Source organism: Camelus dromedarius, chromosome 8 (assembly GCF_036321535.1).
Source record: "Camelus dromedarius isolate mCamDro1 chromosome 8, mCamDro1.pat, whole genome shotgun sequence".
NCBI classification, from domain to species: Eukaryota; Metazoa; Chordata; class Mammalia; order Artiodactyla; family Camelidae; genus Camelus; species Camelus dromedarius.
Window position 1 is genome coordinate 49999284 of NC_087443.1, and position 120165 is coordinate 50119448.

The following is a 120165-nucleotide window of genomic DNA, read 5'->3' on the forward strand; positions in this document are numbered from 1 at the left end:
AATCAACAAACTTGAAGGTGTTCAAGAGATAAAGAGAACCATGGACAAAGAACTAAAGGAAACCAGGAGAACACTATCTTGCCAAATTGATAATATCAGTGAAGAGACAGAAATTTTTAAAAAGAAGCAAATAGAAATTCTGGAGTTAAAGGGTACAAAAACTAAAATAAAGTAATTCTCTAGAGGGGAATCAACAGAAGATTTGAGAAGGCAGAAGAAGGACAACTCACAGAATGGAAGAAAATATTTATACATTGAGTATTTGGTAAGGGTCTAGTATCCAGAATAGATAAAGAACCCTTATGACTCAGTAATAAAAGACCAAAAGTAAATTCTTAAAAGACCAAAGGACTTTAACAGACATTCCTTCAAAGATCTTCAAATGGCCAGTAAGCAGGAGCAGATGCTCAACATCGTTAGTCGCTAGGGAAATGCAAGTCCAAACCACAATGAGCTATCACTTCACACTGGCCAGAATGGCTAAAGGTAGTGTAAACCCTGATAGCTGGGGGTTTTCTCTTTTTGTGATATAAGTGCCTGTCAAGTTTTGATTACCGAGGTGTCCATTTCAAAGATGGCTAGCTTGAATAAGCACATTGCCAGTCATACAACTAGATAAAGAGCCAGGCTGCCTCCCTCCACTGAGGCTTCTTTGTTTTAGAGATCTTGGCTGATTTCAGTGACTGGCCACTTGGGTCACTGGTTCGCCCACCCAACCCCACTCTTTTGTTTTTAAATTCATCAATAAAGAGTGAACCAGCAAAACCCTAGGCCAGTAAGCACAGGAGTAATAAAAATACAAAGTACTTTCTCCGACCAAAGTGGAATTAAGTCAGATGCTCAACATCATTAGTCATTACGGAAATACAAATCAAAACCACACTGAGATATCACCCTTAACCACAATAAAAGCTGAACTGCAGGTCTGTGGACTCACTCTCTCTCTCTCTTTCCCTGTGAACTTGCTCTATGGCTCCAGCTGTGCTGTGCGATTTCTGGATCCTATGATAAACCTTAATTTTTTCAAAATTTCCTGATCACTATTGCTGAAGGGCATCTTGCAATCATAAGAAAAACTACAAGGGCCAGTCCAGTCTCAACCCTGCCTTTTGATAGGCTGAGACTGGCCCAAAAAATACCATAATTTTTCAAAATGGAAATAACAGGTATTGGGAGGATATGAAGAAATTGGAACTCTCACGCACTTCTGGTGGGAATATAAAGTGGTACATTCTTTTAGAAAACAACTTGGAAGTTCCTCAATAATTAAGCACAAAAGTTACCCCATGGCCCAACAATTCCACTCCTAGTTATATCCAAGAGAAAGGAAAACATATGTTCTCATAAAATACTGTATATGAATGTTTAAAGCAGCTTATTCATAATTGCCAAAAGGTAGAAACAGCCCAGGTGTCCATCAACTGATTCACTGATAGACAGAATGTGGTATATCTATACAATGAAATACTATTTGCCAAAAAAAATTAAAAGGTACTGATATATGGTATAACATGGCTGAACCTAGAACACATGTTCTAATTGAAAGAAGTCAGAAGGAAAAGGCCACATATGGAATGATTCTGTGTATATGAAATGGCAGAATAAGCAAATCCATAGAGAAATAAAGTAGATTAGTGTTTCCTAGGGGCTAACAGGAAGGGGAAATGAGGAGTGACTACTGATGGGTATGCATTTCTTTACAGGTGATGAAAATTCTCTGGATTTTCATAGTGGTGATGGTTGCACAACTTTGTGACTATACTAAAATCTACTGAGTTGTACACTTTAAAATAGCATAAATGGTAAACTTTATGTAAGTTTTTTTCTAATCAAAGAAAAATCCAAAGTATGTTCTCTGACCAAAATGGAATTAAATAAAAAATCAGTAACAAAGAGATACCTGGAAAACTGTCAAACATTGGGAAGTAAATAACACAATTTGACATAACCATGGGTCAAAAAGTAAATCAAAGTGAAATTAGAAATTTTTTCAATTGTATTAAAATGAAAACACAACAAGTTTGTGGGATACAGCCAAAGTAGTGTTTATAGGAAATTTACAGAACTAACATATCTATATTAGAAAAAAAAGATATCAAATCAATGACATCAGTTTCCTCCTTAAGAAACTAGAAAAAGAAGGGCAAAGTTAACCTACTGTAAGCAGAATAAAGTAAATAATTAGGGGAATAGAAATAGATGAAGTGGAAACCAGAAATATAACACAAAAACAAATGAAAGCAAAAGCAATTTCTTTGGGAAGATCAATAAAATGGATAAACCTCTAGTTAGACTGATGAGAAAAAAGACAGAAGACACAAATGATCAATATCAGGTAGGGAGAGGTGACACAAATACACATCATACAGATACTAAAAGGACAATAAATATTATTAAAAGTTTTATGTCAATAATTTGACACATTGGAAGATATAGAAAAGTTTCTTGAAAAGGACAAACTATGTAAGCTCACTCATGAAGAAACAGATTACCTAAATAGCCCTATATCTATTACAAACATTGAATTGGGGGGAGGGGAATTATCCCACAAGAATATTCCAGGTCCTCATGGCTTAATTTTGCCACTCTTTAAGGAAAATATAATACCAAGTGTACTTCAACTCTTCCATAACATAAAAAAAGGAAAGAATACTTGATAACTCATTCCATGGGGCCAGCATTATACTGATACATTATGAGGAAAAAGACATAAGAAAATTATAGAACAATATGCCTCACAATCACACATGAAAAATTCTTAACAAAATTTAACTACTCTAATATATCAACATAATAAAAGGATAATCCATAATAACCAAGTGGGATTTATACCAGGAAAGCAAGTTTGGTTTAACATCTGAAAATCAATCAACCTAATTCACCATATTAACAGGCTCAAAAGAAAAAACATACAATTATATCAAAAAAATCAGTAAAAGAATTTGATGAAAGTGCTCTCCAACTTCATTTCTTGTAAAAATTCTTAGAAAACTAGGAAGAAAGGTAATTCTTCAATCTGATAAAGGGCATGTACAAAAAACTTAGATAATATCATTCTTAATGATGAAAAATGGATGCCTTTCCTCTAAGATCAGAAATAAGTCAAAGCTGTCCTCTATCATTATTTCTATTCAATAACTTACTGGCGGTTCTAGCCTTCTGGCCAGTGCAATAAGGCATAAATAAGTCAGTGCAATAAGGACTAAAGGCATCCAGACTGGAGAGGAAAAAGTAAAATTTCCTTACTTGTATACATTCCTTCTTTGCATATTTCCACTCCATTTCGGATCCCAGCCTATCGGAGTTTGACTATTATCTTTATTTTGCAGGCTGGGATCTGGAAGGGAGTGGAAGCTCTCAAATGCAGCTTCCTGAGGACGCACAACCCCCATCCCACAGTAACTCCTGAGAAAAGGAGGGACGTCATCTTAGAAGACGGTCTCCACCTAAGGGTAAAACCTGCCTTAACAACTGGCTAATGAGTTTGAATTGGGGAAACCAGAGGTCAGGGAGAAATGGGTAACAGGAGAGGGATAGGACTTGCGTTGCCAGCAGCAAGGGAGAACTTAATGGGCAGGTGAAGTGGCAGAGGCTAAAACAGGGCATGACATATGACATATGACATACCAAATGGATACACGGGAAAGGACACGAGCCATGTAGTAAGGCCAGCCTGGGTCCCAGCACCATGCAGCTATTTAATAGGAGGCAATTTACTTTTCAGGCTTGTCTGTGAAATAGGAACGAGCACATGACGCACTTCATCTGGCTGGCTGGCTCGTGTCATTCGATATTACTTAAATATCACTTCCTCAAGGGGGACTTCCTTTAACCTCTTTCTACAGGAACCCTCCCCTCCACTTCCCAGGTCCTTTCTATTACATCAATTTGGTTTATTTTCTTCAAAGCGTTAACATAACCTGAAATTCATGTGTTCATTCATCTGTTTACTTTTTTGTTATCTGGGGTGGTGTGTTGAAGCCAGTTGATAAAGTCATTGCTTAAGCAAGCAGATTGTTAGCTCTGACAAAAAGGTTGTTTTAAGGATGCAAAGGAATCATATATGCGAAATGCCTGGGCCATATTAAGCAATTGTTATCTAAGAGCTATTATCATCACCATCATCATTATCATTGTTATCATCATCATTTATTATCACACCGTAGGTGTTCATCAAAGTGTGGATTGAATTGAAGTGCTGAGCATGGGGCCAAGGAGGCACATAGAACAGTCCTGGGTGGGAGGATGTGCTGAGCTGTGCTCCGGTGACGCAGTCAGAGAATCCCCGACTAAAGCAGGCCACTGATAAGGGTCAAACCAGGATTAAACCCTGGACAACCAGACCCCAGTTCCCAGCTGTCTGCAGAGCTGGCTGGCTGCTCAGCTACCAGGACTCACTTGTGGGACCCACCTCTGCAGTCCTTTACTGAGTCCCTCTTTATTGCCTTTCAGGAGGGGTCACCACCCCGTCTCATCAGAATAGAGTATGTCATACCTGAACTGCACACAGAACTTTTCTTTGCAAATTTCTTTCATTTATGATCCTGTTCTCCTTTTTCATCAACGAATATTAGCTGGGTTGGTTCTCCCATCCAGTCTTAAAACATCCCACTGAGCAAGCCTAGTAATAGATAATACTGGGAAAAATTGCCCATGGAAATGTCCCCTTGAATGACTTCATGGTCTAACCTGCTTTGATGACACTATAATCTCTGTTGGTAGGAATTCACCTTTTCCCTGCAGAAAGGGAGCAGGACCACAAAGAAAAGGCCAAATGCAAACTCTTCTAAGTAACCTTTGACTTTTTTTTATGAGAGCATGAGAATTTGATGTGACAAAGGGAAAAATGAGCTACTAAGGAATAGCAGAGCACAATGATGACAAGAGTGGGTTCTAGAACCACTCTATCTGGTATGTATCACAACCGTGCCATACTGGCTGAGTGACACAGGGCAAGTTTCTTAACCCCCCTGGGGTCGTTGTGAGGAATTAACTGAGTTACTAGACGTAAAATAAATCAAATAGTCTGGCATGTAGTAAACATTTGATAAACGTCAGCTGGAGAATAAAACAAAACAAAAGCAAAAGCAAAAGGCAACCAAAGAGACACAGCTGGAGACAGACAGACAGAGATAAGGAAAATATCAAGATGAATCAAGCAGGAAATTAACCCAGCAGAGGAGGTCGAGCTGAGTGCTGGCATCAGCTGTGCTAACAACAGCTCAGGCCTCTCATCCGTAAAGACTCAAGCGTGCCACCGTTGGACCCATCACCTGTATGCAGTCTGTCAGGAAATACAGCTATATCCTCTGTGCAAAGAGTGGGATATGGTAAGGTCTGGGATTCCAAATAGGCTTTGATCCAGAGTCTCTTTGATGAAACTTCGGATGTCTTGGCAAAATTTTTGAAATAAACTCAAGCTGCTGTAAAATAGCAGCACTTGCCCACCGTGGACAGTGGACGGTCAAGGTGAGGTGTCATGCTGCTTACTACCCAGTGTCAGCACTCGCTCTGTGCTTCACATTGGCCCCTAACAACCACACACAGTCAGTTTGCCCACCTGGGCTATGGGGCAACACAGCTTCCAGCCACCACTTGGGATGTGCCCTTTTATTGTCCCCTGAAGCCAACCACCCCTAACTCCTAGACTGGTTTGCATCAAAGGGATTTCCTTCTTCAACCTAAAGGCAGAAGGACACCACAGAACCCTCATGTTTTAACCAATGTTCTCTTTGACAAGAGCCAGAAAGGCATTTGCACAGCCAAGAAGAGTGTATCAGAAAGTCATGGAACACAAAGGCAGGAGAGCCCCGGAAACCAAAGCAACTGACTGCCCTTCTTACTTTCCTCCCACTCTCCACCCCTCTCCAGGGATGTGTTTGTCTCATCTCTCCTCCTTGAAAATCTGCTCATCCTCCCTTTGTTCTGCAGATGACCTTTCTTCCCACCTCCATTCACATGGCACAAGATGGTAGCCCCAAAATGGTCAACTTGACCCCCCTTCTTTAACATCCTAAATTCTTGGGAAATCTTTTTATTCCTATGTAGCTCAGATTCTAAACCAGGTCCAGTAAGTTGTGGTTACCATAGAGGGATAAGAGAGTATAATGTGGCTGCAGAGACCAAACCTGTGTATGTGTGTGTGTGTGTGTGTGTGTGTGTGTGTGTGTGTGTGTGTGTGTGGTGTGTGTTGGGAGTATTGAGGCTCTCAGAGAAAACAGTCTGGATTTTTCAGACCCTCAAACAGGTCTTTTTCCACCTGACGCTGTCTCTGATAGGTCAGGAATACAGATAAAGGATGGATCTTAGACTCTGTATGTTTGTGTGTGAGTGTGTGTGCGTGCACGCACGTGCACCTATGATATTATCATTAAGCCGCCTGCCAAGTGTTTTCATAATAAATTAGCTTCAAAGCTAAAATTTAAAACATGAGGTCCTGGATTAACTTACCCTCATCATCATCTAGTATAACTGATATACAATAAACTACACATATTTAAAGTACACAATTTGGTAAATTTCGACATATGTACACATCTATGAGACCAGAACTGCAATTAAAGGTATCAAACATATTCATCACTCCTAGAAGTTTCCTCGTGCCACTTGGTGATCCATCTTTGCAGCCACTCTCCCTCTTCCAGACAAATACTTATCTCCTTTCTGCCATAATGAATTCATTTGGATTTTCTGGAATTTTATGTACATGGAACCATAGAGTACACACTTCTTTGGCCTGGCTTCCTTTGCTCAGCATAGTTACTTTAAGACTCATCTTTGTTGCTGTACGCATCGATAGTTCATTTCTGCTTATCGCTGAGTTGTATTCCATTGTATGGATGCTTCCTTAAACATTTTCTAAAAAGAGATTTTCAGAGTTTACAAGGATAAAATAAAGTTCACACCAATTACCCATAAATGTATGCAAGATAGAGCTCAGCAAAATTTGAAATAAACACATCACTCAAGTTCCTAAAAATCAGCAGAGCTATTTATGTTGTGTTTATGCAAATGATTAATGAAGAATATAGATTGCAACAATTTCTAAGCAGTGTCTCATAACTGCATTTCTGCTCCTCAGCAAGAGACAGCCCCTCAGGGCTCTGAGGACCCAGAGGGTGGGAGAGAAGCAGCAGGGAAAAGCAGGAAGGGCACCAGTTGTGTGACCAGGGAAAGTCACTTCCCATCTCGGAGCCTCAGTTTCCTTATTCATAAAATAGGGAAACTGAATGTTGGTGTCTCAGCCTTAGCATTCGTAGAATCTCCCAGCTTGACAGTGTCAGCACGTGAGCTGTCTTCCCTTGGCAACACAGGATCTCAGGCAGATCAAACCCACTGCCAAGCATGGGCCACACTTCCTCATTGTCGTCTAACAGGGATAACTCACTAGTGGAGGGTGGCTTTTTTTCCGTTAGTCCAAACCCAAGAATCTTCTTTCAAAAGCCCTTTGCTGCCAAATTCTCCTTCTCTAGTAGGCTGCAGCTCCTGGCTTGGAGCCCTCCTTGGCACAGAATGAAGGAAGAGCCCTCTCCTGGCGCATCTCAGATGGACACTACTTCTGACTCTGACACAAATACTGCTGCTCCGGCTACTCCTGCCAACTGCGCTACCCCGGGGCTAGCTGCTCTACTTCTGACACATCCCACTCCTCCTGTATCTCCTGAGATTAAGCAGGGGAGCAAGAGCCAGGGCAGGCAGAGGAGAGGAGGCTGCTATGGACCCTGGGAGGCAGGGGCTGGATGGAGGGAGCCGTGAAGGGGGGTGGTCACGGCAGAGGTGGAGGGGACTGCAGTCATAGCACCTTCGTGCCTTTCTAGATGCCTGAGGTCCACATCGTCCCACTCGGCATACGGAGCAGTCACTCATCCACCTCACCGCCCACTCAGCAACGTGCTGCTCCATCTCACTGGATCTTCACAACACGCTGAAGAAGTAGGCAAAGCCAGATATTATTCCCCCACTTTCCATTCCTATCACAGAGAGAGAAACTGATGTTCAGAGTGATTCAATGATTTTTTTCCCCAAACATAAAGTCAGGCAGCTCAACCCCAGCCTCTTCAGGCTCCAAAGCCTGGAGCCTACCCTCCAGAGAAATTTACTGAGCATTTTTCAAGTGTAAGATCCTTGAAGGAATCAAAGATCTGTAAGACATGCCCTCTTCTTTCAGAGACCTTTCTTCCCAGTAGAGAAAGCGACTGCTTCACTAGCAGGCAGAGAGTGAAGTCACGGTAAGAGGCACCAAAGAAACCCCAGAGGCTTGAGAAGGGGAGAACAAGGAAAACCTCGCTTTCCTTTGGCCCAGCCGGTTCAGGGACAGATCAGTCACACTGCCAAGCAAGCCTTCCAATCAAGCTGTGGAAGAGAGACAACTTGAGTCTCTCTTCTTCTTTTGCGTAGTGATCAAAAGAGATAGAAAAAAGGAAATAAACGAAAGATTATTTAGAGGGAGGAAACGCTCTTGGGCCTTTGTCCAAAGAATTTCTGTTCACACTAACTTCCTTTTTTTTTTCTTAATGCATTCATGTAATATAAACCATTTAAGGCATCCCAGCTGAAAGGGAGAAAGAGAGAGAAAAACACTGAATGACCAACTTTGGGGTTGGTGTCCAAAAAAGGGTTAACTTTGATTATATCTGTAACGGGAGTAAGTTCATTGAATGGGGAAGGATTTTTTTACTTTGCCTTGTTCTGTAGTTTTGAAATTTTTCCATGAGCATGTGTTACTTTTCTGATAAAAGAGAAATCCATGTCTTCCTTCCACCTCTCTCTGCTTATTTTGCAGTAGGTTTATTATCTCTCACCTGCAATCATGATCCTTTTGTAACAACTTATAGCAAAAGAGCTACTATTTACAGAGGTTTTGCTACATGTGGGGCACAGTGCTAAATTCTCTGAATATCCTCCTTATTCCTCGCCACAAGTCTCAAAGTAGGTATTGCTACTCTCTTTTTACAGATGAGGAAACTGAGCCTTAGAGAGATTAAGTAATTTGCTCAAATTCAGAAAGAGTGGAGCCAGGGTTGGAACCCAGGCAGAACTTGCAACAGTCTCCTCACTGGAATTACTACTACCATTCGCTGTGGCCAGTTATCTTCTTACACCAGATCTGACCACATCACTCCTTTGCTTAAAATCAATGGAGCTCTCAGCCCACTCCCTCCACTGTCTCAAGAATACAACCTAAGCTTCTTAGTAAGTCATTGCCACATCCACTTTTCATTGATGTACTCATTATAAATCAACAAATAGTAGCAAGCCCTAACATTCATTTCAAAGCAATTTTTTACACAATCTCCCCAAGTCCTTGTGACATAGGCAGGTGAACAAACAGTTCAATGGCTCGTCAAGTGGCAAGACATACGCCTTGAAGCCCCTTCCCTGTTCACCTAGTGCTCGGAACTTCCCACCATGTTCCTGGTACATCCAGTTCCTGCATCCCCCTCTGGTTTGCAGTGCTCTTTCTTCTGCCAGGTATGCCCTTCTCCACGCCTAGTGAATGCATATAAATTCTTCATGATTTCTGTTGCTCAAAAGACTAGTCTTTCGATCACTGGTCATTATGAATCAATCTGAATTCCAGGAATTGGGGACTTGGGGTTCTGTAGGAGCCTTGTGTAGCCTTGGCCTTCTAGAAGTGAAGCTGGCCCATCATCTTGTCCCTTTACCAACTCCTGCCCTGCTTATAGTTAGAATATGCCTGCAGGGATCCTTAAATGTAAGTGTCCTTGGCCTAAGGCCAACCACAACATAGAGAAAGAATATCAACAGGAAGATACTATAGCCCAGGGCACCTTGTACCAAAGCAAGGCTCGCTGCTGCCTGGCACCATAGCCTTAATCTAACTGTGCCTCTGGATTCAGAGGTTCACATGTCCCTAACCAGCAGGACTTGGCATCCCTCCCTTTGCTGTGCAAACACAATCTTCTTTGTGTATCACGGTTAGTTTATTTAACATAATAATGACTAACAGCTCCTGAGCCCCTACCCTATGCCAGGCACTTTCCACACCTGTTCTTACTTAATCCTCTCAACCACCCCATGAGACAGGCATCACTTTTTGTCCTGTTTTACTGCTGAGGATAAGAATGATATCTTGCCCAAGATCACACAGCTTAACAGTGGTGAATCAGGGCTCGGGAATGGAGCTCTCTGATTTCAAAGCCCAAGCCCTCAACCCCCAGGTAGTAAGGTCTCTGGTGTCTTAGCACCACAAGTTGGTCATCAAATGATACTTAAGATTGTTTCTGACAAACACAGTTGCATGGAAACTTAAGCATATTTTAAGTCAGTTTATGTTCATTCATACATTTATTCAACCAAGAAACATTTACTAAAGTTCTGCTGTGTCTCATCTCAGCTACAACAAAGATTCAAGTATCGGGAAGATATCACATCTCAGGAGCTCGTAGTCTAGCAGAGGAGACAGACACACAAATAACCATAATACCATGAGACAGAAGCAAAACAATGGAAAAACACTGACAATTCCCCTCTTCCCTACAAAATTTCCCTATTTCTCAGCCTTAATTAGATTACCTATTCTTTGATAATTTTCAAATCTACATTTTTTTGCAGCAAAGAATTTTTATTATAATATATCCTTCACATAGAATTATCAGATTTGTTAAAGAACCAACAACGTACCAATTCTTTGCCCCAAATTTGATTATGATAGCTAATGCATTTCTTAATTTTTAAAAAATTTTTTGTTTACACAATACTAGTATTAATTTAAATCTCCCAAAGATTACTACCTTAAAAACTATTATGGAAAAAAATGTTTGCAAAAGACATATCTGATAAAGTATTGTTATCCAAAATATACAAAGAACTCTCAAAAAATCAGCAATAAGAAAGCCCACAACCCAATTAAGAAATAGGCAAAAGGTCTGAACAGACACCTCACCAAAGAAGGTATACAGATGGCCAGTAAGCATATGAAAAGGTGCTCAACGTCATGTGTCATTAGAGGATTGCAAATTAAAACAACGAGATACCACTACACAACTATTAGAATGGCCAAAATCTGGAACACTGACAACATCAAATGTTGACAAGCATTTGGAGCGACAGGAAATCTCACTCATTGCTGGTGGGAATGCAAAACAATACAAGACAGTTTGGCAGTTTCTTACAAAAGTAAACATAATCCTACCATATGATCTAACAATCATGCTCCTTGGTATTTACCCAAATGAGTGGAAAACATATGTCCACAGAAAAACCTACACATGGATGTTTATAGTATAACTGCCAAAACTGGGAAGCAACCAAGATGTCCTACAAGTAGGTGAGTCAATAAATAAACCGCGGTACATCCAGACAATGGAATCCAGAACTAAAAAGAAATGAGCTGTCACACTTAAATGCATACTACTGAGTGAAAGAAGCCAATCTGAAGAGACTATATATTGTATCATTCCAACTATATGACGCTCTGGAAAAAGCAAAACCATGGAGACGGTAAAAAAGATCAGTAGTTTTCAGGGGTCGAGGAGAGGGAGGGAAGGGATGAATAAGCCAAGCACAGAGGATTTTTAGGGCAATGAAACTACTCTGTATGATCCTATACTGACGGATACATGTTGTTATACATTTGTCAAAACCCATAGAATGTACAATGCCAAGAGTTGTAAAGCTGCGGACTTTGGGTGGTGTATAAATGTAGGTTATTGATTGTAACAATGTACCTCTCCAGTATAGGATTTTGACAGCGGTGAGGCTATGCATATGGAAAGTAGAGGGTATGTGGGAAATCTCTGGATCTTTCACTTAGTTTTCCTGTGAATCTAAAACTGCTCTTAAAAATAAATTCCTGTTTTTTTATGTTCATTCAAAGAAAAAAAAAGACCAGTCTTTCTCTGGGCTCCCTTAACAATCTTTTATCCCCTCGTCAGATCACTAACTACGTTAGACTAGCTGCATTTGTTTGCCTGATTCTCTTCCCCAGTAGACTACGACCTTCTCTAGAACACAGATTTTGGGTTGTGAGCATGGCCTTAGTTTAGAAGCTGGGATGGACTGGTGATGGAAAATGGAACGAATGAAAAAAAACATGACTAGTGGCAAAGTTGTTTCTACTGCTTCCAGGATTCATACAACACTGAGCCAATATTTATCAAGAATGAGGCATAATATTAGGGGAAGAGAGAAATAGCAAACAGGACTGAAATAGTAGTGTGTGTGAGTGTGTGCATGTGTGTGCATGTGTATTTAGAGAGAGAGAGGAGGATAATTTTACATATATATAGTGGGTGTGCATTTATAGCGTCTCTCTATATATACACACTATGTTACATTTGTACAGGTATATATAGTGTGTATATATATAATGTTGCATATATACATGTAGAGTGTGTGTAAAGTGTACATACACAGTGTTCATACTTATATTGTGTATGTTCATATACACATATATAGTGTGAAAATGCATGTCTGTGTACATATAACAGTGCGTGGACATATGTTCATATATAGTATATATAGTGTGGACATGTATGCATATGTAGTGTGTCTACACACATATACGTGGCCTGCTCATGTATACGTTGTGTGTGTGTGTACTAGAATGTAGTGCGAGTAGAGATTTAGAGGGTGCACTAGAAGATGGTAAGAAGGACAGTCATTATACACAGCATAGATATTTTGTAATAAAATGAGAAGCACTTTGAGGCTTGAGGCTGAGAAGAAAGAGGTGGAGCCAACAAAACAAGAAGAAACAGCTGGAGAATTAGGCGGGAAAACGGTTTAGAGAAACCTCACTAAAACCAAGCAAGGACCACGTTCTAAGAGGCTGGTTAGCAGAAACAAGCACCTAAAATAAAAAGCCAAGGAGATGGAAAACTAAGGAGGGAAAAAGTCACTGGATCTGATCATTAGGAAAACAGCAGTGACCAGGCAGTGAAAGTCTCAGGAAGAGATGGGGTTGGGATGACTCACAGGTAAGGAAGTAGAACCAGACAAACACAGACTTCTGTCTCTTTTCAATACTTTGGCCTTGAAAGGATGATGAAAGAAGCAGCTTCGATAAAAGCAGGATCAAAAACTCAGCTTTATTTGGTTCCCTGTAGACGAGAGAACTCAAACATGTCTGTGGACAGAAGGTTACGGTCCAGGCACAGTCTTGGTGCCCAAGTCATGAGGCATCATTCCCAGCAAACACAAATACAGCCAAGACCTCCAACCCATCTGGCACTCACACACCATAGCTCAAAATCTCTCACAACAACTCTGGGAGGTAGGTGTTACAATTATCTACATTTTACAGATGAGGAAGCCAAGGCGCACAGAGGTTAAGTAACTTGTCCAGAGTCACTCAGCCATTAAGCCTCAAGTCAAGGTTTCCCCCAGGCAATCCAACTGCAGCCTGTATGCTCTTAGCTGATATGCAATGGGGGATACAGAAAACAGAGCCCTTGACGTGCTTTATGATGTCCCAAGTCCTGCTGAGATTGGCCTAGCTTTCTCCTCTGACCAGCAGAGGGAGGCCATTTGTTGGTTGCAGGGTTTGCAGCTCCCTGGCAGTTGTGAAGATTATCATAAGCGTTGTCTGAAGGGAGGTATAGTGTACACTATGAGACCTAAGTTCAAGAACTGGCTCCGATTTGTAGTATTTTGTAACCTGAAGCAAGTCATTTAAATGGTGCAAGTACCAATTCTGCATCCATAACATGGAAAGATGATGAGAAAAACAAAATTTGTTTAAATAACAACTATTCTACATCCCTTAGACTGCTGTTGTAAGGAACAAGTGAAACAATTTGGGAAAGTACATGTAAATGTGCAGTATTTCTTTATTAGTAGTAGTAGTGTCAGCATTATTACTACCAGGCTCTCAAAACTGTCTGAAAAATTGTTCGTCTCCACTCTCCCATTTCCACCTCACAAGGTGTTAAAAACTGATAAGATGTATGTATATGTATGACTGAAACATTATGCTGTACACGAGAAATTGACACATTGTAACTGACTATATTTCAATTTAAAAAATATATAACTCATACACCCAATTCTGAGAAAGTGTTTCTGACCCTGAGTAATTTCCATGTGTACAATTTGTCCTAAATGGGAAATTCCCTTATTTGGTGAGGCAATTTAAAAAATTCTCTGGGAGAAAGCTATGATTAACTGTCATTTATCAGATTTGCACATACAAATATCCATTCATCCTTCTCATCTTTCCTCAAGTCACCGTGTTGATCATGATAGTAACATACTGCCTCCAGTACAGCATTTCCCCCTTATAACTCACCACCTGCTTTTGTAATTTTCACTCTTATTCATCAGTATAATCTTTAAGTCCCAGCAAGGTCCTGCTGTGGACAAAGGAGGAGGTGACTTCAGCAGGAGCGAAGAGGTCACACACACTGGGAGGGAATGTGAGAGAAGCAGCGGGGCAGCCAGGCACTGTGTTTTGCCAAAGATTTGGAGCATCTGAACATGCTTCTCAGGCAGTTCACTCGGCCATGAATACTGGGTTCTTTTTCACCTTTAAACAAGAGAGTTTGGTGCACATATATAATGAGCCTTGAATTCCATTCCATTTAGACTTTTCTGTCTAAATTGCCCTAATTTTTTAACTTTACCTCATTTATATAAAATATGTTTCAAAGATAAAATTAGAACAATTAGGCAGCAGCTGAACGGGCTACATGATGGGCGACAGGTGTGTGGTTAGTTACAGGCATATTTACTATTACAGCTAATCTGCAAGAACATCGGGAGACAGTCAGTCTCCTTTTACAGATGAGGAACTAGGGATACAGGGCCAAATTTTACTTTTTCTTTCTTAAAAAGCAGTATGTAGTTTGCATATATGTCTCCATTAAGAAAAGTGAACAAAAATCTCAGTGCGATGGTCATTTGTGCTAGATGGATTCTAGTAGAAAAGGGGGGGTGCTCACTCATAATCCCTTCCGTATTTATTAGCCCCTTTAATGCACACAGTTGATTTACCAGTTTTGCAAAGCAAGGCATATCACTAATTCTATTCATCCCTCAACACCGCCCTCCTCTCAAACAATGAAATGATGACCCATTGTTAATCTCTCTGTAGAACTTCACAGACGAAGTCTATTAGTTGCCTATTATGCAGAAATCAGCCAAAACACACTCAGGACAATAGTGTTTTTTCCTCTGTGAAATTTCAAGACCCAAACCAAAACAGATTCCTTCGCCTGCCTCCTTCAACCTCCCCCCCCCAACAAAACCCACCACCACGGGATTCCTCTCTTTCCACGCACAGTTGGGATGATGGGGGCTCAGAAGAACACCTGCCATCCCAGCTCCCTCTTAGCATTTCAGATTTTATCAGTCAAAATGACAGTGAAAATGCCAGAAGCTAGAACTTGTTTGGTTTACATTTTAAGCACAAATAACATTTCTTTCGATATAAATATGCAGTTCTATGAAAACATAGGGAAAAAGTACAATAATCTTGGTCACTGTCCAGCAGGAACATGTTTCATTGCTTACAGAGTCAGAGATCAGATTCTCCACAAAAAATAATGGTCTTTCAGCCTAGTTCTAGGATACTTTCAAACATAGTAAATTCCCTGTTCTACAAACAAATCTTTTTCGAGATTTTTTAAATATGCCAGTGATTTTGGATACTTTATACCCAGAAATCAAGGCTACTGAAGTGAGCGAGAATTCTCCATTAAGAACAAAGTCGTTGATATACAAACATTATATAAATTATTTTATTAGACTGTATAAAAATACAGCAGATTTTACCTATAAGTTTCCATCAGATAATAAGTTACTGACGAAACAAAGTCAAGTGTGTCTCTCTTGATTCAAGTGTGAAATGTACAAGGTCTGAGGTGCACCCACTGCTCACCACCGCCACATACTCTGTGGGGAGGGGTGCACATTACTTGGCATGAGCAGACTGCAGCGTTCCCAGGATTCTGTCCCAGTGTGTGAAGTAAGGGGCGAAGTTGCAGTTAAACTGAGAGTGATGCATGTCGTGGTGCGCCACGCCCCCATACCACCCGAAAGGTACCAGTCTGTGTGTGGACCAGGGGAAGTCGTAGCCGGAGTGGTCCTCCACTGACAGCCAGATGTTGACCACGTGGAAGATGAGGACAGTCAGCGGGTGGCACCGGAGCAGCAAGACGTTCACCATGTCAAAGAAACCCAAGGAAAACAGCTCCCAGACACTCACGTACTGCGTGGCCAGTGCGAATGAAGATGAGTTCTGGTGGTGCATCTTGTGGAAGGACCGGTACAGCCAGGGCACTTTGTGGTGCAGCACATGCCATACGAAGAACTCAGCATCGAAGAGGAGCAGGCAGAACACGACGTGGCGCGCCACCTGCAGCAGCTCGGGGGCTTCGGGGGGCAGCGGGGCCCGGCTGGCCACCCAGTGCAGCAGCGTCATGGGGAAAATGAACACCACGTGGTGGTAGAGTGTCAGCCCCAGGCAGGGCAGCAGCTGCCGCACTGACGGCGAGAAGTCCGGGTGGATCTTGTAGCGCCGCAGCGCCGGCACCCAGGGGCAGATGATGTCCAGCACCACGAAGGGGAGGCAGAAGCCCACGTAGGTGGTGATGGAGAAGACGACGGGGAAGAAAGGCGACTGGATGAGGGCTTCCCAGGTCCTCAGGCGGTCCCAGAGGGGCTGCAGGAACAGATGGCCAGAGCTACATAGGATGTGGAGCTCGGAGCCGTTGTGGCGGCTCATGGTGAGGTTGTGCATGGCAGCGGCGGCGGCTCCAGCGCCACTGACTTTTCTTAGAGCTTTCGGCCCCGCCCAGAGTGATGTCAGCAGCCTTTTCTTTCCCTTTCCCGGCTTCGCGGAGCTTGCATAAATAACCCCAAGGAATAGCGCCTAGTTGCTATAAATACCCATCTTTATAGTTGCATTTAATCCGCATTTATGTATGCAATTACGCAATCGCACGTAGTGACTTCTATGCTCGCAGGATTATGTTCTGATTTGTTAATTGACGTTCAATTTACACACGATACAATGCACAGATCTTTAGAGTTTCTACGAGTGTTGACAACTCAATTCATGGGTCCCTACCACCCCTAAACAAGACAGAGAATACTTCCATCACCACCAGAAAGAGCTCCTTTACAATCAGTGCATAATTTCTTGTATTTTTAATGAATGCATAAAATTTCGTCTATGTATTTTCAGAAAGACGCAAGTGTAACTGTATTTTTAAGAGTTTTAAAAGCGACGTACTTTTTCTGTCTGCTCACATTCTACTGGTCTGACCAGGAGCGATTGGCAAACTAATCTTTTGCAGAGGGAACCGAGGGTCCCCGGCGCTGCGCGGCGCGGCGGCAATCAGCGCAAGAAATCAGACGGTAAGGGTGGCAGGACAGGAACCTCCTCCAGTTCCAGTGTCTCCCGTGGGCGCTGTCCCCGCCGGCTCGCGGAAAGCTCCAGATCCCACCGCACCCATACTCTCCCGGAGGAGCCCAAAAACCTGACCGGCGGGTCGTTTCTTCGCGGCGCACCCGGGATGCCCAGACCGCCGACAAAAACCGGGAGGCGTCGGGACAAGAAAGAGGGACCACGACTGCTAGGCTTCACTTTACAGGGGGAAAAAAAAAAAGGTCAAGTGAGGGATTTAACATCCAGAGCCTGCCCAGATCTGGCTGAAAAGCCGCCGCATCTCAATTGGGGTGGAAGCAGTGAAATTAGTAAACTATCCACTTTGTTTGTCAAGGGATCGGCGCATTCCTGAAGCCTCACAGGAAGCCATTGATTGAACAGATGATGTCCCGCCCGCCCTGCCCTTCCCTCAGCTGGCTTCGCGGCACCAATGTCTCACGTCCTCGACCCATTTTCTCCCAAACCATGCCGGACTCAGAAAGCACAACTGCGAGGCCGCCCCCACCTCTGCGTTTCTGTCACCAACTGGGGCTGACCGCTGACCGGCGGGGACTGAACGTAAGGAAGTCAGTACTAGATCTCGGGGACCCCGGGACTAGCATGAAAAGCAACCTCTGCGGTTGACCCGGGGGCCTGACTTGCGACCCAAGGGGCACCTAGAGGGTAGAAGTTTTGGACGGAAACTTTGAAGCCAGGAAACACCCCTAATCCTAGCTTCGTCTCTCCTTATGTCTGTGAGATTGGGGCCAGCGCCTCATCCTTCAAAGCTTTGCATTTTCTTATCTTCCCTTTCCAAAGAGAAATAACAGTAGTAGCCATCTCATGAAGCTACTGCAAGAATTAAATGAGAAAACAGTAGTAGTAGTAATAATAATAATAACAGTAATAAGGCTGCCATGTAACATCCACTAGGCATTAGTGAAGTGTTTTACTTGAAGTGATTTCATCCAGTCCTTACAAGAGCTGGATTTGCAGCACTACCAAGAAGTAGACATTATTAGTATTGCTGTGGTCCTACATAAATAAAAGTAAAGTGCCTGGAACACAGTAAACATACAAAACAAGACGTATTATTTTAAATGTGTACTCCACACTTTACCTAAAGAATAATTGAGGAAGTTTGCAATTAAAATCAAATAAAGTTACGTAAAGGGAAATAAAAGACACAAAGCCATATACTATGAGGAAATAAGTACAAAATATAGACCAATATATAAGCGTAGAAATATATAATAGGCTAATTTATAATATATAATTATATATTAATATAGAACATATATGTGAGAGAGATGAGATGTTATGTGTGTGTGTGTGTGTACACACATACACCCCTGTAACAGGTCAGTTCATAATTCAGAACGTCTTTAAACTGCCACCAATAGAACACAGATATTCCTTAGGTACCTGTTCTGTGGAGCACCCAGCCTCCAGCCCCAGCACAGCCTTTTATTTTTTTAACTTCAGTCTGCTGTAAGAATATTATGATACTCTGCTTGTGTCTTGATGAGAATAAAGGTTCAGAAGCATCTCTGAGTTTCTTGGGAGCCAAAGCTAAAAATGAAAGAGGATGAATTTTCTAACGTTGCTTGGACATCTGAATGGTAGCAAAGACAGGTACCACGAAGGCCCCTGGCCTCTAGCCTGGGGGGTGGGTTTCTTCCAGTTAGACCTTCCAGGTATACTCATCCTTTCTAGGCTGCTCCTCAAGCTTCCCCTTCCTCCAATGCACTTTGCAATTCACTTTTAGGGCAACTCTGGCACTTTCTTTCCCATTCCTGGTAGACATCGCTCTACCTTTAAATTTTGCTGAACTCAAGCAGCATCTCAGAAAGAAGAGGAGAGCTTTTTCTCCTTTACTTTTATGATTTAAAAAAAAATTTTGGAAATTACACCACACCATTGAATGTATCTTATGCCATTTACTAAGCCTTAACTCTTGGGTCCCTCCATGCTCCAGAGGGACCATCAAAGCTCACTTTCTCAGACATACCAATTCTTCTCAGGAGTAAAATATCACTCAGAGTTGCCCTCAACAGAAATTCAATCAACCTTCAAATTTCTGTTCAGCACATCCTGTTCTTTTCTTGTGGTTTCAACTCGCATGCTTGGATGCTTTGGATGCCCTCACAGATTTTTTAAGTGGGTGGCTTCATTTGCTTAATTTGGGCTTAGCAAATAGACTGCTATCAGGACTGCCTCCTTTGAGCCCCCAGCCCCAAACAATCCGTTCTTTTTTTTATTTGATTCTTCCAGCCTCCATCACTAAGCGTGTTAGAATATTCTCCACACAGCCCTGTGCAGCAAGACCCTGGAAGCCACAGCTTCAGTCTGCTTGGCCCAGGCTCGCCCCTCTTACTTGCAGCACTTTGAAGAATAGCCACCAGCTTCTCTGCCTTTCCAGCCCATGAAGCCACCCAGGACAGAACTTTGTGTCTAACAAACAAATGCAGTCATCTCAGGGAAAGCAGTCAGTTAAAATCTCGTAAGTTGTCCACTCTATGTCATGCAGGATGCTGAAAAAGTGGGCACAGCATGACGGTTGACCAAAACCAGTGTCACTTAATAGACCCAAATAAAGTTGAACCTTATTTAGTCTTCACTAAAGTGGTATCATTTCCTGAATTGGCAAACATGCACCTTTGAAAAACTTTCAATCTGCACAAAATGTGTTTAATGACTTACTAGATGAATAGGTCTTTTCAGGGCAGAGAGTCTATCTTCTAGGATTTTCCCCCACAATATCAAGCATTATACTTCGCACATAGTATTCAAAAGTATTACTGACTTTTGATGGTATTAGGATTTTTGTCCACACTATTTCTTGTGCTTCTCCAGTTGATTTTGACCTCCTGTGTGTCATTTTTATCTTGACGGGGTCTTTCTGACAGGACTGGAAGATAGGAATTCTTCTTCCCTCACTATCTTAGAGATCAAATCACTTTCCTGAGAGTACAACATTCAGGTCTGTGCATATTTAACACAATCTTGAAGCTTTTTGGTACCAACTCACCAAAAGATTTTGGATGATGCCCCCCCCCCACCACCATCGCCTGCAAAAAAATAGAATATGTAGTCGGCAAAGCCCATTACCGATGATATAATCTCTTTTTCTGTGTGAACTTTACGATTTTTTTTCTTTCCAAAATTAGGTGTGGCTGTCTTGGCATCTATAACCAAAACGATTATTCCTGGGTATCAGAGATGAGAAATTTTGTAATATCTTAACAGCTATGACACGTAAAACGCATAGAGGGTGGAGTAATCTCAAAGATCAGTATCTAATCCCTCAATGTAAAGATGAAGACTCAGTCTTGGAAAAGTCAAGACTAGCTAGGGTTCAACAGGAAGTTACAGCCAAACTGAGAGCAGAACCTGGTCCGTGTCAGTTTCAAGGTGGGTATCTCCACCGGAGGAGCTTGGTGTTGGAGTGGGGCATCAAAGCTGCATTTATAGGGTAGTTTACAAAAGACTCAGAAAGCATTAATTACCACACCAAAACAGCAGGGGATACTGATGAAGAATATGGGCGGGTGTTAGCTTCCCCTAGGATTCCTTGATGCCCTATTTGACACCGATGCTGATACACATTCGGTTTTAAACATTTTCTCTTTATGGTTTGATCCACCCACGTCACATGTAAGTGGGTGCTGCTACTGATATGGTTGGAACTCTCATCAACCTGCTGAAAACAGTTAAAACATATAAAATCATGCTCATTTAAAGGCATACCATCACCTAGAAAGCAAAGAAAATACTTGCCTCATCTGTCAAAGAGGTGTTACAGAGACCAAAGCCTTATGAGAAGTCTTTAAACACCCAGAAAGCACGGTGTAAAAATGCAAAGAACATGTTTCAGCACCACTGAAACAAGTTGACAGAGAAAGAGTTTTACCTGCTGAGCTTGGAACTGAATTTGAAGACTGCACCTCGCACAGCACAATCAGTACTCAGTCAATACTCCTGAATGAATTACTGACAGGCTTTTTAAAAATCAGAATTATTGTAAACTGATGCTGCCTTTTGGGGGGGTCACTTTTTTTTAAATCTCTCCATGTATTAAAAAAAATTAATGACAAGAGTTAAAATTACTAACACTTTTAGTACCCACAAACACAAAATGATCATTGTATGGAGATTATATCAGTAGCTAAACTTCGGTCCTTAATAGGTATGAAGCCTCAGTTAAAGCCTTCCCCACTTCTTCCCTCAGGTCTGAGGTCTGACCACTTTTATCTATTGGGCAAGTTTTTATTTTCATGTCCCATTTGGGGCACAGTTATTCTTTGAGAACATTCTTCAGATGTTATGCATTAGGCAAGAATCAGTCGTGATCCTGGATAGAAATGACCACAGACGTGGTTGGTTTTACCAATCCGCAAATTACCAACTGGCTCCTAAATCAGCAAAGTTCTCTGACTGTCCCTGAAAGGTTTGGAAGCAAAGCTGAGAGTGCCCTCTTATGGCAAGTGGGAAAAAAAGAAATGACTTCATTCTCCATTGTGACTTCACTTAGTGGCACTGCCCACGTAAACCCAGGATCTTCAAGTTCCAAGCTGACAGAATATTAACTCGTCTTCTCCTTGCCCTGGAGGTCTGTGAAGATCTTTGCGTTCTGCTCAAAAGAATATATATCAAACTCAGTGGAAAAGAACAGTCAGAACGCCTACCAACTGGTCACAGGACTTCTTAAGGCACCAGCTCCAAGCTTGTTCTGCACTCTGAGCCAATGAGGAGACAAAACCACATGAATGCAGCTAGGGACATAAGGACATAAGAGCCTATGCAGCTGTGCCAGGAGCAAGAAGCTGCCCATAAGGGCAAACGCACCATGTAACCCGAATGTGGCAAGAACGACCATGCAACATCTCCACTTCTAGACTGGCCCACGTACTGAAGAAAAATCCCTAGAGAAAAGCTGAGGATGGAGAGGAAGAGAAAAACACTCCAATAAAAAGGTGGACTCTGTAGAATGTAGCCTCTGCTCATTCCCACAGTCTGGTGATGGGAGCTTTACTGACCGCAGGTTCTCAAAGGCACCTGAGGGAGACTCCACGGCACAACCAAAGAAGGAAACCCAAGTCACCTATGGCACAGAAGCCATTCTCCAACAAGCTCTCTCCCACTACGGACGGAAACCGAACAAAAACATCCACTCACTATCCGTTCCTTTCTGGCCTTATACCCAAGAATCTTGTACTTAGTTAGCCAAACCAATTTGCCTTGGTCAAAGAGAAAGGCACGCTCTTCCTTTAGGTTGACATAATGCCAACAAGGATTTTGGGGACACGTATCCTTCACAACTAGTATAATTTTACTCTCTTCTATGGTTGCCGTGAAAAATCAGACTCCACCTCAGACATTCCCAGATGTGACTTGTGGATCTAATTTCACTTAGCTAAATGACAGAGTCCATCCATTCTTTTTCACACACTCTGTCCGTCCGCATACATTTATTGACTCGCTACTATTCCAGGCTTTGTGTTCAATTCTGGGTATACGGAGATGATATATCTTCAGGCTCACAGAGTAGTGGGAGAAATCGCATTAGACCCCCAAATTATGTTTTGGGGGTCCTATGGTGGGACATGTCTCTGCCAGCTTTGGTTGCTTCACTTGTTCAAGGAGAGAGCTGACTGGACAGTCCTTAAATCTACGGCCACTACTTGCAGATGGGGCTAGTCACAGCTTAGCCCCACTCACAGCCTCGCTCGGTGGACTCGGTGGGATTTCCAAAGTGTCCCCCACCCTTCCTTAGGTTTAAGACCACCCTCCGCCCCTTGGAAGACAATCGAAAGTTCATGGGCAGTATCAGTGAAGTTTACAAGGAGTAAGGAGGAAGGGGAAAAGATGAGAAAGAAAGCACAAGTCCTGCCGAAAGAAGAGAGGGAAATTGAGGATGACTGTTAAGTAAAGGAGAACTCACACATGCACATAATCCTTCAGGTCTAGGAAGCTGAGCTTTATTGAAAAGTTTAAACAAGACCTTTCAAATTTAACAAAGCAGTATTATGCTGTCTTCACACATTAATGTCAAGTATCATTTATTACTGCAGCTAAAGTAGCTATATCAGAAAAATAGCAATTGTTCAGAGTGCAGTGGTCACTCTGTCCATCTGAGAATATTGTAAGGGAACAGGGCTGCAAGAGAAGCAGGTGGACGTAGGCTTCCTGACACCAGGATGCAAATCAGGAGTCTCAAACATCTGGACACGTACAAAACTAAAAAACAAAACGAATCCCTGAGCTTCAATCTGAAAGCATTCATGTTCACGTTCCTTTTGTGTGAGACTGAACTAGGACGTCCCTCCTGGGCAGCCTTGGGCTTCTGCTTCACAGATGTCATCACTGGGCTACAGGAGCTGGTGAAGAGTACACTAATTTCAGGAAAAATAGTGGTGTTGTCTCTCCACAGGACTTTCCTTCTCAAACGAGTGGATCAATGGCCTTGGACTGCTGGCCTGCCACACATTTAAGAGTTCACAGATAGAGATGACTGGGTGCATTGGTCTTCAGGTTATTTCAGATACAGGTGTTCTTGTTGCTGATGCATGTAATTTATTTTTGAAGGCTCCAGCAAATGACTTCACTTGATCAGAGCAATTTCAACATTTGCTAATGAGCAGCTCTCACAGTTAAGTTTGATGGAATCGTTATGACTGACACAGCTGGGGTGTCCCTGCATCTGACTCTGTACCTGCTGCATGAGAATATAAGGTGTCACTTAGATCCCTAAATACAAGGCCATTTAACTGAGAGCCTTTAAGGCAAAGAGATGAGAACTGGGTACTTATACACAGAGCTTAGTTCAAGTCAGTGTCAGATTATTTACTGATGAACAGCACAGCTTAAAAATTCCAACATGTGTCAGTGTGTCCTATGTGGTGGGGTAAAAAGGGAATACAACATATTCTAAATTGTAAGGATAAACAGAATGGTCACAATCTTTCACAAGGCAGTGACATTTTAAAAGGGAGGTTGAGACACCAGCTTCATATTCGGCCATGATTAGACAAAAAAAAACTTAAAAAAGCAGATGCAGTTCTAATCCTAACTGGAGAGAACTGGGCATCTTCAATGCTATAAATTTTTTTTGGATTTAAAAATACAAAAGGATTAGGAAACAAAAAGTATTTTAGAGAAATTAAGCAAATTTTGACATGACTTGACAGTAAATGTCTCCAGTCTGGCTTTCACTGGTACTTCTTCATTAGATTTATCATTTCATCATAGAGCCGCCACGGGGCATCCAAGCCCCAGATGAAGTCTAGATGCTCCCACTCAGGAATGTGCTTGTGGTACACCAGTTTGGGGATCTGGGTCAGTAAGACAGTGACGTCCTTGTAGTCCGCGAGCCAGTCCTGACCCCCGCTCCAGACAGTGGTCGGCACCATCATGTCTTTCACATTGTAAGCGGGAGGGTAACTCTGTAATAAAAACCCATGGAAAGCTTTGTCTTCATTGTTTTAATTGACCAAAATACAATTTCCATGAAACACTGATTATCAAATCTGATCTGAGACTAAAAGACTAAATTTTGAAAATTGTTCTCAGTTTAATCTGAGTTGCTATTACTGGGACCAGAAGAAGCCTAACCCACAACAGAATACTAACCATAACCACTGCTATGCGTATATAAGAGTTGTTACCCTGTGCTGGGCATGGTCACACATTTCAGCCCCTGGGAGGAAGGCGTCCTCCTCCCAGGCAGTTGATGCCGAGCTGTAGAACCAAACAAAGCGGTTGGGAAGGGACTCTGGAGTCATACCCCTCCACCTCTCCACCTTCTGGGATGTGACACAAGTCACAGAAATTCTCTAAGCCCCAGTTTCCTCCTCTGTAATAGTAATTATAATAATCACATCTATGTCACAGGGATATTGCGGGACTTACATAAGAAAAACATGGGCAGAGTACCTCACACTTTAGAGCCCTTCGCACTCAAAAAATGGTCAAGTTATCTGCATATGGAAGAAACGGCTTAAGCAATGCAATCTGGCCAAGGCCCCCCCCAGCTACCAGGTATCCTGATCATGACGGATGACAGTGATGGTGGTTGACCCAGAGCCAGGGGAAGGACAAAGTCCACAACACAAATTGCAAAGCTTCGCTGTTCTGGGACTGACGGAGGGAAAAGGAGGACCATGTATAGTCAACGCTCCCAAACATCTCCCACAGCACCTGAGCCCAGCCAGAACTCTCATACCTCACACTGGCTTCCTCGATGAGTTTTCAGGGCTCGTGTTAATTCTAAGACTTGGAAGACTTTACCTGGTTGTAATGAAAATAATTCTTGGCACTGCTTCCCCAGTCAAAGGCTTGAAACTTATGCGATTTAACACTCTAAAGAGAAGATAATTGGGGGGGAAAAAGTTATCTAACACAGAAGTTTGAGATAACACCACAGGTTGCTAGAGCTAGCCATGTCTTCAGAAACCAAGTTTACACCGATACCCCGATTTGTTCTTCATTTCCAAACTGTAATTTAAAATAAAACGGCATTATTTTTCTCTCCTTTCCTAAATGACTCAACTTCTCATGCTATGATTGGAAAGTAGCTATTACATGACACAATAAGCAGCCACACATATATGCTGTGAATGATAACTCGTCAACATTGCAACCATTGGAGAAATTTTATGGTGATGTTTTCGACTGAAATTTGAACCTTAAACTTTTTCAAAGTGCTAAATGTCTTACTTGGGAAAGAAATACATATTACATATTATATATGGATTAATCTACTTTTATATATATTAATGTGTATTTATGTGGATAAATATTTTTATATTAGTATGTAAATATATTAATTATATATTAACATACTTATATTGATTTATAATAACACTATATCATGTGTACATTTTTATACATAATCACACATAATCGCCATCATATTCCTACATATCCATTTGACAAGTTGTATTATTTAATATTATAATAATTTTATTTATTTAACACTTTTTCTTGAGTATCAGTACCAGTATAATCACAAAATTGTATTGCACACTAGAACAATTCTAACTAGTTGGGGATACTAGAGCCATGAAATGATATTGTGTATGAAATTTAAGTGTATGCATATCTAGAATATCATGATCTAAAAATATTATCAAAAAGTCACTTACTTGTATATTTTGAAATAATGCAAATCCATACCTCCTCTATAGTCTCAAGTTAAAAATATGTCAAGAATTAAATCCAAAATTAGTGAGCCAAATGAATTGGAAACTGTTTAAGCTTTGGCCAGAGGGCGGTGCCTTATAAACAGGAAAAACCTAGACATTCTTTGTCAGAACTGCTTTTTTTTCTTTTTTTTTTAGTATATATATGTATATAGAATCTATATTCTCTATTGAATATAGTTGCCAGATATTGAATATAGCTTCCTGTGCTATACAGTATGAACCTGTTGTTTATCTACGTTATATATAGTAGTTAGTATTAGCAAATCTCAAACTCCTGATTTATCCCTTCCCACCCCCTTCGCCCCTGGTAACCATAAGTTTGTTTTCTATGTCTGAGTCTGTTTCTGTTTTGTAAATAAGTTCATTTGTCTTTTTTTTTTCTTTCAGATTCCACATATAAGTGATATATGGTATTTTTCTTTCTCTTTCTGGCTTACTTCACTTAGAATGACAATCTCCAGGTCCACTCATGTTACTGTAAATGGCATTAGTTTATCTTTTTTATGGCTGAGTAGTATTCCATTGTATAAATATACCACAACTTCTTTATCCAGTCATCCATCGACGGACATTTAGATTGTTTCCATGTCTTGGCTATTGTAAATAGTGCTTCTATGAACATTGGGGTGCATGTATCTTTTTGAATTAAGGTGTCCTCTGGATATATGCCCAGGAGTGGGATTGCTGGATCATATGCTAAGTTAATTTTTAGTCTTTTAAGGAATCTCCATCCTGTTTTCCGTAACGGCTGCACCAAACGATATTCTCACCAACAGCACAGGAGAGTTCTTTTTCTCCACACCCTCTCCAGCATTTATTGTTTGTGGACTTTTGAAGGATGGATATTCCAACAGGTGTGAGGTGACACCTCATTGTAGTTTTGATTTGCATTCCTCTGATAATTAGTAATATTGAACATTTTTTCATGTGCCTATTGGCCATTTGTATGTCTTCACAGAGAATTGCTTTTTAGGGCTTCTGCCCATTTTTGGAAGGGGTTGTTTGTTCATTTGTTAACAAGTTATGAGCTGTTTTTATATTCTGGAAATTAAGCCCTTGTCAGTCTCATCTTTTGCAAATATTTTCTCCCATTCCGTAGGTTGTCTTTTTGTTTTGCTTATGGTTTCCTTTGCTGTGAAAAAGCTTCAATTAAATAAAATTCTACTGGTTTATGTAGTAAAAGACAATGTGATATTAGATACTACATGGGAAATGTTTAGCATCTGTTTTCACCATTGCAAATGCCAGATATTAATACCTGCAGCATATTTAACAAGCAGAATAAAATACGGATTTACAGCACCTGTTAGCGCATCTGTTCCCTAGCTCTGTCAGTGAAAATATATCAATGAAGCTGTCCTGCCCCTGTAGACAGACCTCAGTTTGTCACTTTCTCACATACATCTTTAGCATTTATATGTAGCACCGGGAGTGAGTGTAGAATACAAAGGGAAAATGTGCCTAGATTCAGATTAAACTTCAGATTTGACTTTTGTGCTCAGAGTCACAGATTTCAAACTACCCCCCCCAAAAAGGGCATCTCAGGAGGAGGGAAATATATTATTTTACATCAATATACACAATAGCATGCCACTGTCATAAATATAACAGGAAGAGAAAACTGTTTATAAATAATATTCAGTGGAGAAAAGTCAGAAAATAAAATTGAACATGCGCTATGGTCCTACTTAAATGATAATCGTAAGTGGATAAAGATCAGGTGGAAATGCTTATACTATTAGGAGAGACGGTTTCTAAAGCGACATTTAAAAATTATTTTTACATCCTGTTGGTAATGAAAATGTAAACAGGTCCAATCTTTCTAAAGTATAACACAGTCTAGAAGTCTGAAAGCTATGCCTACCCTCTGATTGCTAAGTCTGCTTCTACGATGTACCCTAAGAAAGTAATCTGCCTCATTTGTAAGAATAGATCTCTAATTTAAGAATATTTGCCCCAAGATGCTTCATTATTGCCAAAAAACCTATTATAGTAATAATAATAAATTCAAGCAACAAGAAACTGTCCTCCCTTATAAATACTTTAAAATTTAGTTACTGACCTGAAAAAGTAGTATTGATTATGGCAGACACTGCTACTTGCTCCCCCACCCCAGTGCCCCTTCTTGCCTTCTTCCTTTCAGTAATAAAATCCCTAAAGTGTTTGCTAAGCACATGGCTGCTGGGGTAGCAACCACCTCCCTCCTGTGCTTCTTTCCTGTGGGCTGGGACTGCCATGGAGGTGACCTGGCTTCAACCAGGCAGAAGACACCAGCAACCCAGGGATGGCACTGCTCCAGTGCAGAGGGGACAGTCACACTCCACCACCACAATCATGTGCCTCTGATGTCTGGACTGAATTCAGAGGAGGAGAAATATTTATTTAGGGGATGTATTTTAGGATCTTTGATACAGCAACTTAGCCTGTATCTAAGAAATACAATGCTGTTTAATTAAACAAAAAATAAAGCTATTAAAAAGTGCATGTAGCACAATCCTACTTTTGTCACGGAAATAATTATACCAAAAAAATGGTAAGATTACACTGAAAGAGTTCAGGACATGCCACCACAAAATACGTTGCTTTCCATGATGATGATTTTGAGTTAAAGGCGCTAGAAAAACAGCAGACGCGAGGACACTGACCCTTTTTCTTTCTAAAAGCAGAGATAAGGCTCCCATGTGAAAGAAGCCCTCCCTACACCAGAAGGAAGAGACGTTCTTCTCACCAGAGTCTGAGAGCAGAAGCTGGGAGAAATCTGGACAGAAAGGCCTTGTGAAAATAAGTCTCATTTCTTGTTAAGTCTCCCACAACTGCCACTCTCTGTTCAACCTAGCATATAAGCACTTAGGTCTCGCTACTTCTTTGGGTCTTCATTTTTCTTGTGAGGGCTCCTGTGCACACATAAATAAAATTCATATGCTTTTCCCCTGTTCATCTGCCCCATGTCAGTCCCAGTCAGAAACCCTAAAGGGGTAAAGGAAAAATCTGACCTCCTTGTGATACCCAAATACTAATAATAGTTACCCCTGGTGGTAGACACATGGGTGATGTAGTTTCTTCTTTGTATTCACATATTTTTAAAAACTTCATAATGAATATATATTATGGGTATAATAAAAATTATACTAAACGTCCTTTTACAGTGTTTTAAAGAGCTTACCTAATGAATATTTGGGGTTTTTTTTTTCTTAAGTAGGAGGTTTCAAATCATAGAGAACATCAGATCATATGAAGTACTTACTAAATTACAGATCCCAGGGACATACCCCCAGGAATTCTGACTCTCAACAAGTCTTTGGTAGGCACAAGAATTGGTATTTTATATAAAGCCCTAAGTAATTTTGAACAGCACTGTAAAGGTACGTCAGGGCTGGCCTTCCTCAAATAGGAGCAAGTTCCTGGCTCTGGGCACAGCCAGCAAGGGAGCCAGAGATTCTGGAGGGTTCTCTGAAACTTGTGAGTTTTATAAAGAGAGTAAGATTTACAAACTAAATTTAAAAACTCAGTGAAGAACTAGGCTTTACAACTATTGAGAAGTGAATGTTAATTACTTAAAAAAAAAAAAGATACATTTCAAAACATACAATGGATAAAATGGCCTTCAAAGGCACCCCCAAACTTCACACCTGAATTGTCGCCCAAAGCCTGCCAGCATCCAGGCCCTGCACACCTTCAGCAGAAGCCGCTCCCAGCAGGTCCCAGGGCCGCCTGCACCAGCGTGTCCTGCACAGGCAGAGAGGAGCAGCCCTGGCCAACAGCCCGGAGTGGGGAGAATCGAGAAGATCCCACGAACAGCTGCACAGAACAACTATTTTCTTGACAAAGAGATGACACAGAAGGCAGAAGAGCAAATGGCAGGGATGCTTCTGCAGTGACTCTGGCTTCAGAAATGTCTGTGGGGCACATTCCAGTGCGGTTAGGACCTAAATCCACAAGGTCACCCCTGGGCGCAAGAGCAGTGCTCTGAACCTCAGCCTGTGGCCTTTGACCTCAGCCAGCTGCTTGATAAAAGGGCTGGAACGAGAGCAGAAGCCTGGACTGCAGCCAGTCCCCGGGCTCTACGGCCAATCCAACGCCACAGAGGAACCTGCGAGACAAAAGGCTGAAGGAATGCCAAGCTGTGACATTCAATGGAGGACGCAGTCCAACAGCCTTGGCCGCCCCTTCCCAAGAGCCTCTGAAAGGCCAGGCCTGGCGGTCATCTGTGCTCTGCTGAGGCCTGGAGAGGCCACGCGTGGGTATTTCAGCATCTGCCTTCAGCCTAGGACAATCGTCCTCCACACAAGGGTGCACTGATCCTTGAGGGACAGAAACTGGGCCTTTCTGGAAGACGTCCATTAGCTAAGAGGGTAACAATGTACATAAACATAGGGGTATTTTGATGACCAGGACTACAAAGGGGAAAAAGTGACTATAAACAGAGATGTGGCTGAGGAGAAAAGCAGGGGCCTGAATGAACATTTGTGGGTGAAAACCTGAGGACATTGGAAGGTTTCAGGATATCCTTCCAGAGGGAAGTGTCTGCTCTTCAGCGTGTCATGAGCTGCCGGCATTCCACAGGCCCCTCTTCTAAACCAGACCCTGGCACTGAGTCACTACCACTTAACACTGGGCCTCACAGTCACAAAAAGGGGCTAAAAGCCTCAGGCACAGTCTTGTCTGGTTGGGCAGGGATGCGTCCAGGGAGAGGTGAACTACGGCACCCCCAACAGACAGGGTTCCTGGGACAACCGAGGAAGGACACTCAAGCGCCAGTGATGTCCCAAATCCGGCTGGGCAGAAGAATCTACTGGGCGGAATCTTTTGAAAATACAAACTCTCTCCGCTCAGCACCAAAAAGGAATGAACTACTGATGCACATGGGTTGGGTGAATCTCAAAATAATTATGCTGAATGAGAGACGCCAGACAAAAGCAAATATACACTGTATGATTATCCTTAGACAAAACTCTGGAAAGTGCCAGTAACTTACAGCGACAAAAGCAGGTAGGTAGGTGCTCGGGGCTGGAAGGGGAGAGGGTGGGGAGGGTGTTAAAGGGGGCCTCTGGGGGTGATGGATATGCTCACTGTCTCAACTGTGGTGATGGGTTTGCAGGTGCATGTTATGTCTGGGTCAAAACATACTAAACTGTACACTTCAAATATTGTATGTCACTTACACCTTGATAAAGCTGTTTTTTAAAAACTTAAAGTACAAATTCTTAAGTCCAAATGAATTAGAATCTCTAGGGATGGGACACAGGAGTCTTTGTGTTTAAAAGCCTGGATTGAACAGCTCCACCACAAACCCAATTCCCCTTACTTTTTCAAAACAATATTTTATTAAAAGATGTACTTTTTTTTTAAATGGTTGATTTACAATGTATTAATTTCTGGTGTACAGTATGGTGATTCATTTATACTGTGCTATATAGTAGGAACTTGCTTTATCGATTTTACACACAGTAGTTAGCATCTACAAACCCCAAACCTTCAATTTAACCCTCCCCTCCCCTTCCCCCACCCCCGGTAACCAAAAGTTTGTTTTCTATGTCTGTGAGTCTGTCTCTGTTTTATAAATAGTTTCATTTGTGTCAAAAGATGTACTTTTAAAGGCAACTCACATGGTTCTGATGCAAGCAATGACTGCCAGGTGGAAGATATCCACCACATCTTGGTTTGGAGCTTAAATGGCGAGTTACTTCATATTTAAAAAGAATTTAGGGCAGAAAATAGTACAAATAATATGTTCTGAGGTAGAAGCAAGTCCCTGACATATTGTCAGGTGGAAAACGAAGGAAGCTAAAAAACAGTAAGTAGAAGAATAAATCCATCTATTTCCACATTTCTATTCACATCTTTAACCACCTCTTTCTAAAATGATGTACAGCAAGAGATATGGAGTAGAATGCAAGGATATTTCATATCTCTGGCTACACATTTTCTGTCTCTGTGAAGGATTAAAGAATAATTTCATTTTTCACCTTAAGAGAATTTTTATTATTTTACTTATATGTGATTTATAACTTTTCCAGAATGAACGTGCATTACTTCTTTGATGTGTGACAAAACAGTCAAAAATCTATTTTAAAAGTCAGTGGCTCTCATTTATACCTATGATCTATTTAGCTCTGGTTTATCCACTGATGTTTCAGGTATATGGTGTTCATGGGTTAATGTTGAAACAGCAGCTTGTCTCCAGTGCTGCTCTAAAATACTGCTTTATGAAGCAACACAGAAATAAAATAAGCCTGGGACTCAATGAAAACTGACAGATGGGAGGGAAAAGAAAAGTAAAAACAAGTCAAACCCAATGGCTGTTTGATAGACTCACATGTAGTACAGTTTGCCCCAGAGAGGATAATTAGAAACACACACACACAGTGACAGGAACCCAGGACTCTGGGGGAGGAGACCAGGTCACATGCATACGCAGACTTTCTGCTTGCTTCGTGGAATGCACAGAACTTTCTAATGCTGATTTCCCACAAACCCCCACCGCACTCCTGGAATGCCTACCTGGCTCCAGTGTAACATGTTTTGCACAGAAGTTCCGGCAGGACAGTGTGTTGTATACACAGGCACTCTAGACTGCAAAATAAATACATGGAAATAAAGAATGAAAACAGCATGAAGGAGGCATTGATAATAAACATATTTTGCACCTGGAAGCATTAAAACTACCAAGCCACAATCTCATGTACATGAGATTAAAAGCAGGAAAAAAAATCTTTTGATTACAAATCTGTCCTATAAAAATATGTACAACCACACACACAGAGAATACATATGAAGGAAATACAGCAACGTCGTAACCATGGGGCTGTGTGGGTTGAGATGACTGGTCTTTTCTACTTTCTTCTTTATATTTCTTTAAATTTCCAAAATTTTATATAACAATCACATCTTGCTTTGATCATCAGAAACTAGAAAAATTAACATTACTTAAAGAAATTCCCTAGAGCCTTCATCCTAGAATTTTAAAACCTGTTTTCAAAATGCAACATGACAAACTACAGATGTATTTAGAAACACCAGCATATTGCTGGCCAAGGGTTTAACGTTTTATAAAATAAATAAATAAATGTATACACACACACACACATACACACACATATACACATGTAAGTGTATGTGTGTAAATGGTCATTCCAAATTTCAACACACTTAAAAGTCATTTTTTAAATGAAAAAAATCACTAGAATAAATACAAATATCAGAAGTTAACATGACGACAGATCTTGTTCAATAGTTTCCATGCAGGTACAACGTAGAAAGCTGACGGAGGCTGGTCTGAGACTAGCTGCAGAGGGCATCCCAGTTCATTCTTGTGCCTCTTAAATGAAAGACCCTTTAGAGCTCTAATGAGGTCATCATGCCTGCCTCTTCTACACCTTCCAACACAAACAAGCACACTCACAGATAAAACAGAATCACTCAAAGTTTAAAGTCTTAGTACAAACATACATACCATATTTAAGTTTTTCTCATTAAATCCGCACAGAACAAAAAAGGCATTTCCACAAAGCTCCTTCAGGATGACATGAGTGCAAACATGTGTACTTATCCACTTCAAAAACTTACTCTGGGGAAGAAATTGTTTCACCCCAAATAAGTCCTACAAAATAAAAAGACCATCTCAGCATGGTATACCTCAGAACACACACATACACACACACACACACACACACCCTCAGGAGCAGAGACACATGCCAACAGTCTCCAAGGATGGCCTCAAAAGAGAACTGGCAACTAGGATACTCATGCGATATGGTTATGAAGGCAAAAGCAGACATTACGGACGTGTATCGAAAGTCTCAGATGCACTGGGGTTTTTTTGTTGTTGTTTTTGTTTTTTTAATTTTTTATTGGTTTATAATCATTTTACAATGTTGTGTCAAATTCCAGTGTAGAGCACAATTTTTCAGTCGTACATGAACATATCTATATTCATTGAGACATTTTTTTCTCTGTGAGCTACCATAAGATCTTGTGTATATTTCCCTGTGCTATACAGTATAGTCTTGTTTATCTATTCTACAATTTTGAAATCCCATCTGTCCCTTTCCACACTCCGCCCCCTTGGCAATCACAAGTTTGTATTCTATGTCTATGAGTCTATTTCTGTTTTGTATTTCAGATGCACTGTTAATCAACTACACTTCAATAAATTTTTTAAAAATTTACTCTTCTAAAACACTGATAAGTTATATCTAAAAGTCATTATTAATAAAAACAATTACATTTTTAAAAGTCCATTTAAAATAATTTTATATGACATGAGATTAAACAAATCTTGAAAAAATTTGTTTTTAAAAAGTGAATCTCAGATGAAGAAAAGGAGGCAGAAAATCAAATAAGTTTGCAGCAGACTTCTACAGTGGGAGACAGCCTTAATGACCACTCATCCCAGGGCCACCCCCAAAGGTGTCCTCTGACTTGGATGAACAGTGAAACTGTCCATTGTTGAAACTGTGATCGGTCATTGGTGTATCTGCCTAGGGCACATACATCTAATCCAATTCTACTGGCCAGTGGGCCAAACCTGCCCACCGCCTTTTGGGGTTTTTTAGTACTTAAAAAAAAAATTATGATAGGACACACATAACACAAAATTTACCATCCTGACCATTTTTTAAGTGTCTGTTTCAGTGGCATTAAGTACATTCATTGCTGTGTAACCCTCACCACTATCTATCCATCCCCAGAACTTTTTCAGCATCTCAGACTGAAACTCTGTACTCGTGAAACGGTAACTCCCCATTCGCCCTCTGCCAGCACTGCCTGTTTTTACACATAACAAACACAGATGAGAACATCTGTGTTCACGTCTTGACACACCTCTTTACACATCGTCTCCTGCTGGTTCCACACTACAATGGCAGAGTTTAGTAGTTGCTACAGAAACCAGATGGCCCACAAAGCTGAAAATATTTACTATCTGGGCCTTGACAGAAGAAGTGATTACACTGGCCCTGACCAACAGCCACTGAACCCGCGCTCAGTTATCTCCAGGGCAGTCACTGTGCCTTCAGGCAGATCTCCCTGTGTTTGCGTAAGAGGAAATAGGAACATGATTTTCTTCACAGCGAACCCAAATTTGTCCCCCCCTATAATTTACTTTTGCTAACACCTCACTTCTGGAGACGCAGACAGGAGTGGAAAATTCCAATGTCTAGAAAGGCAGTTTTATGGGTTGAATTGTGTCTCTCTCCAAAAAGATATTTTGAAGTCCTAATCCCCAGCACCTCAGCATGTGACCTTCTCTGGAAATATGGTCTTTATTGAGGTACTCAAGTTACACAGTTGGATGCTGTCTACGTTTAAACAAAACAATACATTTCTCTCTGGAGATAGGCATGTCAATTCACACACAGGGTCTACAGGAGAAGACCCCAAACTGAGCATGGTGCTTAATTCTGAGGAAGCGCCTAGGAGAAGCCTTTGTAGTTAAAGGGGACTTTATGTGTAATCTCTGAATTGTTTATAATGAAAACCAAAGCTTCTCTTATCCAAGGTATTTAAAATAAATTCAGTTAGAGGGATCCACATCTTATGTGCCTGTCTGGTCACTGGTACGGAGAATCCCATCTTTTGTGAGTCAGATTCTGAGGTCAGAGTATAGCCCGTATTTCCTGTGAATGTCTTTTAGATGGCCAATAGATATGTTATGAATATGTTAAGCGTATATTCCTGCAAGGGATTTCATGCATGTGTATAAGTGCATCATACATAAAACACAGACTACGCATGCATAATGGACCATCTGACCTCAGCTGGCTCGCAACTCCTCCTAAAAACTGCTTCTTCCTTGAGCAGAGGCTGGGGAGTCCACACAGCTATAGGGTTGAGCCCTGATGAAGTTACTGGCTTGTGCTTAGGGGCCATATAATAAAATATAATAGTAACAGTGCCTTCAGATCATCCTCCACGTGGCCAGGGTAGGGCTTGTGGAATAGCATCTCCTGTCTCCCGCCCACTCCTCTGCACAGACTCACCATGTGTAATAAAGGGCAACTTCAAGGAGATTTAAGCTGCCTTCTCCTGTCCTTCCTCATGCTCTCTTTGTGTAGTGGGTGGGGGGCTGCATGGCTGAGAACAGGGGGCTCCAGTGTAGAGTTAATGATACCTTCTTGACCCCCCAGCCTCTGGATGTAGGAGTGAAGGGGGAAAGAAAAACAATAAAGAAATCCCACTGTTCCACTGAGAGCAAAGCAGAGGAGGAAGACACACCTTCTTCCTCCAAAGGCCAGTTCTTCAGAACTGAAAAGGAGATCTGTGACAAAAGGGAGTTGGGGCTGGGGGTCGGAAACCCAAGTACCTTTGCGAGATGATCTGGAATTTGTCCAATTTTAGTGAGAGGACCAATAGAGAACTCAAGTGAAACCACAGGAGCCAGGGCAAAAAACATTTTAATCTTTCTGGCCAGCTTGGGGATCTGTGAAAATGCTATAAAACCTGTGGGAACAAAAAGAAAATACCAGAATTCCATTTTCTGAGACTTTCTCTGAAAAGGCAATGGCAGGTATGCGTGACGCCCTCTAGAGGCAACCTGAGAACCGCGCAAGCGACGCCGCCGCCAGGAGGCCAAACACTTGAAAGGAGGGCCTCTGAACTCTTACCCCAACACCGAGTTTGGTGAACCAAACATTTAAGTGCTCCTTTCAGTTTTCAGCCTCGATATGCACTGGAAGAAATCCGGATGGCTAAAACCGGAAGATGTTTTGTGTTCCTTGAATACTGTCAGCCAGCGATGGAAAGCCTGTCTTCCTAACAGCTCCACCCCTCCGCCCCCTCCCTCACGGCTCCCCTCCATCCCTAAGGACCATGAACAAAGGCACTCAAAGCAGTTGGTCGCCGCTGACGCAAAAGGAACTTCCGCAGTTAGAATCCCCTAGCTTTAAAATATGTTTTAGCTGACTCTCAGGTCACTTCTTGCCTTAAACTTGGCCCCAGAATGTCTCCTTTGAAAGCAGCAGGGCAAAGAGACAAGTCAACAAGTCATGCGAGAAGGAATATAGATGAAGAAAAACGCTTAAGGCTACTAAGAAGGAAGGCAACGGTGTCCATGTTACTTTTTGTTTGCAGTCTCTCAAGCAGGCAGTCATGGGAGTGAGGGTGAGGCGACCTAACTGTGTATATCCAGACACTTCCAAGTGTTTGTACCTTTCCTAGGTAATTTCCTCCTAGGCGTGTATTCTAAGGAAATTGTGTGATAGGAACACAAAGATATTAGTCACAGTATACACTAAAAGGGGGAACTTAATAAATTATGGGACAGGTCTCCAGTCCCTAATCATAGGAGTTCTTGTGTGCTCAAATTAGAGGCAATTTTTATTTTCTTTAAACTTTGCTAAATTTTCTGTTTCTGTTTACAATGAAAGCACATTACTTTTCTAATCAACATAAAATACATATGACTTTTAAAAACTGTAAAGTGTACTATGGCATCCTTGTAGGTAGCTTTAGTCTACTTCACTTGAAAAATCAGCATAGTTTTCTGTATATAAGTCTCTGCACTAATAAAACTTCTTGTTTTCTACCCTGTCACATCCCCATACTGCTTAACTAGGAAAATACGTAATAGGCTGGGGTTTACATTAATTCCTTCAATTAAGGGAACCATACACCATGTTTATCTATTTATGTTTAAGTCTGAATTTCCAGAGAAGACTAAATATTACCAAAATCTTTTGCCCTATTCATTATTTCTGCTTGGCACTAAGAAAAACTCCAAAAACATAAAACCCTATCTGAACTCACATAATTTTTTTTTATATTTCACTTTTAAGAACAAACACAAACCTGTAATAAGACATCATGTCAACCCCCTATCTTGATTATATACATACCTATCGTGGTGCCTTGAGAGTGACCCACATAATACACTTGTTCTTGGCCAGTTTTATTCAGAATGAAATTAATTGAAGCGGGTAGGTCATAATTTGCCATCTCATCATAACTGTAATCCAAAAAAAAAGATCTTTCATCAATACATTGCACACAAATACAACAGTGTACAAATAATAGGTGTGTGGTTTGATTAGTTATCACAAACTGAACACAGCTGAGTAAATTGATCCTGCGTGTAAGAAACAGAACATTACCAGGACTGCAGAAGCCCCCGTGGGCTCCCTTCTAACCCATGCCTCCCCAAAATAACCATGAGCCTCATTTTTCACACCATAAATCAGTCCCATCCATTTCTGAACTTTTCTGTAAATGATACCAAACAGCAAGCATCCTTCTGCATCTGGTTTCCTCCATGACACTGCAGGTGGCTGTTGGCTGGCCACTGTGTAAATATACCACACTTTATATTTGCTCACTCACTACAGATGGGCATCTGGTAGTTTCCAATTTTCCACTGTTACAAATAGTGTGACAACAAATACATTCTTGGACATGCATTTGGTAAAAGCTCTGATTCTCGTGTTTCAGGTCCTCAGGTAGGTTCTGGTTTTACAAGTGGTAAGCAAGCCTGAGGGAGTCCGGGGTGCTGACCTTCTGTAATGCCTGATACTGAGATGCAGCCCTGAATCCGTGCGCATGCATGCCGACTACTACCACCACTTACGATGTGCCAGGTTCTGCGTCCTCTCCTTTAAGCCCCCAGTGACCTTGTGAGCTAGGTATTTGTTACCTCCATCTTACAAAAAGGGAACAGACACAGAGGGCTTATGTCACATGCCCAGTGTTGTGCGGTTAGGAGTAAGAGAGAGAAGGGGAGAATTTCCAGAAAAAAGAAAAGTGATCATTTGGAGTACATGTTTATGGAGGAAGGGAGAAGGTTATGGGACACAATTTACCAAGCAGCACCCTACCACCAGGAATGCCAGCATAACTAAAAATTCCTTATTGAAGCTAATTCTTAAATGTAATCGTTTATTTATAATTTTACAGCTATTTATTAAGTTTCTAACAAGGTGTAAAACCTTCCACAAACCATCAGTTTCGCAGTCATACGATCTTGAGTTACCCACCTATTTGCCACCCAGGTCTGCATTAAAGGTACCAAGGAAATAGACCCTGTCATGATCAACTCAAACATACCTGAAGGCCCAGAATTCATCCTGAGAAACGGAAAAAGTCTTGTGTTTCCGAGACCAGGTGTTTCCCCTGCTATTCCCCATCCACACATCAAAACCAGCATCTGCCAGAATGAAGCCCAGGCTGTTGCTGGGCAGGTTGGTGACCCAGTTACTGGAATCTGCCAGCAAGCCATGCTGCAGGAACACAGCTGGTCTGGGACCTGGAAAACATTCATGTCTGGGAGTTAGCAGCGCCAGGCTTCAAAACAACCATGATATCTTGCTAACCAGATAAGTCACACAGGATCACAAGGCAAATAATGAAACAGAAACAAAAGACCAAGGTAGCGTTATCATTCAGCAACTACACTGCATGAGGGCGCCCAGGAACCGTATGCTTTCCTTGGGCACATTAGGACACTACTCACCCATCAAAGGTGATTAGGGCCGGCGTGGGGAAGAAGATTTGACTTTAAAAGATCAGAGTCAAGTTGACCAAAGAAGGACCTTAGTGACATATGGGGACCACTGGGCAGGGCTGCCTTGTCCCTGCTGGTCACCAGTAACTTAGAAGGAGTGCCTGCACTGCGCTGGTCCCCCGGGGAAAGGACAGTTGGAGTGAGGCAGGAGGAAGGCTCAGCAGGGGGCCAAATTCCTCGTTGCTTGTTCCAACCTGTGTCTCTTCAGACACTTAGGGGAAAGCCAGAGGCTGCGTAGGTGACTTCACTGGGCAGAGTCCTGAGAAAGGAGGAGCGGTTTCAACAGAGATGGGAGAACCAAGGAGGGGAGAGCAGGATAAAGAGTGAGGCAGTCAAGCCAGGACTGAGGCTGGAAAGGGGGGCAGGTGCCAGTGCGTGGCGACCAGGCGTCAGCTCCCCTACCTTGCCTTGATGGGGAAGGTTTCAAACTTCCATGAAATCTCTCTATACTTCCCTCCCTAACCCCCAAGAACCTTCAAAGGAGACATGTGGGACTTGGCAAGTTGAAGACATACCAAGAAACTCTTTAAACACCATCAATAATAACTCCTGGATTCCCACAGGCAATGAGAAGCCACTGATGCTTTCCTGGGAGGTGACCATGAAGCTCAGGAAAGTGCAGGCGGCCAACTCAGGCATGTGCCCAACATGCACATGCACCCACCATGCACGTGTGCCAATTATGGTGGCTGAGGGGCTTCCAACAACATCTGCAAATACTCCTACTATAGCCCAGACCTGCCGTTACCCCTGCACGAGGCTCCAAACAGTCCCAGACCCCTTGCCCTATACTTCATGGAAGGGTTTCTCAAAGCTCCTATATTTGCCCCATACACTGAATTTCCATGAACTTGATTTTATCTAAAACAACCACTACTGCAATCCCGTTATAAAGAGTCTATGTTTAACACAAAAAGAAACAAAGAAAATATATTTAGTTACTTGGGAATTTGGATAAACTGTTTACATTAAGAGGTAATCTGTGGATGCTCATTACCTCTATGCCACAATCAGCTGGGTACCTAGAAAATGAAAGTGACTGCACAGTGATAAAGAGAACACACACACACACACCAAAACAAAAACAGACCCCAGGGTGACAGCAAAGCCCCCAGTGTGGGCAGGGGGAGGAGATGGTGGAGAAAACGCAATGATTTGTTAAGACACTTGTAAGAGGGGAAGGAAGCAGATTGAAGTCACTCTTCTCTAACTCCCCTTTTTGTTTGTTGGGTTCCCCCATCCCTCAATTTAAGCTGAGTATAAAAGCTCAGTGAACAACAGATATAAAAGATGGTGCCAGAAAGCAAAAAAATAGTGAACCTGCTCTTTAAAAGCCAGGAGTTTCAAGTCTGAAGGATCTTAGCCAAGAACTGCAAAGAGTCTGGCAGCCCCCTGGCTTTTAGCTGGGAAATGACAGCAGGAGAGGGGAGGCGCTGAGCCAGAAAGGTAAACGGTTGAGAAATGGGACAGCCTGCAGCCACCTCAGGCCTCATAGCTGTGTCCTGTTCATTCATTTGAAGATTCTTTACTGAGACTCTTACTGTATAATAAGCAGGGCACTAGAAGTTTAAAAAAAAAATCAAGTGATTGGAAGGACACGTTACATCCTGTGTAAACCTGTCCTGGTACCGCCTATGTGAGGTGTAAGCCATGCTCCTTCCCCCGTGGAGTTCCAGTCCAGTCAAGGAGACAGGCACACAATTACCTTCCAGCCTGGCATGTGAAAGGCCAGACCCCCACACAGGAAAGCCCAGAGGAAAGAGAACAGAACTCGGCCGTGGGGGGAATCACTGAGCCAGTCTTGAGTGAGGGGCAGCTTGCCCCACAGAGGGTGCGGGTGAAGAAACGGGAGCCTGGATTTGCGGAGAACTGAGGCTGCACAGTAGCCTCAGCCAGACGGGCCTCCAGCGTGCGCATCAGAGGCTCCCGGCAGGGTCTGATGCACAGGCAGCACGGGGAAGCGCTGGGAAGGTGCAGTGCCTTGTCTGACCTGGGGAGAGAGGGGATGCGAGGGTCTTCCTTCAGGGGTGCACATCCCTCCAGACTGAGCCAGCTCCCCTTCCCCCCAGAACAGAAGGGCCCCTCTGAGGAGGGGACTGCAGAGGATACAACCCACTGGGCTTCCAGAGCCCATCACTCCATTAGACATGATGGGTCACCAACAAAGAGACAATAGTAACAAACCCTGGCCTGCGGTGGAAAACCAGCTAAGCTGCTGGTCCCTTCCCTCTGGTATTCAGTGGATGCAAAAGGCAGCAGGACAAACAAGGGCGTTGCAACAGGGTACCTGCCTGTCTGCCAGCCTCTCCCACCTGCTCCCACCGCGGGGAGAAAGGAAGGCATGTGTCTTCCTTCCCACCCCACCACCAATCAAGGACTTAAGGATTTGCTGGTAAAAGAAACTTCTCTCCAGCAGAGTTATATCTACTGCTACTCACATCTTCCAGTGAATTGTTTTAATCAGATGTCTTTTCACCCTGCTGGGAGAAGCTGATTAAAGTAATAGGTGGTTATTATCGTGTGCCCATGTGCTCCAAGGTGCTGTGCTGAAAATCCTATGAAGTGAGTACTATTTCTGTTTAGCAGAACAGGGAATCCTGCCTGAGAGAAGTCAAGTAATTTGCCCAAGACTGAATGAGAGCAGGCAAGTGGGGGAGCTGGGATTCGAACCCAGGTAAGTCTGTCAGGGTCTAGGCTCTTGACTGTTTTGCTACGGGAAAGAAGGTTAATAAGAACGAGAGTCATTCTACAACATACAGAGGCCCTCAGGGAATGACAAGCCGGAAGAGGGGAAGACGTTTTGCAGGGAGCTGGACCACATGCTTGGATGAAAGTAATCGCTAGTAGATGGAGGAGTCAGAGAACTCAACCTCGCCCCCTCAGGCAACTCCTCCAAAGCCCAGCCTAATCCATGCCCTCCAGCACCTGCAGCCCAGTTTCAGCAACAAACCAATGCACCAGGAAGGGGACTGCCTTCCCCGCTGTGCCCTGTCATTAGTTTGCCCAAACTGGCTCGAGGAGGGCTGGGGGCCGAGGGAAAGGCCTAAAAGGACTTTGGCCCAGAGAAGGCACATGACTTCATCACACTCATCTAAAAAGTCAGCACAGAGACAGCAAAGAGAAGCAGCCCCGTGATGGCCCGCCACCATGCCGCCTGCCTGATGGGGACAACCGTGGGTGGAAGTGAGGAGGGAGGGGAACACTCAGGCTCTGAAAATGAATCTGCTGAGCCCACAGTCTCCCAAGAGGAAGATGATGGGGTGAATGGGGAAGTTCCTCCTGCCTCCCAAGACACCCACCCTCCCTAGCAGGGCACTGTCTGAACAGGCCTCCACCACACTCGAAAAACTCCAATAAAGAACCAAAAGGAGGAGGAGGAGGTCACAAAGAAACAGACTTTGGTTCTTACCAGATGTGAAACCCTTTAGGATTTACTCAATCTCCCTGAAGTATAGCTGCCCTTTTCTAAAGTGGGGATAGAACAGTGGCTGACACACAATAAAGCTCAATAACTAACAGTGATTCATACAAATAATAAGAAATATATAAATTCAACAAAACCTTATTAGAACACAAGCTCTGTGAAGAAAAACACCATGAAGTGGGATTCTTTAGCTAAAATATATAATAAAAGTATATTTTTTAAATATATAATAAAATATAACCACAGTTACAGCAGGACCATACTAAGTGTTGAGGGTCTCAGGTTCCAGTGCTAAACCTGTCACATGCACTGTCTCAGATAAGCTTCTCCCAGCTTTCTGAGCTGACGTGGTCAGCTGAATAATGACTCACCAAAGACGACTATTTCCTAATTCCCAGACCTGTGACTGTGTTGCCTTGTGTGGCAAAAGGGACTTTGTAGATGTGATTAAGGATCTTGAGATGGGGATTACTTCCTGGATTACCTGGTGGGCCCAATATAACCACAAAGGCCCTTCTAAGAGGGAGGCAAGAGGGTCAGAATGAGAGAGACACTGGAAAATGCTATGGTACCAGCTTTGAAGAGGCAGGATGGGCCAGAAGCCAAGGAGTGTGGGCAGCCTCTAGATGTGGGAGAAGGCAAGAAATGGGATCCTCCCCTAGTGTCTCCAGAAGGAAGGCAGCCCTGTCAACACCTTGGTCTTAGGACTTCTGACCTCCAGAATGATAAGATAATAAGTATGTGCTGTTTTAAGCCACTAAGTTCATGGTAGTTTGTTACAGCAGCAACAGGGAACTAATACAACTAGGGACTAGTTTTTACTCCCACTTTGCAGATAAAGACTCTGAGGCACAGTGTGGCTAAGTAATCTGTGCAAAGTTGCACAGCCAACAATCCCAAACCAGGACTCAGAGGTGGCAGGACATCTCCTGGGCCTCAAAAAGACAGAGGCCTGTCTCCTTGCTAGCTTGGGAGGAGCCTCCATGACCTAATATCTTTCAGAATTGCTTAGAAGATAAGCTGTAATTTGCATAAGGGCTCCCTTCTCCTTCTGCAAAAGCAGGTTCTAGACAAAATGGCAATAAGAACCTGGCTTCTGGTGCACAGGCATCCCCACCACTTATACAGAGTAATGCCAAATCAGGATCACCCCTGACTTTAGACGTACCTGCAGCCATCTGTGGGACAGGACAAACCTAAATGCAAGGGCTGTTTCAAGCATTCCAAAGGCTGGCTATAGATCGCCCAAAGTGCCAGGACCCAGGGGGCTTCCTGAACCTGCCGTGACTACTTACAATAAACCCTAGGAAGCATTCTGGCATCTGGTTGATTTGTAATTATTAACAGTATTTGTCATAACAGCTACGGATCACCCACGGTGTTTTACAAGGATTGCACTGTTGCAAGAGAGCTATGAAGATCCACCCCCATGTTAAAGATGAGGTGTTTGATGCCTGGAAAGAGAGCTTAAGGAACCTGCCCGAGAACCCTCGCCTAGAGGTAAGCCAGAATTGAAACCCAAGTCAGCTTCATCCCAAAGTCCTCGCTTTTAACCAGTGAAAATTCATTTAAAAATAGAGACATGAGAGAGGAGGAATGTTTATAAGGATTCTGTTTGTACCCAACCATTTCAAAGCAAGTCAAGCACTATTTTCTAAGAGTGTCTACATATCAAAATCCTCTGGTGCCACTTAGAAAACATACATATTTCTGGTCCTGGTCCTGGGAATCAGGAATTCCAGGGATGGAGCCTAGAAATGAATTATTTTCAACAAGCTCCCTCAGCTCTTCTGATGCAGCCCACCCGTAGTGCTAGTCCAAAATGCTCGCTTAACAGAAAGAACAGAGGTCCAGTAAGGGAAGTACACACAGGAGTACTGGCTGCCTCCTGGCTCACAGAGGGCCATCTTTTCACTGTGCCCTAACGTGGTGGAAGGGGCAAGGGTCCCTGGGTTTCTGAGGTCTCTCTACAAGGACACTAATCCCATTTGATGCATTTTAGGCAAGGCCTTCATGTATTTCCTTGTTCTAGACAGGAGGGCACCCGGCCAGAGATGGTAACACTGACCTCCAGGCACGGTTCTTCCCATCACATTCTCACTTCAGCACCTTCTGCTCGTGATTTGAAAAAAAAAAATATCCTCAGATAAACATCTTCCTTCTGTCCTTCTGGTTTAGAACACATTCTGTCTTAGTCCGTTCCAGCTGCTATTAGAGAATGCCATTGACTGTGTGGCTTAGACATAATCGAAATTTATTTCTCACAGTTCTGGAGGCTGGGAAGTCCAAGATCATGGCCCCAGCAGATTCAGTGTCTGGTGAGAGCCTGCCTCCTGGCTCACAGAGGGCCATCTTTTCACTGTGTCCTAACGTGGTGGAAGGGGCAAGGGTCCCTGGGTTTCTGAGGTCTCTCTAAAAGAACACTAATCCCATACCTGGGGGCTCTGCTCTTATGACCTAATCACCTCCCCAAAGCCCCACTTCACATTAAACCTTAGGTCTCAACATCTGAATTTGGGGGTGAGGGGAAAACAAGCATTCAGCCTACAGTCCATTCCCTGTCAGGCAGGAATGGATACTGAGTAAGCAGACACCAGGCTGCCGTCAAACCCACACTGATATTTTAAAACGAAAAACAGAAACTACAGCTCCATTTATACTAGGTGAGATACTGTATAGGCTTATGTCATCCAATTTTCACAACCACCTACGAAGTGGCAAGTATTATTCTTCCCATTGAGTAGATGAAGAAATTAAAACTTAGGTCAAGGAGACTGCCAAGGTCACACAGCTAGTTCAAGTCATAGAGGTGAACTTAAGCCCACGACTGGTGCCATTAGCACGCTCCTGTTTAACCACTAGGTGTCCAGCCTCCAATTTTACCCATCACAGGAAGCTCTCGAGTTCTGTCTGTGGGTACAGTGCCTCTGAGCTCAGAAGGACCCTTAACCCAATATGGTCTTGAGCAAGGGACATTATAAAGTGTTGATGCTTTGGTCGACCCAGTCCCCAGGAGGGTCCAGGATGGAAAGAGCAGGTAGACTGAAGCCCTGTGCTGGAGAGATTATCAGAAAAGGCTTCAGCCCTCCAAGAGCTCATGGTCTAGTGGGGAAGACCAAGGTTACAAACATCATCACCTACGTAATACGTTATTACTTTTTGTCATAACTGTCTTAATTGCTATGAAAGAAACACAACACAGAGAGCTATGAGAATATGAAGCCAGGGGCCTGACTGGGTGTGAATGACTGAGGAGATCCTCCCTGAAGAAGTGATGCTGAGGCTGAGGACAGAGACTGGGTAAGAGCGATTAAGCAGGAGGAAGACAGGGCACACTGGAGAAGGGATGGGACCATACACAGCACTCTCTTCCTTTCCACTCTGACTCTTGGTTCCAGCATATATGCATATATGAGACACACCGTGCTGTGCAGCTGACATTGCCTGGTGGTGCTGAGTTAGGCAGAGGGTCTGAACACAGTCCCCTACCCCTGTGCCATTTAAGTCCAAGCAAACCTGGGCGTGACCTCAGGTAGCCAGAGCCAACAAGCCCGGGCACTGTTGTCCAGAGCTGCCAAGAGGTAAGGAATTACATCCCAGCTCATCAAGGCCTCTGTGCAGCTTGTTAGAGAGCAGCATTTAGAAATGGTTTCCTGAAGAACCACATATGAGGGAGAAGAGAAAATCCAAAAATCAGTCAGAATCCTAAAACAAAGAATAAAATTAAAAAAAAAAAATCACTCTACAGGCTGGTGACCTTTCCCCCAAAGAGCTAACTCACAAGCCAGTTTGTAAATTTTCAATTATGACTCACAACGTTCCATGGGCAACTCCAGGGGAGTCGTTGCCAAGGCAAAGTCCAAAGAGCCTGCTGATGCATAAAGGCACTCCCATCCTACAATGCACTTCACTCATCACATCATCAGACACGCACTGCTTTCCATCAATGTTCAACTAGTAGTGCTTTATTTGATGGTTGCTTTATTTTACAATTTATTTCCCAGTTAGCCAAGAAGTCTGTCCTGTTGTTATTGCTATTTTATGCATTTTTAGGCAAGGCCTACATATATTTCCTTGTTCTAGACAGATAAAATAATAATTCTGACTATCAAAGGGTCAACTTGCTCAGTACTTACTGTGTAAGGCCGCGCTCTCTATTCAGGGAACACTGAACCTGGAGTCAGACTGGGGGGCCCCTCTCCTTCGGCCCACCGAAAGCAAATCTCTTTCTCTCTTTGAACCTAATTGTCTCATCCACTAAAATGAAGGTGTTGCTCTAGAACACAGGCTCCCAAACACAAGGATTTTATCTTGGAATCTGCTGGGGACTTATGATAAAAATGCAAGCTCTCGAAATCCCCAGCCCAGGCAGGACTCTTGAGATCCTTCAAGTGCCAATGTCCCATGACTTCCTGAAATAAGGCTGAGCAGATGAAAACAGAACCACTTCCCTATCAACAACAGATTTCTGAATTTCAATTCCGTTAGGGAGTTAGTGCAAAGCGGGGGTCAACACTCAATAGAGAAGTTTGCTTAATTAACATTGATAAACAGCCCACAAACACTCCACAAGAGCTTTCTAAATACATATTTCAAGTTGCCTAGTTAGCAAAGGTTTGACTGGACAGGCAAGGATTGTTTAAATCAGGGGGTTCTTTACTAGGTCCATAAACTCTCTGCAATTGAGTGTAAAATTTGTGTGTGCAAAGGTATCAATTTTATTTTACTAGAAAGAGGGTCCATGGCCTTCAACAGCACAGAACTCCAATTCTGAAGACTGCCCGATAAAACTTACTCAGGCCAGCCAAGCAGAGGACATGGTGCCGCTGGTTGCTGTGAGGAATACAAAGATGACAAAGACACAGCCTCTGCCTTCAAAGAGAGGCTGCAGGGAGGGATGGTGGGAGGGAGAAGGAGACACATAAATCAACCCCAAAGCAGAGTAAGAAAAGCACCTCAAACCTAGGGTTTATCATATTAAATGAAGTAAGTCAGACAAAGACAAATACCGTATGCTACCGGTTATATGTGGAACCTGAAAAAAAAATTGATACAAATTCTATTTACAAACCAAAAACAGACTCACAAACATGGAAAACAAACTATGGTTACCAAAGGGGAAAGGGCGAGGAGGGATAAATTAGGGGTTGTGGATTAACAGACACACATTACTTTCCCTCTCTCTCTCTCTGTATATATATATATATATATATTCTATATATATATATATACACACACACACACACATATACATACACACACACACACATACAATTATACCTGGATTCTAAGAAGCCTAATCCTGCAAAACTACATTAAGATGGACGAGAACGGGGAGGCTGGGAGAAAGGACGGCATTTGGCATGTAGAGGAGCTGGGTAGTCAAGCCCTGTGATCATAAAAATTCTCCAGACTCCCAGTGAGGCTCCACATACAATCAGAGTCTGGAGACAGGACTGAAAGATGTTTATGTCAAATGAAATAAAATGCACAACCTAAAACTGAGAGTTAGGTTTTATTTGGCAGACATTTCTGAGGACTGGGATGACAGCCTCTCAGATCACTCTAAGGCACTGCTCCAAAGTGGCAAGGTAGAAGCCAGGATATGTGAATTTTTGCAACAAAGTTCCAGGTAGTTAGAACATCAAACGATTACCATTAATTAAAGAAAACCAGTATCTCAAGTTAAGGAATTCAGTGCTTTTCTACGTATGGGAAAGTGTAAAGGTCTGGGCTCACTGAGATCATTCTTTGACCTAGCTGTCTAGGGCCAGCATCCTGTTATCCCACATCCTGAGTTCCCTCAGGGTACACCGCTAGGAGTGGCTGCAGAGGCCAGGCTGCCTGCTTGTCTGCATCCTGAGTTCTCTCCGCTCACTGTCGGGGTTGACGATAGTGGCTGATGACTTGATGGCATTCTTTGTTTGCATGGCTGGCAATATTTTTTGTTCACTTATTTATCACATAGCTTTAAACTAAGGGTCCATAAGGAATGTGGTACTGATAAATCAATAATGAAGGTGACATCAGCAAGATGGATGAATAGGAGGTCCCCAGCCCTACTCTCCTCACAGAAGCTCCAATTCAGCAACTCTCCACAGAGAAGAATGCCTTTGTTAGAATCGCTGAACACAGGGGTAGGGTTGCAGCCCCATGGTAGAGGACAAGAGCTGAGAAAAACTGCATTAAAAAGGGTCAGAGGAATTGTTTCACTTTTATGTATCTTGTAATGTCCTATAAATAGCACAGATGTACGGCATTATTTTTGTGTATATTAAAAGCATTACTGTCTTAAAAGATAAGCAGACTGAATTTTCCTCTTCCTGTTTTGAAATTCTCTCTTTTATTCTAATATATGGGAAGTCTCAAAAATGGAAATGGCTCAGGCCTCTCTCAGGTTCTGAACTTATTTGAGAGGTTGGCGTAAACAGTCATACAAGCAAAAGGTAGTGGCGTGGCCTGGCAAAGAGAAGGGAGGCCTGAACTGAAGCCATAGAACATGGGGAGCCCAGAGAGCACCTGCCAGCTACTCGGGGATGGGAGTCAGCAGTGACTGGGCCGTTTCTGATCCAGGTCACCAGGAGGGCAGGGGTGTTACTAAAAGAGTAAGAAGTCAGAGGAAGTGGCGTGGGGCATTGGTTCCATGCTGGGTGTGAGGTACTGCATGCATTCTTTTTGGCTTAAATATGCCAAAATAACACCATTGGAGTCACTGCTCCTGAATAGGAGTGAAGGTCGGTGAAGAGCCTCAGCTCCATGCCCTTCCTTGGACCACGGAAAGCAAACCATAAGAGAAGCACTACGCAGTTCTCAGGAGAACCACACGTTCCTGTAGATAATTGAGTCCTCTGTCACAGATTTCCTCTAAAACTCCCTTCTGAGCTTGGTTCCCAGCAGGTGTTACCTATGCAACACTGACCCCCTACAGGGAGGCCTCTGCAGAACAGAGGGAGAAGGTGGGGATATATATATATATTATATAATATATATATAAAACAATATAACCCATAAAACCAGAGAGTGATAAAGACCAAAGGGGAACTTTGAGACCATCCCAGCCAATCGACCACTGTGCAGATGAAGAATCCAAGGCCTACAGAGGTGAGAGCACACAAGCGCTTAGAAGCCGATGCAGATTTACACTGAGGTCTCCTGAGTTTCCTGTAACACCTGGGAGCAGATCAAGAAGGACGCTCACTTTCCAGGGCACAGCGCCTTCACCTGCAATGGTCGCAATACATACCACGGGGCATGTGGCACTATCTGCTTTCACTGCTGTGTGGAGAGAGAAGCCTGGAGGTGGATATAGAAAAGGAGGAGGCAGGTTCTCTGAGCATGTTTTTACTGAAGTTCCCTGCATCTTTTAACAATGACTCACACTACTAACTGTATTAGTCAAATAATCACTTTTAAGAGAAAGCATATCAATACATATTTCTCTTTATATGGGATCTGAAATCAGCATACAGGGTTTATATTTAAAAAGGGGAAGGAAACGAAGATCATATGTTCATTCACTCTGAAATAAAATATTTTTTCTGGTTTAAGCAGAAGGAAAAATAGAAGCCCTCGCTGTAACTCATTACTCCTTTTGTAACATGCTTTTAAGAAGATCTGTAAATCATAAAAATCTCAAGAGTTAGAAATTAAAGTTCAAAAAGAGCATTGGCTGTCTTGACCACTTAAGCATTATGAAAAGCGTCATTATACCTCATTATAGCTAGATTTTATGGGAGAAAAACATAGATAAATCAGAGTAAATCATGACAAAAATAGATAATGATACAAAGCTCACATTAACACAGGGGGTTTTTAAGTTTGCTTTGAATAATAATGTGGGAAGGAATCAAGTCAAAGAAGGCCCTTCTACTCATATAAAATTTCAACTGAAGAAGAGATAGTTATCCAATTACCTTAATCTCACCTTAATTTCCCAAGGAAAGTTTCTTAAAAACATAGAAAACATTAAAAAAAAAAAGCTACATCTGGAGAGATGACTGAATAAGGATCAGATCCTCATTTTGATGTCTGTTTAACAATTTCAAGTAGTCTATCTGGAAATTCCTTAATCTGCATTAGAAACCATAGTTTTGCTTGAGTTATGAATGAGAGAAAAAATATGTATATATTTTAAGCCAAAACTATAGGTACTTTCATATGTTCCTAATGAGAATAATTACCAGAACAAGACCATGTGGAAAGCAATTTAACAACAGCTATCAAAATCATGAATCCGTATATCCCGACCCCAAAATTCTCTTCCTGAAAATGTATCTTGTAGATAAACTTGCACACATACAAGGTTATTTACAGCAATAATATTTGTTAGTAGAAGACCAGACCAAATACCCATTAATAAGGACATCTGTTAAGTAAATCATGATATAGCTATACAGTGGAATCCTATGAGTCAGTAGAGATGAATGATGAAATGCTCTCTGTATTGTATGGAACTATCTCCAAAATATTAAGTGAAAAATTCAAAGAACAAAAGAACATGCATTATATGCCACCTTTTGTATTAAAAGGGAATCAGGGGAAAATATGTTTTTATTTGTTTCTAAAGAGCTTTTTTTTAAATAAAGAAATATAAAGAGATTTTGGAAGGACAAATAAAAAAATGAGGAGGTAGAGAATGAGATGAGAGATACTTCACTGCAAATCTTTTAATTCTCTTTGATTTCTGAACTCTGTGAATATATTACCTACTAGAAAAATTGAGTAATTTTCAAATAGCAAAAGCTATATACTTAATGCTCAAAATATTTTATTAAATAAAATGCTTCCTTATAAAAAAGAAAGAGATTTTAGCAGATCCTCAAACAAACCTGACGTTTGACTCTTTAAGCAAAATATGAAATTAGATGACTCTTGTCCTTCTTTATTTAAAAGAAGGCGTGTTTTATTTTTTTGTGCCTTGCATAAATGTAACACTTTAAATTCTTTGGTCTTAAAATAATCCCATTTCAATGTTTTCAAGTTAAATCTGAATGTGGTTACTGAAATAAAAATCAGCCAAATTCCAGCAAAGCAGTTACTTTTCAGAGCATTCCTACCTCAACAGGGAAAACACCCATACCTTTGTCAGAATGGTTCTTTCTCCCATGAGGGATTCGGTTAAGGCAAAGAATATATCCATCTTCTGTCTCAACAAGGTGTTCCTCACTAGGGAATCCCCAGTAAGAGATGATTTCACTCTGTGGTGCAAAGGAGAAGACAAAATATCAGTGACATTCTCCAGGTTTCATTTAAGTCAATGTATTGAAATTTTGGTCTGCACAACATCCCATCACAGGAATAAACCCTCCACTTTACTCATGTCTACTTCTCACAGATGCTTACTTAAACCTTGGTTTCATCATTCTATCATTTTCTACATCATGTGTCTAATTTACCACAGCTTTGGGCCTCTTTGTTTCCAGCAGGCGCAAGTAAAATTTCTTTCTTTTCTCAATATGACAGCCAATACCATGATCTACCATTCTCCTTATGTTAAGAGGCCCTGTCCTGGGAAATGAAGTATAAAAAGTGCTAATCCATTTTTATCAATGCACCGATAAAACTACACTAGAACATCAAGGTCAAGTTGAACAAGAAAAGATAAAATGACTGTGGTAATCCTTTCACCATATAAACGTATATCAAACCATTGTGTCGTACACCTTAAACGCATACAGTCTTATATGCCAACTAAATCTCAATAAAATTGGAGGGAGAAAAGATGAAAAAGTAAGAACTTATGATCAAATTCACTACTCCATAAGGAAAGATTCATGTGGCATTCATTTTTTTTTATTGAGGTATAGTCGACGTACAATATTATATGTTTCAGGTATACAACATAGTGTTTCACAATTTTTAAGGTTATAGTTATATACTTATACTTTTTATAGTTACTATAAAATATTGGCTATATTCCCTGTGTTGTACGATGATATATCCTTGTAGCTTATTTATTTTATATATAATAGTTTGTACCTCTTAATCCATGGGGCAGCTGTTAATCAGGAACTCAGTGGCATGTGGATAATTCAGTTACCTAGAAGTTATCTAGAAGTTTGTACATAAGTGCTCATTATTCTCTCTACCATAAATACTTGAAAGTATTTATTCTTCTTACAAAAAAACTGAAGGGGAAAATGTTTTTAATTTAAAACACTTAAAAGATTTTAAGACTGGCTGGGGCCTGGGACCTGGGACCCTTTGCTGCAGTGTTTGCACCTGGACAGATGTCTCCTTGAGCGACAGATATAGAGAAACTATAAGGGACTAAAAATAACTGCATTCATACCCAGCGGGGGCAAATTATGAATTCAAAAACCCAACTGCCACCTCTGAGATGTTAGAGCAAGAGCAGGGGACTGCGCATGTTCCCTGCACAGAGCAGCACCTAGGATGTGGGCAGACCCCCTAAGCCACCTCTCAGGCCCCATTGTTGGAACCTTTACCTGATTTAAAGAACCAGCTTGCCCCACCCCTTGGGGAGCAAGCTAGGGAAACTGTTACTTGTTTTCGCTCCCTTGTGCTGCAGCACGAGTCCCAGTAAAGCTTTATCTGAAATTCTCATCTCGCCTCTTAGCAATTTCTATTGATTAAGGAGTCCAAGAACCCTGGCTGGCAACAATTCAAGACAAGTAATAAAACTTAACCTTAAGAGCCTGATACCGGGTCATATCCTCTTGGCTGACTATAAATTTATCTCCGTCTCTAAGGCTGCCTAATTCTTCAGCTGAGTCTCTGCATCACCTGTTTTAAAGCTTCTATTTCCTTTAGTAATCTGTACTTTCCTGGTATTTTACGCCTAAATGAGGTATTTCCACATTTAATTGTTTACTTAAGATTAATAACTGAAATGTGTTCATTACTCAAGGAGTTATTTTTACTTATTTGTTCTAACAAAATATTCTCAGATACTTTGATTTCTGTATTGAACTATGCTCCCTAGACACTGTTAATCAGTCCTTGTTCAAAACACTCAGTATGAACATTCTTGTAAAGTTTTGACACTTCTTTTAATTGCTGTTTAAACAAATTTTGCAAGGCAAAAATGAGATGAATGTATAAAAACATAATTTATCTTATTAAGATGTATATAGTTTTAACAGTAAAATGAGATTCATAAAACACATATTACTGAGTAGGTGAAGTCCAGAAAACTAAACCTAAGATTCAGAGAACATTTTTAAAAATGAGATGGAAAGATTATAGTTTGTGGCTTCATGTAGCCACACAAGTGGATTTAAGAAAACAATAAACATTTGTCACAGATGCATTTTAAAAGTAGATGACTTTGAGAAACCTACCACATTCATATTTGTTTCTGGGTCCACAGCTGCCAACTTCCCTCTGGGCGCTTCGGAATGCAGAGTCCCAAGGACCAAACAGAACACCAAACCCAAGAGCCACATTTTCATTCTGTAAGAAACAGTCTTGTTTTTCAAACAGTTACTTGTCCGAATTCTACTATACAAAATTATGTTAGTAGATAATGTTTCCATGTAAAGTTCTGAACCAGGTTTAGGTCAAGTAAAAGGTAAGTGAAGGGTAAATATGAAACAAATGACTTAAGCCACACGTGGAAGTAAAAACTGAGGAATTCTCTTTTACTAGGAAACCTCCCACTCACCACCCCCAGCTAATATGTGGCATTTGGAGCCCAGCACACCCACTCACCTCCTTACCACGAGGTTAAACGTAATGTTCCTAGGGAAATAAAAAAGGGAGGACTCAGGAGAGAATAGGCTGAGAAAAAGGAAGGCCCCCAAAATTCCAGAGCCTGTTAACATCCCACCATGTCCTCTCTCATTGTGACTTAAACATTTTTAAGTTCAGACAATATTAAGTCTCCCTCCCACTAGATATTCACTTCCCTTCTTACACAAAATTATGCGTCAGGATTTGTCACCCAAGGAAGAAAAAAATGAAATGAAAGAAAAGAGATCTTGCGAGAGAAACAGAGTGAAAGATTACCCCCTCTTCTCTGAGACCCTCCAGCCATCAACAAAGACCATCTAGTTTCTGGCAGCGATGGTACAAAATCACAGCATAGCGAAGACCTAAGGGATGGAAGCTAAAGGCAAAATGAAGTGACTCTCCCCAGGACACTCAGATTGTTAGAGACAAAACTGGGACTGCAGCCTAGGCCTCCCAATTTTTAAAATATATATATATATATAATCATGGAGGTCAGATGAAGATGGTGGAACAGGACACGGAGCTCATCTCCTCTCACAAATACATCTACGTGTGGAAAAATTCTCACGGAATACCTACTGAACTCTGGCAGAAAATCTCCTACAATCAAAACTACAAGGAAGGTCACCATGTAACCAGAAGATGGAGAAAAAAAAAAGAACCGGGATGGGACCTGTGTCCTTGGGAGGGAAATGTGAAAGAGGAAGGGTCCCCTCACCCTGGGAAGCCCCTTCATCAGTGGGGAGGTCAGCGAGGACAGAAAGGGAGTTTCAGAGGATCGGAGAAGAGGGCAGCAGCTCGTACGCAGCAGGCTAAACAGAGAGACCAGCACAGAGGGTCCCTCCACCTCCCTGCATTCCCCAGCCTGAGACGGGTGCCTGCTGGTATATGTGGGGGCTGAGTACTGAAACTCAGGCTTCAGATGACAGACCTGGGGAGAGGATTGGGGTTGGCTGCACAGAGACAGCCTGAAAGGGCTGGAGTGTGGTACAGGCAACACCTGGGAGTGTGTGCAGTGGAGCCTGGGTCCGTCATAAAAAGCCCCACTGTAAACGTGCACAAAGGGAAGGGTGGGACCCCACCATAGCAGACTTTCTTGGCGTGCTCACAGCCAGTGCAGCTCTGCCTTTAAGAGCTCTGGGAGCACACAAACTCTGGCGGGTTGCCCACAAGTGGAGGCAGGGCTGAACCCTGAGCCCATTCCAAGGGGCTGCACAACTTCAGAAGCAGGGCTGAAATCTGCATGACTACAATGGGTTATGGTGCTTAACTTCAGCGGTCTGCCCTGGTGGCTTTCTGAGCACAATGCTGGAGGGACACGTGGGCAGACTGCCCGCATTTCCATGGCCGAGGCAGGGCCGAGGGCAGCGCCAGTAACGGTGTACTTTGTGAGCCAGCACAACGGGTGACAGGCAACACCACACAGCGCACTTCCAGGTGGACAGTTCCTATGGAGGAACACTCAGCAGCTCCTCTCCCCTCGGAAGTGCTCCAGTGCCTACTTTACACCCTAGCTCAGAAACCAGTGTGGGGCCTTCTATTCCAACAACTGGGAAGCAGACCCGGCCCCTGACAGGGCTGTGACAACCACAAAACAAAGAGGAGGTCCTCCTCAAAATCCAGTGCCGGCTCTGGTCACCACAACACCAGTCATACAGCCCACCAAAACTTAATCAAAAAGAGACAGATAATTTGAACAGGTTGATCACTAAAAGTGAAATAGAATCTATAATTAAAAGGAAGAAAGAAAGAAAGAAAGCAAACCCCTGAAACAAAAGTCCAGGGCTGGATGACTTCACGGTAGAAGTCTACCAAACATAAAAAAGAACTTACACTGATCCTTCTCAAACTCTTCCAAAAGACTGAAGAAGAGGGATCAATCCAAACTCATTCAATGAAGCCACCATCACCCTGATTCCAAAACCAGACAAAGACACTACCAAAAGAGAAAATTACAGGACATTATCTTTAATAAATATAGATGCAAAAGTTCTCAATAAAATATTTTCAAACAACCCAACAACTCAAAAAAAGATCATACACCACAATCAAGTTTGATTCAAGGATGGTTCAACATACACAAATTAATCAATGTGATACACCACATCAAGAAAAGGTTTAAAAAACCACATGATCATCTCAATAGATGCAGAAAAAGCATTTGATAAAATTCAACATCCATTCATGATAAAAACTCTTACCAAAGTGGATATAGAAAGACCATATCTCAACATAATAAAGCTATTTATGACAAACCCTCACAAACATAATACTCAATGGTGAAAAGCTGAAAAGCCTTCCTGCTAAAATCTGGAATGATACAAGGATGCCCACTCTCACCACTTCTATTCAATATAGTGTTGGAAGTCCCAGCCACAGCAATCACACAGAAAAAAAGAAAAGAAAAGAAAGAAAAGTGATCCAAATTGGAAGTGAAGAGGTAAAACTGTCACTAAATGCAGATGACATGATACTATTATTTAGGAAACTCTAAAGACTCCACACAAAAACTTAATAGAACTGATAAACTCAAGGTAGCAGAATACAATATTAACATTCAGAAATCTGTTGTATTTCTTTACACTATCAATGAAATATCAGAAAAGAAAAGTTTAAAAAAAAATCTCTTTTAAAATCACATTAAAAAAAAAAAAAGCTTAGGACTAAACCTGACCAAGGAGATGAAAAATTTATATGTGGAACACTGTAAAACATTGACAAAGAAAACTTAAGATGATTTAAAGAGATGGAAAGATATCCCATGCTCTTGGATTGGAAGAACTAACATTGTCAAAATGGCCATACTATCCAAAGTAATCTATGGATTCAATGCGATCCCTATCAAATTACCGAGGACATTTTTCACAGAACTAGAACAAATAATCCTAAAATTAATATGGAATCACAAAATACCCAGAATTGCCAAAGCAATACTGAAGAAAAAGAACAAAGCCGGGGGCATAACCCTCCCAGACTTCAGACAATACTACAAAGCTACAGTAATCAAAACAGTGTGGTATGGGCCCAAAAACAGACATATCGATCAATGGAACAGAACAGAGAGCCCAGAAATAAACCCACACACCTACAGTCAATTAATCTGTGGAAAAGGAGGCAAGAATATACAAAGGAGAAAAACAGCCTTTTTGGCAGTGGTGTGGGGAAAGTTGGACAGCTGCATGTAAATCAATGAAGTTAGAACACTCCCTCATACCATACACAAAAATAAACTCAAAATGGTTTAAAGACTTAATAAGACAGGATACCATAAATCTTTTATAAGAGAACATAGGCAAAACATTCTCTGATGTAAATTCTACCAGTGTTTTCCTTAGGTCAGTCTCCCAAGGCAATAGAAATAAAAACAAAAATAAACAAATGGGACCTAATCGAACTTATAAGCTTTTGCACAGCAAAGGAAACCATAAACAAAAAGAAAAGGCAACCTACAAACTGGGAGAAAATATTTGCAAATGATACAACTGACAAGAGCTTAATTTCCAAAATATACAAACAGCTCATACAATTCAATAACAACAACAACAAAAACCCAATCAAAAAATGGGCAGAAGATCTAAGTAGACATTTCTCCAAGGAATACATACAGATAGATGGCCAACAGGCACATGAAAAGATGCTCAGTATCACTAATTATCAGAGAAATGCAAATCAAAACTACAATGAGGTATCACCTCACACTGGTCAGAATGGCCATCATTAAAAAAATCCACAAACAATAAATGCTAGAGAGGGTGTGGAGAAAGGGAACCCTCCCCTACATTGTTGGTGGGAATGTAATTTGGTACAGCCACTATGGAAAACAGTATGGAGATTCCTTAAAAAACTAAAAATAGACTTACCATGTGATCCAGCAATCCCACTCCTGGGTGTGTATCTAAAGAAAACTCTAATTTGAAAAGATACCTGTCCCTCAGTGTTCATAGCAGCACTATCTACAATAGGTAAGACATAGAAGCAACCTAAATGTCCATTTATTCAGCCATTTAAAAAGGATGAAATAATGCCATTTGCAGCAACATAGATGGACGTAGAGAGTATTATACTAAGTGAAGTAAGTCAGACAGAGAAAGACAAATATCATACGGTATCACTTATCTGTGGAATCTAATAAAATGACACAAATGAACTTATTCATAAAGCAGAAAGAGACTCAGACATAGAAGACAAATTAATGTTTACCAAAGGGGAAGGGGGGGCAATAAATTAAAAGTTTGAGATTAGTAGATACAAACTACTATATATAAAATAGATAAACAACATGGTCTAACTGTATAGCACAAGGAACTACACTCAATATCTTGTAATAACCTATAATGGAAAAGAATATATATATATATTAGTTTCTCATGTACTATATATATAGTACATGAGAAACTAACAACATTGTAAATCAACTATACTTCAATAGAAAAAGAAAATTTTTAAAATAATCATTTTAAAAGATGTATGTGTGTACACCTATACAAAGACTCATTTTAAAAATGTTTATAACAGCTCTGTGTGTAATAGCTGAACACTGGAAAAATCCATATGCCTCAAATAGGTGAATGGATCAACATACTATGATACATACATACTATTCAGCAATAAAAAAGGAATGCACGTAAAATAATATGGATGAATCTCAAAATAATTATGGTGAAAGAAGCCAGACTAAAAATAAATGACTCCATTTCTATAAAAGTCTAGAAAATGCAACCTAATCTATTCTGACAGAAAGCAGATCAATGGCTGCCTGGGGAGACAAGGGGCAGCAAGTAAGCACTGCAAAGGGAAACCCAAGGCACAAGGGATCTCTTGGGGGCGATGAACATATCACTGTTTATATTATATTGAACACATCACGGTTTCACATGGAGTATATAAAAACTTTAAAAATTATGCATTTTAAATATTTTCTGTTATTGTATGTCAGTAACACAATACAGCTGTTTGTAAGACTTGGGCTTAAAGCGAGAATCCCACAGATCCTAAGAAACGGGTTCTCCGAACGTTACAAAAGTGAACTGACTTCCTTCTGCCACTGCAACTCATGCTGGTGCAGGAGTGATTTCTTTCTTGACAGGAGGGGATGTTATCTTGAGTCTGTCCTGGCAAAGTAAGCCCACCACGCTTACTCATAAGTCTGTACTTCTTTATGGTCACTGGGAAAGGCTGTACAGTTCAGGGCTACCTTTTATCATAGATACAACCTTCCAAAAGCCCATTATTACTCGGGAACAAGGAGTTGATTGAAGAGGAAAAATGAAAGGTTGTAACCACAATTTAAAACAGTGAAGCCTCCGGCAGTATCTGGTTTCCGCTCAGCGCCTGTCCCCTGGGACCTGGACCAAGTGTCCACAGAGAAAGCTCCACGATAACAGCTTTCCTTCCAACAAAACAACAGGTAGTTTCTCAACCTACTAGTCAAGCCATAAGGATGACGATTGGTAAATTCAAAGGAGAAAAAGCCCCCTCCAGGCTGGATTCGGAGTGTTTTGCTGGGCTCTCTCAGCAACTTTATCTGAATGCTTGTGCTATCTTGCCTCTATCTCAAGTGCTGGTCTGTCTTCATCTTACCCCAGCCCGAGGGCAGAGCCAGTATCTAAGTCAACTGTGAACATCCAGGACCCAGCAAAGTGTAGATACACAACACAGATTTTGAAGAATGGGATCCTGGCGGCCCAGAGCTCAGGAGATGAAGAAAAGCAAAGCTCCAAAGCAGCTTGCCACTTAGCTTTCTAATAACAACAGCAACACTAATCATTTTTGTTCCCGTTTAAACTCTTGCTTAAGCCCAGGCAGCGCCTGGCTTAAGTTAATTACGCCCCCACCAACGCTATGCAGTACCGTTAAGTCTTTTTTTTTCCCCCCCAGAAAACCGAGGCTCACCCAGGTTAAGTACTGGAAGCAAAATAAAATCTTCGGGATTTTCAACAGGACCAATGTCAAACCATTCTCGACCACGCGTCTGGCTAAAAAGTTAGGTCTCCAGGCTGCCTGGAGAAGCTAACGGGAGTAAAGGGCGAGGAGGGAGGAGGAGAGCTGGGAATCTGGGTGTCGCTGCAGCCCAAGGGCTCTCTGGGCAGCCTCCCGCCTGACCAGGAAAACGGAGGGCCGCCCGGGGAAGGGCGGGCAACTTCTAGAGAGCTCTGGACTCCTGAATCACTGGGAGATGCCTCGGGCCACCGCCTGCAGAAGAGGCACCCGCAAAGGCTCCAGGCAAGACGCGCCAGAGACCAACGCCGGCCCACAGAGACTGAGGGGCGGCGCGGCTGAGCACCCGGGAGCCGCGCGGGGGCCCTGGCCTCGGGGCCCGTGGAGGGAGGCCGGAGCGTCCGCACCCGCACATGGCAGTGCAGCCTGTGCCTGCACTCACCTGGAGCCGTCCGCCCGGGCCGCTGTCCAGAGCCACAGACCGGGCTCGCGGGGCTGGAGCGCCCCCAGAAGAACTCGAGCGGGCTAAGACCACGGGACGCGCGGGCCAATCAGAGCAGCCGGCCGCAGGGAAGTGCGGCGGCGACGTCGCTCCCCACTACAGACCACGCTTCCGAGCCGGCCCGCCACTCACACGGAGCATGCGCCTCGGCCGAGTCCAACGCCTCCCGAGCTGGGCAGCTCACCAGCTCCGCCCGCAGGAGGCGGCAGCCGCCCGGATTCCTAGTGGCTGGCGGCTGCCCAGCCCTGCCCTAGGAGCTCCTGCAGGTCCGCCGCCCTCCGCGCCTGGCACAACAGTTCCTGAGCTCCGTAGATGAAAAGCAATTATATGCTACGTATAAAGCGTTTAGCATGGTGCCTGACGCAGAGCAATCTTGCCGTACATTTTATTTTTATTACTAAAATGCCTAGCATTATTGCCAGCAGGGGTACAGCAACCAAGCAAAATCCCTCTTCTCCTTACTTTCTGATGGGAAGAGATACTATGAATAAAAATTAAAATGAAGTAGTGGAAAGTGCTATGAAGAACAATAAAATAGTAAAAGGGTAATGAAAGAGGATGCTATGCTATGTACAAAGTAAACGGGAAAGGACCCTCTAATGAAGTGACATCTGAGCACAAGTCGTTAGGAGGTGATTGAGAGCCATGTGGACACTAGGGAAAGAGCCTTCTGAGAGTGAGAGAATAGCAAATGCAAAGGCCCGGAGGCAGGAGTATTCTTAGTGGGTTCTAGTAAGCATAATGCAGTCAGTGTGGCTGGGACAGGATGTGCTTGGTGGAGAGTGGTAGAACATGAAGTCCTAGAGATAGTTAGGGGCCAGTTGTAACGACTTTGCTTTTTCTTCTGACCAAGATGAGAAGCCATTGGAAGGTTTTCAGTAGAAAGGCAGCATAATCTGGTTTACAGTTTAGAAAGATCACGCTGATTGCTGGAGTCATTACAGAAGCAGGGAGACTAGTGAGAAGGCTACTGCAATAATCCAAGTGAGAATTAATAATGGCTTACACCAGGGTGGTGAGAGCGGTGGAAGTGGAGAAAAATAGTCACCTCTGGTTGTGTTCCTAAAGTCGAACCAACAGGCTCTGCAGGTGCATTGAATACAGGTATGAGAGAGAAAGTGATGCCCAGGTTGGTGCTAATGTGTTTAGTATGATGGGACTGCCATGAATTCAAATGGAGAAAGTACCAAGAAGGGCAGCTCAGGAAGGAAATCAAGAGTTTGTTCTCGATCTGCTGACTTACAGAATTCTATCAGCTAAGGCCCTATTAGGAAATAGAACCACCTCTAGGTTTCCAAAGAGAAGAAACATCACACATGTAGTGGAATTGCTGGAAAGCCAAACAGGGTTTAGGCAGGCCCCTCAGAGATTAACCACAGCAGGAAGTGCATTACTAGGAACAGAAGTGTCACCAGAGATCAGAGGTTGTGGTGTTGAGCAGCAGCCCAGGAGTGTGCAAGGCTGAAAGAGGGAAACTAGAAATACCAACAGCATTTTCTTCCTTCTATCTTCCAATTTCCCACCCATCCTTCCTGTGGGTCAAATGTAGCCTGAAGACAGCTGACAAAGGAGCATCAGAAAAGCAGCCTGCAGAATCGGATCCCTCCACCCTCCACAATACAGAGCAAAGCAGGGGATGGATAGGGGGTGGATCTGGAGACTAAACAGCAAAAATCAGCACTGAGATATGCAAGTCTAGAGCTCGAAGTCAAGTTCTAGGATAGAGACGTGATTTGGGAATAATCAGCTTAGAGACAGTATTTAAAGCCATGAGAATGAGTGAGATCTCCCACAGAGTAAGCATAAATAACAAAGAATGTACATATAGTCAGGAGATACTAAGCTGAGAAGACAGTGAGGTTTGGAGAACTGAAAGTGTTGTACTCGACACTCAGGGAAGAAGAAAATTTGAGAAAGAGGAAATGATTGACTTGGGCAGGTGCCAATGATAGCTTGAGTGAGGTAAGCACTGAGAAGTGAGCCAGATTTAGCATCATTTCTGTGTGTCAGACACCGTGCTAAATGAGCCCATTACCTAGAGTGTCTCACTCAATTCCCACACTACCTCCATGTCCCCATTTTACAGGCAAGGACATGGAGGCTTAGAAAGGTTGAATATATTATCCCAAATCACAAAGAGAGAAAGTGATCTGGCCCAAAATGCAATCCAAGAAAATTAAATCCAGGTTGTCATCTATGAATGAATGAATAAATGAAAATACAGCCGAGAAGTTCCTTCAGCCAGTTAAGGGAGGATATTACACTCGCCCTCCTGTTTTGGTCCACTGTAATCTACAGTGATTGGTGGTTCACCCATGCCTTTAGTATAAAGAGAAAGCTTTACAGAAGACCAGAGGTACAAGGTGTTTGGTGTTTGGGGGAGGTGGGGAGAGCATGAGTGTGTCTGTGTGTAACTGCATGTGTGTGTGATGTGCGCACTTTATAAGCCACATGGTAGATTGAAGACTGAAACAATTATCCTAATGGCAGTTCTGCTCGCAGCCAAGACGGAGCAGCGATGACCAGATTTACTCTCCCATCCTATGAAACTAGGAAAAAATATGGAAAAAATGGTTTCAGATAGTGGAATACAGATAGTATAGGAGAGTGGTCCCTAAGAAAAAGAAAACAAATGAAGTTAAGCCCTGCAATTGTCCCAAGTAACTGCCTGGAGAGAACTTCCAGACGATAGTTCAGGGAGAGGGGAACCCAAGCAAAATCCAGGGATTCCTCTGAAAGGTGGAGACAGATGAGAATTCAGGAAGGCTGGGCAGTAAAGGGTGCAGGGCAGAGTAGTGGAGTGGAGAGAGTGGCAGAGAGAGCCAGGGGGCTTTGGAGATTCGCAAAGGGTTCCCCTCAAGCCTTGGGCTGAGTACTAATTGGAACCTCCATGTGAAGAAACCACACCAAGGAAAGAACCACCTGAAAAAAAAAAAAAAGAAAAGAAAAACAAAGGAGAAAATCCTCCAAGTTCACACAAAACTGGGAATAGTTCAGGCTACACTCAGCAAAGGGTGGGAAAACCTTGTAATATACAAGGTGCTAGGTAGACAATTCATAAGGATATTACCTCAGTATCTGAGCAAAATTGGCCTTAAAGCAAGGCTGCTTAAAAATAAGTGCTCTATAATGGACCTCCAATTGATTTACACCAGGTGCCAAGACAGTTCAGCGGGGAAAGGATCATCTTTTTAACAAATGGAGAATATATGCAAAACATATGCACCCTTGAATCTTATCTCACATCGTATACAAAAAATAACTCCAAATGAGCCACAGACATACATTGGAGAGCTAAAACTATAGAACTTCTAGGGGAAAAAACTTAAGAGAAAATCTTGGGCTTGTCAAAGATTCCTTAAATAAAACATAAAAAATATAACCCATGGGGGGAAATAACAACACATTGGACTTCTTCAAAATTAAAATTTTTTTTTTCTGAAATAGACTCTATAAGCACAGAGAGATACACACTTCATACTAAGGTGATTACAATAAAAAAAAAAAAAACAGATAATAAGAAGTGTTGATGATGATGTAGAGAAACTAGAACCCTCATCTACTGCTACTGGGAATGCAAAATAACACAACTGTTTTGGAAAATAATCTGCGGTTTTTAAAAAGGCTAAACAAGACTTTGCCTATGACCCAGCAATTCCACTCCTGTGTATATGCCCAAGAGATGAAAACTTTTGTCCACATAAAAACTTGTACATGAATGTTCATAGGAGAATTATTCATAAAAGCCAAAAAGTAGTGACAACTCAATGTCCATCAACTCAGGAACTGGTAAATAAAATGTGACATATCTGTACAATGGAATATTATTCCATAATTTTAAAAAATGAAGTACTGATACATGCTACAATATGGATGAACCTTGAAAACATTATGGTAAGTGAAAAAAGCTAGTCTCTCACACACACATACACACACCCATTTACATGAAACATCCAGAATAGGCAAATCGATAGATAAAGAAAGCAGATTAGTGGCTGCCTAAGGGTGGTGGTGGGGGATGAGGAGAATGTACATTGATGTCTAAAGGGTGCAGGGTCTCTTTTGGGAGTGATGAAAGTGTTCTAAAATTAATTGTGGTGATGGTTGTATAATTTTGTGAATAAACTGAAAGCCATTTAATTGTATACTTTAAATGGGCGAATTGCCTGGTATATGAATTATATCTGAATAAAGCTGTTTTTAAAAAATTTTGTTAAATGGTAAGATGTGCTCCTTATAATTTAATTAGAAGACTAAAAACCCAGTCAAAAGTGGGCAAAAGACTTGGATGTATCATCAAAGTAGCTATACAGCTGGCAAAGAAACATGAAAATATGTTCACCATCGTCAGTCATCAAGGAAATGCAAATTAAAGCCATAGTGAGATATATATGCCTACCATATGACTCAACTCTTCTACTCCTAAGTATTTACCTAAAAGAAATGAAAGTATTTGTACACAAGTGACTACAGCAGCTTTATTTGTCATAGGCAAAAACTGGAAACAACACAAATGCCCATCAAAAGGTAAATGGAAAAACAAATTGGTATATCCACACCAAGGAATATTACTCAGCAATAAAAAATAATGAGCCATTGATGCAAAGAACAACATGTATAACTCAAAATAATTATGCTAGGTGAAAGAAGACAGACAAAAACAGTACAGATGGTATGATTTCATTTATAGAAAGTTCTATAAAAGTTAAATTAATCTATGTAGACAGAAAGAAGATTAGTGGTTGCCTGGGGAAGGAATTTTTGCAGAAGAGCAGGTTGGATTACAAAGGAGGGGTGAGGAAACTTTTGGAAGGAATGGATATGTTAATTATCTTGATTGTGATTATGGTTTCATGGCTTTATATACATGTCAAAATTCATCAACATGTATACTTTAAATATGTATGGTTTAATCCTCATCAATTATACCTCAATAAACCTGTTTAAAAATGCTAATGGCTGCCATTTTTGAGCCCTTACTATGTGCCAGATACAATACTAAATAGTTTACATTCATTATCTTGTTAAATCATTAACCATTCAACAGCTATGTTTCCTCTTCTGTATATGAGGATATAGAAGCCAAGGTCATGAAGGTAGCATTCAAACTCAAATCGCCTGATGCCAAAGAGCCAGTTCTTACTCACTGCCTCATAATTGTAACCTATTTCTATTCATCTCTTCTTTTGATGTCAGTTTCAGTTAGGCCTGTGTTCTTCCAAGTGCCACACCCCCACCATTGTTTTCTGCTTCACTCTGGGAGGGTATCTGCCTGCCTCTATGGTGTCTAGACTCGGAACATGCAAGGGTCCTCAATAGTCTGCCCTCGCTAATGTCTCCAGTCCCATTTCTGGTCACACACTCCCTCAGACCTTAAATTCCAGCCATGTATAACAGTTTGCAGACTCTAAGAGGGCACCTCTTCTATGGGTTGTGTCTTCTACTTGGAATACCTTCATCTATCCCTGACGCCCAACCCCCAACCTGACAGCTTGATGAACATCTGATCATCTACTAAGATTTGGTTCAAACAATACCTTCTCAAGGAAACCTGCTTCTCCATTTCCAATGTTCCTTATCTCACCCCAGATATATCAATTTCAGATGAGTTGGTCAAAAACACAATGTTAAAACAAAACTTTGGGCCAAAAACAATATTTCCAGTAACTGATTTTTTTTTTAAGCACTAGTAATTTGGTGGGCACAATGCAGGTTTTTCTACAACTTTTACTGCATCTTTTAGTAATTTTTGTTTACTTTCCAGATGTTTCTGGGGCCTTTCTTTCCCTCCATTTCTTCATCTGCAAAATGGGAATCATCAGAGAACTCACCTAATAGGGTTGTTAAGGATTTTAAATGAGTTATTTAGCCCCACGTATTAAATTTTAAAGTACATGAGAAGTATTTAAACATTGTCCAGAAAATACTAAGTACTCATTTGTTATCTGTTATTATCACTGTTTTTTTAATTACCTAAGTAATATTCCTGTAATTCCACATGTGATCCAAGTTAACTGTAAAAAACAGAAAATGAGAATAACTAAAACAAACAAAAATCTACAATAATCTCACAAAGAGAAAACCTTTGGTAAATTTTCTATATATCTCTGTGGACCTATTTTCTACACACATATGCTTATTTAATTTTTACATAATGAAACATTTATACATAATTTTATATAAATTTTATACCCTGATTTTTTTAGGATTCTGTGTACTTCTGATTTATTTTTGTTCATTAAGTCATCTGATTGAACACATTTCTGAGATTTAAAAATAATTTATGCCCAGTGTATAGACTGGAAGTAAATTTATTGAAAGTAGAAGTTTACAATTGCCAGCATGTACTCTAAGTTTTAACCTTCTATTCTTTTTTTAAAGTAACTTTTTTCTAAGTTACTTTGATGTTTAAAATTTATAATTTACTTAACTTGAGAAGATAATTTTTAAAATGTTTTGTCAGAATAATAGTTCTCAAATCGTGTTTATGAAGACACTAGTATGTTTATGAAGACAGAGTTCTATTAAATAAGTACTTTGCAGGCTATACTGAAGCTAGTGGCATTTTTATGACAAAGTTTCTTTTGAATATGTACACTCAGTATAACAGAAATACCACACACTTGCCATTTGAGAGGTTTAATTTTGTTAAGAGCGCAATGTTTGTATCCCAGATTACAAGGGGACACTGCCTAGTATGTGATGTGAGGCAAAGTACATAACATCATTATTCATGAATTTCTCCATTTATAAATTGAGCCTCTTATGAGGCACTCATAGTATTATTGAGCAGGTTGCACAGAGAATATTCATGTAAAATATTAAGATGGTCCCTGCCCTGTAACAAGCATTCAGTAAACGTAATTGTTTGGTCCTAATCACAATGTGATAATCCCACTTCAAGAAATACTACAGGGGGAAAGAATTTGGCAGTTTCTCAAAAGGCTAAATAAATGTGGAGTTACCACATGACCCAGCAATTTAACTCCTAGGTATATACCCAAGAGAAATGGAAACTGATGTGCGCAACAAAAACTTGTTCATGAATATCCATAGCAGCATTATTCATAGTACCCCGAAAATAGAAACAACAAATATCCTTCAGCTGATGAATGGATGGATAAAATGTGATATATCTGTACAACAGAAAGATATTTGGCAATAAAAAGGAACGCTGTAATGATATATGCCACAACGTGGACAAACCTTGAAAATATCATGCCAAGTGAAAGAAGTCATTCCTAATTATACATATTGTATAATTCTAGTCATATATTTCCAGATAGGCAAATCATTAGAAACAGAAAATAGATTAGATTGGGAGGGACAGAGGCAAGGGGGAAGTGGGCAGTGATTGTTAATAGGTACAAAGTTTCTTTGGGGGAAGACGAAAATGTTCTGGAATTAAATAAATTAGCGGGATTGTTACACACTATACAATTCAATGAATATACTAAAAATCACTGAACTGTGTACTTGAAAAGGGTGAATATTATGGTAGGTGAATTATATCTCAATAAAGCTGTTAAAAAAAGACATGCGAGTCTGAGCAGACAGGTGTTAAGAGAATTTGAGCTGGGATGCACATCAGGGTGTGGTCTGAAGTTTGTCACTTTTATGAGTTACAGTACTTCTAAAGTACCATATGTTTCTGTTTCAATTTTCCATTCCCTCTTTTTTTATTGAAGTTACAACTGATTTATAATATTAAGGTGTACAGCATTGTGATTCAGTATTTATACAGATTATGTTCCATTAAAAGTCATTGCAAGATAATGGCTGTAATTCCCTGTGCTATACATTATACCTTTGTTGCTAATCTATTTTATACGTAGTAGTTTGTATCTCTTAGTCCCAAACCCCTAATGTGCCCTCTCTTCTTTGGTAACCACTAGTTTGTTTCCTATATCTGTGAGTCTGTTTCTGTTTTGCATATACATTCACTTGTATTATTTTTTACATTCCACATATAAGTGACATATAATATTTGTCCTTCTCTGTCTGACTTATTTCACTAAGCATAATATTCTCTAGGTCCATTCATGTTGCTGCAAATGGCAGAAGTGCATTCTTTTTTATGGCTTTTAATAATGGCTACATATACCACACCTTCTTTATCCATCTACAGATGGGTAAAAGGGTTGCTTCCATATCCTGGCTGTTGTAAATAGTGCTGCCAGGAACAGCACTTCTGCCCTTCTGCTTGGATCTCAAAACCCAGGAGCAGATGCTGGAACATTATCTCCTATGTCTGGCCTATCAGTGAGTCCCGATCTCTCTCTCCATGTGTAACCTTGGACACCATGAATTCGGTCTGCCCAGGGTCCCTGTAGTCAGAGAGTGGCTCAGTGTAGAGCTTTAATTCCTCATATCATGACCCACAGTAACCCATGATCCTTCACAAATTGCTCTAAAGTGCCTGTCTTGGTGGGATTGAGAATGAGACGTTTCCTGAGCAGATACTCACATTACATTGACAAGAATAGGTGTCCTGTTCTGCTCAGAACCCGCTGTCATAACTCCTTGAGTTTCCTTCCTTCAGAAGGCAAGAATCCATTGGCCAGTATAATCAGCAGGACTTCCTGGGGTTCTTCCCTGGAAGAGTTGTGGTGCAGTGTGAGGCACGCTGCCCCAGAAAGTACCTGCCTTGTTGTAAAAGGTGAATTTGTCGCTGAAGACAGAGTTTGCAATCTTGATGTTCAGGTTAGCATCCACCAGCAGCTTTTCTGCCCTTAAATCCCCATGGACAGTACCCTCCTGGTGGCCGTCTGCACAGCGCACACTGTCTGCTGGAATCTACCTTCAGCCTGTTTGCTTTCCTGTTGCCGTGAGCCACGAGGTACTCAAACGCCTCTCCTCCACTAGTGTCCTTCCTAACGAGGCGGAGAGTTTCCTCAGCTGCCGTCACTTCTAATATTTAACTATGTTGGGATGATCCAAGCCTTCGTGATTCCTGCTTTGCGGCATAGTCTCTGGATGTTGGAGGAGTCTGCTGAGTCCTGTCAGTGATTGTCACAGCTATCGCTTTCCCAGTCGGGATGGGCTGGCCAACTTCACCATAGCCAAGTCACCCTTGCCCACGGGTCTCCATGGTCTGGAGGAGACTGTGTGAATCTGAGTCTCCTCAGGAGAGATGGCTCACGGGCCCTGCAGTAAGTCGGACTCACTGCTGAGCTTGGAGTTAAGGCGTCCTAAGGTCAGCTTACATTTGGGAAGAGCTGGTGAGAAGCTTGGTCCGAACTGCCTCAAAAACAAATCAGCTCAAAGTTCACCTGATGAACTGGTCTTTATAATGGGATCAAAACACAATGCCGAAAGAATATGAAAAGGAATATATATATAGAGAGAGAGAGAACTGAATCACTATGCTGTACACCAGAAATTAATACATTGTAAATTACACTTCAGTTAAAAACAATGCCAGACAAAAATAAAAATAAACTAAACAAATAACAAAGTGAAAAGGAAATGAGTAAAAAGAATAAAGAAAAAAAGAAAAAGAGGATTAAAAAAAGAAAAATGAGAAAAATAAAGAAAAAATAAGTAAACTGAAAAGGGAAATAAAGAAAAAGAAAAAAGTAAAGAAAATAAATAACAAATGAAACAGACAAAAATGCCAAGGGGGAAACGGACTACCTTTGGTTAAAAGTCCCTCAGGTCACTGATAAGCGGCTTCCTTAGCCAGAAAGACAGATAATTTAGGCCCAGCCAGGGACTGAGATGGGTGCTGGGAACTCCAAGGCAATAGTTTCATATGAGGTCATAGGAAGAAATGAACCTATCAACAGGGCTGGGGATAATCTGCTGTGCTTTTTATGTGGGTTATAGCAATTGACATTACCTTATTAGAAATTGAAACCTGCAGGATGTTTCAGTGGACTTTTCGAGTTTGGAAAGCTGCAATAATTTTTAACTTCTGAAAACATCATAATGTCTACACTTAAAATATTCAGTATCTTTAAAGACTGAATGATTGGTCTTAAAACAATGCCACAACTTAATTGGCATTATGATATTGTACGAAATGTTATATTGCATAGGACACAACAAAGTACATTATTATTATCTATAAAGCTGAAGGGAAGCTAGCAGTCATCATACTTTGATTTCTTATTCACAGTTTTGCCCAGTTTCTTCGGAGTACATTACTCCCTTTCCATACTCCTACCTCAGGGCTCTGCAGTAGCTCCTACTTTGGCCTGGAACGTTCTTTCCCAGAGATCCTTAAAACTTCCTTCCCCATATCATTCAAGTCTTTGCTCCAATGTCATCTTTTTAGTGAGACCTTCCCTGATTTACCTATTTGTTCTTATAAAACCCCTTGTGTAACTTATCTGCCATCCCTATACAAAACTTTGTATTCTGGAAATTTTCAAACATACACAAAATTTTAAAAAGTATCTTCCTCATGTATCTATCATCCAACATCAATAATCCACAACATAATTGCAGTCTTAGTTTACACATAAACACTTTAATCTGCATCTTTAACTAAGTACTTGTATTTTAAAAACACAGGCACCATGCCATTATGAAATCTAACAAACTAGCAATATCACATACCAGTATATACTCAAACCTCCCAGTTATCTCAAAGATGTCTGCCACAGTTGATATGTTTGACCAAGTTTGGGATAAAGTGCTGTAGGTGCCACAGGGATCTAGCACAGTGCACCTTGCCTGTGCTCAATCAGTCCAATGGTTGGAGCATCTTCACCGTATGGTCAATTGATTTGAAGCCCAGCCCAAACTGGTTCTCAATCTTCATTTACCTATCTCTTTCTGCTATTCTCAATATATCTCCACCCACTGCCACCCTACTTTCCTACTTTTATGATAGGGTCAGAGGCACCAAAATGTCTACTGATTTCTTTATGGCTCATTCAGAAAATTGTGTCAATGGGACAAAAATCAATTAGGATGACTTTACTTATCTGATTTGATGCTGTAAACAAACACACATTTTCCATCATCCTGTGAAAGGTCAGGAGGGTGAGACCAGTGGGTGACAAGCAAATGTCAAGAGTGATTAAAGATAGAAATATTTCAAAAAATCAGTGTGTGTGCTGTGTGTGTGTGTGAATTGATGTGTATGATTTGTGTGTGTGTATGTGTGTGTGTGTCTAGGCAAGAGAAGCTGGATCTCAGCTTTAAAACCTAAGTAGTACTAAGCTGAATCTCTTTGATTCACTGTGCCATTAGGGTACTCAGGCACCAGTTGTTACTGGTGTGTCACTGTCTGGGGTGGTGCCCTACTAGGGGCCATTTGCAGAAATGACTAGGAGCCTCTTGGGAAAGGACTGAAGGGAAGGGAAGAGAGAACGGGAGAACACAAATATGGTCTGAGGAACATGGCTCAGTGTGAAAGGGAGAGGAGGCTCTAGGAGTATTTTTTGTTCTAGCTCTGCCTTCCCTCCCTCCTCCTCCTAGGCACGTGCATAGGTAAAAGTACGTTAAATCTCCTCTATCACCACAGTTTCCATACGTGGTGACCTGGCTACATGTAAAGACCCATTGCAAAACTTTTTCCCACTTCACTGGGGAGCAGGAGGCCTGGCCAAGGACCAGAGCAGCCGGTGCCAGACTTGGCTTGGGCTTTGGAGGGAGCAGTGGCAGAAGTGTCACCATGGCACGTGGAGCAGGGAGGAGAAACCCCATGGACACTCCAGGGAGCTCCCAGACATATTTGGGGATTGGGGGTTGGCTCAGGCAGGGCTGGATTCTACCACTGTGAGTGGAAATGGAGCCAGAGAAACAGGATTTTGCTTCTTTCCTCTGTTTCTATACAGAGACCCTGGTTTTGACTCCAAGTTGGAGTGACCTGGGAAACACTGGTGACAGTAGGGGTATGAAACCAGTTACATTTAGTGAAAGCCTGTCATTGCTGGAGCTCATTGCAAACAAGCCTGCTTTACAAAGCTAAGGAAAAGAACTTGGATGACTTGTTATAATTCAGTGAAATTGATCAATAAAAATTACTCACTTTGCACAGACGTGGGTAACAAACTTGAATAACAAAATCTCCAGGCTTAGAACCCAGTATTTCCATCAGAAAATTATGGTCATATGGTCCTCCTCTCTCCCCTCGGTCTCTCTCATCCATCTCAGACCTATTAGTCAGGAGGTGTCCGGTATCTGGGAACATCTCAGCATCTCCACTCAGGCCTCCATCGACTCAACAGCTGCTCCCTTTCTGGAGCAGCTGGGAGTCCTGGGGATCAGAGATTCTCACTGGGTGGGGAAATCTACAGGGCTCCACGCACTGCTCCACGCACTGCTCCACCCTTAGGAGTGTCTGGGGAGAAAGAATAGACACTGAAATTAGAAAAGGAAGAGAGAAGAAAACAACAGAAGGACAGTGTCATGTAATGCTAACAGCATGGGCTCTGAAGTCAAAGATGACATTCAAATTTCAGCTCCCCTGGGGGACATTAGTGAAGGTTTCTTAACTCTCTGAAGCCTCAATTTTCTTGTCTAGCGAATGGCAAGCATAACCACCCGTGCCTTAGCTGCAGGGCCGTCCCGAGGCTGTGCAGGCCTCCAACAAATATTTTTGTGGATCCTCATCTCTATAAATGATTTGGGTCTCCTCAAATGAGTGAGCCAGGACCATTCTGGCAGCTGAATCTCATACCATCTCACCTGAGAGATTCTCATTTTAGGCCCATTTGTGTATTTTTGCTCTCAGTGCTTGTGCTTCTGGTGTTATATCCAAAAAAGATCATCGTCAGGACCAATGTCAAGGCGCTTTTTCTGCAAGGACAATTTTAACAGATCCTGGGGGAGTGGAAGGTGCTATCTCATTTCTCCACAAGGGGGCGGGCTTGGCCAGCTCAATAGCCCCTTCCCAGCTGGGCTATGACAAGTCCATCTTCCTTCCCCAAAAAGGTTTCCACACCCCCTTCAGAAGTGAGTGCTTGAGGAACACCACCATTTTTCTTTTGTATTTCTTATTTGAAAAGGAATACACAGAAAGTTAAGAAAATACAGAAAACCACAAAGAAAAAAATTCATCCAGTCTCAGAGCACAGAGATTCCACTACCATTTTACTGTGGAATGAGTTGAATTTTCCTTTTTAAATTAAAGTAACAACTCGCACCACAATTTCTCTTGGGAAAGGGGGGGTCTATTTTCCTTCTTCATATTTGTTTTCTTTTTCTCTTTTTTTTTTTTTTTTGAGAAAAAAAGCTGGTATATTTTCTGAATTCAGCATGGGAGGACATCTCGTCCCTGGGTACAGGGAGACAGATGGGGCGTGGGGGCTGGATGTCCTCTAACAAAAGGGGCTCAGAGGTGGGAGGAAGGTCGATGGCCTGACTTTTTTGCTTTGTCTGTTTTTTTGGTGTTTGTTTTCCACTGTGTGAATGGATATTTGGGGGAGCACTTTGCAGAGGTGTTAATTTCATATCTAGGTCAAAACAAGCAGCATGAACAAGGCATCCCGGAAGGAGGAACTTGGGAGCCCATAAACACTGAAGCCCGTGGGAAGCGGGAAGCGGCAGAAATCTCCGGCAGAACCTGGGGCTCCTACAGCCTGTGGCGGACTGACAGGGGTGAGTCAGCTCTACCCAGAAACGTGGGGAAAGAAAACACCCAGCTGGGCTGTAAGTGTCATGCTAGAAATACATCATTGGGATCATACTCTTATTATATATATCGTATATATATGTAACACATATATTTTATCCTATTATAATTTTTTACTTTATATTCTGGAGTATTTCTCTTGTTCATTAAAAACATATACATATACACAACATATATCCATGTGTGTAAATATATATTTATTTACATATATAAAACTTAGGACGTTTAAAAACTGCAATATTCCATCATTTAGATGAAACTCTGGTGCCTAAATTTGGATGTTGAGGGTGTTTCTGTGGCAGTGACTATTAAAGACAACCTCTTGACCTGATTTGGAGCTCAGAGGGCTGAGGATTCACTTCTGACATATCTTCCACAGCTCTGGCCGTTCCTGCCCCCAGAGACCCCCCAGGACACCCCCCCCCCCCAGGCACAGTGGCGACCACTCTCGCATTGCATTCAGCTATTAACATCGTGTGTTTCCACTTCCTCCACTACGCCAGGGGCTCCCTGATCTCAGGACACCTCCTGTTTCATCTTCCTCGTGCAGCTCAGGCATTCTGTGTAGGTTCAGGACATGTTTTAAATAAACACGAGTGTTGAGTCAATGGGCAGACCTCCCCCCACCCCCAATCATGGGCAGACACCCACCTCCGTCACGCTTCTCCTATTCTGGTGAGGCAGCATTCTACGCTGACGTTAAATCTGCTCCCCACAGTGCTTAGATGAGCCCGAGGAGGCGTGTTTTCATGACTCCTGCGTCCAGGTAACTGCACTTACATAGATTCTTTTCATGTGTGACATCCAGCAGGTTTTCCCAAGAGTATTTTGTATTGACCATTGTTCTGTTTTCTGAAGATGCAAGAGAGTGTGCGGAGGGGTGCATGAGATGGGGAAAGAGGGGGCAAGCTGAGACTTCCCCCTGGCATGCCTTGATATACAATTACTATTATGACTTTAGGTAGTTAGACCCTTAAAATACCACATTCTAGTTCTAGAAAAACTTAAGACCTCAAGAGGAAAAAATATGAGAACCAGAACCCATGTCTTGCTATTTTGAATTTGAATGGTTGAAAGGATACCCATGCACACAATTTCTCCCAGTCCATGACTTTGTAGACTTTACTGTCTCTAACATGTTTGATATCTGAAGAATTGAGCTATTAACTAAAATATAGGCTTTTTTAAATTGGCAGCTGAGAAGAGAAGCACCTTCCAGAACCAATACATCCTTTGTGTGACAAATTAAGTGTTTCCTTTGCTTTTTTTTTTTTTTTTTTTTTGCCTGTAGCTTGTCTTTAAAAGGTGAGGCCTGGTGACTGTGTCAAGCAGGTCTCTTTCAGTGGCAAGCAGAATAAAGGGAGTGGGCACTAGGCAACATGATCCTTCACTTGCAGAAGAGAATGCAATACATACAAGCTCAGAGAGAAAGGAAACTATGGGCACCTTTAGACAGTTCATTCAACTTAAGTCGGTCTTTTCCAATTTTTTTCCTCTCTCTTTCACTTTCTTCTTACTGTAACAGAATTTCGGTGAGTTAAGATACTCAAGACCAAATCAACTGTATGAATATTATACTTTCAACAAAATAAAAATGGAAACTAACCTTAAAAACAGAGAAACAAATGATGTCTTCAATAAAAACATATGCTTTTCAGGTACATTGAATCTTAGTGTCTTGTAACTAGAAGGGCCCATGGAAGTAATTTATCCAAACCCTCTATACTACACCACTACTCCTTCCAGTGACCTGCCAGACACTATTAATTGATTGCAGCATTTTTCCCACGATGCAGACATGAGCTCAGAATCCTTCCCAGCAAACCATTCCAGTCCTTTGCTACCAACTCATGGGAGTTGATACTCAAGATGAAACTTTCTGCTCATCGTGGCTTAGCCATACTACCCACTCTATGAAGGCCAGTAATCTTACAATGCCTTTGATGGATGATTCAAGGCTTCCCACATTTGCTTCCAACTTTCCTGTCTAGCTCTAAACAATTACATGCAGCCAAATGGAATGCTCTCTGGTCCCCAGTCAAGCCTTCATTGCTCTTATATTACTATGTAGCTCTTTGTACGCCTCCAGCATTGCTCCCTCCCCAGTAACAGTCCAGTATCCCTCAAGGACCATCCAAGAGCTGCTTCTGTAGCAACGTCTTCTAACCATTTATGCCTCACAGACTATAACATGATCACTCCTTCATTTAAACCTTCACAGCATTCTCCAGCTTATAATAAACCCTAGCAGGTGTTTTGCCACCAAGACTTCTTACATGGTTAGTGCTTTTTGTCTTTTGTTTAAGAAACCATGTCTGCCTCAATTTACCCATGCTTCTTTATATTATCAAGAAAGACTATGAGGAAACAGAGAGAATGACTAATCACATCTTTGACAGTCAGAAAAGAGGTCTGCTAAGAGAAATATTGTAAAGTGGGGAGGGGCGAGGCACCTACTAAAGAGAGGAGGAAGCCACAATTGGCAGGACTTTCTTGATAATTTAGTCAAAAAGTTTAGCCAATGTATAGACAGAGATGGCATGTTTGGGATGTTCAGTAAGATATTCCTGAGTAGCAACATCTGTAGTAGCAACACGAATTTGAAGTAAAAGGAGGCAGAGTGAGTAACACTAGGAGCCATTTCCTCAAGGTGCTCTGTGAATATGAAGGACTCGGCTCATCTAGCCAAGTCGACGCATTACAAAGACCCCACCCCACCCCCAGTTTAGAGCGCTGCCTCATCTTTATCCAACTTAATCACTGTCATCTGAGCCTTGGGCCATGCCTCCCAAGATTCAATGCCTTTTCATCTCAAGGAAAGGTTGAAGAATAAAACGCATTCTTGATTTCTGGGATGATGACGGAAGAAGTCATAGCACCAGAAGCTGCTTCTGGCAATAGCAGCAGCACCAACAAATGAAGTCATTCTGCATCAATGTGGGTTCTGAGAGGAAGAGAACTCCAAGAATGTCTATCCTCGGGGAAGTCACTGCCTCTCCATCAGACGGAATGACAAATCCTGCTGGGGGCCTCGGTCCCCATCCTTACCCAGTCTCTTGTCATGGCCCAAGACTGAACTGTCTTGCCCAGAATTTCCTTCTCTGTATGTTTCCAGCCAGGTTGAGTCAGAAGACAATTCTGCATGAGATTTGAAGGGTGGAAAAGAAGCAATCATTTTGCTTTTTATGCTTGGAAGGGCAAGGCAGGTGTTTTTGTAGCTCAGGGCACATTGTTGCTTATCTCCTGGCTCAAGCCCTTGGTATGCCAGGCCTGCAACTGTTTCCACCTTCCTCTGGATCCTCCTTCAGCGTCTCCAAGACCTGGGCCAGGTGTGTGGTTGGCTCCATGGTGAAGGGCACCAGCTTCTCCTGCGGGCCCCTCATCATCAAGGCTGGAGGCAGTAAGAGCTAACTTGGCCTCCTGACCATTGTTGGGGGATGAAGCAGTGCTGTGATTCTGGCCTGTCCTTGCTCTCCCCACATCCCATCCATCTTCCCTCCTCTACTGCCTCACTGTGGACTTGAAGCCCCAGCATCAGACACAAAGACAGAGTCTCCCAGAGACAACTTCACCAGCTCCCAGTCACATAAAGTCAAATTCCTATAAAAAAATACATATAATATACACTTCCTAATGGCTCTTCTTCTCTCACTGAACCCTGACTAATATACAATTAAATTCGAGATACTTAGTGAAACTAGGAATTAAGAAATTAGTGATCTAGTTTCATTTTTGCTAATTCTGGTTCTTTGCACAAATTATTTTATTCTTTTAGGCCTCAGTACAGAGAGTTTTGCTCAGTGATCCACTTACATTTCATTCTAGGTCTAAGGCTACCAAATGACTTGATGACTCTATGCCGAGGTATACCAGATGCTTCACGATAGCTCTCTAACTACAACATATGGAGATTATATTGTGACTTCATTTATGTCTACATTATCTTAAACCCTCAACTACACAGTTTTTGTGACAGCAATGCCAGCTCAGTTCAAAATGTGACCTCTCTATTCCACAGTATCATTTTGTAGAGAATGTTAATCTGTAAAGGGTAGAGTTTAAAAATGTAGGTGTTAGGCAGTGTCCAGATAAAGCAGAATAAGAGAGTGAGGGACCTAGGGGCACGTCATTTAAGGAGACACTCAGTCTCAAGGTCGTACTAGTGCAGAGTCAACACTGACACCATCCTGACAGCAAGTGTCTCTTTAAATTTTATTCCCTAGGTGCCCTACTCACCTCACCCCAGTCCTGTCCCTGGTTCTGGAGCCAGACTACTGGGGTTGAAGCAAAAATCCACCACTTGCAAGTGTGCAATCTTCAGCGAGTTATTTAATCCCTTTGAGTCTATGTCCTGATCTATTTAAAAAAAAAAGGATAATCACAATATATATCATAGTTAATGTCCAACAGCTAAAACAGCTTCTGGCACATAGTTAAGGATCAATGAACGTCAGCTTGAACATGATATGATATTTGAACATGAAAGGTACAGAACATGATATTTGAACATGAAAGGTACAGAACAGTGTCTCACACGTTGGTTGAAAATCAATCAATATTGACTGAGTGAGTTAATGAATATACAGAGATGGATGGATCGATGGTTGCACGGATGGACAAAATATCTATTCTCATTTCAGCTTCCCTGAATTTCCCCTCAGCTGTTCAGAAAAACACAGACAAAACAGAGAAAACACTCACAGACAAATTACTGCTGATTATTTTTAAATGGAGGGAACTATTTAAAACAACCTCAGCTGTTTATGATCGAGTTTAGGGATATGACTAGGTTGGGACGGGAAGATGCCTTCTTTCATTTATTCACTCATCTTCCAAGTAAAGAAAGGACAACCTGCAGTTGGAACTTCCCCAGTGTCTTTCACTCTATGGTTATTTTTACACAAATATGAGCCCCCTTCCCACTCTCCTTGTGGGAGCATATCCCCTGATTTGTTTTGTTTTGTTTTGTTCTTGGTTTTTTTGTTTTTAAATGTCCCAGTCTCACGTAGCTGTACCACAAAGGTAACTGGAAAAATGTGGAGTGCTATAAAATATGAGGGACAAGAGACGGCACACTGACACTGTAAGAACCCGGTACAAAGTCCTGCCTCTTTTCTCCAGTCTCCCCCTCCTTGATCCGAGTAAGTTCTTTGTGTGAATCCGGCTCAGGGCCAAGAGTCTTAGTGACTCAGAGGGTCACAACAGGAGAAAGAACACGTCTTCGCAAAGCATTTTACTGAGTTTCTTTCTCGGGAAGTATGAAGGGAGTGGTTTCATCTTCTCAGTTTTAATGACTTCATATTTGTGCTGAAAGGAAAAGAGCAGGCGACAGGATGACCGCTCTCCTTAACATCAGACTTTGGACAAGCAAGAGAGGCCAAGGCTGGACTGACTCCTAAAGCTGAAGTCCAAAACAAGAATAGCTGGGATTTCAGCCACTGTGTCCAACAGGTTTACAAACTAGACTTGAGAGAGAAATCTCTCTACTTCGGTGTGTCAGGGAGGAATACAGAAAGGCCCGCATAGTAACCACAATGTAATGCAATTAACATTCCTTAACAGCTTACAGATTTGTCAGGAACCATCCTTGGGGTTTCTCTTGGTTTATAGGTCACAACTTCTTTATCCCATTCATCTGTCGCTGGACACTTAGATTATCTCCATGTGTTGGCCATTGTGAAAAACGCTGCAAGGAACATGAGGGCACAAGTATCTCTTTGACAGAGTGATTTCAATTCCTTCAGTGGAACTTCTGGGTCCAGTGGTAGTTCATTTCATTTTAATTTTGAGAGGGACCTGCATACTGTTTTCCATCGTGGTATAAATTCTTTAAAGACAGCTGCTGAGTCTAGTGAGAGTAACTCCGCAGCATGCCAACACCTGGGCCAGATGTACAGACAGTAGCGTGTGAAAAAGCAGGATGCCACTTTCAGAGAGAGTTCAGAAAGTTCATTCTGACAGGGAAACAATTGCTACATCAGCAACACAGCAGCTGTCAGCCACCTGGAATAAGCTGCGAGGACAAGGCCGTCTCCCACACCAGGAGTGCAGGCTGTCCTGGGCTCACTGACAGCAGGATGGAGAGCAGAGAACAAGGCATCCCTAACCTCTCCCTAAGCAAATCTGGTCACGGCAGGTAGTAAACATAAAACGTGACTCCAGATTTTTACTAGTCTATGAGGTGGCTTAATTGAGTAAATTAAGAGGACTTTCATGAATATAGGGACTAGAAGAAAAAGTTTTTGGGGTAAAAACAAGCTCCATTTTAGACTTACAGAATTCATTTATGATGGGGGTCAGCAATTTTTTTTTCCTGTAAAGGGCCAGAGAGTAAGTATTTTAGGCTTTGCAGGCCATATGTGGTCTTTGATGAATTTTTCCCCCTAGAACTTGTAGAATTCTCTTTGTCGCCAGTGTTCTAAAAGTTTTCAATCATGTACTTGGTAAAGGTTTATTTTTTACCCATTTGGAAACTTACCGCTTTCACTCAGGGAAATTTTATTGGATTTTTCTTGAATAATTTTTTTTCCTTTCATTTCATTTGTGCTTTCTCTCTAGAGCTCTCATTATTCAGATGCTGGTACTCATAGACTGATCCTCTAATTTTCTTATTTTATATACACTATTTTCCTTTCTTTATCTCTTTGTTCTACTATTTGAAAGACTTTTTTTTTCTATTTCCTATTCTAATCTTTCTTTTGAGATTTTCCACTTAATTGTTGTTTTAATTTCCAAGAGTTCTTCCAAGTTCTTTATATGTTTGTTTTTTCATAGCATTTGATTTTATTTTCTAGAAGCAATGTCTTCTCCAATATCTCAATTTACTGATGATAGTTTGTTGTTGTTGTTGTTTTAAATCTTCTTCTCTCTGCAGATCACTTTTTCAACTGCTTATTTTAGCTGTGGTCCTCCATGTTAGAGACTTTCCTAAAAGATCTGGGGATCCTTTGATGCCAGTTCATAATTAAGAGTGAAACACTAAAGAACTGACCAGAAGCTTGGAGCGCGTGTGTGGGGCTTGGTGACTGAGCTTCCTTATGAGGAAGGAAGGTATTCGTCACTACCACCTGCACTGAGACACAGCCTGATTTCATTATCTTTAGGTTTTTTTTCCTCCTGGACCTCCTTGATTTCCTCCATTACTGTTTTCTAATCTTTTGCCTGGAAGAAATAACCCCGGCTGCAGCATTTTTACAGCTGACTTGGGAAGAAGACATGGTCTCAAAATTCAACTTGCAAACGGTAATTTAACACTCCTGTTTTCAGTGTAGTACCCTAGACTTTCACCTGTGCCTATAACCCCAGCCCAGGCCCCTCTATTTTATCCTCTATCTAGAATAAACTTACCACCTTCTACCTAGATTGGGGAGTGGGAGTTGCAAAGACTAGAGGCAGAGTGTACAGGTATAACTTCTTCTTAAACTACCTTTTCATCAATCCCCATATTTTTAGCTCCATTTCATCCCTACACACACGCGCGCACACACACGCACACACACGCACACACATGCACACACTTCTGCGGCACTTCATGCCACTAATTTCTAAGCCACTGGAGAATTTTGCGTTATAAATCGGGTTGCTTCTTGAATTTCCCTCACTGCTGACAGAGTTTGCTTTGTCAGGTTTAGTATAAGCAATTGCCTACTTGTCTAGATGTTTCAGAGTTTCCAAGAATTTATTGTCTTTGTGTTGTCTTCTATTTCTGTACTGGCTGTAAGCCTTCATAAACAATGTCATTTTTAGCAGGATTTGAGGAGAGAGCTAAATAGACTCAATGTGCTCAACTGATAGTCCCATAATACCCTTAAATACTTTCATAGGCCATTATCTAGTTTAAAATTTTAATGTTTAAAGTTTTAATGGTTAAGGGATCGGGGAGTACAGCCACACACACACACACACACACACACACTGGTTAACTGATTCGGCCATGTACTTGCTGTCATACTGTGTAACACACACGCAGGGACTACACACACACACGCAGGGACTACACACACACACACACACACACGCTGGTTAACTGATGGGCCGAGCACTTGCTGTCATACTGCGTAACACACACGCAGGGACTACACACACACACACACACACGCTGGTTAACTGATGGGCCATACACTTGCTGTCATACTGCGTAACACACACACAGGGACTACACACACACACACACACACACACACACACACACGCTGGTTAACTGATGGGCCGTGCACTTGCTGTCATACTGCGTAACACACACGCAGGGACTACACACACACACACACACACACACACACACACGCTGGTTAACTGATGGGCCGTGCACTTGCTGTCATACTGCATAAGAAACTCGCTCTTTCAGTTCCTCGTGGGTAAGCGGGGAAACTGACCGCCCACTTTCTAGGGCTGCTTATTTAGTAATAAGACAATCCCTGTCAGTGGCCTCACTTGATTCATGTAAGTTGTTACATATAATGATAATAAGACTAATAAATAACATTTTCAGATGCTTTCTATGTTCCAGGCAATGTTACAGGCACATTTTCTGTATCTCACTTAATCCTCACAAAAGATACGAAAAATCTAAATTCAGAAAGGCTAAACAACCTGCAGAAGGTCACAAAAAGAATGCTGTGATTTCATCTGCAGATTCAGTCTCAGGCCTGGAGTCTTGCTCTTTAAGGTTTGCTTTCTTTTTCTGTCTGTTAGTTTCTAGCAGGAAACAGATGTTGATCACAAGCAGAGTAATTAACGAAAGTTGAGTAAGGATGTGGGTTGGGTTTAGAGATAAGAAGAGGTGATGTAATACTCTGGGGCTAATAACACCCTAGGCCTGAAAGGCCAAGAGAAGGGAGAGCTTAAAAAGAAAGTTGTAAACAGAAGGCCAGCAGACAGCAACCGTGGGTTTCAGGAGAGGAAGTTTCTGCAGGGGGAAGCCCGAGAGGTAAACACTTAAGGACACTGGGGTTCCCTCTCTTTGAGCTCTTGTGTCTCCCTTCGGCCAAACCCACTGAGAAGTCAGAGACCACAGAGCTTCCTGTCCTGATGGTGAGAGCCTGGTGGAGAAGGATGCAGAGTAGATATGATGGTGCAAACGGGCACTATTGGGTAATTCCACGGACTCGTACACATACATTACTTGGTTTTCAGAAATGCGTGTTCAACAGCAAAAACTTAGAGATAGAGGACAGAGAAACACAGAGAAGTAAATAAAGATGAAAAGTATTGCTAACATTCTGGTGTGTATCTTCCCTAAGAAGCAAGCACCCTCATCTGTCACCACCAGATCTTCAGCCTGCCTGCCTCTATGCCTTTGTCTTGCCTCCTTTCCCTAATTTTGAAATAATCACCCCTATTGTTAAAAAAAAAGTCAAGTAACATAATTTTGTTCAAATTCACATCCCATTGTACCTACTTAAAGACTTCTCTCTAGCAATTATCAGCTCTTTCGTATCACAGTTTTTCCATCTCTACTGTGTCAGTCCCATCAACAAATAAACATTCACTAATATCACTCAGTTTCAAAAATAATCTCCACTCAGCCATCTCCAGCTGTGCCCACTCAAGCTTCTGCTTTCTTAGAATTGTCTGCTCACTTCCTGTTTTCTCCTCAACTCATTCCAAACAAGCGTTTGCTCCATCACTCTTGACACACATCTTGACCCACGAAGTTACCAATGATTAACATGCTGCCAACTCCAGTGGTCACTTCTCTGTCCTCCTTGTAGTTTCTTTCTCAAGAACTAACTCCATCACTTCCTCTTTGAAGTATATATATACATATTTTTTTTAACTGGTTCTTAGGGCAGCACCACTTGTGCTTTTCTTCCTTCCTCGCCGGCCACTCCTCCTCAGCCTCTGCTGCTCCTCATCCTCTGTTGGGTCTCTGAATGTCACGGTACCCCCAGGCCCCGTCTGGGCCAGCCCTCTCTCCTACATCTACACTCTTCCTATAGGTAATGGCGTTCAGACCCAAGCCTTCCAGAACTACTGATATGCTCAGGGCTTCCAGATTTATTACCCAGACTTGACCTTTGAACTCTAGACTCATATATCCAGCTACTGCCTTAACAGCTCCACTTGGATGTCCAATAAGCTTCTCAATTTGACAGTTTCAAAACAGAACTCTTGGCATCTTCCATAAATCCTCTTTTCCTGTTGTCTTCTTCATCTCAGTGTTACCAGGGTCCATCAAGTTGCTCAAGTCAAAAATTTGCTGTAATTCTAATTTCTCTCTCTACCTTATACTCTGGATCCAATCATCAGCAAGTTCTGTTGACCTGACATTCAAAACATGTACCCCAAATATGTTCAGTTCTGTCTCTTGTGCTATCATACTGGTTCTGGCCACCATCACTCCTTGCCTGGACCACAGCAATAGCTCCCTACCTGGTCTAGCAGCTTCCATACTTGACTTCCTAATATCCACTGTCCATACAGCAGCCAAAATGGTCTTGTTCAGATATATATAAAATCAAGTCACGCCTCTGCTTAAAGTCTCCCCCAACACACACCCCTGATCATTGGTTTTATATGTCACTTAGAACAACATCCAGGTTCCTTATCCCACCTGACAGGTCCCCATGTGACTTGGTCCCTGACTCCTCCTCTGACTTATCTCACATGACGCTCTCCCTTGTATCAGCCACATCAACCTGCTTTTTCTTAAACATGCCAAATTCATTTTTGTCTTGGGGCCTTTGCAGCTGCTCTTGTTTATGCCTGGTAAAGTTTCCTTTCACCCTCAGATCTTTGAATACCTCATTCTTTCTTGTCATTTAGGTCACAGGTTAAATGTATCTTCTTTAGAGAGTCTTTTTCAAACTACCCTCCTTAAAGTAACCCCACCCACTACCCTACTCCTCACCTACTCATGTAACTCTTAAGCAATACTCTCAATTTTAATTTTATCAGGACAGCAAGAATCATGACTGGGTAGTATGCAAGGACATTTTCTTGTATGGTCCCAGTGTTTGTAGTTTACTGTCACTTCTCCCACTGGAATGTGAGCTGAAAGGACCTGTCTGTCTTCTTCTGCACCATGTCTCTAGTGCCTAAAATGGCACCTGGCCCAGTATCTGTTGACCAAGTGAATGATATAGACAGACAGATAAGTTCATTCATTTGTTCAACAAACATTTGTGGATAAGTATATGTATATACACACGCACTAATAGATGTGTATATTCCAAATGTGCTTAACAAGTGAATCATATTTACATAGCTGCCATCTACAGTTAGACTAGTAGTTAAGAGTATAGGCTTTGAAGCTAGACTGCCTGGGTTCAAATTCTTCCTCTGCTGGCTAATAAACTATATGACCTTGAACAAGCTATTTCATGTCTCATCCACAAATAATAGCTCCTGCCCTACAGGGTTGTTGTGAGGATTATATGAGTTAATACACGTAAAGCCCCTAGAACAGTGCCTGGCATGTGATCAGTGCTCAATCGATGTTAGCTCTTATTTATATTATCATTATGAGTATTCTTTCCCAAGGTTGTATTATATTTTACATACGAAACAACACATGATATCCTGCATTTTTCTTAGCCTTAGAGCTTGATCATTTCCTCACACCAATTAATGTGCTTCTGCATGTTTAATAAACATCCTTGAGATGCTCACTTGCTATCGGTGAGAAGAGGCTACATTGTGTACCTTTGAGGGGGTGGTGAAAGAATTCAAAAACACTACAAAACAAATTAGATTTGAATACAACATTAAAAGTCAAAATCATTATTTGGCTGTAGAGTGAATTTGTGAGCCATTCCTCCTTACTGAGAAATGTGCCCATGTCCCTTGGGGATGGTCACTTGCCAAAAGCAAATTCTTCTCTCTCCCTCTTCCTCTTTCTTTCCCCTCCTCCTGATCTGGGTGGATATGTTTGTTTTCCATTCTCTCTCTCTCTCTCTTTCTCTCTTTTGCCTCTGGGCTGATATGCGTGCATTTAGAAAGATTAACGGGAAGAACTAACTGTTCTGTCAAATCTACGAATGAATCTAATCTGGGTGGAAAAAAAGAATAATATGAATGCATCCTGACATAGAATAGTCTGGCCAGGACTGCTAAGCTAACTTTTAGTCAGTGTCCTTGGGGATGAGGGTCAGTTCCTCATATTAGTATGACAAGAATTTATCCTTCCCCCACACCTGGTCCATCATCTCCTCCGAGACAACTTGAAACAGCCTGCAAAGAGGCCACAAAGGCTCATGATGTGGGCTACCAGTATTTGAAGCTAGCTAAAGGACTGAAAAGTAGTGCATTTCCTGTATGTTTAACCTCTTCTAAGAAGTGGTCTGGTGCCTATGCTCCAAACCTGTTACTTTGTACTTCTGCTTTCTCACATTCCAAAATATTCACTTTTCTTCCCCTACAGTGAAATCACCAAACATTCCATGGAAAATGTCTTACCACAACTGAAATGCCATTTTACCTGGAATTTAAATGATGAAGAAATTTCCTTAGATGATTTAGAAGACAGAGTATGTGATCAGGAAGAGTTTCTAAACACAGAATTCAAAGCAACTGTGTACAATCTGTTTGCTAATGTTAAACACCTCTAAGGCCAGAACCCAGTGGCTCTGGAACACGCAGAGCAAGCAGAGGGATTTATTGTGCACAGGCAGGAACAACAAGGCAAAATCATACATCTGGTCACCTGGGGGAAACTCTCCCACGGTCTACAATCATCTGGGCAGACTTCCAGAAGCACAGGCTTACATCGATAAGGTAGAGAATCTCTGCAAGAAGTTTGCAAGCTCCTATCAAATTGAATGCCCTGAGATTGACTGTGAAGAGGAAAGGGCGCTTCTAAAATAGGGAGGGAAGTATTACGAACGGGCTGAGTGTTTTGAGAAGGCGCTGGAAAAGACATCTACCAACCCAGAGTACTCTTTGAGACTGGCCATCACACTCTATTGTCTGGGTGACAAAGCACCAACAGAGAACACCATTCACCTTGTGAGGAAGGCCATGCAGCTGAATCCTGACAACTGGTATATTAATGTTCTCCTGGCTCTGACTCTTCAAAAGATCAAGAAAGAAACAGAAGAAGACAAGTTAGTGGAAGAGGCCTCAAACAAAACACCATGTCCAACAGATGTACTCCGCAGTGCAGCCAAATATTACCAAAATAAAGGCACTCTGCACCCAGATATAGAATTACTTAACAAGGCTTTAGAATCAGTGCCAAACGACATCTACCAACATCTCCAGATTGGATGCTGCTACAGAGCAAAAATCAGACAAATAGAGATCAATAAAGTGCTCAACTAATGAAGATGATGAACTACAGGAAATGATGAAAAACGCTGTGAATCATTTTAAGAAAGCTGTTGAGCTGAATAGTAACCTCCCCCATGCCTGCTCAGACCTTGCTTGCCTCTATGCCATAACAGGTCAGTATGATACTATCATGAGACAGAGTATTACTTCCAGAAAGAATTCAGTAAGGCTCTCCCTCCAGCAGAGAGACAGGCGCTCCATCTGCACTACGGCAACTTTCGGCAGTACCAGAGGATGTGCGATGACACTGCCATCCGCCACGACCTGGAGGGCTTGACCATACACGGGCTGTTGACTGAAAAGGAAAAGCTGATTATAGACCCAAGAAGAATTGCCAAGAAAGGACTCTCAGAAACTCCCCAGCCACCGTGGGTTGACGAGTCTCTCGATTCACTCGTGAACTGATTAGAAAAGGGTACCCAAGAGCCGACAGCCTGGAGAGAAGCCTTGGATGCCCATTGGACCATCCAGCCTCCAACCCTGGCAGATTCATCCCCTCTGCATCTCTGGCTGAGGAGAGAAGTAACGAAACAGTAGAGGGTGCGGTGGGGCCCACCACGCAGAAGGGTAGAGGGCCCTAGAGGGTCTAATCATGCCTCTGGGCTTCAGAGAGAGAAGAGGGAAGCAAAAGAGGCCTGGTCTGATGGTCACGAAGGGCAGGGAAATAAGGAGACAGAGAACCTGAAACTCCAAGGCACTCAGCCGAATGGCTGGGCTTTTCAATTTTCTGCCTCCTTTTCCAGGTTCCGAACACTCTCTCATCCAAATCTGGAAATTCAGAATCACTTTTATCTCTGTTATATAGGTATTTTGAGCAAAAGCTCCTGTGAGGGAAAGCACTCGCTCTGGGGCTATGTGATTCTGACTGATCCTCAGTTTGCATCATCCGGATTTCCTAACTCTCGCCCACGGCCTGGCACACAACAGACACTCAATATTTGCTGAGTAGAATAGAATGCCATTGGTGGCTGACCCTCTTTCCTCACTCTTTAGACTCTAAAATAAATTCCATGTAAGTCAAAATTTTAAATGTTTAAAAATAGAAATCACAAAATTTCTGCAAGAATTCCTGAGAGGAGAGCAGGTTTTGCGTTAACATGCGGGGCATGCTTAATTGAGATGCATGTTTGCAGGGGTGAATGGAGGACAGCTGGTGTGTTGGTTCCTACTGCTGCTGTAACAAATTATCACAAACTCAGTGTGATAATTATGTTATAACCAACTATGTTGGTTAGAAGTCCTACACAGGTCTACCAAATTCAAATCAAGGTGTCAGCAGAGCTACATTTCTTCTGGAGTTCTAGGGGATAATCTGTTTGCCTTTTCCAGCTTCTACATGGTGCCATGGAAGCTACATAATTGCCCTCTTATATTCACACAGGGCATGGTTTCTTTTCACTCTGGAATAGTCTCTTTTCACCCTGTCCTTTCTTTTTTCTTTCTCTCTCTTTCTGTTTTCTTTCTTTTTTTTTTTTTTTTTTTTGATACCTTAGGTGAATTTTATTGGTTTTCTTGACTCTGCCTTTTCTTTTTCAACCAAATGTACTCTGAGTCAATAGACTAAAATAATTTAAACAATTTTCAAATGTCAATCAAAATAAAAAGAAATATCCCCTTTAAATATACATATATTCAAATGGATTTCTAATGAAAACAGTTGTTCAGTCATACAAATATTCCCATGGGAATGTCATTTCAGAAACTATCCTTTTAAGAGACCATTTGGGTAGAAGTATCTGCGTGAATACTAGGTTAATACTGTGATGATTAGTACATTACACATGACCTAAAGGACTTCTACTACAACAATTACCGAATGGGATTATTTAACTGAGACTTGAGGAAGGAAAAAGGAATTGGAAAAAAACTATATTGCAATAAAGAGTAACATACAGGACAAAGAGAATTCCTGAGTTTTTTTTTTAATTGTGGCATCTGAAAGTTGTAAGTATGAAACAAAACACAAAAGGTATAAAAGATGAATAAATTTTTACTATGTTAAAAGCATATATTTCATGAAAGAGACACCTTTAGAAAGTCAAAAGATAAATGACAAACTTAAAAATACTATTTCAACACATTACTAGGTAAAGGCTTAATTTCCTCAAATGCTGAAACAGTTTCTGTTAGTCAATAAGGAAAAAGAAACTCAATGGGTAAATGGACAAAGATCAGGAACAGGCAGGAAATGAAAATGGCCTTTAAACATATGGCATGATTGTCAGCATCACCCCTGTTACGAGCACAGCACACCAACACTACAAGGGAGACCGTCTCAGGTCAACAACGAAAACACCTTTCCTAAGAGCATACTAACAAGGAGGTGGGTGAACAGGCTCTACCACGCACTGGTGTTGAGATTATAAATTGTCTAGATGCAAGGTGTCTTGACAGCGGTGGTGGTTTCACAGGTATATACATCTATCAAAGTTCATCAGATTGTACATCTGAAATATGTGTAGTTTACTGTACAGAAATTATACGATAAAGTTTTTTTTAAAGAATTGTATAGATAAAGGGAATTTGTTGATGACTATTAAGTTGTCATTGGGAAGGGGGCTTTCCCATCTGAAACTCCATTTCCCAACCTCCCCATATACTTAAGTGGAACGAGCTTGGCCCCACCCCTAGAATTTCTGATTCACGTGGTCTAGAACAGAGCCTGAGAATGTGTACTTCTCGAGGGTTCCCAGGTGACGTTGATACTGCAGGTGGTTGATGACAATGTGAGAACTAGCACATTATACCACTTTGCAGCCAAAGCTGCCCTTCAGGGTGGCTTTCCTCATTCTTGGCAACAGCAAATAAGGACTCTCCCTTGGTCTAGGCTGAGCCAGGGGCAGCCCTACGCCTGTATTTTAGGACACAGACACATAAATATTGGCAACAACTAGAGTAATCACAACTCTCACTGAGTAAGTTTCATTTTTCTCAAAATAGACATACTGCTGAGAGTGAGTTGAGTTTCCATCCTAGTTTCTATCCTGCAGTCACACCACGTATTCCTGCACTAGCCCAGCTGCCAGATCAGCTGACTCACTGTACACGGCCACTGACCACACAGATTTCTGAAGGGTAAATCAGTACCTCTGCATATTTCTAAACACAGTGACCCTGTGCTTTCCCTGTACTTCTTCCAGCTGGGACCTTGATCAATAAGATTAAAACATTGCTATTCACTAGTTTTCCAGAATGCAAATTAAAAAAAAAAAACAGAACAAAATCCACAGTGTTCCAGTTTCCTATTTCAGCATTTCTTGTACATCTAACCTGCATTTCTATAAATACATAACAGAACTTGAAAACAGAATGAGAACTTGTGACTCATGAGTGAGACCTACAAGTAAGGGTTCCCAACTGGGATGGGCTTAGCTGTTTCCTAATAAAAGGATAGGGAATTGCCAAGAAGCATAACTTCTGCTTCGACCCTACACTAGGCAGAAAAATCCAAGATAAATTACACTTTCCCCAAAACTGAATAACCTGCCTCAGCAACCTCAGTTTTACCGGAGAAAACGTTTCACCTACGCTCCGTGTAATTCCCTGACCTCAAAGATATCTAGTGTGGTATCTTTGGGTCTTCCCCCCTTGGGTCTGTGCACATTGTGATCCCTTTATGATTAAGGGTATGAATAAGGATGAAGCACATTTCCTCTATCCTAACAAACCACTATGGCTGCCAATTGCAGTGTGCAGATGCTGACTACCAAGGTGACCCAGGGGATTCAAAATATGGAGCTCACAGAAGTCAAAAATGGAGAGAGATGTCAGGAATTGTTTGGCTTCAGTTAGTGATCATGATGGAACATGGGATGTCAGCTAAAGCTCTGAAAAAGGCAAACATCAAAATGTATCTTCTGGTTTCTTTGGTTAGTGATTTTAGTTATTAATTATAACAAAAACTAACATTTACTTGTTATATTCCAGGCACTATTCTAACGGCATTTTATGCATTAACCCATTTGATCCTCACAACATCACACGGTAGTGGCGGTATCCCCACTTCACAGAAGAAGAAACCGAAGCATGGAGACATTCAGTAATTTCTAGTGTCACAGCACATAAATGGAGCCTGGCTACAAATCCAGACAGAATGACATCAGAGCCCAGGGTTCCAATCATATATTCATTCATTTCAACAACTACTTTTTGAATGCCTTCCATGTGCCAGGTATCACTACAGGGACTGGAGATTCAGCAGTAAGGGAAACAGATGAAACCCCCCTGCCCTGTGGAAATCACATAACTGCCCTTTACAGTGACCTGCAGGTCATATTGGTGATAAGGGTAGACAGTGAAGATGGGTTAACATTGCAATCATAAGGCAGAGTGCTTGGTAAATGTATCCTTTTTCAAGTTGGCCTCCCTTGATGGCAGCTGATCTAAGACATCAGTACAATTCACAAAGAAGTTCTTCTGACACAACATTGTAAATCAACTATACCTCAATAAATACAAACAAGAAGAAGAAGAAGAAAGTAGTTCTGACTCACTACTGCGGATGGGGGAGAAGGGAATGGGACTCGGCTATTACGTAACACTCAAGACTCACTTCCTCTTAGAGCCCTGCCAATTTCACTTTCCAGTTTCAATTTCTCTTTCTTGAAGTCTGTTTAGGCAAAGGAACCAGTTGGTGCTTCCATATATAGGGCTCTTTATCATTCAGTTGAGGCAGAGGAGGAAGATTTCTGACGAGCGCAGTAGCCTGAAAAGCAGCCTTTCAGAACAGCTGAGACGTGCACAGCAATCATGAGGTAGACTCTATCTTCTCTGATCGTGTTGGAAATGTCTAATCAATCCTGCTGTGGAGGGAAAACTCTAACTAGCCATGCTCTTGAATTGTTTTGCTTTAGTGTTTGTTTATAGCCTTACTTTTAGAATCGGAGAGTTGGTCTTGTTTATCACTTCCAGGCATCTCTCTCTGTAGGTCGTCTATCTGTCTTACTGATGCTGGCTTGTTTACTCCTTCCTAAGTTATTTTCTGCCTCACACAGTCATGCTTCCTATGGGCATCTCTCACTGCCCCTGGGAAGCTGAGAACTGAGGTCAGAAAGGAGTGAGGCAGGAAGGTAGAGGGCAAAGAGAGAGATGTTTAATCAGGCAGGTGCTTTATTTAAAAATGAGTCTGGGGGAACTGCTCCTGTAGACTGTCTTTCCTTTGTTTCTTTTTTGACAGGATTAAGTGAGGGGCATTTGATAAGATTCTTATTTAACAAAAGATCTCTTTATAGCAGATATTGTTAAAAACGTACTCAGGGTAGCAACCTCACTTCATGCTAAGGTGGATTTTACTTTTAATGTGCTCAGTCATCTCAGATTTACATTAGGCTGACAAAATAACAAGTATTTTTCACCCCAAGGCTCTACTGATAGGCCAGTGTCTTCCTACCTGAAGTATGAATTGGAGACGGAGTGCTTGGAGAAAACAGTCCCCACCTCTAAAATCCTCTCATACCCCAGAAACATAAGATTTCCCTGGAGAGAAGGTGTCAGCTCATTGAGTAAGAAAGGAGCTTTCTATTCTATTTTCTACAGTTTGAGGGTGAGGTAGTCAGACTGGATACCTAAGGCTCAGTGCTGGGAGCTCCAGAATCCAAGGGTATTAGCCTCAGTCCTTATTTCCTAGAGGAAGTAGATATTTTTCCTGCTGGTCTGCACATTTGCCTGATAGGGAAAAAAAATCATTGGAGATATTTCTAGATCTCTGTTTCCATAGTAACTCAGAATCTTTAGAAACCTTCTTCTTATTCTTTAGAATTTTAGCACGGTCTTCCCTTAGAATCTTTCCCATAATAGTACAGACTTATAAGTTCTTTTCATTTTCTTTGATTCTTTAGCTATAGGGATTGTCACCAGGCATTGCTCCTGTGGTCTAAGACAGTGGTTCGCAAGCTTGAGCATACATAAGATCCAAGTGCAGAGCTTGCTAAAGACAGATACTTGAGCTCAATACTGCTGCACAAACCCCGAGATTCTGACTTGGTAGGTCTGGTTTGGGATCCAGGGATGTGTATTTCTAATAGGCTCCCCAGAGGTGCTGGTACTGCACTAAGACATGTGGTGGCAGCACTGGCTTTGAGTCTGGTGGATAATGTGGCTTTCATCCAGGCAAGAAGCAAGGGAAGAAATTGTTTGCTGTGTAAATATTTGGAACTTCTAAGGGCATCAGGAGCACAAATCTCACAAGTCTGAGTCCAGGAAGCAAGTGTCTGGGACCAGCTTCTGACTTACCAGTAGAAAAAAAATCTCAAAATCACACAGTGCAACCAGATGCCTTTTGAATACTACTCAAAGGAATTTTACATAAGTGTATATATTAAATGTCTTTATCTTGCAAATGCATAATTGACTATATGTTGGAGATCACCTCAATTATATTCACTCTCTCTGTTCCTTGTATACCATGAGCAAGGAGCTAAAGAGCTCATGTGCTAAGAATATCTTCCCGTAACCTCGCTAGGAAGGAAGAGAAACCAGTTGGGAAATGAACTTCTCAAGGGGAGGCTATTGTCATTACAATGTCAGCTGCCAAGTGAGTCACTCTCCTGGCCAGCACTTGTCCTGTTACATCAAGAAGCTCAGACAACCTGGCTCTTCATTAAGACCTGCATGGGGCTTTGAAATGACACAGTTTTTCCCTGAGCAGAAATTCCTACCTATTTTCCCTCTGATTTTTCATTTATTCTATTTGCGGTAATTACATCTCTAAGTAACAGACATGAGCAGGAACTGATTGGAAGTTCCTAGAATGGGTCATAGGACCCATGCACAGGACAATAATGATCCCGGGAGAACCAGAACAGGGCACTGGGGAGCTTGGGGGACCCATTCTCTGCATCTTCTCCATGTGCATCTGGGCCACTCTCTCTGCAGCATATAATGCAGAATATGTTTGCCATCAGATCCTCGGCGTGCACAGCACTCTTCTTAACATATGAAGGCTCACTCACTCCAGCTCTCTCCCTCCCTCACTCCATCTCAGTTCCATTTCCAGCTTCCACTTGAGTTTGGGTGCCCAGCCCTGGTCTAATCAAATTGGGGGGCTTGGAGGGTATAAAAAAGTAAAAGATAGGGGACAGGAAGAAAATGAGGGAATATAATTTTCCATTTAGACAAGTATTTCAAAACTGGTACTTGCCACATCACATGACTTCCCAGATTTCTACTGGCTGTCCATGTCAGAATCCATAATATATAGAAAATCAGTTGATTAACATACACCATGAAAAAAAATTTTCCAGTGAGAAAAAAAAACATTTCAGGGACTCAATACAAAAGAAACATTGAGAAAGAAGTTGGAACAATAAATGATTTTAACCTACTCAATCTCCAGATTTATTCAAGATAGGGATTTTTGTTTATTTGTTTGCTGTTTCTGTTTGGTTGGTTTTTACTTATTTGTTTGTTTATTTACTTATGTAGAAGACCAATACAAAGGAATGAAAAATCCTCCCAGAAGGGTTGCAAAATCCTCCCTCAAGGAAACAGAGCATTTCCCATAAGGAAAGATGCTCGCTGCCTTGTGAGTTTCCTTCTCTAGCTGTACTTCTTGTCCCCTTTTATGAAAGCGTAGGGGAGGGAAAAAACAAAACCAAACCACACCAAACACAAAATAAAGTACAGGGGAGGAAATTTTTTTCTTGTACACTTCTTGGTTCTCTGGCCGGTCTAATAATCAAATTAACATAAAACGGAGTAACAAGAGAAAAACAAATTTAATTACATACATATGGGAATTCCATAAGACTAGAAACCCACAGGCAATCAGGCAATTGAGGCTCATATGCCATTCTGAGCTAAGAAGAAGTGGGCAGGGGTCTGGGACTTCAAAGGGGAGGAAGACAGGAAGATGGGAAAAGCAAATATTTGGTAAACAAACATTTGCGGTGCCGTTAGAGACAACCAGACACACACAGGACTCTTGACCTCCATCCAGGCCCAGCCGAGGTCTCCTCAGCTTACCACACCTAGCCCATATTCTCTGTAATCATCTCTGGTGATACTTCTCCTCCTGGACCAGGCACTCTTTCTAAATTATTTTAAGCAATTAAGGGAGAGAGCAGTTTTTCTTGAATCTACCGGCTCTTGATTGGTTTCAGGTCAATAACAGTCCACTTGCCAGAGTGGCATATTTTGAGGAAACTTGTTCTGAACTCCTCCAAAAACAAACCACAGGAAGGGAAAAGTTAAATTTTAATGGAAAATTAAAACAGCAAGTACAAAATTCTTAGTAGATCAACTCGATGAGACATGTTAAGAACAGAAATCACCTGTTAAGAAGTAGGGGTGGGGATGATTACATTTTACTCCAAAGTAAAAGTTGAAGACATACTAGTACACAGAATAATAATTATAAAATTAAGAGGTAGGATAATACAAAAGCAGGGGGGAAATGAGTAATAATTAAGAATGGTTGAAAATAAGATTGGAATGGTTAAAATAGAAAAGTTCAGGAAAAAAATGAGAATACAGACTATCAAAATAACAAAAAGACCAAACAAAATCAATCTGATGAAAGCTCCAAAAGTTCGGATAGACAAAAATCAATGAAGGATTTATGACAAATAATTAGACAGAAAATAGAAAATAATAAAAAGAAAAAAATACAAATTAAGGAGAACTAAGGAATTTAAAACATAGAGGACAAGATGGAGTTGAATTTCAGTTGAATTTCAGACCATGAGGAGATTAAGATCAAGATGGCAAACCATTAAAAGAACAGAAAATGATAAAGCTACAATTTCAAAAAGTAAGTGCTAGGTAAGAAGGAAGAACAGAAACAAAAAGTAATTCAATAGTCTTCCTTCTTAAAAACTACATAAAATCAGACCTCCACTGGAATCAGTTCCCATGGATTTGGCCTCTGCAAAAAGCTGAGGGCCAGCATACCCAACACCAACTGCCTTAATCAGGGAAGCCTCGTCTCAGGCTCAGAGCCCTGCCCACTGCCCTCTCCGTAATTCTTCTGCTGCCCACAGTCACCCAGTTTCTGCTTCCTCCTGTATTTAACACATAGGCCAAAATATAGAAAGGAAAAAAAGGAAAGGATATTCTTTTTTGATTGAGATTAACACTGTTCAGGTTCCCCATTTCTTGCCTGGGGAATCTGTGCTACGTCTCAAGGTGTTCATCTGTCTGTTTTTTGCCCACAGTGAGACCACAAAGAACTCCTTGGAGAGCAGCCTATGGCGACTAAAATGTCATTTTACCTGGAACTTGGTCGCCAGAGGAGATTCCTTGGATGATTTTGAAGACAGAGTGTGTAACCAGGTTGAGTTTCAAAACAGTGAATTCAAAGCCACAATGTGCAACATACTGGCCTACATAAAACACTGCAGAGGCCAACACGAGGCCGCCCTGGAATGCTTACGGCAAGCTGAAGAGTTAATCCAGCAAGAGCACAAGGACCAGGCAGAAGTCAGAAGTCTGGTCACCTGGGGAAACTATGCCTGGGTCTACTACCACCTGGGAAGACTCTCAGAAGCTAAGTTTTATTTAGACAAGGTGAAACAAGTGTGTATGAAGTTTTCCAGCCCCTACAGGATTGAGAGTCCTGAGATGGATTGTGAAGAAGGGTGGACACGGTTAAAGTGTGGACCAACCCAAAATGAAAGGGCGAAGGTGTGTTTTGAGAAGTCTCTGGAAAAGAATCCCAAGGATCCAGATTCCACCACTGGACTGGCCATCGTAAGCTACCGTCTGGGTAAATGGCCACAGCCTCAGAATCCCGTTGACCCTCTGAGGCAAGCCATTCAGCTGAATCCTAACAATCAGTATGTCAAAGTCCTCCTGGCTCTGAAACTTCAAAAGATGAACAAAGAAGCCGAAGCTGAGACATTAGTTGAAGAAGCTTTGGAGAAAGCCCCACTGGCAACAGATGTGCTTCGTGCGGCAGCAAGGCTGTACCGAAGAAAAGGTGACCTGGACCAAGCTATAGAACTCCTCAGAAAGGCTCTAAAATACATGCCAAACAACCCCTACCTGCATTGCCATATTGGGTGCTTCTATAGGGCAAAAGTCCTGGAAATACAGAATATGGAAGAGAATGAAATGTATGGAAAAAGAGAGAAGTTACAGGAACTAATAAGACATGCTCTGGATCATTTAAAGAGAGCTGATGAGATCAATGGCAATCTCTCCCGTGTCTGTTCCTATCTTGCCTGCCTCTATGCATGGGTCGGTCAGTATGAAGAAGCAGAGCATTACTTTCAAAAAGAATTCAGCAAAGTGCTTCCTCCTGTAGCCAAACAGGTGCTCCATCTGCGATATGGCAACTTTCAGTGGTATCAAATGAAATGTGAAGACAAGGCCATCCACTCCTTTATAGAGGGCATGAAAATAAACCAGGAATCAAAGGAGAGAGAAAAGATAAAACTCAAACTGAAAAACATTGCCCAAACCAGGCTTTCTAAAAATGGAGCAGACTCTGAGGCTTTGCATCTCTTGGAGTTTCTTCAAGAGCTGAATGGAGAAATGCAGCCAGCAGAGGACAACTCTGAGAGGGATCTGGACTCTGGAAACCTCATCACTTCGGCATCTTTAGCTGAGAAATGAGGAATCAGAATGTGGTACCCACAGGGCTACTGCTGGAATGGAGCTGAATTCAACCCCTCCACCAAGCTGGCATTCAAAATATTTAACAACTGGTATGGCCTAGGCATGGACTAAGACACTGGCCACAGTACTGGGTTAGGGTTACGGAAGAATTCTGTTGGCCAAGTGTTAACATTTGAATCACTCAAGGAGTTCTGGGAAAGGGTCTAGATTAGGGGGTAGGTCCTGGGACCCTGGTAAAGAGGCTATTTCTCAATTGACCTCTTGGGAGCAGTTTGCACCGTGACATTCCCTTATGGGGAGATGCCTTGGGTTTGTTATTACGTTTCTATAAAGCAGCCAGATACATCACATCTGTAACACTGTGGCCCATTTCTGTAATGTTTTCCCATCTTCAGAGTCATTTTTAGATCCTATACAGGTTGGCCCTGTGTTGGAGTTCAGGGCAGGCTGCCCTAAAATATACCAGAGCGGCATAAAGTTATTTGAGAGACAGCCAGTGCAGAAGAACACTCTGACCCTCCTCTGAAAGCAGAAAATAAATCTCATATGGGAAAAGTACCATCCCTGCATTAGGAGGTAAAGAGACATCCTTACTGCCAGAAACAGGGAACTCAGGACTGAGAAGTCTATGTAAATCAACTCTGCTTAGACTCTCCACTAACTAGTACCCAAGCCTAAGTTTCTGTCTTGTCCATTCCTCACACATTTATTATTTCTTTGTCTAAAAGGTATAAAGCTGGGCAGTTTGGTCACTTCTTCGGCTGTATCTGTGAGACCTCCATACCAATGAAATTAAATCTGATTTTCTCCTGTTTATTTATTGTGTGTCAATTTAGTTATTAGATCAGCCAGAAGAACCCAGAAGGGTAAGGGGATATTTTCCCCTCCCTGACACCTTGCATAGACATTACTGTGCTGTGTCCATCCAAAGGCTGGGGGACCAAAGCCTAGACAGGGCTGGGTGTCCTCTCTCTCTCCCTCCTGCCTTCTTCCCCCTCCTCCCCAGACAATCCTCAATCCAGGATTGTCTATGTGAACTCTATACAACAGGAGTTCAATTGTCCCATCTAACTGAGGGGGGAGATAGTTTGAAAAAAGAGAGCAGAGAACAGGTCAAATCTAGAAGGAACATATCTAGGAGAAACAATGGGGTTAGGCAACCACAATATAAGAGCTTCAGAAAGCACGTGGGGAGATTTTTGCCTCTTCTCTGCCCTCCCTGTAATCATAACACAGCATGCAAAGAATAAAAAAGTGCTTCTGTAAAATAGTGCCGTTTGCAGCATCATGGATGGACCCGGAGATCATCATTCTAAAAGTGAGGTAAGCCAGAAAGAGAAAGGAAAATACCATATGATATTACATATATGTGGAATCTAAAAAAAACAAAAGACACAAATGAAATTATTTACAAAACAGAGACAGATTCACAGAAATAGAAAACAAACTTATGGTTACCAGGGGGGAAAGGGAGTGGGAAGGGATAAATCGGGAGTTGAGATTTGCAGATACTAACTAATATATATAAAATAGATACGCAACAAATTTCTTCTATATGGCATATGGAACTAAATTCAACATCTTGTAGTAACCTATAATGAAAAAGAATAGGAAAAGGAGTATATGTATGCATATGTATGACTAAAACATTATGCTGTACACCAGAAATTCATGTAGCATTGTAAACTGACTATGCTTCAATAAAAAAAATAAGTGATTCTGTACAACATGCTAGAAATAATACATTTCTTTAAAACTTGACTGGAAAAACAGACGTCTCACCAGTAGAGACAGGGAAAGAGTAGGCAAAAAAGAAGGAAAGAATGCTCGTTTGTCATTTGTAGATTGTAAACATATGGAGAAAATTTTATTATTTCCACTACTGGGGAAATTTCTTCTTAATATGAAGACCTGCTTTGTTCAAAAATGCTTTGATGAGCCCAGGTACAAAATGATAGGAAAGTGACAGAACGGAGAAATTATTTGGTGGTTTAGGATCTAGTGAAAGGTCTTGGGCCGTGACATCAGTAATGCGGAATATTTCCCCATTAGAAATGTTGCACATTAGGTGACATAAAACTTTATTTAACCCTGAAAATCTTCAGGGAAACCAGAAAAGTCATGGTATGCTTGGGGCAATTGGGATTTTCTAGGTAAACACTAACTGACCTGGGACAGACATCAAAGTTGGTGTGAACCAAAACACTCAGCTGACCCAGCATAAGACCATCAGTCACTCTCTGGGTTGCAAAGATTGACTATTGGAATTAAATTTAAATGGTGGTTATCAAGGGTTGAGGTGTTGGGGGATAGGAAAGATATTGTTTAAAGGTACAAACTTCCAACGGATAGATACATAAGTCCTAGAGATCTAATGGATAGTATAATGAATATTTTGCATTAAGAATAGTGTTGTGTGTACTTGAGATCATTAGTATGCACAGTATGGATGCCTAAAAAAAGCCACTGATTTAATTAATATACAACTCAGATGTGGTGGAATATACAGGGGTGTCTGGTTTTTCTGAAATTTTGCTGTACCCTAAGTCTTCCATACTCAACTACTGATACATGCATTGTTACACTGGGTATGAACTGACTTCATATAATCCAGACTGGTCTGACATCATGACCACTGAATAGTACAAATATTTTTCCTACAACTTTAAGATTCCAGGGCTTCAGCTTACACCCTGACACCACCAGCAGACACCCTCGTGCACATAAACACCCTGTCCCCACACTGGCAGCAGGCAGGCTGTGCTTTTCTCTCCGTTAGACCTCGCTCACATCTTGTACTCCCACCCACATTCTCTCTCCTCCTCTGACGTCCATTAGGAGAAATGAGAAAGTGTTGTCAGTTCTCTTTGATGCCCCATCCTGGAGGCAATCTGAACATACGTGAGAGGGTTTTACCTATTAAGCAAAGAGCTGAAAGAGACACAAAGCTGGGAAGCCTCTCTTGTTTTTCAAGAGGCCTTGGTGGAAAATACAATCCACACCAGCTGCAAAGGTAAACTCATTCCACTGAACTGAATTGGGCAAGTGTCATTTCAGGGGAAGGTTTAGCTCACCTTTTCTGAGTAACTTATTGTTGGATCTGGGGCCTGGGGAGAAAAACCAGGAGCGTTCTGATTGGAAGGTAAGACGGACAGGCATGCTGATGGTGAGAGAGGATGACTGGCACCACCCACCAGGTATATGTAATCTTGCCCTTGCTTGTCACGCCACCAAAACCCTTGCTGGAAAAAGAACCCAAAAGTAAAAGTGCAGAAAGGGAAGGAAAGAAATGTATGCCATATTACATTTAATGCCATATACACATATTACACTTAATATTTATTTGAGGACTTAAAGTGAGCAGAAATTATTGGAAAACAATGAAGAAAATTATGTAGATAGCTCATGGTCCCTGAAATCTCACTGTCCAGGAATAACAAATGAAGCCACATTAATTGCAATGATTTGTAATTCCCTGGCTCTTAACCACATTCTCTCGGTGCATTTCACTCCCCTCACTTACTTACCCAGGTAAATAACGAGCCCCCAAAAGGTATCTCCTAAGTGTTGATGAACACATCTGTCAGAATTATCTGATCACACCTGCTATTTGTACCGCTCCAGCACCGACACCCATCAAGGTCTTCTGCCCACAGAACCGCTTCAATACATTTCATCATTCTCTGTATTTAATTTCCACCTCAAGAGTCCCGATATCCACGTCAAAGATTAAGTGTATTAGCGCCCATGAAGGAGTGAAGAGAATTTCTCTCACCCCTGACCGGGTTCCAAGTTGTACTAATTATTTCCCAGCCTCAAGAGTCCTCAGTGAAAGATTCATCAGCCTCTGCCCCCAGCTTTCTTTGTCCACACAGCTTTCATCTTTCCTTCCACTTCATGTCGATGGTTGACTTGCACAATGTGCTTCCAGTGTGACGCGTGGAAGTGCTATAATTCCGAAGATAAATTTACACGTAGGACTATATTAGGATCCCTACCATGTGCACAATCAACCTTGGATGCCAACCTGGAAAATGGGGTTCCAACTAGAGAGCATATGCTCCTGTTTCCTCCCTTCCTCCACCATTTCTCCATTGCCTCTTTAGGGAGAGGAAGTAACTTGATAATTACAAAACTTCCTTATTGCCTCATTGCCAGTAACCTATACCTTCTTGGGAGACCACAAAGAGGGAAACTAACTAAAATCCTTACTGTAAAAATGACACAGTGCCTTGTTTGGTAGTTCCTCAAATGGTTAAACATAGAGTTACCATAAGACCCGGCAACTTTATTCCTAGGTATACACACAAGAAAAATGAAAACATACGTTCACATAAACTTGTACATGAATGTTTATAGCAGTTTTACTCACAATAGCCAAAAGGTGGCTCCATCAACTGATTGATGCATTTAAATAAGGTATAGCCATACAGTGGAATATTACTTAGCAATAAAAATAAAGTACTTACTGATACATGCCAGAACATAGATGAAACTTGAAAGCATTATGCTAAATGAAAGAAGCCAGTCACAAAAGGTCACATATTATATGATTCTATTTATACAAAATGTCCAGAGCAGGCAAATCCATAAGGACAGAAAGTAGATTAGTGCTTGACTAGGGACTGGAAGGGATGGGAAGATTGGAGGTGCCAGCAAAGGGGTGTAGGGTTTCTTTTTGGGGTAATGAGAATGTTCTAAAACTGTGGCGATGGTTGCACAGCTCTGTGAAATGCTGAAACTACTGAACTGTATACTTTAAATGGGTGAACTGTATGGTATGTGAATTAATTTCAATATAGCTGTTTTAAAAAAGAATTAGTAGTCTTGCTATAAATGTATATAAAAAAAGCAAGCTTTTCTTTCATTACCTTCTATTTTTAATCTCTAAGTCTGTTTGCACTGTGCTGTGTCCTTCTTATTACTAGCACTTTAAGTACCACCATTACTCTTGCACTCAAGAGACATGCTGGAGAAGTTCTGTGTTCTACTTTTTGAGTAGGGTGTGGGTATGAAAATCTGGTTCCACTTGATATTATTTTTAAATATCCATTCCCAGGAACCATTCATCAGCAAACTGACACACATGAAGAGTTTAAAAGCAGAAGATCGGACTCAGTGTGTAAGTCTAAATCTACATGTGTAGAAGTTTAAGCACACTATGAATTTCTTCACATGCAGAATGTTATTCAACCATCATATACAGCTGTTGCAAATACCATGCTAATTCATGAGTGCTTCATAAGCCAGGAATTAGAACAAGAAGAGAAGCAAGAAACTGGGCAGCTGGTGCAAAGGTACCGGAAAATAACTTCATAATGTAAAAATCTATTGCATTCAGGCTGAGAGGAAGGTTTCAGCCGGTTCAGTAAATTTGCCTTTTCTCTGATCTAACCACTTCTGATCATTTCTGCACTTCAAAGTATTGTCTGTCCCTAAAATCAGCACCCTCACAACATAGAAACTTTCATGACAAATTTCCTTTCTCTTTGAGCCAAGAAGGCAAGAGATAAAGATACATTTTCCCTGGGCTGGATGTTTAGAGGCTCAAGTCCTACTATTCCAGGATTAAACACCAGATTCTCGGTAACAGAGATGACGTATGTTCTTTTAAAATCATATATTTGTGTGCTTGGGGTATGTGGGGCCCTCTAAAGCACAGGGCCAAAGGCAGGGGCCCCTCCTACCTGGGTGATATGATAGAAGATATAAAGGTATGTCACTTCAGCACTACCAGGATGATAAATTGTTAAGTTGAGGCAGGAAGCCCCATAAAAAGACAGGCAGGACCCCCAGGCAGGGCCACTACTCTCCTGCCAGCAGCATCCAGTTCCCTGGCCCAGAGGCTCTATCTCACTTTTTGCCTCTGAAACAGCTAACTTACCCCTAAAGTTCTATTGGTTCCCTGGGCTCACTTCTGATTGATTATTTCCTTCACTCCTGATTGATCCATTTCCCTAACTTCTGATTGGTCCATTTGTAGTACTTCATTTGCATGGAGCTCACTCTTGATTGGTTATTTCTCTCACTCCTGATTGGTTATTTCTTTCCCTCGATTGGTCCATTTCTACAAAGCTTATTCCTAATTAGTCAACTTTCATTATACCTCATTTGCATATGACGTTGCAAAGTGTAAACTGGCAGCCTATAAAAGCCTGCGTAAACCTACAGACTTAGTCCAGAGCTTGGAGTGTTAACTTCTCGGGACCTGCTGGCGTAATAAACCTGAGTTCTCCAACTCTCCTAGTGCTGCTTGGTCTCTCGCTGGGATTCAGGTTGCTGTCACAACTGAGCTGTAACACATTTTTCTGCAACAAAGTAAGACAACTAACAGAATTACAGACTTTCCCAGTTGCAGGGTTGAAAACAGCTCTAACCCACTTGAACTTGTAACAGAACTACTAAAAAATTAAAGTGCTAAGAAAAGGCAGTGAAATTTCATTGCACTGCAGCTAGTTCTAATTTGCATTTTAATACATAACAAATTGAATCACTCTTCACAAAAATAACACCTGCCTGGTGTAAAAACCTGATTTGACCCCTTTGCTCATATATCACCATCTTTGTAGCTCTGTCCCATTTAGCATTGTCACTTTTTCCTGCTTATACATTATTATAAAATCCAGATTGTTTTTACTATTTTGTGTCACTACCCCAGATTAAATTCTGAGCTATTAAAAATAAAAAGCACAGTAGACATAATGCAATTTCTGAATTCAAAGTATCTTATCTCGCACTGTAGGGAAAAAACAAATAGGTGTCAGCTCTGTTACACAAGACTACTTTCTGCAGCTTCAGAATGGAGGGAGCCTTTCTCCTATGCAACTGACAGGTCCTTCATCTTCAAATCAGCCATAAGAACTATACGCCCTATGTTTTCATGGATATTTACATCACAGAAAATTTTATTTAAAAAAAAAAATCTCTCAGGAGTAGAGGAGGGTACAGTTCAGTGGTATAGTGAGTGCTTAGCATGCACGAGGTCCTGGGTTCAATCCCCAGTACCTCCATTAAATAAATAAACCTAATTACCTAACCCTCAAAAAATTAAAAATAAAATAAATTCACTTTTAAAATCTCTCAGGGCATTATCACTCCTTCAGAGCTCAAATTATAAATACCTAAATTTATCAGCTAGGCAGCTAGCCAGCAATATTACATGTGTTGCTATTTCCTATTTTATAGCTGAATGATTGCCTTAGACCTCAGAGAGTTAAAGTGCTCAGTGTAACTTCAGAGCTTGGCTTCCTGTATTTAGCATGGGGGAAAAAATTCAAGCTCAGTGATCTGACTCATGGATAATTCCAGAGCTAGTAAAATGAACACACAGAATTAAATCCAGGTCTCGGAGTACAGATCATCTCCTACAAGTAAATTTACTTGACTTTACAAAGTATTTACTTGAGTTTCCTTTTTACAAAATATTTCTGGAGCAGTCCTTCACATCATATGCTCCCGGAAACCCCACATCAGAATCTCCTCCAGACTTTATTAAAAACGCAGTTTCTTGGGACACATCCTAGATTTAGGGTCAGATTCCTGGGAGTGCTTTCACCTTCCTCCAAACTGTATCTTCAGAGCCATAATTTTAAACTTTTTACTTCTGCTGAGTCTTGGCAGACCTCAATGTTAAGTTTCCTTTCCTCCTCTCGATTTTAACTTAGTTTCACTTTCCAGTTGCTCTTCCCTTTCATAAAGGCGGGCGCTCAGAAGCAGGGAGGAAGAATCAGGTGATGCCTTTCCCCCACCCCGCATCCCCTTTATATAGCTCCTTCAGCATCTCCTTCAGGCAGACTCAAAAGATTTCTGAACAAGTCGGCTTGGCCAGAACAGCAGAGAAGAGACAACCATCATGACATCAGTGAGGTAAGAACGCGCAAGCACACTTGAGCAAGGCAAGCACTCTCCACCTTTTTTTTTTTTTAAACCAAATTGCAAGCTGAGCTTCTCTGGTGCAGGCAAGTTCTTGAGTTGTCCCTCCTGTTGCTTGTGGACTAAACGTGCCTTTACCAATATGGGCAGTTTTTACTTCTGTGTCTTTTTCTCGTGTATGTACACAAACTCCCTAAGCTTCCCTGGGTGGACTTGGGAGCCAGGAGCTGGACGAAAGGGAGGCTTGGCAGAAGTGATTAGGTCCACTCAGGCTCAAAGTCTGCCGATTCAAAGTTGGCACTAAGGGAATTACTCTTTGAGGGCTGTTCTGGTGTTTTCTTTGAAAGGACTAAGATGCTTTCTTTTTGTCATTTTAAAAGGAAGCATTTCTTTTCAACAGGTATTATTAAAGATAGAATTGGTAGTGCAAACCCAACTCATGTTGAGGGGACTTTTGCCCTGAAAGTTTGATCACTTCAAGGTGGGAAGTGGAAAAAAACAATCCTTACAGATGGGCATTTTTTCCATTCCTTATATGAAAATGAACCCGATGCTTAGAGTTTATTTTGTTGTTGTTTTGCTTTGTTTTTTTGAGGGAGGGTAATTAGATTTATTTGTTTATCTTTAGAGGAGGTACGGGGGATTGAACCCAGGACTTTGTGCATGCTAAGCATGTGCTCTACCACTTGAGCTGTTATCTTCCCCCTTAGAGTTCATTTTTATTGCTGTAATGAGAGCTGGTGAGCAGCAGAAAATAATTTCTCTTCAAAACATAATGACCTAATCTCTTTCCCAATACTGAGCTAATCACTAGTGAAGGAAAACAGAGTGCTGGTTGCCTGGGGTGGTGGAAGGTGGCTTTGGGCTTGGCTAGGAAGGCACACAAGAGAATATCTGGAGATGATGCAAACAGTCTTTAAGGAGATAGTGGTGGCAGTTACTGGGTATTTGCATTTGTCAAAATTCATTGAACTGTACACTTAAAATAGGTGCATTTTATTGTATGTAAAATAATCTTAATGAATGTGATTTTTAAAAATGCACATAGACCTGCTGGAGTTCTACCATAAGAGAGACCATCAGGAAAGACAGACTGAAAGAAAAAAAAGACTTTCCCAACAAACACCCACGGGAAGGGATTGAAGGGTTAAATGCCCGAGGAGGGAGCATCGTAGTACCCACTTGGGGAGTGAGGACAGGAAAATCCAAGGGCTCCCGAATACACTGCAGGCTCGTGTTTGAGGATGGGGTGGGTAAGAGGGATTCATTGCCAAATGCCTCAGGTCACCCTTTCCTATATGTTGGGCTCCTGGTCATGAGTGACGTTAATTGTGTCTGCATGGGTGGACTGACCAGAAAAACCTGGCCTTGCCCAACACCCGGGTAGCCAGTCTGCCTAAGTTTGGCAGTGCCTGCGCTTGGGTGTGACCAGAGCCACTGACCTGCGGCAGTCTGAGGGAGGCTGTCTGGACTATGCTGTCCTGAAGCCCACATCAAGGTGCCCTGTTCCCAGGGGCCAGAGGGACTGGGGCAGGTTGGGCTGCTCCTCCCCAGCTGTGCTAAAAATTGCCAAAGGGGAAAACCACCCGGGGAAGCATTTCATACCTGCTGCTAAGTGCTCTCCTCCACCCCACCCACTGAGGAACTCTGTTGCCCGCTTCACACGCTCAGAATTCAGTTAAAATTATAACACTGACATACCAGTGATCACAGAGGTAACGGTATCTAGGTGATCAGTAGTTGGAAGTGCACTCTGTCAAATATTGTACATGTGTTATCTCATACCATCCTCCTAATAGCCCTAGAAAGGAAAGACTATTATTTTTTATTAGCCTCATTTTCTAGATGAGGAAAACAGGGCTCAGAGGGCAAATTACTTGGCCAAGAGATCATATAGAAAGTAGGTGTCAGAGCAGGGTCATTACTAAGGTGCTGAACTCCAGTGCTGAGCATCTTCTGGCTCTGTGTACAAAGGCCAACAGGGTGAAATGTCTTAATGCTTTTAATCATGCTCACGTTAGAGAGGAGGGGCAGGGACTAGAAGGACTAGGCCCTTAGGGTCCCCCTTTGGAGAGTGAGGATCACTCCTTAGAGTACCTAGAGGCATACCTTAAATAAAGGTAAAAGTGGATCTCCTTAAGCCACAGTTCCCTGTAATTTGGGTGGAAGAAAAAGAGAAATTTATTCCAGGCCATTTTACAAGTGAGGAAATAAAGCTAAATGATGTGCTTCAAGAAATGTTTCCAAGCCGGTCAAAGAGATAACTGAAATCCAGGTACCCTATGGTTATTTTCCTCTACTCTAGATTGTGTGACATGCTGTTTAATACACTACATGATCTCCCACAAGTAAATGGGAAACTGCCTTTCAAAATACCTCCAGGACAGTGCTTCTCAAAACGTGGAACAGGGACTCCTGCAACAGAATTTCCAGGGTGCTTATAAAAAATATGCAGACGCCCAAGCCCAAGCCCACCCTCAGGCTGCATCCAAATTTCTGTGAGGAAGGATTATAATCTGCGTGGCATCTATAATGCCTTCTTTCAAACTCTCACATGGTTTTGGAATCTGTATAGAATACACTCCCAGTGGAGAATGAGCTCAGCTCTCCAAGGCTGAGTTTCAGCTTCTCTCCAGCTGGAATCTTGATAGCATTGTCCCAGTTTCGATTTTCTTTCCTGTCTTAAAAAGCACAGACCTGGCAGCTAGCATCCTGAGTGGAAACCTCCTCTATATCTGCTTGTCATCCACAAGGAGAAAATAAAATCAGCCTGAACCCCAGCTTTTCAGAATTGCAAGGAAACAGCCCTCATGAGGTAAAAATTCCCCGCTTCTCTGATGAGAAGTTGAGAATCTCTTACAAATCTTGTTCTTGGGTGCAGCTTCCTGAATTATGTGGATTCCATGTTTGCTAATAGATTAATATGCATTTGATCATAAATCTGTCTTATTGAAGATTCATGCATTTTTACTTCTGTGGCTCTTTCTGATTTACACAGTCAGGCCCTGAGGGAAGTGCTCCCAGCAGAGCTGGCAGCTGGAGAGGGATGGGGTCTGTGGGGAGAGCCTAGGAAAGGTCTCAGATCCTTTCAGACAAAACCTAGTCAGTGAAGGCCCGGGCCTGGAGGAAAGTTGCTGGAGGCGCTGAACCCGTTTTGTTTCTTCTGTTTGAAAGGACTCAGTCAGAGCTTTGCGAGTTTTGTTGTGGTTGATGTGGTTATTTTAAAAGCATGCTTACTTCTCAGCAAACGAGCTAAGGATGAATTCAACATGATAAAACTTCAATTCATAATGAGGTCACATGTGCCCTGAAGTTTGCTCTTTCAGAAGTGGGGAATATGTCTGCCTGAGTCATCATCTTACAAACATGCTAGACCTCTCGAGTAAACTATGAACAGGGAGTAAGTGTCGCACAGTCTCTCAAACTATGTGGCAGAAGCCCAGCATCACACCCAACCTGAGTGCTCTAACAGAATGCAAATTATTGGGCCCTGCATTCTGAAATCCTGATAGAATAAAACAGAAATAAGGCCTAGGGGGAAAAATACATATTTAAAGGGGACAACAGGTACTTTAGATACACACCAGATGCTTTCCGCATTGTACATGTGCAAATATGAATGGAGGAAGCCCAAAGTGGGTAGGGAGTGGGAGGGGTGGGGTGTTGCCATAAAGCAATGCTTACCTCTTTAAGGGGTGTTTTAGGGATGAGAAACTGGTGATTGGCAATCATTGCCAAAAAGTGAAGTCTTCTTGAAATCTTGCTACTCACGGTGGGTTCTGAGTCTAACATCCCCGGGAGGTTGCTGCAAAGGCAGCATCCCTGATGTGTATTTTAATACGATCCTCAGCTCATCTGGTCCTCGTGCACAACGAAGTGTGAGAATCACTGCTCTGGAGGGCTCCTTGGCTCACTTTTGGAAGTGATGGGTTCCTGGGGTAGTGCCTACAACCAAATGGGCATGAGGTCTGCCTGTCCCTTCACAGGGTCATATGCTCCATGATAGCATAACCAGAACATCCATGGTTGAGCTCCCTGAGATTTTCCTGGAAACTCCTACTCTTATCATTTAAACAGGGCCTCTTTCTGCAACTTTCAAGATTCTACTCTAGCAATGGCTTTGAATAGACCCTGGAAGGAGATGTGGCAACAGGCTGTCAGCCTCCAGACAGGTCAGCAGGAGGAGGAAAGGCTGTCAGTGGATTGATTCTGGGTATTTCCTAAGGACTAGCAGGGCTATTTTTATCTGCTTTGGTCAGCAAAACCCCACAGCTATAGCTTGAGGCTGAGAACAATCTCTTCCTGGGCCAGAGGCACTACCACTTCCCCAATATTTCCTACCAGACCCCAAACATCCAGGTAGGAAGGGCAAGAATGCCCCCATGAATGGCCAACTCCTCTTGTTTCACCTGAACTTAGACATTCTCTTTATCAGGTTACTGCAGCCATCAACCTGCCTGCTTGTCCTCCCCTCACATTTCTAAATGTATTATTTAGTAATTTATTAAATTTTATACATACACACATAAAGAATATTTAGAGCAACTTTCAAAAACACATCCGAGATAAATTAGTAAGTGAGGAAACTGTCAAATGGAGTATTGTTTTTTTGGTTTGGAGTATTTTTTTTAAGCTGTCTTCTAATTTTTTATATTTTTTAACTTTTATTTTTTTATTGGGTGGGCAGTAATTAGGTTTTTATTTATTTATCTTAGTGTAGGTACTGGGGATTGAACCCAGGACCTCGTGCATGCTAATAGGCACGTGCTCTACCACTAAGCTATAATCTGCCCCTGGAGTACTGGTTTTTGAAAAGGCAAGAGTATTTTAAGTTCTTTTAATTAAATCAGTTTTATCTTCAAATGTTTTATTTTTATCAACTAAGTCAAATATGTTAACATTATCATGAACATGTCAACTATATATGACACTTAAATATGTCAGTTAACATACAATCAATACGTACTGAAAATTTAAAGGGGGAGGAAACCATACTATTTTATGTAACTAAACTACACAGAAGAAAAAAATGATAAGAATTTCCAAGCTAATTCTTTTTTTAAATTTCATCATTATTGAAGTATAATTGACATATAAAAGTATAAAATATTTAAAGTGCACATCACTGGCAAATTTCAATTATGTAATACAGTGTTATCAAACTGTAGTCACCATGTTTTACATTATATCTTCAGACATTATTCACTTATCCATCGTATAATAGCTGAAGTTTGTGCCCTTTAATTAACTTTTCCTATTCCCCTATCCCCTACCCTGGGCAACCACTTTTCTATTCTGTTTCTATGAGTTTTTTTGTTTTATTTTTTTAAGATTCCACACATAAGTGATACCATGCAGCATTTGTCTTTCTCTGTCTGGCTTCTTTCACTTAGCGTAATGTCCTCAAGATCCAATCATGTCTCAAACGGCAGGATTTCCTCCTTCTTTATGGCTGAATAATACTGGTCAGAAAAGATGCTTGATAAGACTTCAGTGGTGTGTGCAAACTGCATGGTAACTGCACAGTAAACTGCAATAAACGTGTGTTGAAACACTGAAATGCCTTTATACTATTCAAGTCCTCAACAGATCGGATGCTGCCCATCCACACTGGGGAGGACAATCTGCTTTACTCAGTCTACTGATTCAGATGCTCATTTTTTTCTGAGAACACCGTCACAGATAGGACCAGAACGAATGTGTAACTAGATAGCTGGACATCTCGTGGCTCAGTCAGGTTGACACACAAAATAACCCATAACTGCATCACAGGGTACAATGCTTGGCAGGTGCATATCACAGTGACTATGTTTATTTTCTCCACAGTGAAGTCAACAAGAATTCTCTGGAGAGAATCCTTCTGCAGCTGAAATGCCATTTCACATGGAACTTATTTAAGAAAGAAAGTGTCTTGCATGATCTAGAAGACAGAGTGTGTAACCAGATTGAATTTTTAAAGCCTGAGTTCAGAGCTACAATGTACAACTTGCTGGCCTACATAAAACACTTAAATGGTCAGAACGAAGCTGCCTTGGAATGCTTACGGCAAGCTGAAGAGTTAATCCAGCAAGAGCGCACCAGCCAGGCAGAAGTCAGAAGTCTGGTCACCTGGGGAAACTACGCCTGGGTCTACTACCACCTGGGAAGACTCTCAGAAGCTCAGGTTTATGTAGACAAGGTGAAACAAGTATGCGAGAAGTTTTCAAATCCTTACAGTATTGAGTGTCCTGAGCTTGACTGTGAAGAAGGGTGGACACTGCTAAAGTGTGGAAGAAAACAAAACGAAAGGGCAAAAGTGTGTTTTGAGAAGGCTCTGGAAGGGAAGCCCAACAACCCAGAATTCTCCTCTGGACTGGCCATCGCGATGTACAGTCTGGATGATAAGCCACAGCAGCAGTTCTCTGTCGATGTTCTCAAGAAGGCCATTGAGCTGAGCCCTGACAATCAGTATATCAAAGTTCTCTTGGCCCTGACACTGCAGAAGATGAATGAAGACACTGAGGGGGAGCAGTTGGTTTTAAAGGCCCTAGAAGAAGCTCCTCGCCAAACAGATGTCCTTCGCAATGCAGCCAAATTTTACCAAAAGAAAGGTGATCTAGACAAAGCTATTGAATTGTTGCTAAGGGCACTGGAATCTATGCCAAACGATAGCCACCTCTATCACCAGATTGAGTCCTGCTATAGGGAAAAAGGCAAACAAATTCAGAAGACGGGAGACTCTGAAACTAATGGGAATAGGAAGAAGATTGAAGAACTTCGGGAACTTCCTATCGACTACATGAATAAACCCATTGAGAAGGGACTAAATCCTCTGCATGCATATAGTGATCTCACGAAGCTCCCGGAAATGAGAGACTGTTATCAGCTAGCTGTCAGTAAGGAGCTCCCCAACACTGAGAGGCAACAACTCCCTCAGCATTATTGCAATTCTCAGGAGTATCATGAGAGGTCTGAAGACACTGGATGTCCAACATTATTGCCCATAGGCACAAAATCAACTGAGAAGGAAAAGATGAAATGCCAACTACAGAATGTAGCTGAAAATCAGGTCCCACAAAATGCACCAAATTCTTGGTATCTGCAAGGATTAATTCACAAGATGAATGGAGATCTTCTGCAAGCCGCTGAATGTTATGAGAGGGAACTGGGCCGCCTACTAAGGAACAGACCTTCAGGCATAGGCAGCTTTCTCCTGCCAGCATCTGAGCTTGAAGAAGGCAGTGAGGAAATGGGCCAGGGTGCAGACAGTGCTACTCTCAGAGAGCTCTCCAAGCCCTGAGCTGGAACAGAGAGGAAGGAAAGGAGTCTGGAACAGCGGCCATGATGCAGAGAAGCATGGGAAGGCAGGAGTTTCCCAATCTGAGCTTGCTGAGCAAGACGGTCTTGTTTATTGCTTTAAGGCACATTTTTAGAGAGTTGTTTTCTCATGTCTGTCTTCGCTGTCCATACCAGCCATATACTGTTCTCTAAGTCTGCCGGCCTTAGGACGAACCACTAGCAGAAACAGTGCTTCAGGCCTGCATGATACCCCTAGTTCTCCACATAGTCCCCATTTCTGCCTTTTTTCCTAGGGTCATAACTGGTGACTACTGCCAACAGAATCTCACATCCTTCATCTCATTACCATCTAACCTTCTGGGCCTCCTGGAAGACTAGCTTTTAACCAACGCCTGAATATTCCTTATGTTTTGCTCTTGGCTTTGGCTATGTATTAATATGTATTTTTGATAGTGATACTATAATAAATACATATTCTTGATAGTAATGCTACAAGAAATTTTAAAATTTTAATTCAGGATAGAGTTAATTGTGTGGTTTGTGTGTGACTCAGAGTAACATTAATTCCCAAAGTTTCTCTTCTAGGGATGGTGGGTACTTGCTACAGACATACCATGCTATTCTCAACATGCCCATTTTAGCTCCTCCGTGGTGCTAATACCCTCACCCTGAAGCCAGCCCACCTTCATTCTATCCCAGGGGCCTCAGTTGAGCCCAGTGCCCAGTTAGCAGCTGCTGCTGCTGACCAGCTTGCTGTGCACCCAGAAATACCTGGAAATTTACTCCTAGACAGAGTGTAAGGGGCACCAGTATTAGGCTGGCCATAGAGACAAAGATCTTCACCCTCCGGGGGTGAATAAAAATATTCAAGTATTCTCCTCTCAACTGGGGAAATCCACAAGGGTTGTTTGCTTTGTGCAACCTAGTGGCACTGAGAACCCTACCAACCTCTACTCAACCTACTGCAAAGCCTGCACTCATGCTTTTCTAGTGATGTCATCTGATTGTGTGCAGAGGAAAACATAGACCAGATTCCACAGAAGAAGGGACTGGCATTCCCATCTAGTTTGTGAGTGGAGAGCCAGAAATTTGACTCTTTCCTCATGCAGCAGAGGAATCCTGAAAAGTTTCTTAATAAACTGCATTAATAAGCTGTAGGAGGAGCAGACTTTGGTGCGGGTGTCCCCAACCCCTGAGTTATCTATAGGCTTCAGCTGGGGGAGCTACCAGGTACCCAGGAGTGAACTCCTGACTCCTGGCCAACCTTGATCTGCAATAATACTGTCCCTTTGACCAGTTCCAGAGGGTCACTGGGCCCCTGTGAGGGATATTACCATGGAAACCAATGTTGTAAGCCTGGCTGAGGCAGAAGGGTGGTTTGGGGAAAAGGTGAGGACAGGCCATTTCTTGCCCTCAAAAATAGTTAGAGCTCTGGGGTTGGAGAGGAATTGCCTATCTTTATGCAAACATATATCCTCAAGAATACAAAGATTTTGAAAGTAGAGGGAGGCTGGAGGCTTTCTATACAGCTACTCCAACACGGGTACCAATCCCATCCCAAGAAAATACACACAGCTGACTCTTAGAAGGATTATGAACACTGCCCAACCCTGTCCCTCCACACTCAGAGTCCCATCCACCCTCCAGATGGTGTTGAGGCTTCCCAGAAGAACAGTTGACAGGTCCTGACCTACATACCTAAGCTGTGATTTATTTTTCTGCCAGGACAATTTTATGGAAAAGACACCTGTACAACTACAATCTACCCTCGTCCGAAAGAGCAGTCCCAACCCGCATTTCCTAGTGTGTCACTCTGATCTCTCACAGCTTCGCCTCTGGAGACTCAGAGGGAATCACATGAATTGCTGGTTTTCACAGTCATCTACTCCTTGCTACCTGGGGCCATAGCCAGCCTTACCCAGTTAGTAACCCAGCGGGGACTTAGAGCTTCCAGACTGATTCCACTTTACCTCCACCCTGGCTGCCATGAATATCTGCAGGGCAGGTTTGATTTGTAGCCACAGAGCATATTCCAGCAGATTGCAGGCCTGTCCACAAAAAGATGACTATAGAGGAGTGGGGTAAGTCTCCAAGGGAAACCAGGGGCTCCTCCCCCTGAGGTGTATCAGTCCAAGGAGGCAGGGACTTCACCTCCTTTGCTCACAGCTGTGTGCCTCCCCCCAAAGTAGTACCTGGAATGAACTAGGCTCTCAAAAATTTTTGATGAATAAAGGAACACACTGTGCCTCCTCTAGGACTATGACATATTAGTTCAGGGATCACCTCCTCCAAGACAACCTCTCTGAATCCTAAAAGAGGGTACTGGGAAGATAAAACAGTCAGCTCTTCAAAGCTACAAAACAGTAACAATTCAACAACAGCAGGTTTACATATTAGTCTCTGAACTCTGTGTTGCAGGACCTGTACTAAACCCACTATGAGCATCTAAAGTTATGAGGCTCAAAAAGGTTTAGCTGGGACTTTCTCTCCACGTGGCCTCTAATCCCAAGGTACAGGTCTGAGCTTCTTTACACGGTGGTCTCAGGTCAGTGAGAGAACAAAAGCTGCAAGGCCTCTTGTAACCTTGGGTCAGAACTCCTACAATGTCATTTCTGCCACATTCTGTTGTAGGTCAATCAAGGCCAGCTCAGATTGAAGAGCATGGAAAACTGGACTCTATCTCTTGATAGAAAAAGTGGCAATGCCACAATGTAAGAGGGTATGCAGACAGGAAAGAAGTTTTTTGGTCATTTTCTTTGCCATCCACTATACACAGTATATCAGAGAAACAGGCGTGCACTAAGCGTAAGGCGCCAGGCCATAGAGGCTTAGGGCTTCCTACTTAAAAGGCATATTGGAGATCACGTAGGCCAGTGGTTCTGGAAGTGCGGCTCCTGGAACAGCAGCATAAGGATCACCTAGGAACCTATATGAAATGCAAATTCTCAGACTCATTCCAACTCCAGAAATAACTGAATTAGAAACTCTGGAGATAGGACCCAAAAATCTGTGTTTTAACGAGTCTTCCAGGTGATGCATGCAAAAGTTTGAGAACCACTCATCTAGAAAATGGTTCTCAATACTCACTGTGCATTAAAATGACCTGGAAGGTCCTTAAAATATGTGAACGGCTCAGACCCCACTCCAGAGATTCTAAATAAATTGATCTGGGAGGGGGCCTAGGCACTTGTTTAACTGATGAGGAAACTGAGAGCTACAAAAGTAAAGTGACCTTTCAAGGTCACACAGCTGGTGAGTCAGATAAGAGCTGGTCCTAGATTTCTAATCAGCAGCCATAAATTAAAGGTTTTCTATGCTTCTAATATATAACCATTTGTTTCATACATAAACTTCTAATCAATGCTTTTTGTCTTTTAACACAAATTTTATGAGAAACAAGTCATGCCCCCTAACTGTTAACTTCGCTGTTTTGTTAGCAACTAAATAGTTGTTTAACTGGATGAATCATCAGCTTTCCTCAGGAAATCAAGCCCTTTCCTTTATCCCTTCTGATGCTATCAGGCTCATGTGAAGGAGCTTAGAGAACTGTTAAAGACACAGGACTTGGGGCAGGCAGGCTGGGAGAAGAGAGCAACGATGGAACAAGAGCAATGACAACAAAAAACCCAGGGACACAACTGGCAAAAAATGATCAAATACAGGAGGAACGAAGGGAGATGGCCTTGCAAGTTGCCTTGTTTTCCATTATTGAATATGCAATGTAAAAGGCTTGGGGGTTTATATTATTATTATTTTTTAAAAGATGTATTTTTCTCTAAAAGTTACAAAGCATGATATGCTCAACGCCACCACAGTAACAGCCATTACCACATGGCAACCGCCAACGCTTGAAAGGCAGACTTCAAGACTACAGGAACAGCAGTTCAGGTCTGTGTGAATTTGATTTTAGAATGTGTGTGTTTCTGTAGAGACTACAGATATCACTCAGGTAAAAGAATGGTCTCTGGCCCACGCTCTAGCCTGACTGATGAAGGATTCTATTCGTCTCGTTGTTTTCTCCCTCTCTTCACTGACCTACTGAATGTAACTGTGCTAATTCCAAACACCTTTCTCTCTGCAAGAGGATATTTATGATGTTTGCCAGAAAAGGAACAGTTCAGCTGAAGTATATTTCCAGGTTAACAGCAGGCAGAGCGGCCTCCCCACCACTCCTTTTTCGGTACAGTTACCCCACATCAAGCACCTAACAGGAACAAAGTCAGGGAAGGGACGTGAAGGTGGCCATTTGCCAGTGAAGAGACAGGCAGATCTGTTCCTGACCCTGAGGCTTATACAGATCTTTTTACTTGACTTGTTTCAGAGTTTCTGCAACATCAGTAGCTGGATCCCTAAAACTGTCCCTGGCTTAGTAATTGAGGGCTAACCTGGCCCTGTGAAACAAGTTATCCTCCAATCACAAACAAGCTGAGGAGGGGGCACTGAATTCAGCCACTGACTGGATGCCAAGAAGACTCGGTCATTGTCTGCTGACTTGCAATCTTAGTTGATGTAATCAGGAGTCAGGAATCACCACAATGTGTCATTCCTTTCTCTGATAGATGGATTAGGGCTAGTAACTTGCAGAAAATATTTTTTTTCCTGAAAATAATTTCTGTTCTGTGAAAATCTATCTGATATAAGAAGAGGAGATAGCCAGGGGTATACCAGTAAATTGTTAGCAAATGTTCTAAAAAAAAACCCCTCAAATTCCTAATTTGCTGATTCCTATGGCAAACATACTGCAATCGTGACCAATGTGACATTATTAAAGATTCTCCCTCCAGGTAAGTGTAGGGAGGAACTGGATGACTGATTGGAAAGAGAGTGACTCACCTACTAGATCCTGAGTGAGGGGGAGAAACATGGCACCAAATGTAGTTTAATGAAAGAGACTTCTGCTCTACCAACGAGGGCATAAGCATAAAGATTCCTGTAGCACTTAGTGACTGCATTAATGTTTCCCTGAATTTAAAAAAAAAAAAAGCCTAGCCAGGACATTCTTCAGATCTGCAGATTACAGTGTCACTGGCCCGTGCCAGGAATGGGACAGCTTTTGAATGGAAGAAGAGGACAGAGCTGCTTCCAGCTCCTGACATCCAAGTGCACAGTCCGGCCCTTAAAATTCATTTCATCAAGTGGAAATTCTGTCCATTGTGACTGTTTTGCTATTTTCATTTCATATGTACCATCATCCCATCACCCTCTCTTTACAGCCTCTCTTTGCTCACATCCCTCACTGGTCCCACAGATGATATTTGTGCCCGTCCTTCTCCTGTGGAATTTCATGGGGAACATTTCCTGTAAACAGTGTGTATGCGTATATTTTGCATTTGTTTGAGCATTCCCAGACTGGGCCTGTTTCTGAAGTCTAATCATTGCGAACAGAAGCACCTTCCAAAACCAGGAGGAAAGTTCTTTTTCTTCTTCCCTGACACTTTCTGTTGAGTTGAAACGTTCTAACACAATAGTTTATTTGAACACAAATTCCAAAGGAATCTTGCTTCAAAGAAGACAGTGTTTGTTTATAGACTTAATAGATATTTAACTGTTAATTCAGTTACTTCTTAATCACTCAAGCATACAGACCTATATAGGATTCCCTGACTGGATCAAAATGGACAACTATAAACAATGGCTAACCACACCAAACTCAGAGCTGGGCGCTGGAACAGGAGAGGGGCTTGGCACCCAGAGAGAAGGACAGGGAGGCTATATTTAGGACAGTCTGACCAAGTAGATGTAATTAAAAGAGAGAACTAGGAGAAATGTTCTTAGAATTTGTTACTCTTTTATTTCTTATTTGTACTTTTTACACAGTTCTCAAGGAATTCCCAAGGGTAAAGTTCCAAAGTACATGAGATTATCACACAAAATCAGTGAATACACACAAATAAATAAGCCACAATGTGCAAGAGTTACCAGAAACATAAACTATAAAATCAAAACAACAAAAACCGCAGATATTGACAATAATGGAAGCAGAATTAAAATAGTACGTCTAATAAACTTTAAAA

The 120165-nt window shown here is 41.9% G+C and overlaps 4 protein-coding genes and 1 non-coding gene across 7 annotated transcripts; 2 read left to right on the forward strand and 3 right to left on the reverse strand.

Annotated features, from left to right (window-relative positions):
• Nucleotides 1-15657: 15657 nt before the first annotated feature.
• On the reverse strand, nucleotides 15658-17098 carry CH25H (cholesterol 25-hydroxylase). The gene has a single exon (XM_010996281.3). The coding sequence runs from the start codon at nucleotides 16700-16702 to the stop codon at nucleotides 15875-15877; it is 828 nt and encodes a 275-aa protein (XP_010994583.1). The 5' UTR covers nucleotides 16703-17098; the 3' UTR covers nucleotides 15658-15874.
• A 6193-nt stretch (nucleotides 17099-23291) lies between these two features.
• LIPA (lipase A, lysosomal acid type) lies at nucleotides 23292-61688 on the reverse strand. 3 transcript variants are annotated; one of them, XM_064488197.1, is made up of 11 exons: nucleotides 61528-61688; nucleotides 55128-55157; nucleotides 54758-54869; nucleotides 52534-52651; nucleotides 39574-39772; nucleotides 38373-38482; nucleotides 36842-36978; nucleotides 33992-34138; nucleotides 33040-33111; nucleotides 25622-25693; nucleotides 23292-24777 (listed from the first exon to the last, which is right to left on the reverse strand). In XM_064488197.1, the coding sequence occupies exons 3-11, from the start codon at nucleotides 54866-54868 to the stop codon at nucleotides 24544-24546; spliced, it is 1200 nt and encodes a 399-aa protein (XP_064344267.1). In that variant the 5' UTR covers nucleotide 54869; nucleotides 55128-55157; nucleotides 61528-61688; the 3' UTR covers nucleotides 23292-24543. The 3 variants fall into 3 exon arrangements, with proteins under 3 accessions (XP_064344267.1, XP_031317227.1, XP_031317226.1); XM_031461367.2 differs by lacking the exon at nucleotides 55128-55157 and adding an exon at nucleotides 56982-57084; XM_031461366.2 differs by lacking the exon at nucleotides 55128-55157 and having other exon boundaries at nucleotides 61528-61687.
• A 31359-nt stretch (nucleotides 61689-93047) lies between these two features.
• Nucleotides 93048-99817, forward strand: IFIT2 (interferon induced protein with tetratricopeptide repeats 2). Its single transcript, XM_010996284.3, has 2 exons — nucleotides 93048-93198; nucleotides 97597-99817. The coding sequence occupies exons 1-2, from the start codon at nucleotides 93194-93196 to the stop codon at nucleotides 98996-98998; spliced, it is 1407 nt and encodes a 468-aa protein (XP_010994586.1). The 5' UTR covers nucleotides 93048-93193; the 3' UTR covers nucleotides 98999-99817.
• A 6891-nt stretch (nucleotides 99818-106708) lies between these two features.
• On the forward strand, nucleotides 106709-114664 carry IFIT3 (interferon induced protein with tetratricopeptide repeats 3). Its single transcript, XM_010996285.3, has 2 exons — nucleotides 106709-106867; nucleotides 112700-114664. The coding sequence occupies exons 1-2, from the start codon at nucleotides 106854-106856 to the stop codon at nucleotides 114150-114152; spliced, it is 1467 nt and encodes a 488-aa protein (XP_010994587.1). The 5' UTR covers nucleotides 106709-106853; the 3' UTR covers nucleotides 114153-114664.
• Nucleotides 111589-111664, reverse strand: TRNAN-AUU (transfer RNA asparagine (anticodon AUU)). The gene is given in 2 exon segments: nucleotides 111589-111624; nucleotides 111628-111664. It is a non-coding gene; the product is annotated as a tRNA-Asn (tRNA).
• Nucleotides 114665-120165: the final 5501 nt, after the last annotated feature.

What these genes read in the sequence shown, in the direction of transcription:
- CH25H (XM_010996281.3), bottom strand. Translation starts at nt 16,702, where the DNA reads ATGCACAACCTCACCATGAGCCGCCACAACGGCTCCGAGCTCCACATC.
- LIPA (XM_064488197.1), bottom strand. Translation starts at nt 54,868, where the DNA reads ATGAAAATGTGGCTCTTGGGTTTGGTGTTCTGTTTGGTCCTTGGGACT. An exon ending in GATGAATTCTGGGCCTTCAG is followed by an intron (nt 38,483 to 39,573) that starts GTATGTTTGAGT and finishes TTTGGATTACAG; the next exon opens with TTATGATGAGATGGCAAATT. An exon ending in TTCCAGATCATCTCGCAAAG is followed by an intron (nt 34,139 to 36,841) that starts GTACTTGGGTTT and finishes TTTATTTTGTAG; the next exon opens with GACTTATTTGGGGTGAAACA.